Source organism: Oryza brachyantha, chromosome 10 (assembly GCF_000231095.2).
Source record: "Oryza brachyantha chromosome 10, ObraRS2, whole genome shotgun sequence".
NCBI lineage: Eukaryota > Viridiplantae > Streptophyta > Magnoliopsida > Poales > Poaceae > Oryza > Oryza brachyantha.
In genome coordinates, this window is record NC_023172.2 from 2,961,068 (window position 1) to 3,105,246 (window position 144,179).

Genomic DNA, 144,179 nt, shown 5'->3' on the forward strand with positions numbered 1-144,179 from the left:
TAGCCTCAAGTGCATCCCACATCTCCTTCCCTGAAGGCATGTACAAATACACATCCACTATGTTATCAGCCAATACACTAATCAATGCCTCACGGAACAGGCAGTCCACTGACTTAAATTTGGTCTCCTCCTTAGGTGAGAGAGGTCTTTCAGTCGGTTTGCCCCGTGAGACAAAGGAGCATTGCATGGCTGTCAACCAGCAATGTACGTGCTTTCTATCTCTTATAGTTTGAACCATAAAATGCATGCGGTTTTAAAGTAGCAGCAAAACCCACTACCAAAAAGGACCCGTAAGGTTTTTGGATTGTTGGAAATATGGTCACAATTCAACATATTTTAATCCAAAATAATAAGATAACATGCATGACAATCATAGGGAATAATTGAGTGAACGTAGACATCAAACTAATCATCATGCTTAATATAAAATAAGCATAAACCATCATTTGATCATCATATTGTAATGAGACCATTGCTAGCAGGCAGGTTAAAACAAAGAATGGAATAAATAGGAGAGAGGTATACCGTGAGAATGACCCTCTGCTCGTGTTTGAGACAGTACTGTCTCCGTTGGTGTTGTTCTTGCTATCGTCGTGGCTGCCTCCTCCGTGTGCGTCGTTGCCATCTCCGTACGTGCCGCCATTGCCACCACTGGTTGACATGATGAGGATTCGCATGAGCAGTCGTGCGAATTCACTCCCCAAAAACCTTAGCACCTGCCTACCCGTGCAGGTACTCTGGCAAATGGGGTTTCGGAGGGCTGCTCGTCCCGCTCACTCATGCACGTAAGTGAATGGACCGAGGAAAGCAGAAGAACAGGACCCAAGAAAGCAGAAGAACAAGGTAAGAACTCGAGTGACCAGAGAGGAGAGCAAAAAGAAAGGCGCAACGGCTGGCCGGTCGCGCCGCGCCTACAGCCTAGCCGGCCCGGCCCGGCCCGGCGTGCCCGTGTGACGACCTTCCCTCCATCTTAACCAGTCAACAAAGAGTCTTCAATAGGTCTCTCTTTAAGATGAGATACTTCACTTTAAATCTCCAAGGTGGTATAATTATCTCCATCATTTATTGTGGGCTAATGAGATTTTATATAAACTTAATTAGGCCTAGCCCATTTAATCAACAATTCTATGCAAATCATCCATACTTAGTGTTTGTCAGTCGAGCGGGAACTGAGGTACATCAATGTTTTTCTTACTATGCGGATCATCTATTGTTAGGTTTTGTCAGTTGAGGAGGAAGTGAGGAAGATCAATGTCATGGTTTTTTTTAACGCAAATATTCATTCTTTATAGTTTGTCCGTTGTAGAGGAGGAAGATTACTAGATATATAGTTGGCTGACCTGATCTGTTGAGGTCTGGTCTCGAACACGAGAGAAGTTCTTGTCGATGCATAGGTGGCCAACATGTAAAAATATATATATGGATTCACCATCAATACAAATAGACCAAACAGTAAAAGATTAATCAAATTTTGGACATTATAGCATCAACCTCCATTCAAACTGTCTTCACATGGCTTCGGACACGATAGCATCAACGTGCATCCATCTTATTTATTCACATCACCATGAAAATCTATGAAAAAGACAAGCAAATCATGCCTTACTTGTAACGAAAATTTAAACCAAAGAAAAATCATGCAAATCATGTCGGTGGCACGTAAATCACGTCCGTACCTTTTATTTCACTATAACCATATGGATGTGGTACCGTTTATAGTTATTTTTTTACTTTTTTGCCGCTTTGACCCATCCTAGCTAGGTACATCTGTTAATACTTAAGTACCTTTCATATCACTACTGGGAAAATCATTATCGCAAGCGGCCCAAAAAGGTCTTCGTAGCCGGGGAGGCCGTCCGCCTGTAGGCAAACGGCTGCGAAGATATCTGATCTTCACAGGTGGGAAGGTCGCCTGCCTGTGAAGATACTTTTCGCAGGCAGGCATTGACTAGTCCTGTCTGCTTGCGAAAATAGGAAACCGCCACGTGCAAAAAATATGAAATCCACCTGCGAAGATAGGTAGAAATTTTTGAAATATAATAATAATTTGCCCATAAATGTAATAATAATTTGCCCGTTAATACAAATTCTTGCAGGTAGATTTTTATGTACATATATTGGAAGATTATCAAGCTTTTGGAATGGAGAAGTTTACATATAAGGCATAGCTGAAAAGTGTTGCCAAAATATATATATTACAATATTTTTGTATATTATTACTTCAAATACGCCATCTGGTAATATTATGGCATAGCATTGTTCCACTTCTAAAGATTCTTGAATTCGTCACTTGTCGCTAGGGAACCATCTGGGTCAAAGAAATGTCCTTTCACATGACAGCAGTCACCATGGATGATGTGGCATAGATCACGCTGGACATTTTTATTTCTGTATCGTCAAAGCTTGTTTAATGTTCTAATCTTGGCAACTGCATGCATTCAAGATAAACATTATATATTAGTACCATAAATATGTGAAGCTATCCAGTAGTACATAGTATAGAAACTTACATCCTCTGCGTTAGTCATGTACCTCCCACTAACCCTAAGAAATTCACATGTGTAATACCCGCAAAGGACAGACCCTCTAGGCTGCCTATGACACTTCAAGACATATCATAGGAAAAAATAGTTAAAATTTTCAATTGGTGAAACAAATGAAATACATTAAGTGAGTGGAGTATTACCGGCCAATAGGTACGTACTAGCATCTTCTCCCTTGTTCGGGTCTGTTCTCCACCCTTAAACTTGTTGTATTGATACGCACTGTATATGGATGTCATACCGTTTCACATTAAGGAGGATATTTATTTATAATACACATATAAAAATGCAAGAGTCATAATCACTTACTATTGTAAGATTGTTAGAAATTCTTTGTATCGTCTTTAGGGTGGATGAGTAAACAAATATAATAATTGCTACATATTAACAACAATATAGTTATTTAGTACCAGATAAATAAGACTGTAGAAGAAAAATGTACCGGACTTACTTAAATTATAAGCGGCCATGATCACTCTCTTATCTTGAAAGTGCAAGAAGGCTCATCCAATGTACTATGCGACAGTAATCAATTTCTACTTGTGCAAACCCTTCTTGTATTCAGCTATCTGTTTTGGAGTCTTGCTCTTCAGCTAGTCTGACCCTGGTGCTAGCCTCACGGTATGTTGTGCTTGACAAATCCGAGTTGGATTCAAGAAGCCGATAGGCTCTTTTTTCTTCTTAGCATCCATGTATTGCATCCTACAAAAGAAATTGGTTAGTAACAATCACATGGATTTGTATTGTCCATATTTTTAAGGTAATTAATTACAACTCATATTCACATGCACCAAATAGCAACATAGTTGACGTCCATCTTGTCCCGACGATATATGGCGTGGAGATCTGTGAAATCGAGCCATGTGTAACCTTCATCACTGAAACACTCTGCCGGTGATCGAGCTGTTATACTGCCCAAGCCTTTCTTGCTAGCTTCCATGTAGAAGGTATGTAATCTTCTCATCTCCCATGGTCCTTCGTTTAGTGCCCAATCCGGCAAGAGTGCTTTCCCGTGCTCGTACTTTTCCGGGCAATCATCAGTTGGCCAGCATGTTGGACCAGCTAGTTCTACGGCCTTCTGGAGCTCATCATCTCTAAGTTTGGCACATTCCTTACCCCCTCTGAAGGCAGTTACCATGAACTTCTCCTTGTTCTCATCTTTGGACTTGGAGTCATGGCTCCTAAGCACTCTAGGCACCTCGGAGTCTTTTGCACGAGAAGGGTCTTCAAAAATTTCTGGCTCTTTACCGTCCCATTCCAATCCTGGTACTTCTTCTATACTTGGCCCAACTGATGCCATAATTTGCACCTCTGGTTCTGCTACTTCAATCTCCATTTGGACTTCTGGCCCTTCAATCTCCGGCCCATCAATCTCTGGTGGCACTTCCGGCACTAGATTTTTCTTATGCATCTCAGGTTCGTCCGCCTTATCATTCACCTTCCTCCGTGGAGGTATCAGAGGTTTTCGCGTGGCGTCGGTGCCTAATCCAAAGGATATGTCATTCTTGTGCCAGAGAATTACAACATCGACCGCATCCCCAAGTATGGATACACTATCTGCAGTAGGGAAGTCTATGTTGTATGACTCAAACCCTTCGTGCATCACTTGCGGATGCACTTTGGCATACGCATCAGGTATGGACTCTTTACCATATGTTCTCCTAGGGATAGCAATTGCTGTAGTGGCCTTAAGAGTTTTCCCGGATCGTCCAATAGGAACGTGCAATCTGCAGGGTGTATTCTCCTCGAGGTCATCGAAGGGGTAATCTGGCTCGGGTTTTTTTGGTTGCGGGGGGAGGAAAAATCATGTGCTTGATGTAGAAATCCATCATTTGCCTTTCAAAATCCGCAGCCCCTTCGTCTCTAAGTTTATCCTTGTTCGCTTCATGCTTCTTGTGGGGGTCATGTTTGAACCCTTACTTCCAACTCATCTTCGACGACACACCTCGAACCCTACCCCCATGCTCAGGATTACCCAACGTCGTACTTAGCACATCTTTCTCCCTCGTAGGCTTTGAAAGATCCTTCTTTCTGTGAACTGCATGACTTATTTATTTTATCGGCAACGCCCTACAGCTCCGGATCTTCAAATGATACTTTGCCTTCATCCGTGATCTTCGGAGTTCTAGCTCTTACCCAGTTTCTTGCTCTCTCTATCCATTCCTCCATTGCTATCAGCCGCCCCGCCTTCCTCATTTCGTCCTCCTCTTTTATCCACTGCTCCACCTTTGGAGCGTATCCCATGGAACCTAAGCGATGAGGAAATTTGTTCTTCTTAGCCACCGCTGAAAACTTTAGGCTCCTTTCCATTTCTTGCGGGGGTTTCTTCAACTTTAGAAAGTTGTCCCACTGATTCGGGGTTATGTTGCCATACGTCAAAAATGATGTATGTCCTGTCTTCACAAATTTATTGTTCAAGGTGGTTTTCCAACCACGCCAAGACTTGGCCATTGTATGCAGTGCACAATTCCTCATTATTGTCTCTGATCCATCTGGGAACTGGAAGGTTTTCTTCAACTCTTTCCATTGGACTTCCTCTCTCTGTTCGATACATGCTCCCAATCCTTGATCGTAGTGAGAATCTTTTCCCTTGCTATTACACCACATTGCGAACTGAATTCCGCACTTGTTGTCCTGAGGGTGAGCGGCTGTCCTTTCGGCGAAACATTTGTAACAACATGGAGCCCTTCATCCTTTTTATTCACGCTTCTCTCACCCCTCCTTTTCTTCACCTTTGATGACTGCTCGCTTTTCTTTGAGCCGGTTGTGTCAGCTGGGACCTCGTCGTCTTTGGATGGATCATTTTTCTTCGGCTGCCATTTTGATCGTTGTGGCGTCATTTCCTACGAGAATGTATATATCAAAGTTTCGTATTAGCTATGTCTAATATTTATCACGGTGATCAGTTCACATATGAAGTTCACTTACCCCTTCTTTAGGGGGAACGTAGTCCTTGTCGCCTTCTTCACCGTCGCCCTTTCTGCTTCTCTTCGGGCTTGGACAAGGATCGCTTGGTGACGAGTACTCATCGTCAGCTACGTTGCTATCGGAACTATCTTCCGGTGGGACCGTTGGTTCCGGAGCAACCACAATAGCAAGGGACGGTTCTTCCACCCCTAAACCCTTCTCTTCGGTCCCTTTAGTATTATCGGCCATCTTTTCAAACTTCTAACATAAAAAAATTGTATATTAAATTATAATAAACCAGTCGTATATTAAACTATGTATTAAACTATAATAAACAGTATATTAAATTATAATAAACAAGTATAAACTAAGTTGCTAAATGAGTGCAAACTTATTTGCTAAAAAAATAATAAGGTGACCATATACTCCACATGTTATGAAAAAATTGACAAATTCAGATATCCTGCAAAAAGTGAACATATATAGCCTCCTAATTTCATTCTCATATCAACCACATTCCCAAATTCACATTCCTTAACATATAAATTAGTACAAACAAATTAGATAAATAGTAATCCCTTTGTTTCATAATTTACGATGTTTGACTTTTTTGCCTCTAATGTTTGACAATTTGTCTTATTCAAGAAAATACTATAGAAATATCTTAAATTTTGAATAAGACAAATGATCAAATGTTGCAACCAACAAAGTCAAACATTGTATATTACGAAACGTAGGTAGTACAAACTAAAATTAGTACAATCTAATTTGCTCAAAAATAAATAAGGTGACCATATCCTGCAAAAATTCACATATCCTCCCAATTTGATAATTTTGATGAAATTCACATATCCTGCAAAAATTGAATATACCCTCCCAATTTCATTTACATATCACCAACATCCTCAAATTCACATTCACAAATTACCCACCCCTTATTCCCATTCGCACCCACATGCACACACATATAAAAAGCAAACACCCACATGCACACACGTTCGTGGACGACGACCGGCCGATCATGTCTACATTCGTCAAAGTGTAAGCACATTGGAGAGGCCGGCAGAGGCGGTGGTCGAGGGGCCGGTGGCGGTGGAGGGCCGGCGGTGCCGTAGAGGGCCGGTGGAGGCCGGGCAGAGGCGGCTGGGGGTGGGAGGGCAACAGTGCGAGGGCCGCGGTCGATGGGCCAGCGGTGGAGACCGGCGACTGGGGCTGCGAGAGTGGCGGTGGAGACCAGCGTATGGGGCGGCGTCGGAGCTCGCGCACGTGTGAGCAGTCAGCAGAGGCAGTGGTGGAAGAGGCGGCGGTGGTGGCCGGTGGATGGGGTGCAACGGCGGTGGTGGAGGCCAGCGACTCCATGGATGGGACGGCGGTGAAGGACGGAGGGCGATGGCATAGGCGGGTGGTGGCGAAGGACGGCTTGCGGCAGCGAAAAAATTTGATAGCCTCACGGCGCCAAAAATTTAGGGTGGTGTGTGAACGTGACATGCGCGTGAATGTTCCACCAAAATGGGTTCCTTGTGCTTGTCTAGATGCATCTTCCTTTTGTTGTTTCGTTTTACTGCAAATCGTACATGATTTACCTAGAGTTTGTTTTGAAATTCTTGTTTATCTAGTTCACGTGGAGTCTAGATTGGTTGTGCATGACTTATCTAGTTTGGTTACAAGTTTTAGAGATAATTCAGATGTCCTGGTCGCGCTTTGTGATCTCTCTATAAATACAGAGTAGACACCTCCCCGCAGCATATGCAAAACCAACTAGGGTTTGATACCTTCTCTCTACTGTGCCATCGCAAGTCATCTACTCTATTTCGCTCTCCAGTGTGCACCGTCAGATCTGCAGAGCAAGTTACCGTAACCATTACCTTCGATGTCCTATACTGGGAGAGGGCGAATAAGGTTTTTAGTGAGCGCTACGCACGGCTGCTTAATGTTTGTCCACCAAGTCGCGTCTAACTTGTTTGGCTGCAACACGACATCATCAACATGTGCTACATTGCAGGGTTCATGTGACAACTACTACAAATCCTCTATTTTAGAACCTAATTCTGAATTGTCAGTACGATCTAGTGATGTTTCTTATATTCGATCTATTCATGTGTAGTATCATAATTTACATGTCTTGATCACATCAAACGGTTCTGTGGGATACCTGTACTAGGGGTATCCGTGGACTATATGAGTACATACAGTCGTAGAGATGCCAAATAGGAAGGAGATTATATCTGTATAGCAACAAGCGAAGTTTGGTAACTATCGGATTGGTAACTATCGGATTGTATGTCGCACGTATTGGATTCGAGTTGTAACCGAATTAGGATAGATCTTAGTCTTATCATATTAGGACTCTACCATATATGTAAACCCTCCCCCCCCCCACTATATAAGGGGGTACGGGATACCCCGCAAGGGGACACGGTCATATACATCCAATACAATCGCCAAACAGGATTACGGTATTATCTCGTCTAGCCGAGAGCCTGAACCTGGCTAAATCGCCTTTTTCTTCATCATAACCATCGAGTTCCAAGCCCAATAGCCACCCTATAAGTTTATTGCCGACATGAATTGTCGACAGTTGGCGCGCCAGGTAGGGGTGCGCTATTCTTTTTTCTCCAAGGTTCTTTTCAGCGAAGCTCGATGGACATCAACTCTGACGTCATGGAGAGGAAGTTTCCGCCAATTTCGACCTTCAAGTTCGGCAGCATCCAGCTCCAAACCGACTAGTTCGGTGCGCTCTCCTACGCTGACTCGAGCTTCCACGAATCTGACAAAGATGTTTGCCTGTTCGAGCCTGGCAAGGAGGCACTAGATCAAACTCAGATCCAATCTTGGTCACATGATACTAAGATGCCATCTCCAAAGTCAGTCGACCAACAGGCTAATCATGGTGTCATCCCGATGGAGGTGGAGATCAACCCCGAGTTGGCGGCGGTAGTGATCAGCGATGTAGTGGAGTGGCAGTGGCAGCGCCGCAAGGCAGCAGCAGTAGTGATGGCTACGGCAGTGGTGTATAGGGAGTAGAGGACAGCGGCTGAAAGACATGGTGCCAACAACAGCCCCTTGAGGTTGCTTATATAGCATTAGAGATAGAACAGGATTCTAGTAGGGACATGAAATCCTAACCAAAATTGGAAACTTTCCCCTATATGAAAGGAAAGATTAGAGATAAAAGGGGAGTAGAGATTATATGACTTTAGAAATCATACGATGAACAAAAACAGCGGGAGGGAGGGCGCACGGCCATGGAAGGCAAGGGCGGATGGCTGGGCTGTGGTACAGGCTCTGCTCACGGCATGTGAAAGCCAGCTTTGGCCCAATAACAGAAAGTAAACACCCAAGGCTAAGGAAAAAGAAGAAAAACAGGAAAAATGGTCTCCTGAATTTAATTAAACTTTAGACAACTTTTATTCGGTGGAACTTTTATCCATTTTCTCTGCAATTTCCACTGAAAATTCTATTATTCAATTTTGATACGACAAATCCAACAAAAGTATCCGTGGCCTTCGGGTCAAATTAATTAGATAATTCTACATTCACTTAATTAAATCTTGACTTAAGCAAAAGTAATTTCTTTAATTCCATTTCAATTATAATTTAGGCTTAGGGAAAAACCCGGGTTCTAACACTCCATCCACATGAGGGCCATTGTCCCATGCATAATTTGGAATTAGCCGCCGTACTGAATGCTATGATGGTTTGGTGACATTATTTAATAGGTAACCATTGTGAGATCTACATGGACGACAAGAGCTTGAAGTATATTTTCATACAACCGGACCTAAACCTATGGCATCTAAGATGGATGGAGTTAATCAAGAATTATGATGTTGGAATACACTACCACCCTAGCAAAGGCTAATGTGATATGATTTATTGCATGACCACTTGGGTCGAAACTCTTTGTGAGGGTTTATGCTGTGATTTAGAGCTGTTAAAATTGGAGATCGTTACTCCAAGCTTCATGGTAGCTTTAGAACCAGAGCTGACGCTCTAGATATGACTAGATCTACGAAGATCAAGGAAGGTCCTAGAGATCCACAAGTTAAGAAAGAACATGCGTGTTAGCAAAGCCTGGGACTTCACTAAAGATAAGAAAAGTGTGGTTTGGATGAAGGAAATACCTAATCCTTAGTGAAGCTCATGTAACCCAGTATTCCATTCACCCTGGTAGTACTAAGATGTACCATGATGTGAAGGACATCTTTTGGTGGGTTAGTATGAAAAAGGAAATAGCAGAGTTTGTGGTCCTATGAGATGTATGTCAGCGAGTTAAGGCTGAACATGAAAGCTCTGTCAGTTTGTTGCGATTCGTCAAAAATCCCAGAGTGGAAATGAGAAGAAATTTGTATGGACTTTATTACCAATCTGCCAAGGAGGTCAACTAGACATGATTTCATTTGGGTGATCATAGACCGACTCACCAAGGTTGCACATTTTATTCCGATTCATACAACCTATTCCAGGAAGAAGTTGGTTGAGTTATACATGGCCCGAATAGTGTGTTTACATGGAGTTTCCAAATAAATTGTATTTGATTGTGGAAGTTATGGTAGAGACTTCAAGAGGAGATGGGAAGATGTCTAAACTTTAGTACTGCCTCAACTCGATAGACAGACAGATAAAATTAATCAAATTTTAAAGGATATGTTGCAAGCATGTTTGCTAATTTTGGTAGAACATGGAACAAGAGTCTGCCTTATGCGGAGTTTTTGTACAACAAAAGTTATCAAGCGAGCCTGTAGATGGCACCATTTGAGGCACTCTATAGACATAAATGTCATATCCTCTCTTTTGGGATCAGACCAGTGAGAGACAGGTATTCAGGAATGATGTATTGAGAGAAGCATAAAATAAAGTGAAGATCATTCATGATCGGTTGAAGATAACTTAGTCAAGGCAGAAGAGTTACTAAGTTATGAGGAAGGAGAATCTTGTGTATCTTCATGTTACAGCCCTTCGTTGAGTGCATCGCTTTCAAACCAAATGAAAGATGGCACTGCAATATGTGGGACCATACAAAATTTTGGCACACAAAGGTGAGGTAGCCCATCAGTTGGAATTGCCCCCCAATATGACTAGAGTACATGATGTTTTTCATGTCTTTTGGTTAAAGAAGTGTTTGAGGGTACCTACTGAAGAAGCTGATCCAGACCATATAGAGATACAATAGAATCTAACCTATGTGGAAAAGTCTATTCGAATTTTGGAAACAATAGAGTGATCGTTTCTGCAAAGTGCGGTGGAGTCACCATCCAGAGGAAGAAGCAACTTAGGAATGTGAAGATGAGCTGGAGGCCGCCTTCCCTAATCTCTTTGCTAGTTGGGAGCAATCTTGAGGATGAGATTTAGTTTAAGAGGGTAGGTTTGTAACCGCCCGAGTTTTCCCTAAGCCTAAATCGTACTTGAAAAAGGAATAATGACAATATTTTTGCTGAAGTCAAGAGTTAACTAAGTGAAAATAAAATTATTTAATTAATTAGACCCAAAGGTTGTGAATACTTTTGTTGTGTCCGTTTGGTCAAAATTAACTAACGGGATGTACGGTGGAAATTTCAGAGAAAACAGATTAAAGTTTCAACGAATAATTGTCGTTCAAAGTTATTTAAATTCGATTACAATTTTCCTTTTTCTCCCTTTTTCCTTTGTCGGTTGGCCTTCCTGTCCTTTGTGTTTCATGGGCCGAAGTGGGTTTTCGTGTGTTCAGCCACTGCCCAAGCTGCTGTATGTGCATCCAAACAATGGTCAGGCCTGCCGTCTCCTTGGCCATGGCCGCTGCTCCAGCTCCTGCCCTCTCTTCCCTCCCTTCCATTTTGTTGTCCATATGATTCCTTAATTCATATTATCTATTTTTTTTCTTTTATCTATATCTTTTGTTTTGTACGAGCAAAGGTATTTAATTTTCTTAGGACTCTTTGTCCTCGCCAAACTTTTAGATCAATCTCTTCCCTTGCTATATAAGCAGCTCGGGGGGTCGTTTTCGCACCCTCACCCCTGTCTTCGTAGCAACCGCCGCTTCCCTATGCATCGTCATCGCCTCATCAGCGCCGCTCATCGCCGCTCCCAGTTGCAGCCTAGCTGCTCCACCACCGCTGCTGCCCAGCATCCCTGTCGCTAGCCACTGGCCGAAGCACTAGTCATTGCCAGTAAACCCTAGTGCGAGCCATTGCCAAGTTGATAGATTTGTCGTGTGAATTCTTTGTTCATATGGGGGAATTGGTTATTTGCACTGCAAAGTCGCAAGTCATTGTTTCTGACTTTTTCCTGTTCGCCCATTCCACGGCATGTGTGACAGATTGGTTCGATGTGCAAATCTATGATTTATATACATTTATGGCTTTGTCCATGCAAACCCGTGTTTCGTGCGAGTTTCCAAATTGATCGTGGAGTCATTAACAAGTCATCGTGCGAATCTGGTATTCATGCATGAATAGGCAATCGTGTTCTGCCGATAGTCATTTTTCAGCCTTCATGAGCCGTTATGCCTTCATCGTCGAGATTCGTACAGTGGTAGTCGTGAACCCGTGCTTCTGGCCAGACTCGTTAACGAGTATGTTTATTGTCAGGGTAAAGTCTTGCTTTCCCTTCTGCTTTTCAGGTTCTGTTCGCGTCACGATTTAATAAGTAGTTAACTTTTTTTGGTGTAGCTATGAAAATAATAGAACTTCTAAAATTTATAACTAATTAATCCATTGTATTGTTTCAGCAACCCATTATACTATTATTGCAAGTCAGCATGGGCAACGACTAAGCTTGAAATATAGCTTTCTCACTCCTAGGCACCTAGGTGAGGGTAGTCTGTATGGAGTTCGGTTGGCATGGGGACGGTATGATCGGTTGCCAAATCTACGTACCGTTGCACAAGGGGGTAGCTTGTCTAACCTAGGTAAGGGTTTGGGAGGTGCAACCTCGATGTGGTGTGAATGGTTAAGAGTGGGTTATGTGGACGGTCATGTCACAACCTCTCACGGGACGTAGTGGTGGCATGCCGACGTATGGGTAAGTATGTGGGGTTGTCTTATGGGTAAGGTTGTACACCTCTGATCAGTAAACTGTTCGAACAACCACGTCGGTGCTTATGAGCGATTGGTCGAGTTTCACATTGATTAGTTTCACTGTTTTCGTAATTAAATAAACATAGTTAATAATTTGCTATCGTAGATGAGTAAAGCTAGTACTATGTGATCTAGCACTATATTAGTGGCACTAGTATTGTGTGGTTTAGAACAATATCATTGTTGTTTGGGCCTAGTTTGGTACTATGTACCACTGTGACTAGTGATTGGTTTAATTTCCATTAATAGTTATCTATATGTTTGCTTTTCCTAAATTAAGTGATTTATAAATGTTGTTTATGCAAAATTATTACTCCAATCTATTTCCTTTGTACTCCCTATGCATTATTATTGCACTTATCCAGTGTGGTTTACTGAGTGTGATAGTTGTACTCGACCTTGCATTTCGTCCATAAGTTGGAGCTACATCGGACGAAGTTCCTTTATAGGCAGGCGAGTCATTATGCTCGAGGACTGCCGGTCGGTTATGGCTCGCTACTTAGCTCTTAGTTTCCTTAATTTTCTGCTACTTTTCTTAAGACTTGTTATTTTATGAGAAAATACATTATGTACCACCGACTTTAGCCCAATTCAATTTGCCACTGACTTTGTTTAGTTCTACAATATGTCATCGATTTTTGCTTAACTTCTACGATATACCATCATCATCCAGTTATCCTCCATTAGTATGGTATGTTTTTGTTATAATGACCGAAGTTGGATCAAAAACTTCCAAATTTTGGAGAAAAATATGAAATACCAAATTCTAACTTTTCAGTGAAATTTTAGATGTTTTATAGTATGAAATTTCAAAATATTTGGAAAAAATTTGAAAGTTTTTGTCCTAAGGGTATTTTGGTCATTAAAACAAAAATGAACAGTACTAATGGAGGCTAACTGGATTGGATGGCAAATTATATAAGTTAAGGAAAAAACGATGGTATATTATAGAACTAAACAAAGTCGGTGGCAAAATATTGAACCGGAACAAAGTTAGTGGCATACAACAGATTCTCTCTTTTATTTTATTTATTTTTTAAGGCAACTAAACTGTATTATTTTGTCATTGTGTATACCCGGACTTGTTGTAGACGTGATTTAATGCATGCTATTGTTTATAAGTTTGTTAAATTTTTGGGTGTGACAGTGATCAACTTTTGAGAACCAGCACCTTTGCTCACTTATCCTATACGAATCAAAGGTAAGATTAAGGGCCAATTCCCTGTATGCTCCTGTAATTTTCTCGAATCCCTTCTGTCCCCCCTGAGATTTGATTGATCTCTTCTATACCTATGAGTTTTTATTTAGATCCCTTACATGCCTATCCCATTAGTTGACCGTTAGTTTAACCATTAACTATTGTAGAAATGTCTTTAGTGTCCTCGGTATATAGCTGAAAGCTAGAAACGTTAGATGTGTAAATTATTTGGGTTATGAATAACCATAAGAGATAAATTACTAAATATTTTTTAAGAAAATAAAACATAATTTCATTAACAATTTAAAAATATTTATTGTAAACAAATCAAGCTTCTCATCAAATTTGAAAATTACTTTTCAACGAATATGCAGTGAAAAAAGATTCATTGTAAAAAAACAAAGAGGATGAAATTATTTCATCACAAACTAAAAAAACATATTTAAAATTAATGTGTGGATTTAATCATATTTTTTAAAAAATATTTTTTAAAAAAAAATAAGTTTTATTTTTTAAGTTTAGCATTAAATGATTATATTCCTTTTATTTTAGTATAGGTTATTTTTGCGCATGAAAATTTATCAAGTAGGTAGCACATATGTATATGAGGGTAATATAGTCATTTTAAAAATATTTAACGGTCAACTAATGGTCAACTAGTGGAAAGGTATAGAGGGAATCAAAATAAGAACTCAGGGTATACAAGGGATAAGGTAAAATTTAAGGGTACATAAGGGATTGAGCAATTTTTTAGGGGCATGTAAGGAATTTTTCCTAAGATATTAACCATTCTCATTGCTGTATATATGCATCCATCGTCTTAATCAGCAAAAGATTCAGATTTTATTTCCTATTTTGCATCTATATTTTGATAAAATGGAAGGGGAAATGGCGGGACCATCATTCCGGATACTCAATGTAACTGCCCCCAAGGTTTTCGTCAATAGACAGAAGGGAGGGCATTCTTCGAGGCGAAATACTGCATACACAAAAAAGCGCTAGGGCCGTGACATACCATATATATGTTTTTTACGAATGTTTACCAAACACAATTGTTTTACTTGGCCAAAAAAGTACAAAGATATATCAAAGTGGTAACAGTTTTATTTATGTATGTTTCAAGTCGAAACCAAGAGTTGCCAGTAAACTTTTTACTCGCTGGTATGAGAGGAGAGGTGCGTATACCCACTTTTTAGGCTGCGTCGTTTTGTCCGCGCATGCTTCCCGAACTGCTAAACCGTATACTTTTTAAAATATATATATAAAAAAATTGCTTTAAAAATCATATTAATCTATTTTACAATTTTTATAATTAATAATTAATTAATCATGTATTAATCTATTACTATATTTTTTGAGCCGAATAACTAATATCCTCTTTTACTCAAACTAATGCGGCCTTAGTAGGACATTTGCGAGCAGAACTGAGTAAGGTGGTGTTTAGATGGAGAAAATTTTTGAGAGAAATGTTATGTCAAATATTTGATCGAATGTCGGAAGGGTTTTTGGACACGAATGAAAAAACGAATTTCACGGCTAGCCTAGAAACCGCGAGGCGAATCTTTTGAGCCTAATTAATCCGTCATTAGCACATGTTGGTTACTGTAGCACTTATGACTAATCATATGCTAATTAGACTCAAAAGATTCGTCTCAAGATTTCTTTTATAAGCGTGCAATTAGTTTTTTGATTTCTCTATATTTAATGTTTTATTTAGGTGTTCGAAAGTTCGATGTAATGTTTTTGAAAAAAAATTTTAGGAACTAGACAAGGCCTAGCTAGAAAAGAAGGGAAAACTCCCTCGTGTGAGGTGCACATAACAGTTATTCCACGCGCAGCGTGCGGAATAGCGCTACCGTGCAGGCGATTTTTTTTTTTTTGGCAAAATGACTGATCTTGAGGCGTTTGATAAATTACACGAATGCGCCAAAGCACTTTCTCCATAGGAATTTCATACGCCCTTGTTTTTCGCTTCGCCTTATATTTAGTAGCTAAAATTTAAATTTTGAACCTTAAATTTAAAGTTAATTTTTAGGTATTTTTACCATAGTTTATTTATAAGCCTTGGATTTTAGACGGCTAAGAACACATATATAAAAGTATTACTCATAAATTATTTTTTGTTTGTAAATACACATTTGGGCAATCACCTCGATAGAATTTGCATATTTGACCAATATCCAAATTGGACCAGATGCAATTTGAAATCTTGAATAATGGACCTGAAGTCTGGTCAAACTATAGATGGAGATAACGCGTGAATCCTTGATCATCACTTGTGTCACCAGTCAGCTATAAGCCAATTTGGATGGATCGTCAATGTTCCTGGAATTACACTCTCAATAATTCAGATAGCGCGTCTTGTTTTTCCAACATATTGCTTTCAGGAAAGTAGTATCCAAGACTCGAGGAGTCAAGGCCTGTGCATCTTGTTATCTTAGGCCCATGTTTAGTTCCCAAATTTTTTTTTTCAAAAACATCACATTGAATTTTTGGACACTTAAATAAAGCATTAAATATAGATGAACCAAAAAACTAATTGCACAATTATAGAAGAAATCTTGAGATGAATCTTTTGAGCTAATTAGCCCATGATTAGCAATAAGTGCTACAGTAACCAACGTGTGCTAATGACGGATTAATTAGGCTCAAAAGATTCATCTCGTGGTTTCTAGGCTAGCCGTGAAATTCGTTTTTTCATTCGAGTCCAATAACCTCTTCCGACATCCGGTCAAACATTTGACGTGACACTTCTCCTAAAAATGTTCTCAATCTAAACACCACCTTAGACGAAACAGGGAGCAGTGAGTTGGACATTTTCCCTCGTATGTGTTTGATTTTTCCATGTTTGAGATGTATAAGTACATTAGTATTGATATATATGCTTGTCCGTAATTTCCAAAAACGAAGGCCCACGTCGTAATTTATAAATAAAATTTTTACATACGTATTTTTAATGATTTAAAATCAAAATACTAAAAAGTAAGTTGTTGTAAATAAATTTAGAATAAACTTTAAATATAAACGAAAAGATGAAGTCACGCGTTTCAGAATCTGTAGCGTGGGGGTGACCGAACAAGAATCACGCGACGACAGACAACGTGAAAAAGAAATGAAAATCTTTTATGCCGTGATTTGATGGACCAAAATAACAGATGTACTTGTTTATAATATTTTAATCAGCGAGTATAAAATATGCCTGTCACTAACAGAGTATCATTTACCGTGCAAATTCAACTCAAAATTCAGCAAATATCATCACTGTTTAATCATATGCATGATTAATATTTTCTGATGAACAATTGGCTTGCGATTTGGTTTATAAATTTAATTTGGTTTGGAAACAATTAAGGTGCTGGTGCGAGTGTGTGTAACTAATGTGAGTCAGGTTGCGATATCTGTGCTCGAAAACGGTTGGTTTGTCTCTAGTTGTGCAGGTGACTTGAGGTCAATATCAGTCAACGGTGACGGGATCGTGACTAAGCTTAGGGAGGAGCTGAGGTCTGGACGATCGAGAATGCCGAGTAACGATATTGAATTCAAGTTGACACATGGTGGAGGAACATCGTGTGGGATGGAATCGTAACGGGCTTCACATGTTGTATGTGTAAGCGTCGAAAAAATCGGGAAGTAAATCGGATCAAAACTGGATGAGAAAAAAAAAGGAGTTTGCTACAGCACTCGGTTCGGGTTACTGTAGCAGGCAGCGGGTTACTGTAGCGCAATCGGGTTACTGTGGCGGAATCGGGTTACTGTACCGACACGGGTTACTATAGCACCGCAGGTGCTGTAGCGCGTTCGCGGTTTGGAAAATTGATTTTAATTGGAAATAGTTTTCGAGGATGAGTCGTATTAGTATAAGGAGTCCTACTCCTATTTGGTGATAGACTTTTCGATATAAATAGAGACCGAGGGGTATGCCCCCGGTGTGCTTTTTGTGAGATTTAGTTGTTGATTCTAGATCGACGATTTTGATAGGAGTGCTGTTGGTGCACTTTGTAAATACCAGTTGATGCAATAAAGTCAAGATCATTCAATCTACGTTTTCGGCTTTCATCTACTGGTGATTTTTTGGATTCCGACGATCCGATCGACGTCATAGGAGTGGCGCGATTCGATGATCTATTCGGCGGCACATGAGCGGCGCGATCAAGGTAGCGGCGACACAGGAGCGACGCGATCAAGGTAGCAAGCCTTCGTCAATTTCTTCAACAGAGGTAATCCTTTATTCCGCGAAAAATTTTTGGGTTTTGTTTTTCTCTACCATTCACCCCCCTCTGGTAGGTTTGTTTGATCTTGTTCGATCCTACAAGTGGTATCAGAGCCTCGTTTTCTATTTGATCTTCGCCGATCTTTAGATTTGTTTGCCATGGCTGAAAAGTTTTCAAACAAACCTCACATATTTAATGGATCTGATTTTGACTATTGGAAGAAAAAGATGAAATCTTATATTACATCTCAGGGTTATGATATTTGGCTTAAAGTTAATCAACCTTATGAGATTCCTGAATGCATTGATACTCCAGCTCTAAAATTAGAATTTGAAAATAATTGCAAAGCACGCAATATTATTCTGAATGGGATTTCTCGCTCCGATTTTGATCGTGTTTCGCATCTTGCAACTGCTAATAAGATTTGGAAAGGTTTAAATGATTTTCATACTGGAACTTCAAATATCAAAGAGTTGCGAAAGGATGTTTTCAAAAAGGAGTACATAAAATTTGAGATGAAACTTGGAGAATCCTTGGATGACTATTTGGCTCGTTTCAATAAAATCTTGAGTGATCTTAGATCTGTTGATGCTTCTTATGATGTTAACTATTCTCAATCTGAGATTGCTCGTCACTTTATGAATGGCCTTGATATGAAAGTTTGGGATGTTAAAGTTACTTCAATTCAAGAGTCTGTTGATATGAATGCTTTAACTTTGGATATTCTTTATACTAAATTGAAAACATATGAGATGAATATTCTTTCAAAAAGGACTGATTTGAAATCTATTGCTTTAATATCCTCATCTGGATCTTCTTCTGAGTCTATTTCTTTGGCAGCCTTTGCTGCTTTTACTGCCTTGTCCGATGATCAACTGGAAGAGATCAGTGAGGAGGACTTGGTTTTGGCCGTTAACAGAATTTCTCGAGATGTGAGTAGTATCAGGATCAGGAGAAGAGGAGGACCAATTCGATGCTTTGGATGTGGTCAACCCAATCACATCCGTTCTCAGTGCCCCAAGCTTGGAAGAGGTAAACAGGAAGAAGCTAAACCTCAAGATGCATCCAAAGATGCCAAGCAGAATAAGAAACAACTCAAGAATATGAAGATGAAGTATTATCAAAAGGCGTTGGATGAAGCTTTTACAGCTGTTCAAGAAAACAGTGCTCGTTGAGTTTGAAGATGATGGAGAAGAAGACAAGAGTATGAACATTGCTGGTGTTTGTCTCATGGCTAAAAGTTTTGAAGATTCTGACGATGACAACGAGGTAACTGGTCCTTCTAGTGTTGAATATTTTCAAGAAGTGATTGCTAGACTTGGTTACAAGATTTCTAAATTTGAGAAAAAAATTAATCAACAAGAAGTTACTATTGATTCTCTTAATATTGAAAATAGTAAATTAAAATCTCTTGCTTCTAATGATGATGAATGCAAATCATGTGATGTTTTATTTGCTGAAGTGAATGTTGTAAGAGAAGTTAATCAGAATAATTGCAAAAAACTTGATGTTGTAACTAAAAAATCTAGAAAACTTGAATCTTGTCTTGCTCTTAGCTTTACAATGAATACTAGATTGGTTGATGAATTGTTCTTGGCTAAGAGAGCTTTAAACAAATGTCGAGTTGCTGTGTTTGATAGTTCTATGTTTAACTTGATTAGCTCTAAAAGAATCAAGAAATTTAGTGCTAAACCTTGCTTGACATGCCCTGCTAATGAGATGAAACTTAAACATGCTTTGGAATGTGTTAAACAAATGGAGGAAGTTGTTAAAAGAGATGAATTGATTTCTTGCAAAAATTGTGCTAGTTTAACTCAAAAGGTTTCTTATTTAAAAAGTTCTTTGCAAAGTTTTTCTGATGGAAAAAGGAACCTCAACATGATTCTTGATCAATCTAAAGTTAGCACACACAATCGTGGTTTAGGTTTTGATCCTCATGTTCACTTTTCTAGACATCCTCCTACTGTTTTAAGTATTGCTCAGAATGGTGAAATTTTGACTGAACCTGAACCTAAGACCACTGTATTTAAATTTACTGGCATCATGTCTTCCTTGAGTGCTTCTTCATCAAAACTTATGAGTGCTAAACATGTTGTGAATGCTAAACCTGCTTTTAATACTAAATCTGTTGTATATGCCAAACCTGTCTTTAGTACTACATCGGTTGTTAATGCTAAACCTGCTATATCAACTTGTGCTTCAACTCATCGTGATAAGTATACATGTTCCTTTTGTGCCAAAGATGGCCATATTGTTGGTTTCTGTTTTAGACTTGCTAGAAAGCAGAAAAAGGAACGGGAAATTGCTTTTGCAAAACAAAGATGGCAAAAATTGGCTTTTACCTCGAGGCAGGCGGTTAGACTGCAGCAGTACCAGCAGTCAAACCGGTGTTATAACCCCCGTCAAAACGGTGGTAAAGCTTTGGTCAAACCGTAGGTTCCTAAGCAGTTAAACCAGCCTCGGGAGCATTTTTCTAAAAGGAAACATATTGAATTTTCTACTGGTTATGTTCCTGTTAGATCTGGTCATGTGTCTCAGTATTGGATTCCTAAATGTTTATTATCTAACCCCAGTACTGAGACTTCGGCATCTGCTTATGCATAGGCATTTTTGGCGAGGAAGGAGAACGTGTGGATTGTGGACTCCGGTTGTTCGCGACATATGACCGGTGATAAAAGTTGGTTCTCCTCACTCGTGAGGGCATCAAGGAAGGATTCAATGTAAGTGACAAATTTACATTGAATGATGTCGCTTTGGTTGAAAATCTAAAGTACAATTTGCTCTCCGTTTCTCAAATTGTGGATGAGAATTTTGATGTTCTGTTTAAGAAAAGTGGAAGTAAAATTTTTGATTTTTCTGGAGATGTTGTGCTTAATATTTCTCGATATGGAAGAGTTTTTAAAACTGATTTTGAAAGTAGTATTTCTTCTGAAGTTATATGTCTTGTTGCAAAGTTTTCTAAAGATGTGATGTTCTGGCATCGCAGACTTGGACATATTGGTTTTGATCATCTAACTAGGATTAGTGGTTCAGATCTTATTCGTGGTTTGCCTAAACTTAAAAAAGATGTTGATTTGGTTTGCTCGCCATGTCGTCATGCTAAAATGGTTGTATGCTCGCATACTCCTACATTTTCTGTGATGACGGATGCACCAGGACAGCTCTTACACATGGACACTGTCGGTCCGGCTAGAGTGCAATCTGTTGGAGGAAAGTGGTATGTGTTGGTTATAGTTGACGATTTCTCTCGTTATTCTTGGGTTTTCTTTATGGTTACCAAAGATGAGGCTTTTGAACACTTTAAAAGTTTGTATCTTCGGTTGGCCATTCAACTTCCTGCATCTTTAAGATCCATCCGAAGCGATAATGGTGGAGAGTTTAAAAACGCTTCTTTTGAGAGGTTTTGCAATGAAAAAGGTCTTGAACATCAATTTTCGTCTCCCCGGGTTCCTCAACAAAATGGTGTGGTTGAAAGAAAAAATCGTTCTTTGGTTGAGATGGCTAGGACTATGCTTGATGAGTACAGTACACCTAGAAAATTTTGGGCTGAAGCTGTTAATACTGCATGCTATATTTCCAATCGTGTTTTCTTGAGATCAAAACTTAGAAAGACTTCTTATGAGCTTCGTTTTGGACATACACCTAAGATTTCTCATTTACGTGTTTTTGGGTGTAAGTGCTTTGTGTTAAAGTCAGGGAATTTAGATAAATTTGAATCACGCTCTCGTGATGGACTTATGTTAGGATATGCTACCCATTCTCGAGGTTATCGTGTACTTGTTGTAGAAACTAACAAAATTGTTGAGACTTGTGAAGTCACTTTTGATGAGGCTAGTCTAGGTACTAGACCCGAAATTTCAGGTACAATATCACAGGTTCAGGGGGAGGATATATTTGTGGAGGAAAGTGATGACGAGGATGACGACGAAGTGTCGGCTGGTTAGACCGGTGGCACAATGTCAGTCAGACCGCAAGCAGAAGAGCGATCAAACAGGCCTGGAGGATCTTCCTCATGTGCTTCAGGTACGGATGGTGGTGGACCTCCAGAAACCTCTAGTTCGTCAGAACATGGTACAGAACATGAAAATTCATCTGAAGCCACTGCTCCACTTCATATTCAACGACGACATCCTCCGGAACAAATAATAGGTAACTTGGATGAACGTACTACAAGGTCGAAGGTAATAACTTGTGATTTTCATGTGAATTCTGCTTTTGTTGCTAATTTTGAGCCCAAAGATGTTACTCATGCTATAACTGATGAATCGTGGATTAATGCCATGCATGAAGAACTTGAGAATTTTAAAAGAAATAAAGTTTGGTACTTAGTTGAACCTCCTGTTGATCATAATATTATTGGAACTAAATGGGTTTTCAAAAATAAATAAAATCAGGATGGTTTAATTGTTAGAAACAAGGCTAGACTTGTGGCTCAGGGTTTTACTCAAATGGAAGGGTTGGATTATGATGAAACTTTTGCTCCTGTTGCTAGAATTGAAGCAATTAGACTTTTGTTGGCTTTTGCTGCTTCAAAAGGTTTTAAATTATTTCAAATGGATGTTAAAAGTGCTTTTCTAAATGGCTATATACAGGAGAAAGTTTATGTGAAACAACCACCTGGTTTTGAAAATCCTAATTTTCCCAACCATGTTTTTCGTTTGTCTAAAGCCTTGTATGGCTTGAAACAAGCACCTAGAGCATGGTATGATAGGCTTAAAAACATTTTACTTGCTAAAGGTTTTATAATGGGAAAAATTGATAAAACTCTCTTTGTTCTTAAGCATGGTGATGATCAACTGTTCGTTTAGATTTATGTGGATGATATCATCTTTGGTTGTTCATCTCACCTTTTGGTTATGGAGTTTGCTGAAACGATGCACAGGGAATTTGAAATGAGTATGATGGGCGAGTTGACTTATTTTTTGGGATTGCAAATTAAAGAAACACCTCAAGGTACGTTTGTGCATCAAACAAAATACACCAAGGATCTTTTACGACGTTTCAAGATGGACAATTGCAAGCCGATGACTACACCTATAGGATCTGCTACTGTGTTGGATCCTGATGAAGATGGTGAAGCGGTTGGTCAAAAGGAATATAGAAGTATGATAGGATCATTGCTTTATCTCACTGCTTCAAGACCGGATATACAATTTGCTGTGTGTTTGTGCGCTCGATTTCAAGCTTCTCCGAGAGCTTTACATCACCAAGCGGTTAAACGCATCATGAGGTACTTACAACACACTCTTGAATTTGGAATTTGGTATTCTACTTCATCTTCTATATGCTTGAGTGGTTATTCGGATGCGGATTTTGGAGGCTGTAGAATTGATAGGAAGAGTACCAGTGGTACATGCCATTTTCTTGGTACTTCATTGATTGCATGGTCTTCTCGAAAACAATCTAATGTTGCTCAATCAACTGCTGAATCTGAATATGTTGCTGCTGCTAGTTGTTGCTCCCAAATTTTGTGGCTTATCTCAACCTTGAGAGATTATGGTCTTACTTTTGAGAAAGTTCCTCTCTTTTGTGATAATACTAGTGCTATTAATATTGCTAAGAATCCTGTTCAACACTCACGCACTAAGCACATTGATATTCGTTTTCACTTTTTGAGGGATCATGTTGAAAAGGGAGATGTAGAATTAAAATTTGTTGATACTACATTGCAATTGGCTGATATTTTCACGAAACCTTTGGATTCTTCTTGATTTGCTTTTCTTCGGGGAGAATTGGGAGTTATTCATCCTTTTGGCATTAATTAAGGGGGAGTTTTTGGCTCCGTGTTGCATTCATATTTTCTTTTTCCTCTTTTGATTTTGTTTTTGCATACATGTTTTAATTAATGCATGGTGTGTTTTAAAACCAAAAAAAATCAAAAAAAGGAAGAGCTTTGTTTCGTGCCTTTAGTATATTATAGTCCTTGCTTGCAATACTTGTTAGAGAATATGATTAGTAATCTAGCTTGTTTGCATTTTTGGTTTATACATGAGCTTTTGATATTGCTTTTAAGGGAGATGATGCATGACACTTAAATTCTATACTTGAATTATGTAAATATGCAATATTGATGCTAGCATATGGGTTGTTTTTTAAATGCTTATATATATGCTTTATTGATTTGTTATTCCTCAATAGCTTTTTAAATTGCTCAAGAGAATAAAAAATATCTATGAGAGAAAAAAATGAATACCGAATCCTTGGACAGTCTTGACGACAAGGACGTATTCGATGTGAGCAAAAATAATGGGTGCCGAATCCTTGGAAACAGTCTTGACGACAAGGACGTACCCGGAATAATTGAGAGAAAAAATTGAGCAAAAAGGCTCAAGTAAAAAGGTTAAAATTTCTCTTGGTAATTTTGTGCTAGAGCTAATTTGAGAAAGAGTGATAAATGCAATGGGTATATATGTACAGTATTTATTTTTCAATCTATGTGCTGGTACCGATGTTGCATTACAACTCTTTGAAATCATGAATTCTTAATGTTGACTTGACCTTAATTGTCATATCTCAAGTTCATGGTTTTACTTTAGTGCATGCTTGTTAGTTAACTAGTCATTTTTTCTACCTTGTTATTGCAATACAAGTTCTTGAGTTACTATTGGTACATTGCAAAGCTCTCCGAGAAAAATGAAAATAAAAAACCTTCATTGATGAATTCATTGTCAAAAGGGGGAGAACAAGGTAACATTTTGTGCATAATTGTTATACTCAAAGGATTTTCTTTCTTTTCAAAAGTGAGAGATTTTTCCTTAAATTTTTTTTGCATTGCATGCTTGTTGGAGTTACTTCACAAAAACAACAAAACAAATTTTGAAGTGTTTGCCAATGTGTTCATCAAGGGGGAGATTGTAAGATCATATGCATGATTAATATTTTCTGATGAACAATTGGCTTGCGATTTGGTTTATAAATTGAATTTGGTTTGGAAACCATTAAGGTGTTGGTGCGAGTGTGTGTAACTAATGTGAGTCAGGTTGCGATATCTGTGCTCGAAAACGGTTGGTTTGTCTCTAGTTGTGCAGGTGACTTGAGGTCAATATCAGTCAACGGTGGCGAGATCATGACTAAGCTTAGGGAGGAGCTGAGGTCCGGACGATCGAAAATGCCGAGTGACGATATTGAATGGAAGTTGACACATGGTGGAGGAACAACGTGTGGGATGGAATCGTAACGGGCTTTACATGTTGTATGTGTAAGCGCCGGAAAAATCGGGAAGTAAATCGGATCAAAACTGGATGAGAAAAGAAAAGGAGTTTGCTACAGTATCGGATTACTGTAGCAGGCCGTGGGTTACTGTAGCGCAATCGGGTTGCGGTGGCGGAATCGGGTTACTAGGTTACTGTAGCGCAATCGGGTTACTGTACCGACGTGGGTTACTGTAGCACCACGGGTGCTGTAGCACGTTCGCGGTTTGGAAAATTGATTTTAATTGGAAATAGTTTTCGAGGATGAGTCGTATTAGTATAAGGAGTCCTACTCCTATTTGGTGATAGACTTTTCGATATAAATAGAGACCGAGGGGTATGCCCCCGATGTGCTTTTTGTGAGATTTAATTGTGGATTCTAGATCGACGATTTTGATAGGAGTGCTGTTGGTGCACTTTGTAAATACCAGTTGATGCATGGTTTGCTATGATTATTGTGACGATTTTGAATTCCTTTGCATTGGGCCTAATGAACAGTGAGGTTTTTATTTTTTCTCCTCACCTTTTAACCTTTTTTAATTGATTTGTATCTTGTTTGTGAAAAATTTCTACACCAGTAAGTTTAGAATAAACATAACTATCACCGTGACTTTTTTGGATTTCTCTACTATATTTTTTCAAAATTTTTGAAAATTGCGACGATACTTGCGGAACCGTGTCGCCAAAGATTGTTACCGTATGTTTGCGATACGTGCGATTATGGCAATAATCACGGTTTTGTGAACTGTGGTCACTAGCGGCCAGTTTGAAAGTTCTTCCTCTCTGATGTTGACCGGTTGAACTCTGTTATAAATAGAGTGCCATCCATGAGTATTAAGCATCGCTGTAGGCTTTGTGTGAGAAAGAGTAGTTTAGATGGGACACCTTAATAAGATGCTAGCTTTCCTTCCGTTTGTGTTGTTAGGTTTATCTGAGGTCAAGAGAAGTGTAGCACAGAGCCGGATCCTCTCCAATACCCCAGAGCTTACGCCATCTAACACAAGCCTTCCCTCTGCCGCCACACTCGCTAACTGTCCAAAGCGATGCGGCGACGTGAGCTTCGACTATCCCTTCGGCATAGGAGATGGCTGTTTCCGCCATCCTGACTTCAGTCTCGGATGCGACAGCAGCACGCAGCCTCCCAAACTCTTCTTGCAAGCTGACGATTCTGTGGAGATTTCTGATAATATTGATGTTTCCGGTCAGGACGTTGGCGATTTTTTACACTTCAACAGCTTTCTAGCCACCTTCACCCATGTCATCCCCGTAAAAACTGGCATCGATGTCTACAACTTCTCATGGAAATCTCCAGGTGTTTCTTTTACTATTGTAGAGACAATGGTAATTGGTGTCGCCAGCTGCGACTTGGATGTTTTCTTGATAGGTCAAGACGGCGCTGCTAAATTACTTTGCACGGTTGCTTGTCCCAACAAAGAGATAGCAGAGATGGTCTACATGCAAGACTGTGCAGGCCCTGGCTGCTACTTTTTATCTTCTGAAACACCAGTTCAGACGGTCCAATTACAGGTTATTCGCCACAAGACAAACAATACCTTGAGATACTCCAATCTAAGCATGCTGTGGGATAGAATCAATATAAGTATCGGGGGCCCGGTTGTTTGGAGTATTGTTGACCAAACAAGATGCTCAAGAAACATGGAAGATAATTCGAAGGGCGACTACGCTTGTGTCAGCAATCACAGTGGGTGCAGAACATCTGTGTTTAGAGATACTGGATATGCATGTCAATGCAATTCTGGTTACATCGGAAATCCATATATCCTTGATGGGTGTAAGCATGACAGCGGTAATTTCCTCCACTATACCTTTTTCTACGGTAGTAATATATCTGCGCATTACAACATATCCATATCATGTAGCTGATAATAGACTGCAGAAGCTCATGAGAAAAGAAACGTCCTATATAATTGATGATCGACTACCTAGGCACATGTAGAAAAGAAACGGTTTTGTTAAACAAACCACTTAATTTTCTGGATTTTTGAAGTGGTGTTTTTTGCGTCAAGCGGGCAGATTACTCTGCTTCATATAGTAGAGATATCGTATTATGGCTATGTTCGGCAACTCAAGTTAGATCTAACACCTTTCTTTTTTCACGCGCACGCTTACTGAACTACTAAACGGTGTATTTTTTACGAAAATTTTTTATAGGAAAGTTGTTTTAAAAAATCATATTAATCTATTTTATATTTTTTTTAATAATTAATAATTAATTAATTATGTAATAATCTATTACTACGTTTTCCGCATCAGATAACTAACCCACCCTCCCCTCCAAACGAACGCAGCCTATATATGAAAAAGTAAAAAATTACTGTCATTAGCAGTTAGCATTTAAAATTTTAGTACTGAAACCTACATGTACAGATCATCAGGTTATTTTTGACGTTATACCTAGGAATTGGAGCCATTCTAAACTTAAATTTTTGACATTACCTGTTGAGAGCTGGGGCATCACATTAATTTTTGACTGATGCCAGGTTACAACCCAAGACCAGAAAAGCGTAATTGCTCTCGACATTGTGGGACAGTCGAAGTGCCATTTCCGTTTGGCCTTGAAGAGGGTTGCTCAGCGAGGAACCTCTTTCGGCTGACATGCTCTGACGAGACAAATTCTGTCGTCAAGTTTAATGACTTTTTTCAGGTGATGTATATAAATGTCAGTGAAGGGCTTCTGGGCATCAAATACAACTCAACTTTTCAGGAGCAGCAATTCAATATGATGGTCAAAATGATTATTTCGTCTGATGAACCAGACCTATTTGTTGACCCTCTTGAATCAGCCTCTGTGCAATGGGCTGTTGCTAACCTGACATGCCAAGAGGCGCAACAGAACACTTCTGGATATGCATGTGTAAGCACCAGCAGCACCTGCTTGAATGTTCTTAGCTCCATGGAAGGTTTTATTGGCTACAGATGCACTTGTTCCCCTGGTTATCATGGAAATCCGTACATACAAGATGGTTGCGAAGGTAATTCCTCAAATTAAACATAATTACTGCAAGGTCAATGATACTAAGGCTGAAGCATCGAAATTTATTTTATCCTAATCACTAAATGTTATTAAATCAACTGTAATACAATCACAATCTCTTTATTTCCTACGAACCCTTTCCAGTGCACTCTAATGATAGTAAAATTTAATCAACAGTATTGATCTATTTTTATCGAATGGTTATGATTAAATTATACGATCCTCGGTATTAGATGTAGAAGAAATTTAGAGGGGTTTATTATCTTTTAAATTATGAGCCTGGAAAACTTATTTAGGCTGCCGAGGATCACAGCCTCACTGTCGCGGATGCCAAAAGTAACGTACGTATCGTCTTCTTTTCCACCATGGATCATAGACTCATCACAGTGGATGCGCACACGGACGAAACGATCTAAATTATCCTTGAAGTATTACCTTTCTGTTTGCCAAAAAATCTAAATTACAAATACTACTAATTAATTAATTAACAAAGTACGAAAATAATATTTTTAATCAATGGCTTAGATTAATTCTACTAGAAGTAAAATACTAGTAGAGAGCACCGAAAAAGGACCCATTTCCTACATATAAAGGAAGTACAAATTTCACTACACTGTTCGCTGTCAACTGACTAAACTATGTTCTTGCATACCAAGCAAACATTTATCAAACATAAAGAAGTCCCCACTCTTTTTTTTTAATATTTATCATTCAACAGTGTAATAAAGTGTGTCCTATGCCCAACATTTTATTTGTTACAAAATACAGTATATTGTACAAAATTATTTATTGCTTTCTAACATGTGGTCATCGATTACAGATATCAACGAGTGCCAAGAGACACCAGGAATTTGCAAAGGAGTTTGCCACAATACAGTTGGAAACTACAGCTGCACAAAATGCCCTGATCATACTGAGTACGACATGTTAAGAATGCAGTGCACCCCAAAAAGAAAGCAAAGCTTCTACTCAGGTGAGTCCTAATGTCCTATAGTGACCAAATTACAATGGTAAGAGATTGACTAGGATACTCTTTACTGATATATTTACTGATATAGTATTCTACTACCAGTATTATCATCTATATAAAAATCCCGACCATTGATTTAAAGGTTTACTACCAATAGAAAAAAAATTACTACCAGTAGTTGTTGGGAACTTAGATAGTACAAATAGATCTGATCCATTGAATTAGAAAAATTAAATGGTCTGGATTAGTTCTACCTTCATCGGTAGAGAACGCCATAGAACACTATCACTGGTAAACGGGTCCATTGAGTTATACATATCTTAGGTGATTTTCGCATTGCAGGTATTGTAATTGGGCTTAGTAGTGGCTTTGGGATGCTACTTCTTGGATTAAGTGGGATGGTTCTCATTCGAAGATGGCAAAGACATGCACAGAAAAGACTGCAGAGGAAGTATTTCCAAAAGAACCAGGGCCTTCTATTCGAACAATTGATATCAGCGGACGAAAATGCAAGTGAGAAGACAAAGATTTTCTCATTGGAAGAGCTTAAAAAGGCGACAAATAACTTTGACACCACACGCATCCTTGGTTGTGGAGGGCATGGCACAGTATACAAAGGTATCTTATCTAACCAACATGTGGTGGCCATTAAGAAGGCCAAGGTCATCAGGGAATGTGAGATTAATGATTTCATCAATGAGGTTGCAATCCTTTCTCAAATAAATCACCGGAATATTGTTAAACTCTTTGGATGTTGTCTTGAAACTGAGGTCCCCTTATTAGTCTATGATTTTATTCCCAATGGTTCATTATTTGGACTACTTCATCCAGATTCAAGTAGCACAATCTATTTATCATGGAGTGATCGCCTAAGAATTGCAGCAGAAGCTGCAGGAGCTCTATGTTATCTCCACTCTGCAGCATCAATTTCAATCTTCCACCGTGATGTGAAGTCCTCTAATATACTCCTGGATGCAAATTATACTGCTAAAGTTTCAGATTTTGGCGCTTCAAGATCAGTTCCCATCGATCAATCCCATGTCATCACAAATGTACAGGGTACATTTGGTTACTTAGATCCAGAATATTACCAAACTAGGCAACTAAATGAGAAGAGTGATGTCTACAGTTTTGGTGTGGTACTTCTAGAACTTCTTCTAAGAAAACAACCCATTTTTACCACAGACTCTGGGATGAAACAAAATTTGTGTAGTTACTTCCTTTCGGAGATTAAGACCAGACCAATTACTGATATGGTGGATGCTCAAGTTCTTGAACAAGCAAGCAAGGAACATATTAAAGAAGTTGCATCACTTGCTGAGATGTGCTTGAAGCTAAAAGGTGAAGAAAGGCCTAGGATGAAGCAAGTAGAGCTAACGTTGCAGCTTCTGCGAACAGAAAGAATGAACTCATCTCAGGTTGATCCAGCCATTGACCAAGAGATACTGCCGGTGTTGACTGAAGGAGCTATTGACCCAGAGAAACAAGCATTAGCAACAAATTTGGATGTCCATAGAGCTAATGTAGCATCTCAATGCCTCCAAATATCGTGCCACAGCTTGGAGAGAGAATTCTTGTCATCTGCTAGCTTACCACGGTAGATGAGTTTTTCCTATTTCCGTTGTGTTTGTTCTTCTTTATACTTAACTCATTTTCTTCAAATATAATACTCCCTCTGTTTTCATTTAAATGGTACTGTGTTGGTTAGTTAATGAACTAAAAATTTATTAAAGAATGGAGGGAGTACATCCATATGTATTGTGTACTTGCAATCATGTCTGTAGAAATGAGAAATTATACTACATGACATTAACAGGGAGCTAGTTCTACAATATGCCATCGATGAATGCAAATTATCTAACATACAATCACACAAACCATTTCTTCTGTCTATGCCATCCCCATTTGATTTTGTGTATAACATGACTAATCCTACTAGGACAAAGAAAAGAGAACTAAAAGAGTTCCTGGCTAATCTTTCTATATCCAAAACGATTAGGATTACTATAGGGTTAGATTTTCTGTTTTTTATAGTATGATTAGCATGGGGGCATAAATACCCAACTCAAAAACAAAGTAACAGTTTATCCAAAGTAAGTAGAACCAACAAAAGAAGAGTACATGGGAGTATGAACAGATGGGTACCAAAAGTATAACCAGTGGCGGAGCACAGTTCAAAATTGAGGTGTGGCATGGCCTGCACGCCTGCGACTTTGGTGCGTTGCTGCCGGCGCCGCCGCTGCGATGGCCTTCCGTCCCTGCGCGGCTGCACTGCCTCCTCGCAACCGTGCGTCCGCACGGACCACGCCCCAACCCCTTGCTGCTCGCGCCGTGGCCTACCGTCACGCCTGCGACCTGCGCCTCCGGTGACCGGGCGCCGACGGCAGCAACAACGCGGCGTGCGCCAGCGCCGACCGCATCTGTGCCATCGAGGATGCGCGCTTCGGGGTGTACGCCAGTAAGGATCTAGCGATGGGTGCTGCGCCCCGGCGACCGGTGGCCTATCAGTCTATGACGGCAGCGGCAAGCCGGTGACGCTTGGAGCTTGGAGCAGCCGAGCAGAGCAGCAGAAATCCTAACTTTCCCCTGCTCTCCCTAACCCAAGCCCTGTGTTGGCATAAATCCCCTGCTTTTCCTAACCCCATGGAAACCCCGTGTTTGGTTTAGGTCAGGGAAAGCACCATCCCAATCATGTTTGTGTTTTAGCACTACCTTTTGAGTTCACTAGTAATCGTGTACGTGCAATGCACGTTCCATAATATTTATCCTTAAGCATTTCACCACAATCAAATAAGAACTTGTTGCTAATTGTTTAAGCCAAAATCAGATAGTAAAATGGAAGGGAAGAGATCCAACCAAAACAAAGAATTTTTTTGGTGCCGGCGCCGGTCGAGAGAGCGGACACGGCGGCGACGGCGTGCTAGCGCCGAAGCGCCAGCCGATCGGAGTGGGGCGGGCGATAGCGGGAAGCGGCGGCAGCGGCCTGCGTTGGGGCGCCGGAGGTGGGCGCCTGCCGGTCGGAGTTTGGGGGTAGTCGCCAATCGATGGGGGGCAGGCAGCGGTACCGAGGCCAGCCGAGAGAGTGGGCACAGTGGCAACTTGCGTCGGGCTACGATGACGGCTTGCGCTGGGTGGCTTGCTGGCGTCCGGGAGAGCGTCGCTATTTTGGTGGAGAAGTCGGGAGCGATTTTGGTGGAGGAGTCAGGGGCGATTTTGGTGGAGTAGTCAGGGGGTGTGTCCTATATAGGATTGCAAGAAAGAGTTGTTTTAGATCGTCCTGGACCATTGGATACGTAAATCTAATGGTGGAAAATGAATCGAGTAAATTCTGTGTACATTTGTTGGTGTGTTCATAAAAAAATTATAACTCCTCCTTTTTATATTAGTATAGATGACAACAAAATGTTCAGATTGCACTCAATAGTTCAGCAAAATTGTGCACAAATATTTCAACATGAGTGTACTCATCAACATGCAGACATATTCATGTACATTACTCTACACATTTGTAGACATGGAGAAAAAAGAAAAACAATAGTCAAAATAATAATAACATCTGTGAGAATAAGATGACTGCATCTAAATGTGTTTTGTTGGAATTTTAGTGTGGGCGGAGAAATAATTCCTAAGAAAATCATAGAATTACATCTTATGAAAGGTATGCCTATGAACTTTATTCTCACCTTGCTTATTCTATGATATGATAACCTTCTTATAAGGGAGAGTAATATTCTAGTCATTTGCTCAAGCTCGGCCTTAGGCTCAGGTGGCGCACGCACGTTATATGTGCGTGAATGGCCCACTAAAATAGGGGCTCCTCATGCTTGCGCAAATGCAGCTTTCTTTTGCAATTTTATTTTGCTATAAATCTTACCAAATTTATCTAGATTTTATTTTCGAATTCTTGTTTATCTGGTTCATGAAGAGGTTATGCGTGACTTATCCTAATTGAATACAAGTTGTAGAGATAATTCAAGCGTCTTGGTTAGGGGTGGAAGGGATGCTCAGCTCGGCTTGTGGAAGCAAGCCAAATACCAGACTCACCTTGGCTCGGCTTGGTACTCCAACCGAGCGATACACCAGGCTCGGTTTAGCTCGTGGACAGGCGCGAGCCAGCTTGACCTGGCTCGTGAGCTTTGCAACAAAAAATCCTCCAGGAGGACATGAGGACTAGAAGAAACAGTTAAGCTTTTGATAAAAAGAATAGTTGCTATTTCCAGTAAACAATAGCACAAATCGAAACTAAATAATGCAAATATTGCACTAACATGCTCAGTAGCACAAATCACAACTAATTAATAGTGCAAAAATTCCATTAACATACTGCTGTTGCTAATGTAGACCCAAGTTTTGACCTCCACAAAACCAGAAGTTTACTTGATAATGACCGCATTCGACTGGCTCAGGCTGGTTCTTGAGTTGTTCACGAGCTGGCTTGGGCTCGGCTCAGTTCACCAATGAGCTAAAACTCAATCTCGGGCTCGGCTTGTTTAGGATTCGAGTCAATCCGAGCCAGGCAAACCCAAGCCAAGCTTCAGCCGAGCTCACGAGCCCGAGCTATTTGCCCAGCCCTAGTCTTGGTCTCACATCCTAATCTCTCTAGAAATACCAAGTCGACGCCTCCATGCAACATATGTGAAAAACAACTAGGGTTTGATACCTCCTCAATACTGTTACGTAGGGTTCGTGCGACAATTGCTATGAACGCTCTACTTCAGATGCTAATTATGAATCGTTAGTATATTTCAGTGATGTTTCTTATATTCGATCTATTCATGTGTAGGGTCTTAATTTACATGTCTACATTCACGGTCGATAGATTTCAATATAATAACCAAAATATCAAAAAGTGCACCATAGAGATAATTATAAGAACTACTTGTCAGCCCTCTACATTAGACATCTATAAAACAACTCAATGGTGGTGATCAAGATGTGTACCCTATAGACTTGATCCATATAGTTGTTCTTCAGTTTTCTTAATTATAGACAACTCATACTCATGTTCGACTAGTTCCCAGGAAAAATGACTGGCATCACACTTTCATCTACAACAATAAGTAAACAATGGAAAAGTACTTATCTAATTAAACATAAAGATATATATGACTGGATTCATACAAGTACAGTATGTACTAAATATCCCATAAACTATTCCTGAGTACAATACGTCAAATATACATCTAGTTCAATTATAAAATATATATAATTTTTAATGATAAATATATCTACACTATAATGCTTCATGTATCTATATTTACACCCTAAACATATCTATATGTCTATGCTAACAATACATATATATACACACACATATACATATGCATATGTAAAAACTATAATATATATATGATGCAAGATTAGGTATCTGATCTTCCGTTAGGTTCGATTTGGCAATGTGAAGACATTCATGTTTGAGGCTTCTGATCAGCGATTATCACCTCGATACACCCACATTTCTAGTCATTATTAACCACGCTCTAATGTAGTCAACCTCACCACGAAGGTTTTGCTCCTGCAAACAATCGAAGAAATTCACAAGATAAGGAAAGTGCAATCTAAATTGCAGATGAAAAATTAATCTCATGAATTTGGAGTTCCAAATATCAATCTATCGACGAAACTACAATGGTAGATTAATCTAAGAAAAACTCAACTAAAAGCTATGACGACTATTGAATATATATGACTAGGAATGTCCTAGGATTATCCCTAGGGGGGTTCACCCCCTAGGCCTAGCCCACGACATAGTTACAAGGGCCAAGGTCGAAAACAGACTCGGACTGAAGGTTACATGGCTTGCTTTGATGATTTTGGATAGCTTAGGAAGAATTTTAACGTGAAACCAAAACCATATGAAAATAAACTTCATACGATTTCCAACAAATACTTATGGGTCTCAAGAATCCTTATGTGTTAGCAGGAAGATCCATTTGAAATTGAATCTATTAGAAGGGCTAAATGCAAAACATATCGAACTTTATCTCTTGCATTGTATGAGCCAAAAGTGGCATAGTGACATAGGAGTACATTTTGGAGAAGTGATGGTTTGGTCCCCAATCGTCTTCATTGATCATCCAAGCGGACCAAGCATGACATGGACTTACTCCCCTTCCTTTAGTCCATGCAAGTAGTTATACAAACATTTATGGTTCAACGTTCTTTGCTCAAATATATAAAATGTAAATCTAATATAAAAGCTTGCACCTTTGGTTTATCAATACATAACTAGGTTTGATCATATCCAAGTCAGTCATGTTCTCATCGATAAATATATATATTTACCATATAATACGTAACTAGGTTTGATCATACATAACTAGGTTTTATCAATGCTATTTTTGGAAAATACATAACAAAACGCCCACTTATAGTGCGTTAAGTGGGCCTTCTGCAAGATTGCCAGCCCTCTCTCACATGGCTGGTCAGGCAATTTTGTAGATAGTCCCTACCATAGAACAGATCGCCCATTAGTTAGATGTTAAGGGGGTCGCTTGTAAAAATTTCTAGCCCCTCCTCTCTCTCCAGCGTACATGGGTGCCACACATTTGTAGGCGCCCCCTGCTCGGGGTAAAACGCCCAGTAAGGAACCCCATTGACTATCAGTCAACCAAACACCAACAAGCATTTCCCAAATCAAATAAATAACCTAGCTAGTAGGCGTTTTACATAAATAATCCACTAGCTAGGTGTTTGGGGTGTATTTTGTTTATTCTTTCAAACAAAATTCTATTTCATTAGCTTGTAATTAAAAAGGATATAAATAATAAAATTCCAATTCAGGTGCCTCCCTCTGACCTGATTATGGGCCTTGGCCTCCTGGCCCAATGCCTATAACAATTATACAAAGGGCCACGCTTCAGAAAGAGTTATTTTCTTCTTGCAGAGCTGTTCCTGATCCTGACCATCTTTACGAAAAAAAAAAGTTCACAGCCGACAAATGACAGACAGAAGTACCATTGGCGCATAAGTAACCAAAGTATTAGCACTAGTCAATACATCTTATATATTCTTAACTGTCTCATCTTTGGCTTGTATAGGCATAAGCAAAATAGCTTAGTGATTATTAAAAAAGAATTTATAGGTAAAACTTTTATATACACATTCTTACCGATTTAAAAGCAAAGTCTGATTAAGAAACTACGGTGAAAAAACTTAAGATCTAATTTAAGTTTTAAAAAATAAATTTTAGCTTAGAAGCATGAAGTGGAAAGGTGAGACAACAAGTCTTATTTCCAGAGAGACCATGGCACCATGCTCCAAACAATGGAAGAAAAATGCATCTGCAAAAGCAGCTGAATATTCTATATACTGTAATCCGTTTGTGCGGTCTGATGCACGCAGGTGTCTATGTATGGTATATAAATTTCATTTGCACAAGGAACTATTTTCATATTTTATACGCTGAACTATTTTCTGGCTGGTTTCTAAAATTGCTGATGAAGGATAGCTCTTGCCCTTAGCTTATTGGTATGCAAAAATTTAATCCACCAGAAAGGCCAATCATGGATTACTCAAGAGAAAGGTTTCTGATGTTGCGCTGCTGATCAGCAATTCCTTTGGCTAATCGTGATGGCAGAGGAAGCAAGTCTGCTGGCGTTCCAGTGGAGGATGTGCTCGTGAATTTTGGGTTAAACCACCTTTTTAGAGTAAGCCCGTTGATCCTCATTTTTCCATGAGACTCCTCGCCGTGATATTTGATTCCTAATCTCCGTAGGAGGGCACCAACTGCTTGACCGACTCTGCATTTGATAATGAAAATCAGTCTCTTGTAAAACTTCACAGATTATTCCAATGTATAAAACAGATTATTTTTAAAGTGAAATTTATGCAAGCATTGATCCCAATAAATAAATTTTCCTACAGCGGATTTCATTCAGGATTGACAAAAATATAACTGGTATAGAAATACACTAAAAGGTATATTTGCTATGAGAACAAGACCGGGGATAACATCTAAATCAAATGGAAACAGATATGTAGACAATGAACGAAAATAAAATTTTCAGCATTAGTAAATGGATACAAAGGAGAGATCAATTCATCAATAAAGTTTGCTGTTTCACCTTCCAGCAAGTTTGAGTGTTTTCTCCCTTTCATCAAGATCGACTTGTTTCTTTTCCGTGGGTAATAATATTGTCACATTGGGTAACCTTGCACCTGCATGGAAACAAACTGTTAGAACATAATAGAGATGATGTAAATTATAAAATAGTTTCTCCCTGTTCCTATATTAGTGTTATGTGGAAAGTGTGTTACTGTAGTGTTGGTACTTGAAAGGGTCCTAGAATTCGAATCAGGCAGCCAACATAAGTTTAGACGTTATCCTGGTAAACTATTGTAATCAACCTACATTGATTAGATCCAGAATGAACGAGCTAAAGCTTATAATTATCAGGGATGGTCCAAATGTTTGGAATAAGTTGGGCTAGAATAAATCGACCTAGACCTATAAAAATTGTACGTAAAAAGTAAGAATTTAGCCAGGAATAGGCACCCACTACTCAACCTTAGTTAATTCACTAATCAAAACGTAAAATAAATCATTTGACCCTAAAATACTGAATGATTCACCTGCAGCTAGTCGATGCTTCAAAGACCTCAGTGTTGTAAGAACTGAAACCTGGCAAAAAAAAAAAAGGAAGCATATGTACATGTAATATGATACAAAAAGGAAAGGATGTAACAGGAAAAATGAACTTGAGAGTCAGCTCCCTGTCATTGACAAAAGCAACAACCAAGAAAGAAGTCTGCAAAACTTATACAGAAGGAAAATACTAGTTATTCAGCTCTTGTATTCCTTTCATACATAGTAAATTGAGAAACAAAAAAGTGCATATTTTATAATACATCCTCTTTGGCTCTTTCTATCATCTATGACAAGTATTTACACCACTAACCATAACGTTTTAGGCTCTAAAAAGATGATCATGCAAAGGTACTGTGCTTATCAGAGAAGGCAGCATTAGTTGAAAAACATGGAAAAATATGCCACAATCATAAACTAGTAACAAGTATTAAGTACTGTAGTAACCCAAAAAAGCATACTCCATGCAGCACACCAGACTTATATAGCATAAGGTGCTTAGACAAATAAGTACATGTACACTAATGACAATTTATTTATTGAGAAAAAAAAACATATCTATAAAGCCAAACAAAGTGCAATAAGTAAAATACCTCAGCAGTGTAAATCTTTGACTTCCGTGCATCAATAAGAATACGGGCATCTTTCATTGAAATACTTTCAACTGCTCCTAATGAAGCAGCTTCCTGTGATAAGGCATGTTTCTTTGATTAACACCAGAAAAGTGAAATGGAGCCATTGTTTAGTTTGAGTAAGTATCAGTACCTCTAGTATTGAAAAAGCACGAATATCGTATTCACCAAAACCTTCCAACAGTGAATTCACGTTGGGATGATGTGGAATATCACAACTTATTCCCATATTTTCAATGAAAGTATTTGTTAATGAACTGTCATGAGGAAACCTCAAACATCCCAGCACTTGAGACAAAACATCACTTGAGGGTAATTGGCCCGTGGAAATGGCATCACGGTAGACCTTAATTGCTGAGGAAGTCCTGCAGAAAAATCAGAATGTTCTTAAATCTTAATGTCTAGACCATAGAGATTTCTGAAGAAGATTTTGCGAGAAGTTGAAATGGCATGTGCTACAGAGTCTAGCACACGTATGAGGTAATTTGATTGAGGAGCCACCACGTCCTAGTATGATAACCCTCCCCACCTTCAATTAGCCATGCTTATGGGGAATGAAGTGGTGATGAACTGATTCATTCCATTTTCTCAAAAGGAAAAAGAACAAATACAAGATATGTGTGTTGGTGCTATGACTAACATATTACTCAAACAAAACACCCCATAGGAGGCTAGACTTTTAATATTTTCATTGTCTACTCTGGTTTCTATAACAATTTTGATAAAACAACAGAAAACATCCTAGATTTGCCAGCTGTTATGTGGCAATTTTGAGTACACATTTCAGAAAGGTCTTATTGTAACATTCCACAGTTGAAAATTCCATGTCTAGCTCGTGCTTTTCATAAAAAGGGTTAATTAATCCAAAGATGCTACAATCACAGTTGAATTATATGTCAGTCCCAGCAAATGGGACTATTCCCACAAAATAAATATACTTGTCTAGTTGGACTATGCAGGTAAATCGCCCTCGTTACCCCCTTCTAATGTTTGTTGGATTTCAGGATCTAACTAGGGAAGGAGTGGGCCCTGTTCCGGTGTTTCCCACCAGGGAATTCTATTAGGGGGAAGGTATGAGTGAGATTTTGTCCCCATGGAGATATTTAGCAAGGGGTAATCTTAAATTTCATTTATGAATATTGAAGCTTTCCATACATAAGTGAATCTTGCAAGGAGCATACCATTTGTTCTCAATTTGCGGTTTCCCTAAGTTGAACGTGACAACGATATTGCCAAGTGAAAGATCATTGTCGTACATTTGTAGACACAAACCTAAAGACAAAAAAATTCACCATAAAAAGACTATCACCAGAAAAAATTGTGTAACAAATAATAAAAGAGAATCTGGTAGCATTCGTAGGCAAAAATTAGTGACATGAAGAAACAAAGAAAATGCAGGTTCTTCCAGAGAGTATCAACCCATCTGGAGAAAAAACTTACCAGTAAGACACCCAACAATAGTGGTATTGAGGTCAATACCGTCCATTTTTAATTGTTCGAATAGATCCAAACCTAGTTGTGCTTCAGCATTCCTGTGGGAGAACTATTAGTACCTGAAGAATACCATAAAATTAGTTTGAGTGTAGTTGTTTCTCAGAGCTATTACCTTTCACAAGCCACAAATAAGACCGAATAGGTTATCTGATTTGGACAGACTCCTAATCTCTTCATCTCATTAAGAACCTCAACAGACTTCGGAACTTGATCACCATCACCTGCATTTTTGAGAAACAGTCATTATAATATATTTAAAGAAGCAAGATTTCTTAAAGAAAATGAAAAGGAACAATTATGTGAACTTAAAAATGAAAATTGCACAAAGGTTCCTATATTTGATTGTAATGGCACTATGCCATTCAACTTTTTAAAAGAGATTTGGCAGGTCTCTAAAACCCACAATAAACTTCTACTTGGATCATTCAATTTAGATAAGTTACTGTGTCTTTTTGACTATCTAAAACGTGATGTAAAACTCACACCTTTATTAAATTGGTAAACCACCGCTATTGGGTAATTGAAATGAAAGAAAAAACAATTTATTGTTCAGATGTTTGGCTACCAATAAATGAATAAGTATAATATCTGGTGCAGTTCCCTTTCAGAAAATGGGTATAGTTTTTTAATGTCCAACATACACAATGAGGTGATCAAAGCATTCATCATTGAAACGGTTGGCATAAGTTTGATCAACTTGATCTCCTCAAATAGCTGCAGTGCCTTTTTCCAGTCCTTGGCCTGAAACATGAGTTTAAAATGACATGATAATAACATTGAATTGCAAAGTTAGATTGGCTTTCATCCAACAAGTTATGTCAGATCTTACATTGCAGCAAGCACCCATTAACGAACTGTATGCAATGGTTCCAACTTGATATCCCTTCGCTCTTGCATCTTTCATTATCTCAAAGGCAGCATCAGCCCTCATAGCATGACCGGCTACATCAACTAGAGCACTCAGAAACATCTGTAGTTGATGGAATCAAACAAAAATAGCAGTCAAATAAGTTGTGTGGGGTAAGCACGCATCCTTTAATGTTCGCTCTAGAAATAACACCTCATCAGGTTGTACTTCAATCTTATTCATATCTTCATAGATCTTCAGCGCAAATCCTAAATCACCAGTCAAGCTACAGCTTCTCAATGCAATTGTGTAAACTTCTGGAGTACCCTTTATATTGTACTCCTGAAGCATTTTGTATACCTCACGAGCTCGATCAGCCTACACGAACAAATGGTTTTGGAGTTAAAAACTACATAACCTATTTAGCGTTTATAACAAAGGATCTGCAGAACACCTGGCCAGCCTGAATACAGGTCTTCATCAGAGCTCCAACTGTGACATGATCAGGAAGAATGGGTTTGGATCCTTTAGATTCAGAGGCTTCTGCTGTCATTTCCGATAGAACATCAAAAGCTCGAGCAACCGCTCCAGATTCACCGCATGCACTGATTAAAGCATTGAAGACAACTCGATCTGGCTTCACCTTCTACTGCAAGTATGACCCGGTAAGTTCAACAAACATGAAAATGCAAAGAGGTGAGTCATCAGTAGCATTTAAAGCACGAGTGAATGGAAGACCTGTAACATCAAAAGAGAAAATGTCTACCACTTCACCTTTGAACTCATGATACCATAAGCACCAAATGCTTTTGCCACTTGACCAGCTTTAGCACAGCCATCAATTAGTGCACTATATGTGTTAACATTTGGCTCTATTCCAGCACTGACCATCTCATGGAAGACCTAAAGTAGAAGTACATAATAAGGGATATAAAGCTATCATATTTTAAGTCGAACCCATATGTGTGAATATGTGATTAGTCACCTCAAACATAGCATCAACTTTTCCACACTTGGCACAAGTCGATATAAGTGTTGTATAAAGTTTACAATCAGGTTTTAGCCCAGCTTCCTTTAGGAGCACCATAACTTGGAGAGCACCTAAAAGGGAAAAAAACTAACAGTTAATGTCTCAGTTTATACTCTACAAACCAGACAACAAAAGCTATAATTTTAAGTTAAAGCAAGTTACCATCAAAATCTTGCGAATTAGCGCACACAGATAAAAGCATATTGAAGGTGCTCATTTTTGGGTTATTGATCAACCTGCAAAAGTGAACAGCTTCCATAACAGCCCTTTGCTTCTTACAAGCATTCAGAAAGCTAGCATGGTGGATCTGGAAATAGATTGAAATCAGGAACGCGAGGAAGATATAGACTGCAAAAAAGGACTGTTAGAACAGGTAATAACCTTATTCATATCAAGCAATCCCTTCTGCTCCACACTTTCCAATAGATCCACGGCATCTTTTAATCTGACCATACCAAATTGAAGTATCAAGCAAAAAAAAAATTATAGCACAAAGTGTGCAGTATATTTTATATGAAAATTACATGTATAAATTTAAGGGGTGTTCTGAGAACATATTTATAGCAATTATTATATGTGCAACATTATACCTTCCATCAATTAACAAGCTATTGTATCTCCTCAAGTAATCAGAAACATCCTTTGTTCCACTCAATCCAACTCTATTTGCTGAAGTAGAATTCTCTGGGTTCTCCTTGTTCAGTAAATTCGAAATACTCCAGCCAATTAATTTTGCATCATCATGACCATTCACTGCTTTCTTTTGTTTACTCACAGGACCATCCTTTAAGCATGCAACTGGAACCAACCGCCCTGAATATAGAGCATGCTTCTGAGGAAATGGGAAAATCATGCAAGAGGCGATATTAAAAAATAAAAAATATATTAGCAGACTAAGTACCAAGAAGAATACATGAATTCTAAAGCTAAACCTGCTGTCAAATATGAGCCCCCTGGAAACTCTGATGCTTTTCTGGGTTCCATCAGATTGGTAGCATGGGCTTCAGGAACAAAATTCAGAGGATGTTCCTTGATTCTTTTGAAGGAAGAAAGAGAAGTAAAATCAACATATTCTTCTTGATCACTTTGATGGCAATTGGCATCCTTGCTATCTGTTTTATTATCAGGACCTTGGCCATTTTGAGGCTCCTCCTGTTTTGAAAGCGATAAGAACTGATAAGGCAGTCCACCTGGCTGGGCCCTTCTGTTAGAAGAATGCCTCCGTTGATGTTGTCCTTCAGACACAGAACACGATCTTGGGGGAATATGCTGGACCATTTCTATAGAGCTTGTGTTTGCTGGTCCATAAACACCTTCAAATGTGTCTAACGACTTGTAAGTACTAATTACAGAACCCATCTGTGTTGTATTATTTACAGTATCTACACCAGAAAAAACACCAGCCTGACAACCCATTCTATCCACAGTCATTCTTCCAGAAACAGATGGCTCTGAAAAGACATTTTCATGAGTTCTTCGAGCTGAGTAATTACTGTCATCTACCAGGTCTGTTGGTGTTCCAAGGACCTTATTTACAATGCTTTTGTCATGTTCCTGTAAAACCTGCATAATTTCAATATCTCAATGAGTTAGATTTTTTTTATTAAGTCTGCTCCATTTTCATACTAAAAGTATTCCATTATGTGTCACTTTCCATGCTCAACTGGTAAATATTTTTCTCATTGAAAGAAATGAAAAAGGTTATGCTTAATATTGGATACAAAAAAGTTATTATCATAACATTACAGAGAAAGCAGCGATGATTCAAGTATTGTCTCACAACTGATACCAATTCACTTGACTGTGCCAAGGATGTATGTCAATTAACCTCCTAGTGACAGACCACATGACTCGCACAGAAGTGACACAACCCAACTGATATATAGATATACACCATGATGTAAAATTCTTAAAACCAGGGGTTGGCACAAATGACCATTAACCTTTTCCTGCTTTTCAAGCATAACTATGCAATATGAAAGTTGATCGCAACATCTGCAGTATTGGACTTTCTCTGTTCCATATTATAAGACTTTATAGGTTTGCCTAGATTCATCCATGTATCAATGTATATGTGTATAGATTTATTAGCATATAAATGAATCTAAGCAATGTCAGAAAGTCTTATAATATGGAACAGAGGGAATAATTTACCAGCACAAACGAGAAGGCATGATTTATGTTAACCGTCTAGTGTTTTGTACTTTTGTGCATCCATAACTACATTCCTCGGTTAGTACAGAATGTATTTTATTACATTCAAACAGGTCAATCATTTATTAGAACAATGGAAGCATCCCTGCATTTTATCCAAACAAGACTTTGTAGTTCTAACCTCACATGTAATACTAATTTTAGTTTTAGTTTAACGGAAACGGATTCTTTTTGGGAAGCATTTCATTTTACATTTGACAAAAAATGGCCCTATGTTTTGTTTTCTAAAAGGAAGGCTGCGAATTAAGTAGCACGGAGAAAGATATGGAGCAGCCTGACCTCCGGAGGATCCCCGGCCGCGGCAACCACCGAGCCAACCAGCGCGCCCTCCGCCTCCACCGACCCACCGCCGCCTCCAGTGAGCAGGCAGCTCGGCGCGCGGCGAGCCCGGTGTCCCCACTGCTCCGCCCCCCTCCGGCGACGCGGCGGGCGCAGGAGCAGCGCCGCCCCACCGGCGGCGGCGTGGCGTCGTCGGGCGGGGGAGGAGCAGGTGGGGAGGTGGAGGAGGAAGCGGGGGGAGGAGGTGAGGAGGGTGAGGGCGTGGGCCGGCGAGGCGGAGGAGGAGGAGGGGGAGGCGGCGGCGGCGGCGTCCATGGCAGACGAAGCGGCGGAAGGGAGAGGAGTGATTAAGGAGGGATGGAGAAGATGAGATGAGGTTTATCCGGAGTTTGCGAGGGTGTGTGGAGGTGGAGGTCGCTGTTTTTGCGCGCCTAAATTATTTTTTTCGGTTGACGGAGACCGTTATGGTGGTGGCCCCTCTCTCTCTCCGCTTATAAGTGCTTAACGCCTTTAGCCGCTGTGTTTGGGCCCCCAATTTGGATCCGTACGCTCTGTTTGGGCCGAGCCTAAATAGCCCAATTGGAACATGCGTATATAAGTAAAGATGTTTTTTTTTTGTCTGAAACACAAGTGACAAGACACGTAACATGCGAAAAAGTCTATTTCGGAGCGAGCACACGCGAACACTCTCAGAACCGAGCATACTAGTTGCATTGCATTGCCAGGCTACTGCTTGGTCAATCATGGGCCCAATTCCAGGCCCATGAAGTTGGTGGGCCGACGCCCCGCCTGTCATGGTATACTAGTATATAAACAACAGTTTTTTTTTACTTTACATGGTATACTAGTATATAAACAACAGTTTTTTTTACTTTACATGTGTAAAGTATATTTTTTACTTTATGTGTATAAATTTTACATATACAAATTTATATGTATAAAGATTTTTATATATTAAGTTTATATCTATTATTTTTTATATGTAATTTTTATATGTATGTATGTGTGTATATGTATAAATTTTGCATGTACCAAGTTTATGTGTATAAAATTTACGTGTATAAATTTTGTGTATAAATACATGTGTATATATATAAAGTTTGCATGTCTAAAGTTTACATATATAAAGTATATATGTACAAAGTTTATAAGAGGACGTATACGATCGTCTGCGCTAATCCGGTGCTGGCGCTACAACCCACCCCCCCACCCCACAACATGTGTCACCCCTGGAAACACATGTACGCATACCTATATAGGCTATACTTGTATTATTCTTAACAGTTCATCTAAATTTTATTCATATCATGCATCACTCTCAACAGAACATCTATATTACATTATCCATCTATATTTTATTAATATTTTACATCATCTCCTCTCATGTTGATATTACCTCTCATGTTAATTTTTTTTTTTTGGAAACACAAGAAACATAACATGCGCACGATCACTCCTATAAACACATATGTACGCACACCTATAGCCTATTCTTACATCTAAAACTTAAGTCGGCTATATCTTTATATTGACGAAATTACCGTATGGGTTTACGGATACATGGGAATCTTAAGTCAAATAAGTGTGTTCTAACCACGTAGCGTAGGCATAAGACAAACGTTAAATCTCTACCTAAGTTACTTGTTTTTTTTCTTTGTCACCGACAAATTAAACGAACAGCCGATATATAAACTGTGCATCAAGCATTAACAGTGTCAATATGTCGTTTTAAATCGGCCAGAACCGCTTATTTGAAATAGCCATTTTCATATAGGGGCTATTTCGTTTTTGCCCCTGTTTCATGTTCTAATACTGATTTTGCCACTTATTTTTAGGGTTTTCGGTTTTGCCCTTATTTTTATAATTGAACGAACCAGTTGCCCCTCCTTTGAATGGAAGGACTAACGGTGTTAAATGACACGTTAAAGAACTATTTTACCCATGCACCAGAATATCATTTTGATCTTTTTTTAGTCATTTATGTTGTTAACCAAATTTCAATAGCATTATCTATTTAAAAATAAAGTAAAATGTAGAATAAATTACGTGGTGATACACAAACTTGATAGGCTGGTGTAATTTAGTACGCAAACTTGTAAAATAATTTTTGTAGTGTGTGAACTTATCTATTTTGTGTGAACCAAGCCCAAAACAACATATTTTGGTCAATTATGCTGAGTTAAAGTATCATTAGGAGATCTTGTTATTTTTAGATAATGGATAAGTTACATTCTCTATATCCATAAGCGGATATACACAGCCGAAGATTACATAGTTGCATATGTCCAAATCTCATAATTGAGATGCATAAAAACAAACAACCAAAATGAAAAGACTGAATACTAAGCTTGAAGCTTCTACTTGCTTCAAACTTCAGGAAGATGCAGACCTAACTCGCCCCTCCGCCACCAATCATCACAAAAGTGGATTGAGATTCACTAATGTTACTATTTCCGACATGGTGGCTGATATATGGGCTCCACCGTGGAAGTCAGGTTAGAGGAGCCGTGTACTAAACAACTCTGTTTTATCCTGCAAAAAGAAATAGATATCTAGACGTCTTCTTGTTGCCAACACCAATCTCACACCAACCAAAAATCGGCTCCTGTTATGTCATCCATCACCGTAGAGTACCACCTCCACCAAGTTGCCAAAGCTTATCTCGCCATAAGTAGTCACCACATAGCACAAATTGTCATGGTTTATCACACCAAAGAGTTTCCCCTACAACGACGACGTCGTCGCATATAGCCTCCAACTAGCTGCTGACACATCCTATCTCATTGTGGAGCCACCGCAATGCCAACTTTGTTACCGGCCTCCACTACATCCTTCCACTGGCACTGTTAACATGTGTGACGTCGCTCCTAATTAAAGCATTGCCAAGCTGACCAACCGACACCACTATCACCATATTGTTTTATATTTTTGTTCTTTGTATAAACCTTATCATATATGCAAATTATCTTGATATAAATCTTATATGTATTTTGGTCTTCCATTGTTATCTATTTATTACATGCTCCATTTATATTTTAAATATCTTTTATATGTGTGTTCAATATGACTTGCTCTATGTTCGATTAAGGCTATGTATATCTAAGTGACGGCATTTTATATATATACAAGTCTACGTGATATCCTAACCAACATCTAATTTATTAAAATTAGTCATAACATATTTTTTTTGACTTTAGTTTGGATGCATCAAACAAGTTCATAGACCGAAACAAGCAATTTATACGATTAAATTGCACCAAATTCGTATATCGGCAGTGAGATTTGCCCTAGCCATTACTAATAAGAGTGCCTCGTAACTTGGGCAGTTGGCTGGCTGGAGATAACAGGAACCATCACAAAAAAAAAATGAAACTGCAAATAGGAAAAACAAAACATATCCACGCGTCAGAAGCTCATTGGCTGCACCATTTCCCTCGAGATAGCAACACAATCCCAAGAACCAATCAGATCGAGCAGAAAGCTACACCCATCGTCAATCCAGCTCAAGCTCAAGAGAGCACCACGCGCCGGCTGCCAAGAACGGTGAATCCCCGAGAAAGCGACCGGGAATGGCAATGGCAGCCATCGTCGCGCGCGCAGGCGCCAATGCGACCGGCAGCCTCCGTTCCGGCGGCGGCGGCGGCGCCCGCCGGCGCCGCAACGCGGTGGTCGTCGCTGCGGCCACCGGCGCCGGCACCGGGCCAGCGGCGCCGCAGGAGGGGTCCCTGGAGCGGCCGGCGTGGTCGGGCGAGACGCCGCTGTCCCGGCTCGTCGGCGCGCTCATCGCCTTCAAGCCGCTCTACTCCCTCATGAAGCTCGCCTCGCGCGAGGTCATCATCAGGTGCGCGCGCGAGAAGAGACAGAATTAATCTTCCGTAGTGACAATCCGTTCGCGTTCGTTCGTTTTCTTGGAGGAGATGATGATGCCGATGGCGTGGCGCGGGCGGTGCGTGCAGGACGGCGGAGAAGTCGAACATCCCGTGGAGGGAGATGACGAAGCAGGTGCTGGAGTCGGACGTGTACGAGCTGTTCGACAGGATACGCGACCTCAACCTCGTCTACCCAGACTGTACATGTCTTTACTTGGTTCATCGCATTTTGTTTCCTATCTTATCTCGCTTAATTACCTTTGAAAGTTCACCGAATTGACTTGTTGTGTACTGAAAATAATTATTTCCTCCGGTTTTTTAATTATTGTTGTTAACTTTTTGGATCTACGTTTGATCCTTTAACTTATTAAAAAAATTATATAATTATTAATTGTTTTGTTATGATTTGATTTACTATTAAAGTAACTTGAAGCATGATTTATAATTTTATATATTTGAATAAAAATTTTGAATAAGACAAATGGTAAAACGTAAATCGAAAAATCAACGGCGTCAATTAAAAAAAATTCGGAGAGGGTATGTTTTATGTCACGTAATTTAAGGTTAAGACTGACGTGTGTTGTTGGTACTGAATTTGCATGGGCACTGACGGCTTGCTTCTCTTGGTCAGATTATTTGAGCCCATTCCACGCGTATGATGAAGGCAACCTGTCGTGGCTGGTAATTTCAAATTCACTTCTCTTATTTTCTTTCCATTCACTCTGATGTTTCATTCTATAACTCTTGAGATAAATGCAGTCATGAGCCAAATGGATGGGGTAAAAGTAGAGAGTGAGGATCTGAGCATGTGTTTCTTGATTGTGCTGTGCTAGGCTGCAGCTGAGGCTGAACCTGCGACAATGTCGATTGCGAAGAGGGCCATACCTGACGCTGGTTCGATCGAAGAGGCCAACCAAATTGTTCGCGGAAACTGGCTGAATGCAGTTGAGGAGCATCACCTGAAATACTCTGGGAATTGTCAGATCAATGACATTCTGGACGTTGGCTGCTCCGTTGGAGTCAGCACGCGGTACCTCGCCGAGAAGTTCCCTTCGGCAAAAGCTGTTGTAAGTGATCAAACCTTCTTACGCGTTTCTTGCAAATGAAACAGGCTTATCGATTTCAGTCCCAAAATTTGAGTCAAAATTTGGTTAGCAATTTGTTTGGGTTTTGCATAAAATTGTTTAAATGCAACGAAAATCTGTCCAATTTTTTCATTTGTTTCAGACATTTCAGTCCCATGATATTTTTATATATATATTTAGATATTTGAACACTGAACTGAAATGAATATACTTACTCATACAATCGGGTCTTAATCTTGGCACTTTTGTTTGCCTTGCATTGGATATCGTTGTCGAAATGCCCCCAAAATAATGTTAGGTTGGTAGAGATTATTGGTTTGTGTTGCAACATTTTTCTTTCATATATTACCTTGGTTTTACACTAATGTGCATGTTCGATTTCATGATATATAGGGTTTGGATCTTTCACCCTACTTCCTTGCCGTTGCGGCACATAAGGAAGAAAAATTGTCCCGGAAAAATCCTATCCGTTGGGTTCATGCAAATGGTGAATCCACAGGGTTGCCCTCAAATTCATTCGACCTAGTCTCCCTTGCTTATGTGGTAAATTTCTACCAAATTTGGATTCTTTTGCATAGTAGAACAAAGAAAGCTTTAACCTGTTTAGCTCAATAACTTTTTGTAGTGCCACGAGTGTCCAGCACGAGCAATCACTGGGCTAGTGAACGAAGCATTTAGGCTGCTCCGACCAGGAGGAACCATCGCCCTGACCGACAATTCAGTATGAAATTTTTGTTTTGTTTCATTCCATCAGTGACCATAAGCGTAAACACTGAAGATGGACTAATCTGACTGCATCTATTCTTTTGATCCATGGCAGCCAAAATCCAAAGTACTCCAGGCAAGCTTCAGCATCATACTCTGATAACATTTGTAGGTTCATGTTCATTTTGTCTCATGAACATCCTCATTATGTTTCAGGAACTATCTCCAGTTTTGTTCACTCTGATGAAGAGCACAGAACCGTTCATCGATGAATACTACATGCTGGATTTGGAGGAGACGATGAAGCAAGCCGGATTTGTAAATGTTCATTCCATACTGACAGATCCCAGGCATAGGACAGTCACTGGTACTGTGCCTTTCTGATTGTGTTATCTGTCATGCGGATTGAGTCCAAATCCCGATATCTCCCACCGAAATTTTGCTCCAACTGTCGATGTACCGTTAAACAGAAAGATGAACTTATACATTTGTGCACATAAGATAGGACAAAAACGTTACCAACCACTGCAATTACATTCAGTGTCACGAGTGCTTTGTTCAAGTGCTTGGGGAAACAAAAGAATTGCCTAACAATAAAAATAAGTGTCCCAAGTGGCTGACATGAGCTGCAAATTGAAGACATTGCGTGACATTTCAGCTTCTGAGTCATTCAGAAATATCATCTCACCAGTTCATTCAGGTTGTCTTCCCACTGTTACAGGTTAAACCATTAAACAACTTCGCTCTTATGGTGTTACAGGTTACTTCCCACTGTACACAAAAATGCAATGGAAATTTGAGTATGGTTAACAGTTGACCCACAGAAGCTTGAATCGAAGATGTCACTTCATTTATACATCTCATACTGTCGAGTTTGTGGACACAGGATTCTGATGTACTTACTACTACAGTTCCTTGACGTGACTGAACTATTGGGTTAGAGCTAACCTAATTTACTACTGACAAAAGTACTAGCAAGGTCAGAACTTCACACATTAGGTCGTTTGTAAAGCTATTGCTCACGCATACGTGGTCCACCGATAAACTAAGCTGGAAAAAAAATACATGTGTTAGCCAGTGACTTTTTTGACCTAACAGATGCTATTGATCAAGAATAGCATTCTATTCATGCATTGAATTGCTGAAATTGCAAAATTGATCATGTTTACTTGGTACCTACAAACAGAATAACCGAGCAGGTTTACCCTTTTTTTTACCATGACAGGGTTCCCCTTTTAAACAATTAAAGCATAGTTACGGTCCTAGAGTTCTGCCTGTTTTATAAAACTTTGGTACGATCATCATCCCCAAGAGAATAAGCAAAATGGATTGCGAGTAGGTAAGGCATACCCTTATTTTGCATTCAAGGACAACAAATTTTATGTTGAAGAATTCAATGGACATAGGAGGATTTGATACTTGGGAATCTACCCCCAACTTAAAGTAGGTAACAAATTCAATTTAAACTTATCTCTTAACTATCACCATAAACAGTAATCACTCATGTATTATTTCACCTGAATTAGTACCCGCATGTGAACAGCATCACTAGCCTAGTAAGTACGGTCTAAAGGTGCTGATTCTAGGCAGGGTGTCCAAAACTGCTTTTGGAGCCAAAGCCGCTGCCCCGGCAGTAGGGCATTAATTGCCGAAACAGCAAAAACAGCCACAAATTCACACTCTAAAAATTTGAATTCAAATCCGTAGTTTCAACGGTTTCTCTGCGGTTTTCTCGCAGTTACCGTGCAGTTTGGGGGTTAAACCACTGCATGTTGTTTCCGAGGCAAATAGAAATGAAAAAGGTGCTAAAATGTCTAAGAAAAATGTGGAAAAGTTGGAAATAAATAGTATAATATATTTGGTACATGTAGGATATATTAATTGCAAACTAGAAAATTCGGCATGGCCTTTGCAAAATGTTTGACTTTCAAACAATTATAAATCACAATTTCCCAATTGACTAATCAATATACTGCACAAATTGATATTTTAAGTTCATGCATGTACATGATACAATATCAATTAGTAGAAATGTTTTAGTGTTTATTATACAAATATTATAGTGTCAAATGATAGAATCAGAAATGATACAATCAAATAACTTTATTCATTTTCCCCAATTTTCTCGGTTTTGGCATAGAATTTGATCCCACCAACATTATTTTCGCAAAATTTCTTTCACCAAACTGATTTATAACTACATATGTATTATCATGATTTTCTCCACATGTTTACGAAAAAAATTGTATTCGGCCGAATAACATTCAAACTAAACCGCCCGTATCCACTATTGCATCTCATCAGTTTGACTGAAAACCATGGTAACCGTGGAGGTTACCTGCGGTTTTGAAAACCCTGATTCTAGGTCGTATCTTACAGGAATAAGTGGATAATATGTTGCAGATGCTTTAATTGGGGGCATCCAAAATGGAAATAAATCAATGAACAACAAAAGCTCAATCATGTTAAACAACCAAATCTAGTTACCAGTGTAAATCAACTGCTGGGTTTAAAATTTAGTCCTTAAGGGAAATCTCAGTGTGGCCAGGTAAGTTAATATCGTCCCTTCCTAAAAATTACAGGCAGCCATAATTTATTATGTTTCCCTTTACATCTTTCTGCTTCCTTACCCTTCTTAAATTATCAGCAAATCTGGCAAAAACAATCGTAGGTACGGTTGGTGTTTCATATATTAGAAAATGGGAATAAAGGTACTACCAAATAAACTGGCCAGGTATCACCAGTTTTAAGAACTCTGAGGCACAACCATTACAATAAGCAAGCAACTATAAGAAAGGCATGTGCACTTATCCTTCAAACTAATAACTATATAAGAATTTCATTTGCTAGGTACCAACCATGAGTTTTAGCAAATATGATAGGCGATGTTAAGATAATACCAAGAAAAGCTATGAAAGTAATAGCCTTTTAAGCTTAATTTAAATTGTTAAGTTCTCACATGCTATATTATTGTACATACGATTTTGAGATTAAAGAACTATTATATAGCGAAATTAGAAACTCAGCTCATAGATAAAATAAGATGTTATATGTAGCTAAAACTAACCTTCATATGTAAGGGGGCTGCTGCTGTTGCTGGCTTTTCCGTACCTTCAAGTCATCAGCAAGCTGAGTGCACTTCCTTTTCGTATCCTCTAGCTGTTGTTCTAGCTGCGAGATCTGGAAACAATCATTCAACTGTGATCAGGGGATACAATATGATCTCAACCACTAGATAACTACTCTGATGGTTATGCATACCGTCTGTCTCAACTGTGTATCTCGTTGTCGAAGCTCTTCACGCCTGAACCAAATATTTTCAGGTTTAGAATTCGAAGAAAAAGGTGGTAACAATGATTTCACGCAAAACACAATACTGCCAATTTTATGAATTGAACTAAATGTTAGGACAAATTGTAAACAAGGGAATTATGCTGACAAGAAAATATATATTACATACAAGGGCATTCCAAAAGCCAAATATAAGTCTTGTAACAACATATTTTTGCCTACATAGAGGATAAATAAGCAGAGAGAAGCTGGATCTCCTTGAGGATTCTATATTTCCTAGATATAGTTTTTTTATGTTGACCAAAACACAGGTGAAAAGTGATCGAGACAGACAATATATGAGGTAAAATGGTTGATTAATTGATTACAAGGCGTAATCAGCCAACTCTAGAAAGACAATTGTTGATCCACTCAACAGGTGGGGCTGAGGGACACAGTTCAATGATTTATCTATAACTTGAAATTGATGGCAGAATTAATGGTCCAAAAAATGTAGAGAGCTTAAAATAGATATATAACAAAAGGTATGATAGAATTCAATAGGAAAATCTGAACAACAGTACAATTTCATGATATATGCAGAAAGTTATACAGTACTTTTTACAGCATCCTATTGAACATATGTATGATAGTATATTTCTAAAGTTTCATTATATGTTGACTCATCAATGATCAATATTACCTTGTGAACAGAGCAATGTTTTCTTCACTCAGCTTTCCCATGAAATTGGGATCAAGTGTGCCGTCAGAACCAATATCTACAGAATCCTGAATACCAAAAATTCAAAGCAAACTAAAGATCGGTGTGTTCCATATGCTAGAGGGGTGCAAAAATGGACCAGCAAAAAATGTATTATGGCTAAAAAATCCAACATACATTGGCATCATATGAACTGTACACAAACCTAAAGCCGAAAGAAATACCAGATGTTGTTTATGTTTGATAGACCCTTATTACAGAAAAATGAGCAGTTGAGTTTATAAATGTTATCACAAAGGCTTATAAAGCCAGGATTCATCAGTGGAAGTGTGAAACTGTGAAACGAGCGGAGGCAAAATTCACTCAGCTCTTCACCAAGTGCTATGGAGGGATTCAGAGAAACCAAAAGAACTAAGAACAACCAACAAGGGCAACATTACTTAATAGTAGGCCTACAAGATGCAAGCTGCAAACCTCATCCAAGCCTGCTGGCTCCATACTTTTTCCTTGAGCTTGGCGTAATGATTGTACACCAGAACCTGGTCAAATTAAAATAAATAAATAAATAAATAAATAATGAATTACATAACAAGAAAATTAATAGAGCAAATTTCAGAAAGCCCTATGTATATGGACCAATATAAAACATAATGACATAACCACAGATTATAAATTCTATTGCATGTAACGGGGTCATCTTTTCACTTTTTCAAGGAAAAAACCAAATTGCATATTTGCAAACGGAAATAATTTGTGAATAAATCTTTTGTATACATGTTCATAGCGATCTGAAATCCAAGACTGAAAAATAAACTACGATGAAGAAAATCTCAAAATCACCTCCAAATTTAAGATTTAAGGTTGAAAATTCAAATTTTGGCTTCTAAGCATAAGCAAAAGCCAAAAGATTGGGGGGAGGGGTGCATATCTCTATCCTGTTTCATCTGTTTGGCACAACACTGCATTTAGATTCACAAGTGGACTCGCTGCTCCAGGAGCACTTAGCTACTCAGCATGTTGCTCTGTGAGGAGAACAGAGCTTTCATTGTGCATGCAGCGTAGTCAGCCCACAGATGCATGCTCATGCAGGAATACAGAATGTGATTTGCCACAAAAGCATTTCAGGTAAGCATCATTTATCAGTTCCAACAAAGACTTAGTTGCTTTTATTAAGGTAAAACTGGGAGAGAATAGAACAGCTCATGGCTATTTAGCACACAGAAGAATGGATTTTGTTGTATAATTATATGATTACTCCACCTGTATACATCATAAGAGGAACAGTCAAATGAAGCTGGTATGTTACCTGCACCGTTGGCTGTCAATCCAACATCTGCAATATCATCATACGTCTCCGGTAGCAAATTTGATGTATGCCCTCCAGTCCTATTAGTGGAAGCTCTCTGCTGAGACTTAGGTCCAGGGTTCCCTGAATCTTTGAGAGCAGCCTTGTACTGGGATCTTAATTGTGGATCCACTGGCTGGTAACCTATTAAATGACACTTTTCTTTCCTGCAAATACACCATTTGTTACCCAAAAAAAAGTACATACAGAATGAGGTAAATGGTTGCATGCAGAACCCAAGGCACGAACTATTTGCACTTAAGACACACAATACAGGATGGTAATATCTAATGAGGTATACTTCACTGTTCACAGGCACTGTTGCAAACAGCCTATTTTTTAGACCAGAGAAACAAGCAAAAGGTTTGCTCCTTAGTATAAAATTGGGGAAGGAAATTGAAATGTGGTATGATAACAATAGTAACAATAGTCATAACTAGATTATAGTCATGACTCATGAAAGAGCTGCTTTTTCCAAATGTGCATTTTTCATGTCACAAAAGCAAGGATACTTAACCGAATTACTAGTGGTACTTACCAATAATCAATGATAATTTGTCTAAGCTTAGCTTCTAGTCGAATAAATAGTGGAGTTCTCTCAAAATCTTGTTTGTCATGTGCCGGCTCAATGAAATTTGCCTCCAGTACACCTAAGACATGAAAGTTGTTATATAGAGAGAAACACTGCGAAATATGAGTAATGGCAGAATCGAACATAAAACTCACCAACAACACTTCTCCCTCTACTAGATCCCTCTTGAAGGACCTTCCAGAAGGGCTGCAAAGAAACAAAAAAAAATAGAAAATCAGTTCCAACCTATCTGCATTGATAATTGGACCTGCTAGAATACATTTTAAATTGCAAGACCAAGTTAAGCACCTTAATTTTAAGCAATGAAAAACATCCACTAAACTATATTAGCATCATGGTTAGCATTTATAGATCTCTCATCAAGTTGGTTTGTTCATAAATTAACAGAAAGCAAGCATAGTATCATAGAAAAAAAAAACTTGGATATTAGAGAAGGACCTAATATCAATTAAATAGGTAGAAGTGAGGCTTTGAACCTAGGCTGGCTACCCCACTGTCTCGTGGAGCTAGCCGGAAGACCGCTGGGCATTTCTCAGCATACTATCATAGAAACAATATGGTACCAGAAATTATAAAAAAAATGGCTGGAAATACAACTTATCAAAGAGCAAAAGAAAACATTGGAGATTGGAACTCTAAAATGAAATTTGTAATTCCAGTGTGTACAGAATTTTTCCTACCCTATGATATATTTATTTAAAAAATGACAGTGCTACAATTCAAAGGTTACAATTTACAAATAGACATTTTCCCTCATCAATATTTGCTATAGGACACCATATATTTGTCGTAATTCCATTGGACACTTAAAAAATGTCTCTGCCATAGGACACTCTGTTTTGTGACAATTTGCTAAAATACACTATGTCAGCAGTAAGCTAGTTTCATACTCCCACCGCCCCAAAATATAACAACTTAGAGCATTCAGCATTTGTCCTAAAATATAGCACAACTTCTACATCTACATTCTCTTTTCAACTAATCACAAACTTTCACCAGTAAAGTTTTCCGCCTACTTTCTCTTCTCAACCAATCAAAAAATTTCCGCAATTTAATTCCACCAACTTTCTTAATACCTGTGCCCAATTATAAACTCCTTATATTCTGGGACTGGGGCAGTATCTTATTTCAATTGGAGAGAAATTTGGAAAGGACAAATGTAAGGTAGGGTTATGTACTTTCACTTAAATTTCCAAAATTTCAAGTCTTTTGGTCCTTTGGTCATCTGATATATCTGCCCTCCCCAAAGAAAATTCTTTTTTGAATTTTTCAAAATTTTCATTCTGTTGATCCCCAAGATGTTTTTTTTGGCAATTTGTTATGGGTTTTCAAATTTGCAATTTGGTTCAAAATTAGCTCAAATTTCGAATTTTCCATCTTTTTTCCCCAAGAGCAGAAAAGTTTATGAATTGAACTGACTTCTGCTGTCGACCCCAAAAGTTTTCTTGGAGAACTAGACTTTGTGCATATAAAGCAACCTCAGCCAGAATTAAGGAAGAAGATGCATTTATTAAAACAATTGACATAACAGCTGGCATTAAGACCCTTATATCATTCCAGAAATCTACTAGTTGAGTTATGAGAGACTGAAAAGAAGCAAATTGTCACAAAGTAGTATGCGAATTGAAAATAAATCTATCTACAAAGTATTGCATGGCTATCTAGTATTGGGAATTGTCCCTCGTCTTTTTGGCATCCCACATACAGCTGGACAGCTGGTATATTAGATTATTAGATAAACCTAAGTTCTCAGTAGAAGTGCAAGGGCATCCTTCACTGATAGGAGAAACCCTGCTCCTACATACTGACATCAAAGCAAAATGATGGATGACAGAAAAAATGGGAATGACGAAAGAATACATGGACAAATAACTCATGTATGGAGAGAGTGGTTACCATTATTAGTCGATTTTTATGGTAAACATTCATCCCAAAAATCCCCAGAACAGGTGCCTCCTTTGCAAAGCCAACGTCTACTTTCACTGCAACCTGCGGTTTAGTTTCAATGTGGTTCCAAACAAAGTAAACAAAATGTTGTTAACAAAAACAGGAGATGTTCATGACAAAATAATAAGTTGGAAAATACAAGGCATTGACTACTTCTGTAATTTCACATAAAGACAAAAGGAACAATCAGATGAACTCAGGGCATGACACATGATTATCCACTGCAGATAACTTGCATAAGTAAATGAGTGAGCACTACATGCAGAATACACTAACAAGAGAAGCAAATGAAAGTATCAGACAAGTTTGAACAAATTTACATACCACTTGAGAATCGTGTGCAACTTGAGGTTTGTAGGTAACTACTTTCTTAAACTTTAGCTCATCAGCAATCCTTATCTGTTCAATGGGTTTTCCTCTTAATATAATTTGGAAATTTTCAAACTTCTTAAGGTAAAGGATGGAAGTATACGCCTGCATATGGACAAACACAAATTGTAATAAAACTGTATAGGAGTAGATTCAGAGTACAAAAAGAAGCAAAACCTACTCGCAATGAAAATCTGAGTCTGTGGGATATATGTTGCTGAACAATTTCTTTTTGGGCCTTTGACACTCCGCCGCTGGCTTTATCTTGATCTCTGAGTAATATGTCCTGAAAAATGAACAACAAAACATGAACTAAAACAGGTAAAACAATAGGGGAATGGAAGGCAACCATGGTCTGCAAGAACTTAAGAAACACATTAATCACAGTTCAATTATCAATGTGCAAGTGTGAGAACATCTACAAATACACTGCTCTGCAAGAATACAAAAACCAGTATGCATCTATCTGCCCATCAGATTTCCAATAATAAACTAATCCCTGATAAATCATGATTGTCATTATTCCAGCAAATATCACATTAGTTCGCAGACAATTATCTTTCCTTTCTGCCTTGAAAGAATTGTAAGATAGAATATATCAGTCAATATTCAAATTATTTTCAAAAGTATGGTGAGGAAAATCATATGCACCATTTGTCTTTTTTTATGCCTATAACCTATATTAGCATGACCAGGCATTGAAATTGCAATGAAAATTATATGAAAACTGTCGTGCAAACAACTCCTAGCACTGCAATGGTCGTGCAAACAGTTGAGCAGGAGCAGAGACTTTGGGGTTTAGCTGGCGCTTCTTAAGCTGCCTTGGGAGTAAACAACCCCTTCAAGCTAGGCCTGCTGGGTGGCCTGGCCTGTGCGTGTGTTGTGTTTGTGTGTGTTTCAAAGTGAGAGACCTCCAGGTTTTTCTCCTCTGTATTGTTTTTCCTTCTCCTTAATGAAATGAAACGCATACCTCTTGCGTTCTCAAAAGAAAAAATTATATGACAACTTGCCTCATCATCATCCTCAAAGTCAAGTTCTAAAAGGCCATCGTCGTTCATCCATAAATTGTATATTGCCACCTTAGTTCCATGACCAACAATATCCTCAAACTGAATGCACAAGAAAATTATCAGTATATATGTAACAAAAACTAGTTATGAGTCAAAAAGAAGGTGATCGCGATCACTACAGAAAAATTACAAATTCAGCTTGTCAACGAAGAAACAAGAATAAGTAATGCATGTGCGCCTAGCAAGCAGTGGAAAAAACATTCTGGACAACAACATTTTGGAAGAATTAAGATCTGGTGGTAAAATGTGTAAGAAATATAACAGCAATAGCCATATATTAATTGTTCCCTTTCCCATGTTGTAGAGGTATTTGTAAAACCAGATGTAAATGTGTTAATTAGTGCCACAAATGAGGGAAAGAACGTTTATGATGTAAGCTCAATTCAAAGCATTCAATTGGTTATTGAGTTCATTTAGGTAATTAACTAATTATTGTGAGTAGATTATTGCCAAATAACAAGATTCTAAGGGAATGGTGGAGATCCTTCTGCGAAATCAAACCGAAATCTCTGCATAAGAACTTAATAGGATCCCTAATAACAACTTGGTGGCACATCTGGATAGAGAGAAATGGTAGAGTCTTCAACAGTCAGCACAACACAGCCATTCAAGTAGCCCGCAAAATAAAACTAGAGATAGATTTAAGACGCTTGGCTTTTCGACCTCCCTGAGAGCTTTCCCCCTCTTCTAGCAGCTTCCTCCCAATGTAATCTCGTTTCTTTTCTTTTCTCTTTTTGTAACAACTTTTATTCCTTCTAATATATTCCGGCAGGCCTTCTGCCGTCGTGTTTTCAAAAAAAAAAAAAATTATTGCCTGAAGCAGACCATGCTGCTCAAGGGACAGCTCCAAGTGTGCTGGTTTGATTAGTTAGCAAGTGTTAGGATCATCTCCAACTTGCCAATCTGGTTTACATATCTACATTTCGGAAAGCAGCATAAGTTCAACGACAGATCTAATCCAAGATGAAGAGAGAGATCAGAAGTTGAACTGTTTTGTGGAAATACAGAGAACAATAATCGCCCTTCAGTCAAAAGGAAGAAACTTATACTGGGTAAAGGTCCTAAGCAGGAAAAATATGTTATGAACTATCAGTAAATTGTTAACCAATTAGCTGACAGAAGCACCACCAATGGTTATTCCAATGAATTGGAAACAGAAAAGTAATAATTATCTTAATGAAACATGCATGTGCCCAATTGATTGTTGTTTTCACGCATGCACTTTCATAAGAAAGTTATCGTGCACTCAAATTCAATAGGCCTATTGTACTACGAAACCTTATCATTGTCCATATATTACCTGAATGCAAACAAATTAGATTAAAACAACAAAACAGTATCAGATTGTAATGTGTCCATCTTTATCTGCCTATTAGTTCATCTCAAGTTATGGGTGATTGGATGCACATTTGGTTTTGACCTTTGATCAAAAATCAATAATACATGAACTATATCAAACAAATATAGGAGCAATATCCTAAAGCTCAGTAATCGATTTCGAAATGCCTTAATAATGAACGTAAAAAAGTCTGGGACAGATGTTACCTGTTGTAGCAGTTCTTCCTTTGAAGAAAAAGGGGACCAGTCCAGTATTATCTTCAAGCTGCTGTCCCAATCACCCTGTGAACCATACACCAAAGGTACAATGTGGCCATCTTGGATTTTAAAATCGAGCTGTAAGAAACATGGAAGATGTCAGCTATAGACAGAAAATAATGCATGGAAAATACAGTATTGTATCAATGTTACATACCATGGGGACAACTATATCATCCTTCATAGTTCTCCTCAAGAAAGTGTAAGAGAGCAAACCAATACTCAAGGTAATATTACTACAGAAGAAAGAACGCTGTCATTAACACTGATAGTTGCAGAAGTTAAGGTGCCATGAATTCTTTAGAAACATATTAATAAACAAAGACTGACATGAAAAGTATTTACCTTCCACGATTTGCACGAGTAAACACTATTGCATCAGCACCAAGTCTCATTGTGCTTGTCTTAAAGCCATTTCCATCTGTGTTGTGGAGAAAGGTGCAAAATGAACAACCAAAAGTCATTCAGTACTGTTTTTGAAATAAAAGCATAAAATTCCTACATACTAAAAGAAAACAATTGTTGCAAATATTTGAACCAAAACAGTCCTCAATGACAGTTTAAGATTATAATATCACAAACAATGCACAAATGGAATTGCATTTATACAAGCAGCAAAATTGGTGATAAAAGTAAAGGACATTTCCATTTTGTAAGGAATAGAAGTTATAAACAGTACATAGATTAACATTTGGAGATCTCCAACTATTTTGTACTGATTAGGAAACAATCCATCTTTCAACTCAGAGAAATATACAACTGTTGTTTAGACATCTTCCAGATGCAGACTAGCTTCAATGGTATCTTTTGTATTGCTTACACATGCTGATACATCATGATAACTTGAGTCAAGCCTAATCCTCGTGCACTCCATGAAATGAAAAAAGGACAGTACCATATCATAAACAGCACAGGGAGTGTTAATTGGAAATAATTTAAAATACTATTGGGAAGGTAGCAAAATTATTCATTATTATTGCGTTCTCTTTTTTGCAGGTTTGCTTTCTCAATCTAGTAGACTCATTGAAATGCAGAGCAGAATTCTTAAAATAAAATTAAGAATTTAGTATACTATTAAGCTCCTATTCGAAAGCCTTCAGAGATTAGTCAAAGTTCTCAAATCTTCCCATGGAAACAAGATGAGACTTACACTGGCCAATGGTTTTCTTTGATTTCTTGGTTGAGAATCCAAGACTCATGCATCGTCGAACCCCTTCAGGATCCATTCCTCCTCCATCATCTACAACAGCTCCAACTTAATACTTATTAATAGGAACATTATATGAACTCCACAGTCTACTCAACTAGTTGCATCCACTTTCATGTTTTGTATTGAATCTGATTACCTTGAAAAAACAGCATTGGGCTATTGTCTTTCAAGTTGACGCTTTTATCCACTTTTACAAATGTGGCACCATTGCAAATCTGCGACACCATATCAGCAGGAAATTATATTTAATGCTATAAGCAATACAGTACCCCAACAATTACTCAAGACAATTATAGGTGATTAACAATCTTGAAGATAATGTATGAAACTATGAAGTTTCCAGAAGGTACTACAGACCTCATCTACTGCATTGTCAAGAAGTTCAGCTATAGCTGCAATAGAAAATAACAAGAAGCAAAATGTAAGGAAATGTTGACCATGACAACACATAACTTGAACACTGAACATAGAAAACAGTCACTATGAAAATTATCACACCATCTAGTTCTTCATTTTGTTTTGATGATGTAAACATTGAACAAAAACAATTTCATTCAGCCATTTTATCTACATTATTCCTTAAAAGGAAGAGCCAAAGAGAGGTCATGGACAGATCAATGCAATAAGGTAAGAAGGTGGGGCAGCACGCAATGCATTTTGCTGTACGCAAATCCCATTGATATACACATTGGACAATCAAGAAAATTTTGCATTTTACTATATTTCAATAACATGTGGAATCAGGGGCCTGCATACCAGTGAGATATATGGCGGCAAATCTTCAAGTGCCACTATTGAGTGGCAAATTGCCAATTTTATCTATTAACAACTACTACCTCCATCTGAAAATAGAAAACCTAGTGCAGGATTAGACATATCCTCTGTCCAAATCCATAATGCTAGGATATGTGTAAATCCAGTACTAGGTATATCTATTTTTTGAGACAGGTAACACAACAGCAAGAATAGTTACACAACTAATTTGCTTTATTTTCTGTGTTCCAACAGAATAGGAATAGAAAATAATGATCATCTCAGCTGACAGTAAGGAGATTTTGGATCAGGAGGGTGAAAGGGAAAAAATGAAAATCAGGATTTACATTTTTGTCCATCTGAATATGTCTAGTGAGAATGCAAAATTATATACAGTATCATTTACTACGAAAGCTAGTAAGTTTAACCTTCTTATCTAACTTTCCAATCATTTTGTCTTTTTTTCAAAAGAAATAGTTAGCTCATTCTTATGTGTCTTGTCGATATGCTACATGGTTAACAAGGTATGTTTTCAAAGATCCACCCTAACTGGCACAAGTCTAGCATTATGAATGATCAATGCAACTCAGGATTATGTGTTCCCAGACTTTCAGTTAACTGAAAGTGTCATCTTAAAATCCAGCCAATATTTTAAAAGGAAAAGGAGCTAGCACATTATTGATATCCTTATGTCAACAATGCTTCAAAAGATGAAGTGATGGTCCCTTATCTCTTCACAGGTTGACAATGGGGAAAAAACATGTAGGCAGAAATCTAAAGAGCAAGGCTAAAAAAACATCATTGATGCAAATAGCAAAGCATGCACCACTGATGCACGTTGAACAATGAATTTGTATATGACATCTAAGATTTTTTTAAGATGGTCCCAGAAAGGTTTCTTCAGTCAGAAAACACATAGTCAAAAAACATTAACATAAACAGTAACAATGGTTCGGCACACATTCACACCGAACAATCTCAGAAAACTAGTTTTTCTCCCTTTTACCCTAACAGCCTTAGGGCTATCAATATCAATTTAACACGACAAACTCATCCCTAATATGTAAAACTGCAGCCGCGACCTGATTTGACCCACACAGAGGATACAAAACAAATTACACACAAAAGTGGTAGGGTAGGCAGATTGGCACCAACCTCCGAATGCCCACTTGTGAGAGGTCGCGTTGGTGTGGAGGAACTTGGGGTGAACGCGGGCGCGATCGAAGTCCCCTGCCTCAAGAGCATCTGCAACCGCGGGGCCGCGGGCAACCGCATCAGCAACCCACAATCCGCACCGAAGTTTGGCGGAAGCTACAGGTAAGGGGGACACTCGAGGAGTGGGGGCATACCGTGGAACTCGCGAGAGGGGGCGGACGCGGCCTCGAACGCGCCGGCCTTCCAGAAGCTGCGGCAATCGAGGGTCCGGCCGCTGCCGCCTCCGCCGCCTCCTGTGGTGCCGGCCATCGCCGCCGGCATTGGTGGATAGGGCACGGTTGGGGTTTGGCAGACTTCGCCGGGGAGATTTTCCCGACGAGTTCGCCCACACCTGCTGCGACTACTCAATACCCTAACACGGTTTTTCGCTACGTGGAGTACTTGTGAAAAGGAGAGAAGCCGAAGTGCCGCTGGGCCGGCTCGGGGAGAGACGGAGGTGGGACTTGGGCCGTGAGGCACCGCACCGACCCGTTTCGTGGTTCATGTCAAAATTGGTTGTGCCGGCTCAGCATGACTTAGCTCAATGTGTGTCGTGTCGTGCCGTGTCGACACGTGAGAGTGATATCACGGTCTAAGCACGGTCTAGTTCTGGCTATCTGATCTGCTGACTATCATGTCATATTACGGTGCTCATACATTAATGTATAACAACCATTAATATTGTGACGTGTCGAAGCACCGAACTACAGTAATCGCCCTATCGATAAAGTGGTTACGTTCATGTGAGTGCATCATAATATCTGCGAGCCATGTATGTCGTGTCGCGCATGGATATGACGTTAACATGACATTCAATGGCTGATGGACTCATGGTTACACGACCAATGGGCCAGAAAGAAAATCAGTCTATTGTGGAAGCACGACCCAGGAAGAAAATTAGTCCAGCGTGAATGTTTTGTGCCTCTTTTGGGTCATGTCGGCCCAAGCGCGGCCCAATGATCGTGTTGTGTCGTCTAACGTGCTTGTGTTACAGGCCCAAGCCCAGCCCATAGTCATGCCGCAGGCCCGACCCAATTCGTCCTAGGTCGTATCGTGTTTTCTGTTGTGCCAGGGCACCGTGCCTTAGGCTGGCCTATGAAAGCACGGCCCAAGTCTCACCTCTACCAACAACCTCTCTAAATTCATTCTACTCTCCAAATATCTATTTGATCACTCTCTATTTTATTTGTCAAATCAAATTTATGATTTACTCCAATAGTCTCTTCATCAATCCTCTCTATTTTTAGTCATAGAGTCTATGACAGTGAGACCCATATGTCAGCCTCTTTCTGTTCTTCCTCCTCTTTCTCTTCCTCTTTCTCTCCCTCCTTCTCTTTCTGTTTCTCTTTCTCTCCCTCTCCCGAATCCACGACGGCGGGGGACGGTGGCTGGGACGGCGCAGACGGTGGCGACACTCGGATGGTGGATGCGACAGCAACACTCGAATGACGGATGATGCCATTGACAAGGGTGGGCGGCCTGCCACGGCGGATGGCGCAGTCACCGATGGGGCAGGCGGAGGCCGGCAGCGGGGTGGAGGCGTGCGGGACGGCGACGGGGCGAAGGCTGACGACATGGACGGCTCGGGCAGAGGCCTGCGGCAGGCGACATGGGTCTCAATTGTTGGGTCTCAATTGTTCATACTTCACTTTGTACTTCTTCTGAAGCCACGAGAATCATCTCTGCAAAAGTGTGCAATGAATTGATAAAGGTCTCTCTTTGATCCTTTGTGATAAAAAAATCAGTTGCAAAGCATTTATTTGTCCCTTCAACAACCTGCATTCTTCCACCAAGGCTACAACATCTTTTATGGAATATACAGGAGGATCCTCCCTTTTTTACACCGTGAATGACTAAATGGATGATAAAGCCTCCGTAGAGGGTTTATTACTATTCAGTATTTTCTCTACCATCTATAAGGATCCACTCTCAGACTTTTCCCCTTATCCACCTTTGATCCACCACTATCTCTCTTTTCTCTTAGCACTTGGTTCATCCTCCTCTGTCTCAACATCATTGTCATTGTCATTGGCAATATGAATTGCATCAGCGGTGTCCATCAGTATGGTGCTTTGCCCTAAGGACCAAGGGTCAGCGCCGGTATTGTGAATGTATTCAAACATATCCTCAAGTAGCTCATCATTTTGCAAGCCAGCCTTCGTATATTTGTTGCATCCCGGTATGTCTTGCATAACACGACATTACAAAATTGTGTTAGAACACTAAGTGCATGGTTGGGAGCTAGAGATTTTGAGAAGCTAAGATTATGATAAGCCAGCTAGAGGTTCAAGATTTTGAAAAGTTGAGAGGGCTCCGTTTGGGGGAGCTTCTGAGAATTTGCTGGCTAGCATCCTGAGAGGTTGAATTGCCTGAAATACCCTAAAGTATATGGGGATTCTGCTTATTTGTAGATTGGTTGGTTTAACTATACCAATGTACATGAATATTTTTTTTACAAATTCTTTAAAATTGTAAATTGTCATAAAGGTAGTCAAGAAAATTATATTTTCCTTTTTGAAGGCAATAAGAAAGGTGATTTACTTATGTAATAGTTTACATGCATATTACTTGGCCACGACAATGTCTTCGTCAAGCACATACAAAATATTGCACTTCCTTGTGTTCATCAAGCACATATCAAAATACTACTTGGCCAATGACATATGTACACCAAGCACATAGCAAAGCACAACCTAAACCACTTCCATAATTCTATGTACTGCGTCCTCTGTCTGCCATCAAAACATTTGCAATAAAATCTCGATAGATGCACATATCACCATCATAGATGTGGTGCCAACATAACAGTTTTCTTCTTCTGGTGAATTGATAGGTGGCATATACCCGTCATCATTGGCACGTATCTACCCTATAGTGCACCAACTCGTTTTACTCACCATCATTATCGTGTGACACATCCGACGGTCTAAAACATCTGTAAGCGATTTAACGATCTAGATCCTCCCCCTTATGACAGGTAGATGTTTCCATTTAAGAGAAACCTTTAATATGGAAAACCAACAACATATCGTAGAAGGATCACTAATTAATAATTTTGCTTCTTCAATCTTATATATCTAATTATTTTTAGGTAAGGATAACTAATTTATGATGGATAATATTTGATATACTATTTCCATATTGAGAGAGTTTCTATATACGAGACAAACACTTTCGCAGGCTAATTTATGATGGATAATATTATGGTTAGCCGAATCACTAACAATAATTTAGAGATAAATCTCTGGTAATAGGAATGAGTATCTGATGTTCTATAGATATTTTGTTAGCAACATGTTTTTTATGTTAAATAAGTAATTTTTTTATGTCAAATGATACATCAATGTAGAATATTTTTTAAATTATTGAAACATATGTGCATCTACTAATAATAACGGACTGTAAACACAACTTATGAAAATATAATTAGTAATTTCTCTTCATTAAAAATGTTATATATTTTTAAACTACAAAAAATTTGTGCAATTAATATTTTCTAGGTATTTATTTGAGAGTTGCACAGTTATTTTGTTCATTTTATATATATACAAACGTCAATAAATTTCATTTATTATAATAAGACGAAAAGTTGAACGTAATGCAACTCCTGTTTGTATAAAATGATTTTCATTAAGTTTAGTTTTATAGAGTTTAAATTTTATGTTAATATTAAGTAATACAAATAATTTATTTAATTGAAATTATCCTTGCAATGTATGAACTTGATATTGCAGTGATTCTGAAATTAGTGTATCAATTATGTAAGAGCCCTAGGTTTATAACCAGGTATTTAGAAATTCATTTCTTATCCTTTAGATTGCATATTTACTATATTGCAATTTGATCATATGCAATAACAAAATTAACTCTAATCGGTAAAACTGAAACCACTTCTATTTGAGCAATAACCTGAACAGAAGTATACATATGTAATATTTTATTCAAATATTAGTTTATTTATCATCACTAAATATAAATTTTGTTGAATTTTAACTCTATATTTAGGCCTCCTAAAAATTCAAACCAAGTTTCAGCCTAACCCAATTCATCTTTTCACCAGATTTAAAATACTTGGAATTTATGTGTGAAACTTTCAAAAATGAAAACTAGGTAACTCAATCTATCTCAACACCAAAACACACATTTTTCACACTCTTGTAGCTTAATCAAATTGAATTTACCAAGAGAGGAAAATAAAATAAATCCTGAAAACTGTAAGAGTGAATCTGTACTCAATATTTCACCCACCTCTCTCACCCTCCTAAACAGACATGACTTGGGCCCACTTGTCATTGACCTTGGGTGTCTCTTTAGCCCCCACAACACCCTCTTGGGCGTGCTCCCACCTCAAGATTTAAGGGGGAGGGGCAGAGAAAACCCCTTCATCTCCCTCCCATTCTGTTCTGGTTGCTGTTCTGTTCTTCCATGAGCTAAGCTCCCTCCTCATTTTCCCCCTCCCCAAATCTTCACAAAAATGCAAGGATCTAGCCCTGCATGTCACACCACAGGATCCCCAAGGTTGTAAGCTTTCCATCCATCCAAATAGCTTGCACATGCATCGGTTGCTGAGGGAGATCGAGAAAAAAAAAGGAGCTTGCTACTTGGTGCAGAGCAACAGTAGCAGTTGTTTTCCTCCTCTTGGTGAGCTTTCTTCCCCATCCATAGCTACTCTCTTAGGTTCCCCATCATGCTGAGCATTCCTAGTCTCCTCCATAGGTCACCGGTTCAAGATTTGAAGGCTAGTAGTAGGCTGCAAGTTGTTTTCTCTTCTTCGGTGACAACAGCTCGGTGTCTTCTTTGCTTCCCTATTTTGGTGAGTTTTCAGCTTCTTCAACTGAAGCTGAAAAGTGTCTTCTTAGCAGTAGGATCAAGTCCTTAATGTATGTTTTCTTGCATGTGATGCTCTTGACATTCATGCACTAGATCGAGCCATCCACACGTGCTGTTTTGGCTGAAAAATGAGTGAACTTTGAAAATCCATAACTAATTCATATGAACTCCGATTTCAGTGAAACAAATTCTTATTGCTCCATAAAACAGATCTCTTCATTGTTGTAAAATAAAAATGACCAACTTTTTACTGTTTTTCTCTGTAGGAATATAAATAGCTATATGTCTCCCTTGTGTGGTCTAGCTCTTCATAGATTCATAAGAAATTATTGGTAAAAGCTAAAACTGTGAAACCAATTTTGTTGAGCTTATATTTTGTTACTCTTTGCTGTTGTGAAAATAAGCTTGACAATACTCCCCTTAAATCATGTTTAGGAGTGTATTTAGCATTCCCATGATATTAACTTCTAAGATCCATAAATAAATAATGACAATACATAAAGTTGTGGAATAATTTTTTTTAGCACCTGTGAATGATGTACTGCCCACTAAAAATAATTATACATGTAAAAACTTGGTTTGAGCTGCAAGTTACTTGTAATGCTCTAAAGTAGACTTAATTATTTACGGAGCTGTCATTATCTGACCTAAAAGCTTCTCATTTTCATCTCCTAAACAATAAGTGATAATCTAGTGATTCTTTCACCTAAATTCAAGTTAACATGTGCTCTACTCACTGTATTTATTTCATGATTTATTGATCATTTTGCATGTGCATGTTTATTTGGCTCTTATTCGCATATTGCTTCTTTTCGGTAGATTTGGAGAATTCGGAGAGTACCGAGCCATATCCAGAGGAGGATAGTGACTACCCTCAGCAGGAAGGCAAGCACCTAAGCATATAGAACCTATACTTTCTCTATAAATATTTTTGGTTGCAAAACTATACCTATATATATGCATGTGTTTCCTAGATGTTAAAACGTCGGTTTTGGGTGAATTGGTAGATCGTAATTATGCATTTATTCCCTGTTATATTGCTGACCTTATGCCTTGTCACCACCGTATAGGAGTGTTAGGCTTGTTTACTTTATTCATGCTTAGCTATGTTTAGTGCTAATAGAAGTATAAGGATTGACAGTACTATCATTTGTGGTGTATAGACAACTTGTACTAATGGGTATAAAACTTGAGCACTTACACTAAATTATGGTTGATCAAATATGTTGGACTTGGATGGGTGGTAGGGCGATGAAGGAAGGTTGGTTTCCCCTGATGCAAGTAGCCCCGTCTGGGTCGTTAAGGACCGAACATTTTGACATCTATTCAAGCACCCTTCGTACTTACCACATGCCTTATTTGGGACCGGCTTGTTCTTTACTAGCTCTACTGTGATTATTTATACCACGTTTGAGAGACGTGAGGGCAGGTAGCCCTTTGGAGGGCCTCGGGTGCCTATGTTGGCCGGGGGTGCCTCCCGCGTGGTGCGCCCGCCTTGGTCACAGCACACAGGCACGTGACTGAGTCGTCGAGAACCCCGGCGTGGTATACGTGGTTGGGGTGGGATTAGGAAAGACATGCAATGAGCTTGTATCACTCGCGTACCGCACTCGACGGGGTGTGTAGCTTTTGATCCTTGTTCATTTCATGTGGGTACAGTTGTACACCTCTAATCAGAGTATAATCTATTCGAATAGCCGCGTCCTCGGTTATGGATATTGCTTGATGTGTTAATCAGTTATGTTAGCATCAAAAGTGGATTAATATGGATGAGTTTGTGTTTGATGGTGGTGTTGGCATGCTATGCCATGATGGTGTGGACTTGGGTAGTCCCTTGTTGTTGGTGAGAGCGCCATTTGGGCTCTTTTGCTTATGCATTTCAGAATTGTATACTTGCTGTCCATAAGTTAAAATGATATTATATTTACTATTACTTAACCGCTTTTAGTATTATTTGCTCAGTAAAATTGGCTTTATGCAAATATTGAACCTAGATGGCTTAGGTTAAGGTAAACCTTGCATACTCCTCTCTCCTTTTTATATATAGTTTTGGGTAAGACTTGCGAGTACAATCTTGTACTTAATCCGGTGTCTGCAATTTCAGGTGAGGATTCCGGGTATGAGTTGTGCTTCTTGTGTGGTCACTGCTCTGCCGGGGGTGGCGAGGGCAGTGAATGATTCCTTCTCTTGCAGCTTGGCTCTTGCCCGGTTGGTTTGCCCTTGTGGGGTTGTGGCACCGTCGGCTTTTGTTTTATGCTTATGAGCTTTATTTGAGTCTTCCGCTGCTACTCATTTTATGTATGTTGGGACCTTAGACCCTATGTTGTATCATGTACTTTGCCACTTATTATCCATGATATGGTACTGTTATGACCATTAATTGCTTACGATGAAAATGTGAGGCTAGTCGCATTCCTAGGGACTAGCTAAGCATGAGTAACGGGTTTTGATCGCTTGAGATAATCGGGGATAGCGCTTTGGATCGAGTCACTGGGGTATGCTTTTGGTCGCTACCTTCGAGTGGTTGATGGGCATATGACGGAGTAGACTGGCAAGCTATCTTACGGTTATGTCTTGCGCTCACTACTCGGCATTCCGATTATTATAACAGAAGGTTGTCAACCGTGATCATGGACACATTGAGGACGAGTGGCTATTTATGTGTGTATGGATCTCACTCCTCCAATAGTATGTGATGATCACGTTGGACATTGGATGTTATAATACTCGGGGTGTCCATAAATTATTGCTGCAAAGTTTCTAAAATTAGTAAATAAACATATCCTTGCCGGTTCTGCAATTACTATCCTAACTTGAAAACACATAATTTATTACAATGTGGTCCAACCTATGACTAATTATTTAAAGGTATAATAGTCTCTATTAACCGGTGGTTTGCTGGTATTTTTATCTGTGTTTGTTTAAATAATCAGATTAACAAATGTTTGATAGACAGATAACTTTGAATGTTTTGTTTATATATGATTTCATTTAAACTAATTTAAAATATCTTATTTATATCTTTGAATTGGGCTGTAGTGTTAGCACGGGTATATTGTTAGTCTCAAAAAGAACATCAGCCAAAGCACTATTGCAAATCAGTCTGCATAAGAAGAGATGGAGTTCATCCTAGCCGCTCGATTGTACGAAGATGATTTTAGCCGTCGGATTTAAAGAATGATGAATGAAATATGTAGAATGAGTAAAAGTTGTAGATAAAGTTTCTATAAATATGGAATGTATATATTTAGAATCAAAGTTTAATTACACAATTAGAACACCGACAACGATACCAACATAATGAAGTTCATGGTCAAACAGCATGCCACAGTTGCACTAAACATGTGATCCAAGATTCTAGAGCAATATTGTTGGATGACTAAATAGTCAAATCACTAACAATAGTACCGGAGATAGGAATGAGTATATAGTGTTATATAAATATCTTGTTAGCACCATGTTTTGTTAGCACCATGTTTTATGTGTAGTAAGTTAATTTCTTAATCTATCAAATGATGCTGTACTGTATTTTTTTTAAATCATTGAAAAATATGTCTCCGATAATAACAAACTAGAAGTACAACTAATAAAAATTTCATTTGTAATTTCACTTTGTTAAAAATGTTATATCTATTTTTAAACTAGAAAGAACATATGCGATAAATATTTGATAGGTATTATATGATCACTTAATATTTAACTTAAATATCTTTTTATGTAATATAAGAAGATGCAATGGAATTTGTTACTCATAGTAAATTTAGACTTTGAATTACGTGTTACTGGAGAGTTGCACAATTGTTTCATTCCTTTCATATATAAACGTCAACAAAATTTCATTGATTATAAGAAGACAGATAGTTATATGTGATACAACTCATCTTTGTATAAGTGGTTTCATTAGGTTTAGATCTAAGAAAGTTTTATTTTTAGGTTAATACTAGATAATGTGAATAAATTATTTAATTAAGATTATCCTTTTATTAAGTGATTCTAAAATTAGTGTATCAATTTTTTGTTGTAATATTTTTGAAATTAGCATATTAAACTTGGCCTTAACAATTTTACATTTACTGTTCAAACTTGAAAACTTATAATTTATTACAATGTGGTCCAACCTATAATTTATTATGTAAAATTACAATATTCGTTATTAGCTGGTGGTTTGCTGCTATTCTGTGGGAGTTTGTTTAAATAATCGGATTAATATGATAGACAAACAAATTTGAATCATTAGTTTATTTGATTGTAAATAAAAGAATTTATAATATCTTATTTATTACTAAATTGAGCCATAACGTTAGCACATGTACAATACTAGTATATGTAAAGTTTAAACCATAAATATTTATACATATAAAGTTTACATATTTGATCCCAATTCAAACTAAGATTCATTTTTTCAATTTTAAATCCATGTGTGTATATATATATATATTATACAATGTTTACATACTTGAACTTTATATATGTAAAATTTATATAGTTAAAACTTATATTTCTAATGTTTACACTTGTTAGTGAAATAAAATACTAGAAAAATGTCTATACGTGCACCGGGTCGAGTTAATTTTAATTATATAAATTAAAATAAATTATGAAAATAAATAACGCATTAAGTCAGAAATAATAATTATAATCAACATACAATTGATTTGAAAAGTCTATGTTTCGTCAAAAAGTTTACGATTGAGAATAAATTATACTCAATATCATAAATAAATTAAATAAGATGAGTGGTCCTTCGACCACGAAGGATATAGGCATACTAAATCATGTTATGAGTCATACTCTCTTGATCTTTTTATTTGATACAAATATTTAATTTTAAACAGTGCACACTGAATGTTATTAAGAACCATTTAATTTTTTTACTTTTCTCCCTATTTTATTCTTTTCTCTTCTTTTTTATCCTTTTTTCATTTGTGAAGCATCTGGTTGGTGTTTCTTTAGAAAAAAAAACGGAATCCTAGTGCTATTGTGATTCTATTTTTGTTGTTAATTAGTTTCTAATTGAAAGTGTTTTTCAGAAAAATTAAAGATAAGTTACATTTCCACCTAATAGGACGAAAGTCTGTTTTGTCCATGTTGTGCGCCTCCTCCGATGAAGTCGAAGCATCTGGTTGTTTTTTTAAAAGGGTATAAATGAATCCTAGTATTGTGATTCTATTTTTTATTATTAATTATATTTCTACTTGGATTTGATTTTTTAATAAAAATTAAATTTAAATTATTTTCCACCTAATATGATAAAAAGATAGCATTAATTTTTATTGTTAATTGTACCTCTATTTGGATTGTAATTTTTTAGAAAATTAAAGATAAATTATGTTTTCACCTAATATGATGAAAGGCCGTTGCCACTTTTACTGTTAATTGTATTTCTACTTGGATTGGACAAAGAAAAAAAATATAACAGCTGGCGGTTAGCGTTGTTGCTCCCGCCCGACAGCTAGGCTTGTAGTAAAAAAGAAAGTAAATCGAGCTCCATGTGGGGGATCAAACTCCGCATCTCATGTTTTCAACCCAAACATCCTTACCATCGAACCATGGGCACATATGCGACCTAATTAAATGCTAGATAACATAAATTGGAATCGGTCATGCTTGATGGATAGAAACCTGCTCGCTTTCACGCCAGGTATAGGTATAGATTAGCTTAAAAAAAACTATTCACGATAACGTTGGCACTGTTGCTGCTACACATGCTTTGCACGAGCGTCTCCCAAACATTTTTTTTGTTCTTTTCGTGGCTGCCAAGTTTTTGCAAGATATCCAACCTTTTCGGTTATTTTCGTGGTTGCCAAGTTGGGCATTATGTTGACAGGAAAATAACGTAGGCAGCGAAGCTCTCCTCTAAAATGAGCGTTAAATTATCCCGGGTGCCCAATCCGTCCCAAGTCACATGCTCGTGGTAAGCCGCGCGTGCCGCCTCCTCCGGCTCCCCCTCTCCCCCTCCCACCCGCCCGCGACTAGGGTTTTGCCCGCCGCCATCTACCTCACCTCCTCCTCCTCCTCCTCCTCCGCCGCCGCCCCCCACGCGCGACCGGCGATGGCGGAGTGGCCGGCGAGCCGGGTGCGGGAGACCTTCGTCTCCTACTTCGAGTCCAAGTCCCACACGCGGTGGCCGTCGAGCCCCGTCGTCCCCGTCGACGACCCCACGCTGCTGTTCGCCAACGCCGGGATGAACCAGTTCAAGCCGGTGTTCCTCGGCACCGCCGCGCCGGACTCGCGGCTCGGGCGCCTCCGCCGCGCCTGCAACACCCAGAAGTGCATCCGCGCCGGCGGGAAGCACAACGATCTTGACGACGTGGGGAAGGACACCTACCACCACACCTTCTTCGAGATGCTCGGGAACTGGTCCTTCGGGGACTACTTCAAGGAGGAGGCCATCGGATTTGCCTGGGAGCTCCTCACGCAGGTTTAACCCTGTAGCCCTGTATTTTTGGAACAACATGTCAGAAATTAAGCACGGCTGTTTTATAGGGTTTGGAAAATTAGATTGTTGGAAAGTATATGCCTGATCGCTCCATGTTTCTCTTGATGGAATCTGCCTGTGCTCCTGTAAAGCTTCACTATTTACTGATATTTTGGATTCTAGATGAATGGTCCGATAGAATAATTCTTTTTGCAGTGTCATTCCTATATTATCAGACTCTGGTCTAATGACCTGCGATTTAAACTTGCAAAGACAAATGCAAAGGATTGAGGAAGATACATTGATTCATATGTTTTGGTTATGATGTTTGATTGTTACCCGTGCATATAAAACTGTGTTCAAGTAGGCTAAGATACTTTCCAGTCAGTAAAAGTCCATTTGTTTGGAATTGTTTTCTTATCTGAGTACTGTGTATCATATTGTTTTTTTAATAGCGCTTTGGACTAAGAACACCTGGATAAACAATTTGGAAAATGGTATGAAAGTAATTGGATATGTATGTAAATACTAACGACCTTATTATTATAAACTGATTGCCAAATGCAGGTGTACAAATTACCCACTGATAGAATTTATGCGACTTACTTTGGTGGTGATGAGAAATCTGGACTTGCTCCTGATACTGAGTCGAAGAACATATGGCTGAAATACCTACCAAAAGAAAAAGTCCTACCTTTTGGTTGCAAGGTAAGCTCTTACAGTTGGTTAAAGCTCTTGGCAAGGAAAATATGTTAGCTATACTTACTCCCTCCGTCACAGAAAAAAACAATCTGGAAATGAATCTGTACACAGTCAAAGACTGTCCAGATTCCTTCTCAGAAATTGTTCTTTTGGGATGTAGTGAGCATGTGTTAATTTTTGTTGGGCCATATTGTCTTTCAGTTGTATCATTGCCATCATCTTAATGCTATATCTGCTTATTTTCCGAACAATTTTTACTTGAACAGGATAATTTCTGGGAGATGGGTGATACTGGTCCTTGTGGGCCATGTACCGAAATTCATTTTGATCGTGTTGGCAACCGTGATGCTGCTTCACTAGTGAACAATGACGACCCCACTTGTATTGAGATTTGGAATCTTGTGTTCATTCAGGTTAGCATGGTACTTTTTAACGTTGCCCTTTTTGTGGATGAGTAAGCTTCTAATACATGGTCAACAATTATTCTGCTGTATTTGTACACGATGTCTTAATTTTCATATACTGACACATATATTTTTTTAAAATTTTAGTTCAATAGGGAAGCAGATGGTACTTTGAGACCTTTACCAGCAAAACATGTTGACACAGGAATGGGATTTGAACGTTTAACTTCTATCCTTCAGAATAAAATGAGCAATTATGACACAGATGTATTCATGCCAATATTTGATGCCATCCACCAAGTATGCCTGTGCTCATCTAAATAGTATTTGATTTACTTATCAATTACTTTGAAGTGCATGATAATTGATAATGGTTTGATGTGCATATATGAATGCAGTTGGCTGGCAATGGAATTCAATCATACTCCGGTAAAGTTGGTCCTGAAGATGTTGACAAAGTTGATATGGCTTACAGAGTAGTTGCTGATCACATAAGAACCCTTTCATTTGCTATTGCTGATGGGTCTCAACCTGGTAAGTGTGGACTGTTTAGGTTTCTATATGTAAACATCTTGTTGAGAAATAATCATTGTGCTGCCTTGCATCCTACATTAGGATATTCCTGAAAATTTCTACCTGTTATCACTTTTCAATACACCATCTAGGTCAACCTTTGTGCTAACAATGGTGAAGAATTAAAAAGAACGTCTGTTCCAAATTGCCAAAATTATAACTAATATATTTTTCTACTCCGTCCCAAAATGAAGCTATTTCTAGCCCTCAGGTTTTGTTTGTAGCTATTTCTAGCTCTTTTGGCACTATTGTGCCCATTATACCTCTACCAATTACCTCACACCCACCAACCACCTTTGCTCCCCTTAGGTCTCTTTACATTAATGAATGGTATTTTGGTATTTCATTCTATTCCTTAATCCCTCCAAAACAACCAAGAATTAGCTACAGTTTGGGATAGATGGAGTATATATTTGCTACAGTTTCGGCCTTCACTTGGTTGCGCAATTATATTTCTTTTTCTAATATGATTACATTTTTAGGAAATGAGGGCAGAGAATATGTTCTGAGGCGTATTCTTAGGCGGGCTGTCCACTTTGGTCATCAAAAGTTGAAAGCAAAGCAAGGGTTTTTTAGCTCGTAAGAACAATGACTTATCTGTGTTATGTGCCATGCCTTTATGCTGAACAATATGCTTGCATAACTTTTATTTGAACATGGAATGCCAGGTCATGATAGATCTGTTGTGTTGGTAAGGCACAATTATGTTTCCATCATGTGTTTTTTTTTGCTAAAATTAGCTAGTTGGTATTCAAGTCGTTGAGATAATTGTTTCAGAATTCCCTTTTGGCTTGGTCTTAGGGCTTAATTTGCAACTCAATCCACTTCTCTTTTTTGTGGTTATACTGGTATTGTACATAACGGAAGTACATGTGTATACTTGGAGTAGGTTAGAAGATTATAGTGTGTTAATAACCCTGTTTATTTTTAGAAACAAATGTGCATGATCATATTTGATTTATTTGTTAAACTACAACTTTCACTTGTACAGCCTTGTACATGTATTCGTTCAACTGATGGGTGATGTATTCCCTGAGCTGAAGGACAATGAAAAGAAGATCAAAGATATAATTAAAGATGAAGAGGAAAGCTTTGAGAACACTCTAGCAAAGGTAATTTGGTTTTCAAAAAGATTTACTGAACTATAGGGTCTGACACTAAAGAATGCTTGATATTAGGCTATTTTTTACAAGACAAATTTTTTTTACAGTTTCTCATTGACTGGGTCCTAGGTCCGGTTAATATTCTTGTGTTAATCATTTTTTCTTGTGAAAGTGCTGGAAGAGTTAAATATATGCTCAGCTAATACCTTGTTCCAGTGGAACACATTGACTAGAAACTTATCTAGAATAACTGTTGCAATAATGTGCAATAGGTTGGATAAAATCAACTTCAACAAACAATTTTTACTCCTTTCTGTGCCATTGTTAATGGAAAGTCAATTTGCTTCCATTTGCACTTTGCACCATGCAAATTCCATTGGGCAGCCATGTCTCCAGTTTTGGTCATTTTAAGGGTAGTTCCTACAGGTTGTGTTACTTACAACTGATGTTACTTGTTCTCTTGGTAATATTTTTCCAGGGTTTTGAAAAATTTAAGAAAACGGCTGACGCTGTTAAGGAGAGTGGAGGAACAGTACTTAGTGGACTGGTAAGTTTTTTTTCTCTTAATTTCATGACATTGCATATTTTTGTTTTCACTGGAAGATATTTATTCGGTGCTCAATACTCCAAGTCATTTAAATGTGCATAATCTTTAGGTGTTGTAACATGTGCTTAACAAGCTCACTCTTGTTTCACCCAAAGATGTTTCTTCCTTTTCCCTAAGCTTCCTTTAGTTTGCAGTGGTTCAATAAAATTGCACTTACGTGTTTAATAGATGCGTTAAGAGTTGTCTAAAAGGCTTTTGTTGGCATTTCTTGGTTTATTTACTACTCAGAACAGGTAAACTAGAGCATATTTCTAACTAGCCTTCATAATATATTTGGGATAAGTGAGAAACCATGGGGTCCCTTTCTTAACCTAGGCTCAGTTTGTGGTTGCTGTGTTGTACTTTTTTAAAGTTTCTGTAGAAATTTTAAATCTCATTATTATAAGTTGTTTTGTAAATCAAATTAAGGTTAGACACAGTATGTTATCCAGCTATCATGTCTCACCCTGTTACATATTTTTAAATGCTATAATGTTAATGTTTGCAGCTAAACCGAACTAGGATTAAGATCAAAGTTTTTTTTGCAAACATTAAAACATTTAAAAGCAGTACAGCAAATGAGGATTGATCCACCATAATGCCAAGCCTATTCAAGTATTGTAATGAAAATAAGAATGGATCAATGGGAGGCATTATCTACCTGGTTCCTGTTTGTTGTAAAATACACAAATGATAATACTTTTCTCTGCCCTTTGGAGGATTTACTTTCAGTTCCATGGTGTCAAATAATCTTGTTGAAATTCGCAAATCATACTACCACGTAGCAAACTTAATCATATATTCTGGACATTAATAAATTGCTCTTTTCCACTAGAAAATATTTTTCAGAATAAACATACACATCTGTATAGATTTCTGTACATTTCATTTTGCCCGTTGAACTTTGCAAGCTTATTTATGATGCTTCCTTTCATATGTTGCAACCACTATTTCTTTCAGGATGCGTTTGTCCTGTGGGACACTTATGGCTATCCAGTTGACCTGACTGAGGTTAGTCGTCCATTTTCTGACCTGAAAATTAATAAAGCTTCGATGTTCTGTTTATGCTGACCTTATTATTTCATATCCCATAGGTTATGGCAGTTGACTATGGCTTGACTGTGGATCGGGAGGGTTTTGATATTGCAATGGAAGAAGCAAGGCAAAAGGCTAGGAATGCTCGCTTCAAGGTTGTTTTTATTCCTACTAAGTTTCTGAATATTGTTTTATTCACATGATATCTCTGATATGTTGCTGGTATTTCAATATATTAACGTCACTTTCTTCTTAATTCATAAGATATAATTTAGATCTACATTTTTTCCTTTTCAGAAATATATATGTTTTTTTTTGCAGGCTGGGGGGAATTCCATTGTTATGGATGCTAATGCTACATCACAGCTGCGCAATCAAGGGGTTGCAAGTACAGATGATAGCCCGAAATATGATAATAAGGTTGACATGTCATTCTTTTTTGTTCTGGTTTAGCTACTGTTAGGTGCAGTTGCTTACAATATTTAGTATAGTAATTTTACCTTGTTTCCACTCTGACTGTTCTTGCGCTGCTCATAGTATACATTTATATACTGATTATTACCAACTTGAAAACATTTTTACAGAATCATGATAGTGTGGTGAAGGCTATCTATACTGGCTCAGAGTATGTAAGTGCCGCATCTGGTGATGAGGACTTTGGCCTTGTGCTGGAAAGTACGAGCTTCTATGCAGAACAGGGTGGTCAGGTATAACATCCTTGTGGACTAGTAATGCTCATATGGTTGAAATATGGTATCTGGGTTGTCTACTTTACCTTATTTACTGTAATCTTCTGTGGTTCTTCATTTGTATGTCATGCCAATTAGCTGCAGGCCTGCAGTAGTCCTCTTGTAGTGAATCACCCACTTGTTTGTTCTACTACGTCCGTTTATTCTGAAACAATTCTTTACCTGTGCTTCATCCTAACAATCTGCAGTAGTCCACTTGTACATAACAGCAATCTGTTGTAGTCTGTCCAATTCTGCAATATTCTTTTGCTTGTATTTGTTTTTATCACGACCCGTTATACTTGATATTTCATCCCAGTACATCTTTCAATGATTTTTTTCAGCTATTGTCATGGATATTATTTAACCACTATGTTGTCAATTGGTGTCTTGTTAGTATCCTCTGAGGTTAGAATCATATGTGGAATATGGGATGATGTCATGATGAGGAATTGAGGATGTCTGAAGCCTGCCTCTATTTAACACTATTGCTCCATACATTATATGAACTTTTTATTTGACAAGATCTTTCTTGCATCAGATTTATGACACCGGGAGCATTAAAGGGTCTTTTGGATCTTTCACTGTAACTAATGTCCAAGTGTTTGCTGGGTATGTGCTGCATATGGGCTCATTTACAGAAGGTTCAAAGGCATTGTCCGTTGGTGATAAAGTGACATGCGAGGTGACACTTCTTTGTATACAATCTTGATATCAAAATAGTTGATCTCTGGTTTTTGTTTAGTCAGATTTCAATGTTCATGTTCCCATTGATAGGTTGATTACGTTCGCCGTACTCGCATTGCTCCAAACCATACATGTACACATATGTTGAACTTTGCCCTGAGGGTATGTTGAATTTAACCTTATTGAAAATTTACATGGTTATTTTCCACCCTCATGCTGATTCGACAATTGTAAGTTCAGGAAATACTTGGTGATCATGTTGACCAGAAAGGTTCAATTGTTCTCCCAGAGAAGCTACGCTTTGATTTCTCTCATGGTATTATATGGTTCTTCCTGTATCTTCACATGTATTCCCTCAGCTGCGCAACTCAAACTGTTTGTTTGTAACAGGGAAGCCTGTTCAGCCAGAAGATTTGCGAAAAATTGAATCTATAGTGAATCAGCAAATAAAAGACAAAATGGAAGTATTTGCGCGTGAAATAAAATTAGCGGATGCAAAGCGCATAAATGGTCTACGAGCTGTGTTTGGTGAAGTAAGTTTTGTCAATTGGCTTGATATACCATATTGACTCGTCATGTTTGCCTGTTGATTATTTCCTGTTATGTGTTTCACATGTTGAATTTGTAGATCTATCCTGATCCAGTAAGAGTTGTATCAGTTGGTCGCAAAGTGGAAGATCTGCTTGCTAATCCTGAAAGCAAAGAATGGTTATCCATTTCAACGGAGCTGTGTGGCGGTATATTTACTTCCGTTTGGAATGTACTTGATTTCGTGGATATATTATCTAAAATTAACTGTATCAGGTACACACATTAAAAACACTAGCGAGGCCAAAGCATTTGCCCTCTTGTCTGAGGAGGGTATTGCTAAAGGTGTTAGGAGGATCACAGCTGTTACCGCAGAAATTGCCTCTGATGCTATACAGTTGGCATCATGTATTGATTCTGATATCAATGAAGCATCAAAATTGGAGGGAGCTCTATTGGAAAAGGTATTATATGCCTTTGTCTTGTTTATTTGTATCTCTCAAATATCAATTGTATAGTTGGTATACATGGATGTTCATTGAATGTGCTCTGATATAATTTCCTGTAGAATTATTATTTTTCTACCCATAAGTAATTGATATATATTGCACTGAAGTTATTTCTGTTGGATCTATTTTGTATTGGATCACCATCTAAAGTGATATTTCTACCAGAACATTGCTTCCATCAAGAGCAAACTTGATACAGCTCCAATCCCAGCTGCAAGAAAAGCTGATCTTAAAGCCAGGGTGTTAAAGTTGGAGGTCCGTATATGTTTGTTATCAGCCATCACCTTGAAATAACAGAACAATATTTGGCTTTCTTTATTCCTTTATTGGTTGATTTTGGAGCTTATTGCAGCTGTTGCATGTATCAGGATGAACTTAGGAAGGCCAAGAAGAAAATGGGCGAGGAAAACATGCAGAAGGCTATAAAGTTTGCAATCGATGCTGCACAAACTGCTCTTTCTGAAGGAAAGCGCTTCTGTGTTGCTCATGTAGATGTGGGTCTTGACACAAGTGCTATTCGGGAAGCAGTTATCAAAGTCAAGGACCAGAAGGTCAGGACTTATGTAGTTCCCGTTTTTCATTCACTGTTGCAAGAACATGCTTAGCAAACTGATGCCATCTATAGACAACTATAAACACATCCCCATCCTATTATATTTACTGGCCTACGATACTAGCCCACGTGCTATTCCTTAAAATGCTTAGCAGAGGTACAGCCTGGACTTTTTCTTCTCTTGCTTTATTGGAGAATTCCTTTTCTAGTCAAGATACTGTTCCCTTTATTTGTGTTTCCACAGCTAAAATCCATATCCAGTTAGCTAAGGTACCGTTAGACCACAAATTGCTGTGAATGTCAGCAATATATTTGTGAAGTCTAGCATCTTTAACTCTTAAGCGGGAAAATGTGCAACTTTAACCGTTTTAATTCTATGATTCGTTATTTCCATTGTTAATTCTAGGATATGCTGTTGAACTTTTGGGTTTCTTTTGACCAGGATTTGCCAATCATGCTATTCAGCACGGATGAAGCCACAAATAAGGCAGTCATTTATGCCGGTGTGCCTCCCAGTGCTACCAACAGCTTGAAGGTGTTGGATTGGTTAACACCATCAATTGTTCCCCTGAAGGGAAAAGGAGGTGGCGGCAAGAACGGCGTTGCCCAAGGCCAGGTGAGGAACCATACCCTTCAAATCTAAATGTTCCATATAAGTCCTATGTGAAAGCCTAGTGATTATATCACAATAATACAATCTGTATATTTATGCAATGCAGGGAAGTGATGCTTCTCAAATAAAGGAAGCTATGGAGCTTGCTACCCAGATTGCTTCACTGAAGCTGGTCTAACTGTTGGATACCTAATCTCACATCTGTTTTTCCTCCTGTTGATGCTTCATTTTCACCATTTGCTCTTTACAGAAGTTCTATATTATGTTGATCCATGAAATTTGAGTTAACTGAAGATTCTATTTGAATCACACAAATATGATAATACCAATACACTTCCGCACGGATTGCGTACGGGCTACATTTAATCGTATTGGTATATCGAAATGTCAAATTGAACTCATTGAATCGATTTTGTATGATTTGTCTCAACTCTCTGTTAACTCTGTCGTGTGTGTACGATGGTGAATCATTAATTGCCTTGGCGATTGCAAGGAAAAACATTCTGCAAACATGTGCATGCAAAATGGACAGACCAAATAGACAAACTAGAAGAGCTATTTCAATTCAGAGATATAACCCATATTTTGTTTTATGATGTCGATTTCAATTCATGAAGAACTACTCGACGCTCTATTTCTCGTGAAGCTGTACTACACGATTCTTGACGACGGTTGCAATGAGGCAGCATTTATCTCGTCCGGACAAAATTTCATACGAGGAGCAAAGCTTAATTATAATTAGCATAGGTTTGAAGGTAGAGATTAGGGTAAAAATTCATAGGTTCATGAGTAATACCAGGCTGTGGTCAAATGCGTCATCTGGTCATGCAAACATCCATTGTCACCTAGGTTGTGGCAAAAAAAAAAAGGGTTAAAGCAGTGGCCATTGTTGGAAAAAAACGTGAAATAATATGTTTGCAAACGAAAAATAATTTATAAAGAAAATATTTATAAACGTGTTCTTAGATCTAAAACCAAAAACTAAAAAATTAAACTACGATGAAAGTACTCTAATAATTAACTCTAAATTTAAAGTTGAAAATGACCAGCACTAGTGACTAAATCAATTGCAGCCTAATAAGATATATATGATCTGATAGACATAGCTGATAGAGGGTACAGACATAATTAGCAACAACAAATGAAATATAATTAACCACCGAAGTATATATATCTCTACTATTTAAAAAAATACGAAAATTTCTGTCTTGGTACGTCGTGGGCCTCCACACGCGTCGTGCATGGGCCATCGGTCTGCATCCTCCTCAGCCCGCCGCCTAGGCCAGCCTCACCCCATGGCCTTGGCTGGCTTGCTGTCGCTGTTGGGCCACGCCCTGGCGCTGGGCTGATCGTGGATGCGCCCGTGGCTGGTCGCCTCGCCTTTATGGGCCACCTCTCTTGGATATTCCCACAACGTTGCCGATACAAAAGATGTAAACTGCAGGTGGTGGAATTACAGAGTGCCTATGGTTTTGGATGCGGTTGTTGAGTGGGGGTGAGGGGCACGTTTTCTCTGCACGGGTGGGGCCTCCCGGAGTCCCGGTAGTCTGGGACGTGTCTTCGATCTCCATGGAGAAGAAGAGATCGTGGGCTGATAGGCCCGGCTAAACAATGCCATGTCTTCTCTTGGAACAATGGGCCAATAACTATTGTACTTTACCCAAGCACTTCTCTAACTCTTTCTCCGATAAAAACGTTTAGCACATCGATGAGTTTATTTACTGTGCTAAAGTTGATGGGTTCAAGGTTATTAATGTTATGAAAAAAGCAATTTAGGATTATCTAAAATACGAAATAATACCAGACTCGACTGGATGGCTTGGATTAACGACAACATGAGTCATATGTTTGGATTATAAGATCTATCTAACACTAGCCACATGCATTATAAGTTCTGATATGATTGTCCCTAACCATTAATTCTTATAGCCCACCCGCACGATGATTATTCAACGTGCATCTTCTTAAACTCGATCTTGGTGTTTCCATGTCCAAAGTTATACAATTTAAACTGATAAGCTTATCATCATCACGCATGATTCTTTTTATCCCGTGCTTCGCGTATGATTCTTTTTATCCCGTGGCGAAGCACGGACGTTGTTCTAGTATATATATATATATGAATAGTACATAATTGAGCAGTAAATTACATTGGTCCATTCATCGCTGCTAATTTTAGCACAAACTACTAATGAAAATGAAACTCGACTTAAAGTAAGGAAAAAGAGGAAAGAAACAGGGATCAGGCCAGACGAGCACGGATCGCAAAGCAGGCCAACGTGGCAAACTGTTTAAAACCATCATACTCACTCCGTTTCGCAATGTAAGACTTTTTAGTATTATCTAAATTAATATAGATGCTAATGAATCTAGACACATATATAAACTATATATACTCATCCATGAATGAATTTAGATGAAACTAAAACTACTTACAATATGAAACGGAGGCTGTACTGTTTCCGTACTTATTCTGGCAACGTTGGAGGTTGCCGTGCGATGCGAGGCCATGGCGAGCCCATTAAGCACAAGAAGCTTGCTAGGTCGATCTCCGAGCAGGAAGGCGATCGACGTCGATGCATGGCCGGCCAGGTGTTCAGGAAGTGGGTGAATAACTGAATAATTTTGATTGGAGAGAGTTTCAAAGGAGAGGTTGATTTCAAAGATTTGGATTATAGGATAGGGATTTTTGGTGTCAAGTAATGATGTAAATTGAGATCTTGGCACATAGTTCGTTTTTTTTTCCATACCAAGCATTCTGAGAAATCGTAGAATGATGTAAAAAATCTGAATATATAACTCTCTGGTAAGTTTCATAGTTGAGAAATTTTACATTCCTGGACCATTGCTTTTTCGTACCTATATTTTAGGTACTTTCTCATAGTAATATTCTCGCATGCATAGCCACCTGAGCAGTTTCTGAAACCACAATACCACATACAGCTGAATTTTGTTCATTACATCAATCAAGTCTACTGATGTTATTCCTGTTTACAACATCCAATGTCTACGCCCGGAGAGAGGAACGAACAGGAGCGCGACTCTGCCTGACGGCGACGCCGGGGCGCTGCTTCGCCTTCCCCGGCGCGTTCACCATCTGAATCTTGTCCCCCTTCTTGGCATCTCTGTACCGTCCCTTGGGCTTCTTCCTCGCGGCCTCCAGCTTCGCCTCCTCCATCTCCGGCGGCGCCTCCTTGCGCTTGTTGCGTGGTGTCTTCGTCACGGCCTCTCGCGCCGGCTTTGTAGAGGCCGCCGCGTTCACGTTGACGTGATCAGCCGCCGGAGCAGAGGCCGTCTTGTTCGGCACCGGCGGTTTGCTGCTGCTCAAGTGCTCGTTGACCAGAGCCTTCCAGTTCTTGTAGAGCGCGGTGGCGAGGTCGCGCACCTGCTCCGACGAATGTTTCCTCAGGCCGCTGATGGTCTTGCCGATGTTGGTCGCCTCCAGCGTCTGGAACGTCATCGGCACGGACTGCAGCTCGCGGAGCAACTCGACCACGGCGTCCTCCGACGAGTCGGAACCCGGCCTGCCGCCGCCTTCTTCCCGGACCTCGAGCTTGCTCTTGATCCTCTCGACCACCTCGCCGGCGGAGCTGCCGGAGCCGGATCCATCCCTTACGAACGGATTCTTGTAGGCGGCACAGCGCTCGCCGATCTGGCTCCAGAGCTTTGGCGGGATGGTGTCGCCATCGCGCGCTTGGAAGTCGTCCATGGCGACGTAGATGGCGTTGACCAGCTGCTCGGTTCCCAGAGAGCGAACCAATTCCTTCCACTGCTCCGAGATCTCCACAACACCAGCCATGGCAGCAATGCAAGGTGAGATGGAATGATCGATTCTGTTCTTGGCTTTGTTTCGATCTTGAATGAGCTGGATGGAATTGGCGTCAAGATTTATCGGGGAGAGGAGAGCTCTTCTCCGATTCGAACTCGTGGCGATTCCGAGTTCCCGCATGATTAGAGTAGGAGTCGGAGTCCGCGCGCCGCCATGAAGACGAGTCGGACAAGGCCTCCTCTGCTATAAACTTTGCGCCAGCCATTCCGAATTCCACAAAAGTTGAATTGCTGCAACTCCCAACGCGATCTCGCACCCGCTGCCATGGCCGGCGGCGAGGCAGAGGCGATGGTGAGGGAGATGGTTCGCTCGATGGGAGCCGAGCAGCTCGACGAGGCCATCCGCTTCGCCACCTTCGAGCTCGCGGGGCGCGACATTTCGTTGGAGGAGACCTTCCGGCTCTGCGACGAGCAAGACCTCCGACGAGCCAAGAAACCTGCCACCATGGACGAGACCGAGAGGATCAGGAGCGAGCTCGCCTCCAACTCGTCCGAGGAGGCCGTGGTCGAGTTGCTTCGCGCGCTGCAGGACGTGCCGATGACGTTCCAGACGCTGGAGGCGACCAACATCGGCAAGACCATCAGCGGCCTGAGGAAGCACTCGTCGGAGCAGGTGCGCGACCTCGCCGCCGCGCTCTACAAGAACTGGAAGGCTCTGGTCAACAACCACTTGAGCAGCAGCAGCAGCAGCAAGCAGCCGGTGCCGATCAAGGCGAACGTGGCGGCCTCTACTCCGGCGGCTGATCATGTCAAGGCGAACGCGGCGAACTCTGCAAAGCCGCCGGCACCGAACACCAAGGCAAACACGGCGGCTCCTGACAAGCCGAAGCCAGCGGCGGCGCCGAAGAGCAAGATAATGCAGGCGTTCGTGGCTGAGGCGAGGCTTGCGATGTCAAAGCGGAAGATTCAGGAGGGTTACAAGGATGCATCGTCAGCCAGGAAAAACATCCAGGTGATCGACGCGCCGAGCAAGGTGAACCGGCGTCCGGTCGCCGTCGTCAAGCGGCGGCGGATCACCTCCGCGAGCGCCATGGAGCATCCGCTTCGGACGGATATGTAGAGCTGCATGAGCAGCAGATGGAACATGTTTCACTCTCCCACATCCAGCAATGAACGTATTTGTGTTTTCTTTGATATATGATTTGTCGAACATGTTCCTTGCATGTATCGTACTGTAAGCGAGAAAGCACAGTTTTTTTTTTTCTGGTTCATAGTACTCCCTTCCGTTCATAATAAGATGTTTGACTTTTTTGGTTGTAACGTTTGATCATTTGTCTTGTTTAAGAAATTATGAAAATATCATTTGTTTTAATTGTGACTTACTTTATTATAAAAAAACTTTAAACACGTCTTATCATTTTTTATATTTGTACTAAATTTTTAAATAAGATAAATGGTCAATCGTTACGATCAAAAAAAATCAAACATCTTACATTATGAAACGGAGTTTGTACTGAAGATGACAATAATCCATAGCCCCTTTTTTAGCTTTTGTTTATACTTATAAGCCTTTATTTTAATAATCAATTTTAAATTTGGAGTTAATTTATATGTTTTTATCATAATTTATTTATCATAGTTGACTTTGAGATTGTTATTAACTCACATATAAAAAATTATTCATTATTTACTTTCTGTTTCTAAATATGTCATTCGATTTTTCTTGAAAAAGTGAAAAGATGGCCGGATGACCTATGTATTCTTGATTGTGCTTTTCATGTTTCAATTTTAATCAACAAATATGTTTTGACAAAAAAAATCAACCATACATTTCTATTCATGTCATGGTCCAAAAAAATAGCCAAACACATGGCATACACAAAGTTCTTAGCGCTGGACTTAATGGTTCATGATGCACAGGCCGTGGACTATAACCATTTGAAGTAGACATGGCAATTTGTTGGAAAAATAGAAAAAAAAAAGCAAGGACACATTCTCTGATTTTGGCACATTCGTACATTATCTGAAAATAGACGAACGTCAGCTTCTTCTGAAACAGGATGTGACAAGTTCCACAGTAATTTTCTTACGCATAACCGAACTGATACAGCATATTTATGAAACTAGATATAACTGAGCTCTGTTCATTACATCATCATTACTATCAATTCATATAATGAGATTCAGTACGTAAACCTCCGATTTTGTATTAGACGCTATTGACTTTTCGGTATATGATTAGCTATTCATCTCGTTTAAAACATTTATATACTTATTAATTATTTTTTACTATTTGTTTTAAGTATTTTTCTCATCTTTACCACTGTTTTCTATGTAAAATTTGGTACCTCTTGGTACCTTAGATACTAGAAGGTCGATACCAAATTTTACGTAGAAAATAGTGATACCTCCTGGTACCTTCTCAAAGATGATAAAATTTCTCTTTGTTTTATCACTAAATGTATTTTAAGCTTGACTTATATTTCTGCATCTGTGTAAAAATATTTTGAATAAGATAAATGATCTAATATAGATTTAAAAGTGAATAACATTGAACAAAAAAAATGCAGGGAGTATGAACTAAATTTTGTTCACTAAATCAGCTTTGGTGTGCCTTGTAAACAACGGAAGGGGTCGGTCTACTATGCGACTGATCCTACGATTCTTACTGTGCCGCAAACACGTTCTCACGTTGTTAGCTCTCATGTGATCTTTCTTTTTACCACACAGCGTCAGTGCCACGCGGTGGATAGGTTTTTGACCATTGTGCTAGCTAGGCTTTTCATTTTATGTCCAATACATCCCCTGTACGTATAAACATTCGGTACATACAATTTAATTATGCAAATAAAAGTCAAACTTTTTACTCATAAACTTTATTCACAAAATCGTGCTAAAATTCCTTCTGAGAAATTATATGCCACCACAAGATAATAAATAGATGAAAAAAACGGTTGGGCTAAAAAGAATCAAGCGCCATATTCATCCATTCTGCCATAGCCCACCTGGCCCATGTGAAAATTGGGTTGTTTTCTATTTTGGTTGATCATCTAGGGTGTGTTAATTTGGTGCTTTGGACAGTCCTAGCCTGGGCCGTATCACTGAACCAGGATGAGCTAATCTTGGTTTAGATATACATTTTCCGTATATTTGGTATGGTGTGCTAGTTCAGCTTAGCTATAAGGAGAAGTTGTTTGGTTTTGTGTATTTGGCTTAGTCTAGCACTTTGAAGCCAATAGGATGCAACTACGTGAGCCTTTTTCTACTGCCACCAGCCATGCTAGAGGGAAACAAAGCTAGAACTCGTTTCTGCAGGGCCAGGTGCTGGATTGCCTTTTGCACCACTTGGGACATGCTCATGTGACTACCCAGGCAACCAAACACAGATACTTCACATGCATGGAGCCTGAGTGAAACCTGTGCAGCGTATCACACACTCTTAGGAGCCGATACATGTAGGATCGTGGGGTACACATGAGCATGTTGCACCGAAGTATGTATGCGAGAGCACTCGCGCAAAAAGATTTTCTGATGTAGTACATGCATGGTGAGTGAGGACTAGACATGTGTATGCTAATCTTTAATGTTTATTAGTTTTTAGTGTGAAATCATTACAGCTAAACTGGAACAGGCCATAATTATAAATCTAATCTTTAACGGTTCCTGTTTAACGGGTTTTTTACGGTTCCTACTAAAGAACCATTAGTGATTACTTGTAACGACTTCCAATCAAGAAATGTTTATGCATTAGATAGGATCAACGCGCTCCCATGCCAATCACTCCACCTATATAGCCATGCTTCAACTCTATTTTTCTACTCCACATGCAGAGGCAGATTTAGCATGGGGACGACGGGATCTCAAGCCTCTGTTATCCCCGTTAAAGTTATTAGAGTTCCCACGAAGACCTTTGTTACTCCACGTGCTCCAAGGCATTTTATTTCTTCTGCCAACATATTTTGAGTGCCACTCTATTGGCAACAACAGAGTGCGGCCTGAGGCCTCCCTTCTACGTGCCTTGAAATGGTGGGGAAGACGGGGGGCTATCGAATCTGACTGCTCCAAGTTTAGATCATACCGGTCTTTGACACTTCGAGCTTTGGAGTCATTGATTTGGTAAGGTATGGCAATGTGGTGATGATAGTGCATGGAATCAAGAAGTTCTTGCTCAGCAACCTTGGTCTCACCTGCAGCATTGCGATTGTGAGATCAACCAGCCAGGGACACCAAACGATGAGAAGCAAATGTCAACGGTGCGTCACTTTTACATTTTTTGAGTTATGCCAATATGTAATGTAAGTTCAGAGTTTGTATAAACAGTTAGAGACCATGGATTCAGTAGTATTTCAAGAACAATTAGAGATTAACCATCCAAAAATAGATAACCAAATGTCTATAGTGGTTCAATAAACTGTTAGAGACAATCATTTTCAACTATTGGTAGTGTGGTTTTCTGTACTAGTATGTGGTAGAACTTTACAGCATAATTTTTAATTGGAATTTGATTAATTTATTTTAAGAATTGAAATGCTAAATCCTATTTATGCTGATTTGATAAAGGCAAGTATTAAAAGCTAAATCGATTGTAGCCAAAGATATATGTGAACCGATAGACAAAGATAGGGGTAGTAGATGTATTTAGCAACAACAAATGAAATATAATTAGCTACTAAAGTTGGTAGAACCCTATCACATTGGTCCATTCATCGCTGCTAGTTTTACCACAAACTAGGAAATAAACAGGGATTAGGCTAGCATAGCACGAATCGCAAAGCAGACGGGCCTAACGTGGCAACTGTTTCAAACCATCGTTCTTGTTTCCCTCCTTATTTTGGCTACGATGGAGGTTGCCATGAGAGGCAGGTAGTGAGAACGCGTTCCGTTTGCTCAACGATCCTCCTTGTAACGGCTCGCCGGCTACATGACTGCCTACAAATACCGGCCATGGCGAGCTCATTCAGCACACCATTCCTGAGCTACAGCCACAAGCAAGAGCCTAACGCACAGCACAGGAAGCTTGCTGAGATCCCGGAGCAGGAAGGCGATCGACGTCGATCATGGCCGGCCAGGTGTTCACCGTCCGCGACGTGCTGTACATGTACAGCGACGCCCGCACCGCCTACGACCGCTTCATCGGCATGGGCATCAACCCCGGGCAGGCGCGCAACGCGGTGGCGCTGCTGGTGTGGCTGGACCAGTGCAACGTCCCGGCCATCCAGCACCTGCCGGGGCTGAGCCCCGCCGCCGTCAGCCTCGTCGCGGCGGAGGCCAACTCGGTGCTGGACTGCCTCCGCTGGCCGGAGCCCGTGGTGCCGGCCATCCCGCTCATCTCCGCGCTCTGCCAGGACGGCGACGTTGACCCGCGCTTCTTCGCGTTCCACCAGGACCTGGTGGTGCGCGGCGTCGCCGACATCCTCGACGGCGTGGGCTCGCTCATCTTCGACGACCACCTGAACAAGATGCTGCGCCGCTACCAGACCGGCCTCGTGGGCAACCCGCCGGAGCTGATGGCGACCTACAGCTGCCTCCCCGTGGCCGTGCCGGAGGACTGCCGCTCCATGTTCATCACCTTCTCCAGGGGTGCTCCCATAGACCGCGAGGAGATCTTCGAGTACTTCAGACAGTGAGTGATCTATCTCTTCAGTTAATCCATGGATTATATATATTGCATGGATGCATGCATTGACACGCACTGACGACGATACGTACGTACGTGCAGGAAGTGGGGCGATTGCGTGGTGCGTGTGCTGATGGAGAAGACATCGGGGGGATCGCAGGCAATGTATGGGCGTATCATCTTCCGGAGCGAGGCGTTTGTGCAGCTGGTGCTCAACGGCGAGCGCCTCGTCAAGATCACCATCCGCCATCGCCAGATTTGGCTCCGCAAGTACGTTCCGAGGCCTGCAGCAACCCACAACCAGAATTAATCCATCCATCCATCCAGGGCATACATCCAGCTAGCTAACTAGTAGCTTCCTTGATTTCAATGTACCAACGTTTGGCCCAGTTTTCAATTGTACCCAAGGCCCAGCAGGAATTCTGCAACAGATTACTCCTCCAGTCATATTCCATGTATTAGCATTCTTTTTTATCAATGGATCACTCCTTTTTTTTTCATACTGTATCATTATTGCTGCCTCCGTTTTTTCTATTTGATTTGATACCGTTGATTTTGGTTCTACGTTTGACCACTCGAATTATCAACGATATTTATATAATTCTTATCTTTTCTAATTTGATTTTTATTAAAAGAAACTCTAAGCATGACTTATAATTTTGCATAGTTGCAAAAAATTAAAGAAACCAAACTGTCAAACGTATATCCAAAAGTCAACAATATTGAATAAAAGAAATTTGATGGAGTATTTTTCCATTTACAAGACTAGGTGAACTATATATACAACAGCCACTTCTTTCCATATTGCCACCGTTATGGCCATCGAATCTGATCTGAGATCCTCAATGAGGACGACGTTAACACGATGAGCCGTAGTTCATGTGAAGGTCTTCTCGCCTTTGCCAAAGGAGACCCTGGGATGTTGTTGACTGTTGAGGCGCACGACCAGGGACTGCCAAAACGCAAGAACAAATGTTCCCAATAATGGCTTTAATTATGAAGGACACGACACCAAACTGCACCATCATGGTCAGCCCAAGAGCTAAGCTTGGTTTTCACCCGTAGAATTCTAACCATGATATGAATGTTAGCATACCGTGATGTCAACAATAAACATGTATAATATCTATCTTGGGCACACGAGCAATCATTTTTTTTCCCACACATTCGATTTATTTAAAATATGCAGTTGGAAGACTACAAATAGTTGATTACGGACTAGTTGTTTCTTGATTGTGAACATGTACGGGACATACATTTGATGTTCGTCATGATGTTTGACAAAGTATGTTCACTACAAATAGTTGGGAGTACTTTATCCTACTGTTTCTTGCAAACATTGAGGTTTTGTTTTGTGAAGACGGATCACTCCGACCTACAAGCTAGGATGCACATATACAGGGTTCACGGTATCGCCGATAGGGTGTTCACCACCACCAGCAGTAGCGTGGTTACCATATGGTAACATTGAAAAACCATGAAAACTATGACAAATTCATGTATATAGCCATGCAAAACCATCATAAAATTTACTGGGCAATTGGCACGCCAACTGGAACACCCTTCCATTTTATTGGGCAAATATCAGGTAGTGCCGGAGTTATATATATCTTCAGCTAGTATGTGTAAAGATATAACAATGACTAATACAAATATCTCTGCTATAGCTAAAATGGAAGGGCTTGTCTTCCTCCTTCCCTGCCGCCTGGCCCTCCAGCTGACAATCTGGTACCAAATTGTTGGCTGCCACACAGTCTAGGAGTCCACTCCAGCCAGTTGAACAAAAGAAATTGAACTGTAGAATCACAGAGAAAAAGTGTACTAACAATTTTTTTGTGCTACGAATATTCTGAAAAAATGACAGAAGCAACTTAGCTTGCTGATACTGCTAACCATTAATTGATCCTTTTACATTCAGAAACTTTAAAAACACTTAAATTTACGCTACACGAACCTGACAAATTCTTAAGTGATAGCTTTGTTAGAAGTTTCCCCAAATATATATAGCATCTTTCTCGCTTGCTTTTTTAAGAGACATCTTCTATGCGCAATAAAAATGAGTATACAATTAGTTAACTAGCACACCCTATTACATACTAACTATTCTGCTTTCTACAAAAAACTAGATCGTTTGGTCTCTGATCTACAGAAAGCAACTCACATTACATACTTACAGCAAATGGAATTCTGCTGCTTACTTGAGGAAGAAATAAAGCCCATTGTGCCATGTTCTCCACATTGCTGTTTTCCTCCCATCGGCAAAGGATGGTGGGGTGGCTTGTATGGCCCAAGCAGTTCTACCAGTGCCAATGCTGCTGCAGTTGCTAGGCTAGGAGGAGATCTGCATTGGCGAACCCAGAACAAATATTACCAGGGATCCAAAACATACAGATGATCTACTTATTGACTAATATAGCAATTACCATAGTATAAATTAATTAGAAATGAATAGTCTATCCGGGGTCATGTGCACCAGGCACCAGGGAGGATGTACGTCCCTTGAGATCTGGACACCAATTCTGCCGCAGTTCTACCTCGACATCTTGGGACTGCATCGAAGAGGTCGAAATGGTAATGGATGGTTGAGTGTGAGGTTTGCCTCTGAAAGATTGGACGGTCTTTGTTTTCAGATGACCTGGCATTCTGTATTGCAGGGAAACCCTCCGGTTTAATATATTAGAAGATAGATCAGATGTACTGTTAATCACAATGCATCTTCAGGAATAACAAAAATGTTCAGTAGATCTGCATGAGGCTAAGTCAAATATAAGTGAGTTATCAAATGGGGAAAGAATAACAAAAATGCTTCCTTCTAAGTTGTAACTAGATAAGCATGGAAATGAATTTAGTTGGGGCATCAGGGCACTTACAAATTCAGTTACTGGACGTTTGTTCCTCATCAACTGAGATCACGACACGGCATCTCCTCTCCCTGGATGCCTCATGATCATCAGCAGAGAGCTGAGGCATGCAAATCAGACGAAGCTCTACCAAATCATCCAACCGGTCAAGCACATTAGAAATGCTCCTCAGCTTGGTACACTTGTTGAGGGTCAAAATGGCAAGAAGTGCCATGGATCCCTGCTGCAAATTCCACTCCTCCAAATCGAGATCCTCAAGTATCAAACTGCGCAATGCAAGGAATCCCTCAGAAGAACAGGTTATGCTCTTTCCTGTGTATGATGAGTTAACAATTTCGAGCACTTCAAGACGTGGAAGTCTTTCCAGAATTGGCATTGGATCATCATTTAGGACATTGGGGCAAGATATCTTGAGCTGCAACAGAAAGTCCGGGAATAGATTCTGATGCGGAAGCACATCGTTCAGAACGTGAAGCCTTTTAAAACACCCACACAATTCTAAACCAACAACTTCGGACTCTAAGGCATCTACCCTAATATCCCATGTGTATTTATTTTCTTGAGTCTCTTTGCCCTTCACATGTTTAGTAGAAGCTATCCCTAAGCACCAGGAAACTTGTTGGCTCATTTTCTGCAGAGACCTGATTGTTCTTTTCCATGTCGGAGTATCACACTGCATTACGGAAAATACATAGAGAGTCTGCAAGCTTAGTTTTGTTCTAATCTCCATGGCTTTCCAATGCAGTACTCGGTAAACATGAACATGCTTTAGTACTGGGATACTCCAGAGGGAACTTGGAAGTGACTTGACAGTAGCTTTACTTGCCTCTAAAATTTGCAAGTTTCTAAGACCTTTCATATAAGAAGGGAACATGAAAACTGTAGTACCTTCTAAACCCAGGTATCTCAAATGTACCAATTTGTTTATGTCTTCAGGCAAGGTACATTCCTGTAGGGAACTGCAAAAATGAAGAACCCTCAACAAATGCAACCCTTTGAAAGAAAACAGACCTTTGCCATCAGGGTTGAAGGCCAGCAGAGAACGGAGATTGCAAAGAGAGTTTCCCAATTCATCAGCAAAGTAACCATGAAATGCTACACGGTAACACCTTTGCTCATCTGCATAAGAAGTCTCCACATCTGTGTCGCACGTGCAAACTTTCAAGAAACCTTCTTTCCTTGCTTGTCCAATTCCCCACTCACGCAACACATCATGAACTTTTACTGTCTGTATCCATCCAATGTTTTTACTTCTTCCTTCAATTTGGATCATACATCTCCGTGCCAGCTCTTCTACATATCTATAGGCAACTTCTTCTTGTGTATATCCTCTTATATTTGGGACAAATCCCTCAGCAATCCACATCTTTTTAAGAGCATGAACAGTGATAGGGTAGTCCTCTGGAAAGGATGCAGTATAAAGAAAGCAAACTTTAAGGTTATTTGGCATATTGTGATAACTTAGAGCTAATATACGTCCAACATCGCCCTCCTTTTTCATGATTTCCCAGTCAACACTAGCAGCCATTTGCTCCCATGTATGAATATTGTGATTTCGTGAGAGGAAGCAACCTAAAACCACTAGAGCAAGTGGCAAGCCATTGCATTTCTTGGCAAGCTTTTTCCCCACCACCTCAAGTTCTGTGATACTATTCACTTGTGTATCAACTGTAAATGCCTTCTTCTGGAAAAGCTCCCAGCTCTTATCTTCGTCTAATAGGTCAGGTGTATGAATTCGCAGGTTTGATTTCGGATGTTTTCCAACCTCCATATCACGAGTAGTCAAAATTATTCTACTTCCATTTACATTGTTAGGAAATACTGATTTTATCTTGTCCCAGGTATCTGTTGTCCAGATGTCATCCAAAACAACAAGATAACGCTCTTCATTCAAAATTTCAAAGAGAACAACCAAAAGCTCTGTCTCACTATAGATGTTTAGAAACAGAGTCTTTTTCTCGCTTTCATTTCCAATGCCCCTGATCTGTCTCACGAGCTCTCGTAAAAGTTCGACGACAGAATACTTTGGAGAGATGGATATCCAGCCGTAATTGTGAAAATAACCTTCAGCTATGACTGACCTATAAGCTAGTTTTGCAAGTGTTGACTTCCCAGCCCCTGCTTGACCAACAATCGATATGACAGTTAGATTCATGCTATTTTGGTCAAGCAAATAGTTCTTAATCTGTTCGATTTCATGATCAAATCCAACTATATCCATGCCTTGATCGACAACGGGAGACACAAGCCTTTGTGCATAGAAATCATCATCCTCCCTAAAAATGGGTTGTGCTTCCATCAAACTGTTAGAGTTAACTGTGTTGTATCTTTGGTAACGCTCAAAAATCTCATTAATATCCTTTCTTATAACTTCTATCTTTTTGCCAACCTCACGGAGATCAATGGAATCACCAATGATGTGAGTATATTTTGATAGAGAACTCTTTCTCCTACAAATAAAACGAGCATTGTCGATAACCTCTTCTACCCGGTATGCAACATCTCGAATATCACTGGCCAGATTTCTCATCATGTTGTTTCCTTCCAAACATTTGGCATCCACAACATTTAAGAAGCATTGCATCTGGCTGAGTTCTGCTTTCATGGTTGATACTTGTCGAGGAACATCACTTAAAAAGGCAGCTTCTTGGATCACAAAGTCACCAAGTCTCTGCAACACTGAGGAAACTACTGATGCTGTCATTATTAATTAGTTGAATGGATCCAACATTATAGTAGATGGAGAAAGTTGCCTAGCCAGTAAAATCATCAGCTCTCGTTGTTTACCAATACATTTGATGAAATCCCACTGTGATATTAACATCCATATTGAGAGGGCAATAGATATATCTTCCCTAGGTTCAATGTAAAATAATTTTCGTTAAAGCTATGCAGAAAATTTCAATAAAAAGTTTTAGAAGGAAGTTGCTGCTCTGCTGCTCGATGGACATAATTAATCCAGCAGAATTATTTTTTCTTGGAATAAGGTCGCGAAGAAATCGTCAAGGAAATTGGCAACAGTCCTGACGGGTGGTTATACAAAGTAAAATCTTATAAAATACAGACCCGACAGAAAAAAAATAAAAAAGAAAAAAAAACAAGGAAATATCCCCTTCAGCACTCTGGAGAGGAACTATACCTATTCCAATAGTTAATCCTTTTGGAGTACTCGTTTTCTCGACCGGACCATGATATTACAACCATATTACCTTTAGATATGAGGAATCATTAGAGCTAGCCAGGCTAATCCTACCAAGAAATCAGTTCTTCAACGTAAACCTCGAAACTACACAACTAGCAAAGCATCGGTACAGTAAGAAACTGAATCTTTAAAATTGGGATCAGGAATTACCACGCCAATGGATGAGCGAGAGGGGATTGCAGCTGGGAGAAGAGATATCGGACGGATTTGGATAAAGGAGCCGGAAGCCCCAAATCGACCTGTTCTGGTGTTCTACGCCTGGTCTGCGGCAGTCGTCGACTATCAGGGTTCAAGACAAAAGATGGAAGCGAACATGGACACTTTTCTTTCTGAACACTACCCCTCATACCATATGTTCCAAAGTTACGAAACTGGCCTTTGTATTGGTTGCATTTTTCGTGTGGACAGCTCCAATGAAATAACCATTTTTGTGGTTTTCTTGTTTATTTTTGAAATAAAATTGGGATATGAAAAGTATGAAAAGATGTTGATAGAAAGATAAAAAAGTTAAAGGAATCCGAGACCCACATAGGAGTGCCATCACTCTCAACAATTATTCCCCCTCGTTACTTTAAATCCTCGAACAAAATATCACATAAAGGACCATCTGGTACATCTGGCTAAGACCTAAAATTTTAGAGAGGTGGATCACTATCATTTAACTTAAAGTTAGAAGCTTGTGAGACCGAAAGGTAGAGGTAGGTTGATTTGCTGTGTGTGGTGTGTTGAGATTTTGTTTTGTTGTCAAACTGTTAAGTCTGTCCCAGTGTCGGTGCTAATCTTGACCTTTTGTGGCCAGCGTATACTTTGAGTGCCATTAGATGCTGTTTTATTTTTTTCTTCCAATGCTCTCCTTTGTGCTTGGTCTCTAAAACCGGTAATCCCGGTCCCCTATAAACACTTTTCTAGCTTTAGTGAAAAGCAGGGCTTAGGCCTTTCTCTAAAAAAAACATCTGGCTAAGACGCAAGGACGGATCTAAAAAAGTTCTAAAGCATAGGTAAATTTTATTATATCAAGTATTTACTTTAAAACCTTTATCTTAGATTAATAAAACAGAAATGCTAGTGGATAGTCTCCCCTCCTTGCATCCACGTACGAGACGACTCCAATGACAACAGCAAAAGAGCACGTGGAGCATCACCGTCTAAATATGTTAGATCATTGTTGCAGACATGTTTAGATATAACTTTGTGTCTAATACTCTATAGGTATAGCTTGGTACCAACCTAGTATACATAAGAGCAGTTGGTATCGATAAATATAAACTAGTACCACTAAGATACATATCTAGTACCTACATAATATCATTCCATTCGAACATGATACCGCACTATAGCAGCCACAGTACGATCCTATGTCGATACTATCTTGTCATTAGTCATTACCAATAGGTAGGGGTGGGAATGAGTCAAGATCCGTGGATTCTTTCACAACCCTATTTAATTCTTTAAAAATTTTTAGCTCAAAACTTTATACAATTTTACTTTAACCTGATTTAAATCCGGCCCTTAAATTTTTTAGGCAAAATGGTTGGGTCCATTACCACCCCTACCAATAGGATATCAACTGATACCACCCTAGTATCAGTTGGTATCAATTAAGTATCAACCGGTACTGTCCTAGTATTATTTGGTATCGCTGTAGTATCAGATTTGATAACGGTGATATATCATGTTTTGATTCCTCACATCTTTGTTAGCTTTCAAAGCTACCAAAACTGAATTTTGAAACCCTGGAAAAAGATAAAGGTAAAGAAATTTCGACATAACACTCACTTATCTACGTTTGTGTCCACAAGTTTCAAATGCATTTACCATGCACACTAATCAACAAATGTTAAAAGATTGTACAATGCACTCTTAATATAGCCATATATAAGCTCAACTTCAGATTCATAGTATGTAGGAGTAGAAAAGGAGAAAATATGGACAAAACTATACCCTTCAAACCGTTTTTTTGTTTCTTGTTATGTCTAAATTATACTCCAGTCATCTGTATATTTGTATATTCTTACTTTAAACAGATTCATAGTATATTTATTATCTCCCACTCTCTCCTTTCCCCTTCTCTTTCTCTCTCTCTCCCTCCTGGCGGCCTGCCTCTCCTGTTCCATCTCCTTTTCTCTTCTCCTCGTGCAGGCACATCTTCTCCCTCGGCCTGTGTCACGCCGGCCTGTTCCCTCCTTCCTCCTGTCCATGTGAGTGCCCCGGAGTGCAGCCAGTTGAACCCCGGCCTCAACCTGTGGCCACCGACAAGGTGTGCCCATGCAGCTAGGGATGATAATCTGGGTACGGGTACCCAGGATACGTGTATGGGTATGATTTTTTACCTGTGGGTAGTACCTGTACCCAATTCGAATCAACACAGGTATGGGTATGGGTATTGTTCCCCACCCACGGATAATCCGTTGGGTACTCGAATGTAGCCCCATATATTGAATTTTGGCTAAAAACTTATTATGTTATTTTTGTAATAATATTTATGATGTACTCTATTGTGACATATGTCTTGAACTTTTGATGTGTTATGCAATATTGAATGGTTGAATCAAAACATTTGATAATGTGTTATGTGTTGTTATTATTGCTACGATTAGTTTGTTGTATTGTTAGAATATTTTATTATAAGCAATATATTGTATTTGTTGAACTTTTCATGTGTGATACAATATTGTATTATAAGCAGTATGTTTAGTTTGTTGTATTTATTGAAATGATTATTTTGATGTGTTTTTGACATATAAAATGATAGACCCGACGGGTACCCGATACCCGCCCGCTACCCGACGGGTACGGGTATCAAATTTTACCCGTGGGTATGGGTACAGGTAGAAAATTCTACCCATGGCCTTCAAGTTGGTGGGCGGGTAATTGCTCTACCCACCCCGAACCCGACCCATTGCCATCCCTACATGCAGCACACCTACACAGATGGGGCCATGTCAATCCCAATGTGTCAAGCTGGCTTCGTGTTTCTCCCTTCGCGCTTGATAGTACCTACGCCGACGAGCTGCCTTTGGCCTCCGCACCGACCCACGTGGGCCCTATCTCCAGCGGGCGCCGACGGCACCACACCACCGTACTATCGTCTTGCCTATCAGCCTCACCATATTGCGTAGCTCTTCGTCATCTTCTTCACTCTCTCTCTCATTCGATAGCCCGTCACCGCCCAACCCGGCCACCACTATTCATATTATGCATGCTTGCCTACCATCATCCTTGCCACCCTGGCTCCATTGCCAATGCTGTCCAATCTACCGCTTGATACCGCAATGCCTCTTTCATTGCCTGAGCTTTGAGCTCGGTGCCACATCGTGCCACCGCCTTACTGCACCACGGCCTCTCCACAACCGCTTCTCTCTTGCTATAAATTTCCACCATCGCCTTCCTAGTCCGCGCCCATTGACGTTCTCTCTTTCCGTTCTCTATCCCGCCATACACCATTGTCATTGGTGCATCTCTTCTTCTTAGTTGTGGGCTCCATCCTCCCTATTTCTCTTGATTCACGACTTCACATCCTTCCATTGCCTTTGCCTCTTCCATTCGCTGCCCAAAATGTTATCGATGGTGACCTAACATCGCCGGCTGCACCCAAGCCCGCCGCTATCCGTCGCCAGCCCCCTCCCTACCCCTTCCCCACAATTCGAGTTAGCCAGTCCAGTCGTTACACTCTCCTCAGGCTGTGATCGTTCACCGATGCACCATTAGTTGTCGATCAACCCTGCGATCAACACCTATAAGTCTGCACTAGGTCCCTCCAATGCTAGCTTAGCGCCTCAGCCAGGCCAGTCGACTAAGGGCAGACGGAGCCTTGGGTCAGCTTGTGCTACCCAAAACCCTAGCAGGCATCGGCCACCTTCCCTCCCGAGCCGAAACAAAAATCTGGCCGACAAGCCAATTAACTTTCACCTGAAACAAACAAAGTCCATATCATGTCCTCATGTCCCAAATCAGTCTCAGCCCACAAATAAATAAAGTGCATATTACTTGCATGGTCTAGCCCAGCCAACCTTGGAGCGTAGGCCCTTTACCACTCCTCTCTAAATAAACTATTATGTCTCCCTCCTCCATGGACTCCACCTGTCAGTCTTTGCTTTTTTATTACCTTTTTTAGAAATCCTTTAATTCTTTTTCACAATATTCCGAAAAAGTAAATAATCTTCAGAAATTCATATATTTTTATCCATAGCTCCAATAAATCTCATTCAAGTCTCCATTTTTTTTTTCTAAAATTGAGATCTATCTAATGGCACGACAGGTTACTAATAATATTACTTTTTTTTAGGTTTTTTTGTGTGGTTTTTGCTATTGCACATAGTCGATGTCGACGGAAATTATTTTAGATGTTTTTTCTTGAAGCTTTCAAAGACAAACACCCGAGCCAAGTTAGCCTTGAACATGTTGAACGCGTATTCTAAATTAAAATCATTTTATCATGGATCATGCATGAATTAGGAATCCGTGGTCACTAATCGACTCGATAGGCCCTGAACCAATTGTAATCACTGCCTGCCCTTGACTGATTGATTCTCCTGAACCCTTGTCAACCCTTTGTCGTCTTTATACTTGTGCTACCTAAACACGAGTGTTAATGATGCCTTTTACATCAATACTATGATGGCAATGAGAATTGGTTTTGGGAAGGTTATGAAAAAGCCAACCCTATGGTCAGGAGTTTGCAAAGAACATTGTTTTATGAAAACTTGGCTATGGGTAGTCACAACCTGTATGGTGTGACCCTTGCATGGTTCATAAGGACCGATTACTTAGGGAATTAGTGGACCATACGGGTTGAATGGACACCCCTGGTCACATAATTAGTGGACCAAGGATGAGTGCAGAAGTCACCGGACATTTAGTCACCGAGGTGTGAGATGCACATGTTGGATCCTAAGTACATGAGATATTGAACCTGCTCGGAACTTGTCTGACCTGATAGTGGACGACCGACTATCCTAGGAGTAGTTTGGAAAGACCTTATTGCTAACATCCCGTCTAGCTAACGAGGGTGTAAGCTCACGTAATAGGGGTAAAGAGGCACCCTCTGTAGAGGTTTGGCTAAACTATTCGAGCAACCATGCCCACACTCATGGGTGTTGGGAAGTGATTCTTCTGGCATAGGTTTGGTTTGAACTGTTTTATGAAAATTGTTGTGGGATGGGTGATGCTCCGAATTACATGTTGTGGTAAGTTATGAGATGCAACTCACGGAATGGATTGATGCGCAAGCCTCTTCCCGATAACTTGTAGAACACTTTGAATTGGAAAATCTTTTCCAAATAACTCGTTTGTGAAATAAACCTGAAGCTCCCCCTTTCAAACCCTTTCATCACATCTGAATTCTCATGACTTGCTGAATACATTTCATACTCACCCTTGCTATTATATACTCTCTCCATCCAAATTTGATCAGCGTATTCTTCTCAGCAGCAAGACCAAGGAGGAGAAAAAAAAATGAGTTACAGTCCATTTACTCTGTCACGTTAAAATGATTATATATTTGCATAGTTTATTTCCTTGCATGGGAACTGATTGGTCTAGCCTTGCATGGAAAATGAAAAGTCAGTGTGTGAAAACTCTTGTTCGATTTGGGGAAATGTTTGAAAGTGTATCTTTCCTGCACACCCCCTCCTCTATTCTATTCTCTAAACATTTTACAAATAGGTCCTAGTCATAACACATATTTACACCAAAACTCTCCCTGTCACGCCCGGAGTTTTATCCCAAGCCTAAATATGTAAAAGAAATTCGTAAATAACAATTGGCTTAATTAACTCAGGAAAAATCCCTCTAAAAGGAATTAATTTAATTAAATCGAGGTTTGCAAATCAATTAACTGGATTTAAACTCAAATTGCAGAAGTATAAAACTTGGCCAAACAAATTAATTTAAAACTCGGCAAAAGTGGGGCTTTCCTTTTTCCCTCCTTTTTCCTTTCTTTTTCCCTCCCTTCTCAAATTGGGCTGAAGTCCAATTTTCCTCTCCTTCCTTTTCTTTTCCCTCTCCTCCTTCTCGGGCCGGCCCAGCCGAGCCGGCCCAACTCCCCGCTCGGCCGGCCTAGCCGACCGGCCTCCTCTTCCCGCGCGCGCCTCCCCTCCGCCTGGGCCGTCGGCCCAGCTCGCCCGCTCGCGCGCCTGCGCTCGCCGCGAAGTCCGCGCTGCCTCCCTCCGCCTTTGCGCCGCTGACAGGCGGGGCCCACCTGTCAGTGACTGCGCCCGCGGCGCCGCGCCGGCCGAATCCGAGCCTGCGTCGCGCCCCCGCCGCGTCGCCGCCGCCGCCGCAACGGCCGCCGCCGAGTTCGCCGCGTCATCGACTCAGCCTCCACCGGCCATCCCGCCCTAGCCGGCGCCGCCACCTTATAAAGCCCCTACCTCTCCGCCCCACCGCCACTTTTCGCCTCCTTCGTGCACCGCCGCTTCCTCGCCGCCGTCGATCGATTCCGCTCGCCGGACGCCGTTCGTTGCCGCGGGACCGTGTCGCCACCGCCACCTCGTCCTCGCCGCCTCTCCGTCGGCCTTCGTCGCCACCGGTGGTCGCCGAGCTTCCTCGCCGCCTCCTCGCACTTTTCGCTGTCGTGCCCGACTTCGTCGTCCGCGTGTCGCCGTCCACGCTCGCGACGTCGCCGGCCCGCTCCGTTCACCATCGCCCGTTCCTCCTCCTCGCCGACGTGCTGCCGCCTTCCATCGCCGCTGGTGAGCTCTCCTCTCCTCTCTCCCTCTTTCTTTCCTCTTCGCCGCCGCTGCCGACCTCCCCGTGCCGTCGGCAAGTGCCAGGAGCCACGCACCGCCACCACTGGGTCGCCACCCGACGTCGTCACCGTCACGCCGTCGTTTTGCCGCCCCCGCTTTCCCACACCGCCGCCGTCGGGTCGCCGCCCGACGTCGTCGCCGTCACGCCGTCGTTTTGCCGCCCCCGCTTTCCCGCACCGCCGCCCCGCTGCATCCCCCTCCTCTTCCTCCGTGCGTGCGCCGCCTGGCCGTCGCCGCCATCGCCGCGATGCGCCGTCGCCGCCTCCCCGGCCGAACGCCGCATCCCATCCCCTTCTCCCTCTTTTTCCCCTCCGCTCGCCGTCACCCCTGCCTCGCCGTGCGCCGCCGCCCGTCGCCTCGCGCCGGTGGTCGCCGACGCCGTCGTCGCCCTCCGGTCACCGGTTGATGCCGCCGACGTCGTCGCCCTCGCGCCGCCGGTCGTCGCCGTTGCCACCCTCCGCCGCCGACGCCGTCTTCCCCTTCCGGCCGGGACTGCCTCCCCCTCCTCCTCTGCTCTGGGCCACTGACGAGTGGGTCCCACTCGTCAGCCGTTGACTGCCCCTTGCCTCCTCTCTCTCCCCCTTCCCGGGCCCCACCTGTCAGCCCCTCACCCATCCCTCTCTCCCACCGACAGGTGGCCCCCACCTGTCAGCCGTCAGCCCCTCTCTCCTCCGCTGACGTCAGCAGCCCCATTAATTGCGCAATAAATCAATAAGGTTTTCTGTTTAGTTTAAAAACACAGATAATCTTCTAAAATTCATAAGTAATCCATCTAGTCTCCGTTTAGGTCCATTCAAGTTTCATTAAATCCAGAAAAATACCAAGAATCCATTAAAAATAGTTTCTTTCTCTGTTTCAGTAGTTTTATAGCCTGTTTTGTTGGTTTTGCCTTGTTTGTCGTAGGTTTTTCCCCGTTGAAGCGCCGTTCGTTCTCGAAGTCGTCGCCGAAGTTCCTCGTGGGTCTAAGCAAGGCAAGTGGCACCCTTCGTTGGTCATATTGAACCTATGTTTATAAAATTCCTCGCTTTACATTCAAACATGTATTGTTTTATGAAAATCTATTTATTTTATTTATCTATTGGGCATTTACCTTTATACCCGTTGATCCCCATTTATTATTATTGTCATCCCAGGGTTAATTTGACTAGACTTAGGGTTAGGCAATGCTTAGCCATGCTTAGTTCAACTAGGTCACCAATTATTATTTAATTACTATTACACTTTGATAGACCTTTAATGGTTTTGATCACGGTTAATCTCTCGATGTGGATTAATAATAAACTAAAATATTGCTTATGGTGGGCTGTGGGTGCATGGTTTTGAGAGTCGTGCCCATGGCAATTAAGGACCGGTTCTCAGGAAACCCTGAAAGTCTTACACGTACTAACCACAAGCCAGAATAGGCAACGGTGAGACTCGTAATCTAGCTTGTCCCTATTCAACGTACCAAGGCAAGGGTGAGCGTGATGGAGTATGGACGGACAATCGTGGTGTAACGAAAGCCTCTGCTGTTTCCGGATTCACCAAGGCACAAGAGGGGACTGCCCGACTTGGTGTAAAGGAGGGGGTGAAACCTAAAGTGCGGTGCGATTGTCTAGGGAGAGTTAGGTGAAAGGTCTATCATGGTTTCCGTACTGAGGTATCGTGGTGATATGTTGGGGCATGGTAACATGCTTGGGAGCCATGTCTTGTGGGTAAAGTTGTACACCCCTGCAGAGTAAAACTATTCGAATAGCTGTGCCCGCGGTTATTGGGCGAACCGACAGATTCACTGGGATTAGTTGAACCATTAATAACCTGATTAATCTTGGTTTGACGTTGGCAGTGCAACGTGGTGCAACGTGGTGTAATGTGGGATTAGTTGAACCGACAGATTCACTGGGATTAGTGCAACGTGGTGTAACGTTGGCAGTGGTTTGGGTCTGTCGCAACGTGGTTTAACGTTGGACAGAGGGTTGACCCTGTCGTTACGTGGTGTAACGTTCGACAGCGGTCTGGGCCTGTTGCAACGTGGTGTAACGTTGAACAGTGGATGATTATTTTTAAATGTTTACTTTACTTTTATTTCAGTCTATTTTGATCTATTGTTTTGCTAAATTGCTGCAGCTTTGTGCAATTTAACCTTAGCCTATCCTTGTTATCGAATTGCATTCATTATTCTTCTCTCTTGGGTGTTACTTGTTGAGTACGGTGTTTTGTACTCAGCCTTGCTTAATTTTTCCCCCACCAAAGCAAGTGCCTGAGCCTGAGTCAGAAGGTTGTTCCAAAGGTTGAAGTGAGGTTCAGTCCGCCGTCGAGAATGCTTGTGGTGTGGAGCCGTCATCGCCAGCTGAAGCTGAAGATTAGATGGTTTAGTTTGTTTTCCTTTTCCGCTGCATTTCGATAGATAATTGTTTTTATTTGTTTTTAAGTCGTGGAACTGTGTATTAATTTGTCATAGTATATACTCGGGCTGATTCCTAGACCGAGATTTAATACATGCTATTGTTCAGACATTGGTGTAAATTTCTGGGCGTGACACTCCCTCAAGATGCGCAAAAGATATCAATCATGTCCAACTTGTTACATAGTAGTAACAATGCACGTGCAAGGCACATTTCTACGGTGTATCTAATACTACTTTAAAAATAAGTGGCGATGGTGGGTGATGAATATGTCACTCACTCCACCACCAACTCCTTAGACGTGATTGTTTGCCAAACGACATAATAATTTATGAATAAAGCTTTGCTTGTCCAAGTTCAGACCGTAAATTCAGTTACATCACAAAGGACAAGTCAACAAACTAATGTACCAAATGATCCCAAAATAATATAAGCAAATGTTAAAATACTAATCTGGTAAATATTCAGACAACAATGTATGGCTCACACAAAAACACTAATCTGGCAAATATTCAGACAAAAATCTATGGCTCACACATATTGCAATGCCAAGTTAAGATACCGAGCCCTTTTTTTGGTGCTCCCTCTTACCTCTTGAGTGGTAATACAAAACACCAAATCCTAGCCATTGATTGTTTATTTGATTAAAAATTATTTTCACCTCATTATTAATAAATTGGAGAAAGAAGGGAGAGAAATAATGACCACAAATAGTCTTATTGATTGAGTGAAACATGCAAGAAAATAGTGAGTAAATAAAGTAACAGATTATTTTATTTTGTTCATTTGAATATGACTACAGATGGAAGTTCCGAAATTCAAAGTAAATTTATTATATTTTATAACTTTCAAATTCTGGATATGTGAAAGAAAAATGAAATACAATTCAAAACTTTTTATAGCTTTTAAAAATGCTTTATATCTGAATTCTTAAATTGTAATATCAACATGAATTTTATGAGATTTTGATCATAGAGTTTTAATTTTATTCATATTCAATATATATGTAGTAGATCTATATTTATAGCTACTGAATTTAAAAGCACCTTTTTGCATCATACTTTTTTATAAGCAGCAATCTTTGTATAGAAGGTTCAAGCATTCAATATAATTCATTTATTTCCTATTTTGTGATCTATTACCTCTAATGAGGTAAGATAAATGTCAGGACAGAATTGATGGGCAATGAACGGACAAAAAGGACGTGGAGTACTCTAAAATTTCCCTAAGACACCAAAAACAATATATGAGTAGTAGGTTTGAGACCCCATGTGCATAAAAAAAGAAATTGTCAATGATACAGGAGGGAGGCACACCAGTCTTTTGAAAAAAAAAGAGCACATACCATGATATGCGACTGGCTATGTTTTCTCCCAAGAAATTTGTATTGACATTTTAAAGAGTATATACGTTTGACAAGAAAACAACACCAAAACCATAAAAAAACCACATTTTTAAAGGATGTCAGAAATTATTAACTCACTACATAACAAATAATTGACAAGGAAAATATGAATGTTCATGTACTAAACGGGTTGGTTTGGTTCAATGCCAAAGTAGGCCTTTTCAATTTTTTTGGCAATGGCCACTTTTGCCATGATAATTTTTGGTAAGATTAGATTGTATTTGGTTTAAGGCCGAAATGACTTTTCTCAAATTATTTTCTCTGTTCACTTGGTAGAATTGGCTTGTGCCAGATTTGATAGAGGCATGCCAAAAGCTAGCCTCAATCCAAATACTACCTTGACACTACTGAACTTGCCAAAACGTTGGTAGAGCAACATTTGACCTTAAATCAAACCGTCCAACGGTACTTTACAAAGGATGTCAGTCACATAATGCAAGGCCATGTTTGAATAGTAATTTCAGAATATTGCCAGTCCAACTTCTTAAGCAATGCAAACCCAAGTTCAGACTTTGTAAAACTAAATTCAAAAGTTATATGCTACATATATAACATCTAGTAAAGCTCTCTGTTAAAAACTTGTAAAGCCTCCTGATTTTGACCGGAGCAAAAACAAACATGGCTGGATGCCTGGGTAGATCTTCAGGTATGCCTATTAGCATCTTGCAACAATGGCTTTGATAATCCCAAGTCAATGGCGATATAAACATCCCTATTTACTATAGATAAACTTCGCCATCCAGTTTTGACGAATCCATAAATATATGAAGACAAATTCTAAAGAATAGAAGAGAATGTTGCAGGTTCATGTATGAACATTCAGGAAAAAAACAATTTCCTGGTCATGCCCTGATGACATTTAAAAATAACTAAAATTGAGATTAGTAAAGGCCCAAAACCATTGTGTCCTACAAATTGAGATTAGTAAAGTGTGCCCTTTCTCTCGGATTCATTATCTAAGCAAAAATGGAAGCAAAACAGAAACATGAATCAAGCCTTTTTCCATCTAGAATAAAAAAAAATAATTGTAGACTTCACACTAATTAATTACCATTTTCTAGTTTTGTAAATAACATATCAATATATGAAGCATGTGAGTATATACCTTTCTTAGTTCTTTGAAATTGCTGCTTGTGGCAGCACAATTTCAATAAACTATCTGCAATCAGAAGAGTAAAAACTTTACCGGTAATCTCAACCCTTTCCTATAAGTCATTTCATAAAAAACCTAACTGGATATGATTGCAATATTGATTAACTTGCACCACTTAAGTGATATCCTACTTGCCTATTTGGGTTCTTGTGCAAGTTGCTCGTCATCACCACATCACAGCTTGGATTTGAGCCCTCTTGGTTCATCACCTGGCCACCTGCACACTGCTATAGCAAGTCCACCTACAATACCATGCTGAAGGGTATCAGAAAGTAGTCAAAATCGGGGACGTCAGCAATGGAGAAGGACAACACACAATTAGGACCATGGATCAGCAGCTTCTTGGCATGAATAACTACAGAAACCCAAAACAAAGTGGAAGAAAATAGTACCATTGGTTATCCGTGTAGGCGTTCCCGAGTCCAAGAAAATGAAGGAATAACATACTTGACTAAAAGAGGAGCAGATGAAGCCAAGACCGGTGGTGGAGGAGAAAACGCAGGCAGTGCCATTGACCTAATGTAATGTATATATATTAATCTTTCTAAATTTCATATATCCCAAATATGATTTATGAAATTAAATCCAAACATAACAAGGAACAAATAGAAATGTGAACGTAATTTGTCTACCTCCTTAAATACTTTTGTGAACTTGAAAACCGCTTTGTTTTCCAAAAAAAAAAATCATCAATATAATCATTAATTTAATTAATAAAATAATTGCCACAATACTATGTTTGAATCGGTTTGAACATTTTGACAAGCAATAAACATGCACATTTGTAGAGTGGACAAATTGCATATGAAAACCAAGGAATATGTAAAATAATCAATAAACACCAAGGCGCCCAGCTGGCCAGGTGGATGGATTTGGTGGAAAAAATTTACCAAAGTCCAGTTGCCAAAGGTCCCAGCCTGAAAATATCTCAATTCATTAATATTGAAACAGGATGCAAGCCAATGACATTTAATTAGAATACATAACAGAAAACAAATGAGAAAATTCATACACACAGGGTTGTTAATATGTGATGTACACATGTACTAATCTCTGAATACCCAACAGAACCGGGGTAGCATTGTATTGGTATGATTTCATCTACAGCGGTTCCGAAAGCATCATTCAATTATCACATCTGTATACTTCTAACTTGGCATTCCATCGAACAAGTTAGTGTTGTGGAAAAAAAACCTGAAGGAAAAGGAAGAAAACAGTAGGCACATATTAATGAGTTTTTGTTGTAGACGCACGTACGACTATCAGAAGTTGGTCTGTAGGAAACATGCAAAATTCATTGGAGAAATTAAATAACGAAATTGGACATATAAAACACTACTTTTAGCTCTTACAGATAGGCAAAGAGATATATCCACTTCCACTGTTCCCTTGATCCTGACTATGGATGGGAGAGGATAGCCGCAGGGGAGCAGGAAGAGGGCAAGTGAGGAAGGGGAGCGTACCAGGCTAGTGTCGGCGGCGAGGGTGCAGGCGGATGGGAAGGCACTAATGTCACAGCGATTTTCTAGGTTTGATTACGCGGGCATCTTGGCGATCCTGGCGCAGGGACTCCACGATGGCATTACGACATTAGCGCAACATCCTGTCAATGGTACGTGTGTCCCAGCGTTGGATTGCTAGACCCAAAGAGGATTGGGAAATCTGGGCCATTGGATCTGATGATCTAACGGTTGTGGATAGATATTTGAATTTTTGTGTGCATTTCTTTGGGAGGATCTAGCAAAATTCCAACTCCTTCTTTTTATATTAGTATAGATTAACTGAGTTTCAATAGGACCTAACCCCTTTGTTAGACAGTCAACTAGTTGTTCACAAGAGTTAACATACTCTAGCCTAAGCCCCCCACTATCAATCTTTTCCTTGATGAAGAACCTATCAATCTCCACGTACTTATTGTGATCATGTTGAATTGGATTGTTTGCAATGTTGATGGCTGATTTATTGTCACAATGAAGCATCACAGTATCATTCCTTAACACTTGAAGTTTAGACAACAAACTCTTCATCCATAACATCTCACTCAAGCCTAGAGCCATAGGTCTGTATTCTGCTCCTGCAGTAGACCGAGCCACCACCGCTTGCTTCTTGCTTTGCCAGGAAACAAGATTACCACCAACAAACATACAATGCCCCGATGTAGACCTTCTATCATCCATACTGTTTGCCCAATAAGCATCGCAATATCCTTCCACTTTTAGGTTTCCATTCTTCCTAAACCACAGTCCGTTCCCAGGAGTCCCCTTCAGGTATATAAGAATCCTATGAACAACATCCAAATGACTAGTTCTAGGATTATGCATATATCTATTCATAACACTAACTACATAGGAGATGTCAAGTCTTGTATGGCAAAGATAGATCAACCGTCCACCAATTTTTGGTAAGCTTCCTTATCAACAGGGTCACCTGATTGAGCACACAATTGGTGATTCCTATCAATAGGTGTAGTGCTTCGACGTCACCCGATCATTCCTGTTTCTATCAACAGGTCCAAAACATACTTCCTCTGAGAGAGAACAATCCCCTTTGATGAATGAACAATCTCAATCCCAAGGATGTAGCGAAGGGGACCAAGGTCCTTTACCTCAAATGCTTTTCCCAATCTTTTCTTTAGGCGTCTGATTTCTTCTACATCATCACCAGTGATCACTATATCATCAACATACACAGCTAAGATAGTGATCTGTGCTCCCCTATGCTTATAGAAGATCATGTGATCTGCATTACACTGGGAATACCCCATATCACACATTGCACGCCTGAATCTATCAAACCATACACATGAAGATTTCTTCAACCCATACAAGGATTTCTTGAGTTTACATACCTTTCCAACTGTTTGGCTATTCCCAAATCCTAGAGGAATCTCCATATAGACCTCCTCATGTAAATCACCACAAAGAAATGCATTTTTCACATCGAGCTGATGAAGGAGCCACCCAAAGTTTACCGCACAAGATACCAAAGCTCTCACTGTGCCCATTTTGCCACCGGTGCAAATGTCACATCATAGTCAATTCCATATGTTTGAGTATAGCCTTTTGCGACTAATCTTGCTTTGTACCTATCCACCTTCCCTTTAGGAGTTTGCTTCACTATAAAGACCCATTTACACCCCACTGCTCTTTTTCCTGATGGAAGTCTCACAAGTTCCTAAGTCTTATTTTTTACAAGGGCATTTAGCTCTTCTTTCATTGCATCTTTCCACCTTGGATCTTGTTTTGCACACTTCCAATCCTTCGGTATAAGCAATGTCTGTAATGATGCAATGAATGTTTTGTATGCTGATGAAATATGGGAATATGAGATATAGTTTGCAATGTCATGCATAGAACTAAGATGCTCAAAACCAAGACGTACAGGAGGTCTACCAGCATTGGATCTAATCTCTCTATGTTGTGCAATAGGTAATTCTACTTGTTCAAGAGTTGGAGAAGTGTTACCAATTGTCTCAAGAGGAACCAAAGATATTGAAGGTGAGAGGGCCTGGGAGGATTCTTGGACTGGGCACTCTAGGTGAGGTGATTTTTCAACCTGATATTGCACTCTCCTTTTGCTCTTCTCCCCCTGACTATCAAACCGCCTCCATTGGTAAACTAGTACATCCTTTGCCCTCTCGGCTTGCTCCATAGGACATGGAATTGTCCCAACAATCACTTCTCCAGGTTTCAAAAAAAAACAACCACTTCTCCATTCTCATGAAGATCCATTTCTCTAACTTTGTCTTGTGTAGCTTCAACATTTTGCCCTACTTGTTTACTCACATCTTCAAGAGAGCATGGTATTATCCAACCACCACTACCTCTCCATTCTTGTCACCAACATTTTCTTCATGCGTGTCACATCCCCCTATCTCCCCCTCTTGACTCTCAACCTACATGACAGTTGAGAATTCCTCAAGAAATTTGTCAAGATCTCCTTTACTTTCGTAATAGGGCTCAAACTCCCGAAATGTCACGTCTGTACTCAAAAACAATCTCCTCCCAATGGGTTACCAACATTTATACCCCTTCTGACTTGATGCATAGCCAACAAACACAAATTTTACTGCATGAGGGTCCAACTTGGCAATAGAGGGTCGATGATCTCGCACAAAGCATACACTCACTTACCCAACAAGAGTTCAGCAGGTGACTTCATACCAAATATCCTAGATGGCATGCAATTGATAAGATATGCAGCTGTCATCACAACCTCACTACATAAATACTTTGGCACATTCATTTGGAACATTAGAGATCTTGCCACTTCTAGCAAATGTTGATTCTTCCTCTTAGCCACATCATTTTGAGGAGGGGTGCCAGGACAATTAGTCTAGTGAATAATCCCTTCATCTGAGATATATGACACAAATTCATTATTGATATATTCTGTTCCATTATCAGTTAGAATAATTCTAACTTTTGCATCAAATTGAGTTGTCACTAATTTACAGAAGTCCTGGAAACATCGAAGGACCTCACTCTTGTGCTTAAGCATATAAATCCAAGTCATACGAGTATGATAATCAATAAAGGTGACAAACCACTTGAAACCACTCACAGAAGTAACTGGACATGGTCCCCAAACATCATAATGTATTAATATGAATGGTTCACAGCTAGGAAGGCCAATCCCAACATATGTAGAGCGAGTATGTTTTGCCAAGTTCACAAGCATCACACATCAGTCTATGCTTGTCCATTCTACTGAATAGGTCTGTATACAACTTACTCAAAGTTTCAAAGAATGGATGTCCTAACTAACAATGAAGAAAAATGATCTCTTTCTCAACATCTCCCACCACTATAGCTAGTGCTAGCTCCTCATGATTGATATACCACAACCCATCATGCATGACTCCAGTCCCAATCCTCCTCCCAGTCCTCTTCTCCTGGAAGAGACAAGAGTTCTCATCAAATACAACAATGCACTTGAATTGGTCAATAACTGAGCTAACTGAGAGAAGGATAACCGGAAAGGAAGTAACATGCAGGACAGAAGATAAATTCATTGATGATGTACACTCCAGCGACCCTATACCACAAATAGATTTGGATGTACCGAACAATTTGGATAGTTTCAGAGTGGGCTTAAGGGGTGTATGATGTGAAAGTATTATGCAATCCTCTGAGATGCTTTGATGCTCCTCAGTCTATGATCCAATCTATAGGATGCCTATATGTAGATGCAAGTGCCTGTGCCTGAGTACCTTCGCCCGCTTGTGCGTAATTGGCGAAGTTACCAAAGTGAGTGGTGGTTTTAGAGCTCTCATTGATCTTGTTCTTCTGCCATTACTCCCATTGTGTAACATGTTCACCCGTTAGGGTAATAGCTCTGCCATCCTCCGTGCCTACATTGGCCTGAGGCGCACCTCGCCTTCTACCACGACTCCACGGCGACCTCCGCGGTCACCTCCTCTACCACCATGATTTTCTCCAAAGCCACCACAATTTCCATCAAATCCACCATACCCTCCTCGCATTGATCCCCTAGCACCACTACTTCTGGGAGTGGGACAATTGTAGCTCACATGACCCACTTTCTCACAATTGTAGCATTCCCTATCGGTAGCTGCAATGTGTGCTGATCTCACAGGATTTACACTCCTCATTAGTTTCAACCTCATCTCCTCCTGCACCATGGCTGAAATGGCCTCTTCCACTGTAGGCAAAGTAACCTTGAAACATAGCTACTCTTCTATCCTCAAACTCCTTGTCCATCCCCTTCAAGAAATGAATGACCCTTCGTTGTTGCAGCCATTTGTTTCCAATCACAATATAGTTGCACCAAATTCTACTACTGATTATCTTCTTGCCAGTCAACCTAAGGAACCGCTCAGAAGGTGTGACCTACTAAAGGTATAACTTATATTAATTGCTATGATGCACTAAGTCCGACCACATGTACTAGCGATGTGTCCTAGGACTGGTACTAGTCAATCGCTCCCATGGGAGTCAGTTCACACCGGTCTCCTGCTGCGCATTCCATTTGGTGTCATCATCCAACGAGGCAATCACACTAGAAACACTCCTCAGCTTGGTACTCTTGTTGAGTCAAAATGGCAAGAAATGCCATGGATCCCTGCTGCAAAGTCCACTCCAAATTGAGATCCTCAAGTACAAAACTGCGTAATGGAACGAATCAAAGCGAAGAATAGGTTATTATGTTGTTTCCTGTGTGTGGCGAGTTAATAATTTTAAGCCCCTCAGGCCGTGGAAGTTTATTGGCACTTAGTTATCATTTAGAGCATTGGGACATAATATCTTGAGAGAAAATCCGTGGAAGCATCGTTCAAAACCAGACTCCTTCTGAAAGCACCCAGTCAATTTTAAACCATGAACTTTAGAGTCAGTCATCTACCCTACGACCTAAACTGTATTCTTCATGTTTGATATTGTCTTGTCCTTCACACGTTTGGTAGAGGGTATATCTATCTGTAAGCACCAGGAAACATGTTGGCTCATTATTTCGCGGAGACCTGGTTGTTCTTTTCCACAACGAAGCATCACATTGCACTATGGAATAAAGGCAGAATATGCTTCAGTGCCTCTAAACTTTGCAAGTTTGTAAGACCTTTCATATATGAAGGGAACATTCATATAAGAACGGAACATGCAAGCTGTAATACATGTTAGTGATATGCCCCAGAGGCAATCATAAAGATGATTCTATCCCATACTATGTTTACATATTTATTATGCATTGTTCGATGAGATAGATAACTTATTATTGATTAATGAACATGTGATTCGTTCATAGCACTCTTTATGTTATTAGAAAATTTGCGTGACATCCTACCGTTCGGATGGGATTTATTACGAACCATTACCCCTCTTACGTGATTTTATTGCGAACCGTTACACCCGCAGTTCTGGTTAGTTCGAACACAACTTGTCCGTTCTACCCATCTCTCTTTCATTCTCTCCACAACCGCTATCGTTCCCCTTCCCCCCCGGCCATGCCTCCCCATCGCTGGTGCAACATCTGGTTTCTCCATAATTGCTGCTGTTCCCCTTCCCCTCTGGCCACACCTCCACGTTGCCGGTGCTGGCACCTCTCATCCTTCACCACCGCCGTTGTTCCGCTTCCCTCTGTCCATACCTCCCGTCCCTGGTGCAGCGTCCGATTGTACGTCCCCGCACGCTCCCGCCTTCGCGTTGATGTCTGCACCTTTCCACAATTGGCAGTGCATCCCACCCTACGTCCAGTGCTTCCTTGCCATGGTCCTTAGCCGTTATTCCACTCCCTATCAGCAAATTGTCCAATGCACCCATGATAATCCATGCATGCATCCATGGGAATCACTTATGCTCAATGATTTTTTCCTCCATCCAATCCGAGTTGATACATATTGTTGCAAAATCTAGGGTTCTTATGTGTTTTTAATTGAAATGGATGTGTATCATAAATGAAAAATTAAAACTAGATTAGACATACTACTTGAGAACAATTTTAGTGCAGTTTTAGTAGATTGATTTTTCCTCACAACAAAAATGGATGTGTTTATTATTCGTACCCATGCATGCAGTGTGTCCCAATATCCAACATTTTTTTGGAACTTTTTTGGAATGCCATTTGATTGTGAAATATTTTATAGTGGCTGATAATGGGTCAAAAATACTAACAATGGCTGATAATGTATGAATGGGTTTCATAATTTTCCTAGCTAACACAAAGTTCGTATTGTATAACAAATTTTGTTAAGGGATGGCAACACCATTAGATGAGACTGATTTTGTTTCTATGGTACTGTTGACATCAAAAGTGGACTCGATGACGTGTCACACACGAAGGCCTGAGAGTCTCTTCTTAGACCGCTCCAGTGCAAGACCTATATTCTTAGAATGTACGGGCATGCCAGTCAGTTTGATCCTGCAACTGACAAGATAAATAATAAAATAAGCCGATCGGCTATTGAGTCGATAGGTAACTAAGAATCCAGCCGATCGAAAGTTGATGTTGTAGCTTTTAGCCGATAGGTTGAACAATTGGCTATTGAAAGCTTGGATCGGCTAGAAATCCGATATGTATAAGCACAAATAGTTAAATAAACAATGAACCCTTTGCTATGATCGGCTAAAACCAACTAGCACGTAATACTCGTAAGTCGATGCAACATAAATAACTACCGATCTAAATAATCTAAGCCGATTGGTGTAGAAATAATGCAATAATGCAATTGACTACTTTAAATATATAAATATGAGTATGTACATTAGTAAGGATCATCGGTTATAACCAACTGATAACTAACCAAGATCTATAAAATATCTAGTCTCACTTACTAGGAATAATCGTAGAAGATCGGACCAAACCGAGATAGTTGAAGATTATGCCTAGCAATGTCATGCAAGAACTAAATAGATCAAGATTGCTATCAAGACGATGAGCCGGTGGTTGATCACTTATCGGCTGGAACTCCGATAAAACATTAAGCAAGATACATCAATATCGATCTGATATAAACTATTTGATAAACGGAATCTAATAGATCAGACCGAACCAAGACAATATTAGATTAAATATGTCAAATAGCAAATATCAAACCAACTTAGATCACCCGAAGTGGTCGACCAGATCAATATGAAAGTAACGTAAGATGGAACTGATACGATAACTAGCAACCATACAAGGAGATCAAAAGATTGGACTAAACCGAGACAGTTCTGATCTAACCGATACGATCATCTGGGCTGACAGAACATAGGACTTACCCCTTCACTAGAGATCGAGACGATGCAGCCCCACATTGGGTGCCAATTTCCGCCGGTGATGAAACCTCTGTGAGGAGGGTGGTGATGCACCGAGAATAATAGATCTATATTATGTAGATGTAGATGATTTACAAAGACCTCGGAAATACATATTTATACCCACGAGTGGATAGTAGTCCATGTCAGATATGACACATGATTTCTAATGGATAAAAGGAAATAACAAATCCTTTTTAGACTCTAATTCTAATCCCTCTTGGATAGGACACTGATTCCTAATAAATAAAAAATAATAATAAGTCCCGATTGGACTCTAACTCTTTTAGAGATAAAGGAAAAAAAATCCTAAACTAACTCTAATTAATAGATAAAATTAGGCCGCCATGCCTTGGTCTTCAAGATTCTGTGCTGAATTCGAACTCTTCTGGATAAAATTTCCTTTAGTGATTGTGTCTTTCCTTATCTGAATCCAATAAGGAATTTTATCAAATTTTGGTATTAACAGGTACAAAAAGGGACTAGATGCTCTTCAAGGTTTACAAAGCCTAAGCACAGTCATGGTGATAAGGTTCCAAATGTCGGGTGCTCAAAAAGCGTGGTTACGAAACCAAAAGTGTGGGGGTTAAGAGGAAGGCATTAGATGATGCACATATAGTTAGTTACTTCCAGTTCGAAGAAGGCTCCGGTCAAATTAATTGCAAGCAAGTCAAACAAATTAGTAGAAAAAGTTACAAGTACCAGATCCTAATACATTGTTATATGCATTTGAACTTTTTACGAACATAATATGTTCTGTGATTGTAGCAATAATAATATAACATGTTTTTCTTTTCCTATTTTTGACACTTGGTACTGAATGTTCTTTATAGGGCCATAACGTAGGATATGTATGTACTCCTAGATATATACCACGGATGATTACTCGTTTATCCGGTTTGGTCATATGGTTTCAATAAAAGCATGTGAATTCTCTAAATGCTTGACAATGTGGCTGATTAATAATGTCAATTGTTTAACTGAGACACTACATGCATGTGGGAAAAAGATATGAATAAGGCCACTTGTGGAGAAGGTGCTTGGAATTCCAAATGTGAATTTACCTATCTAAAGATGTTGATACAAGGATAAAGGACAAATACATAGAAAATGGGAGGGGGCAATCTGTATTCAATACTATTGAACTAATGTGTACTGAAAATAAAGAGGAAGATTTCATTATCTCTTTTGTATTGACTAACCAATGTGTATATCTAACACTTGAGATAAATTTGTCAGTTAACATAGACTATCTTGCTGCTATTTTGGATGTTAAGAAGATCAAATACATGAGCTGGCATGATCACATCAAAGATTGCTTAATCCGTGTTATCGCCAAGTATCAAGTATGCAATGCAAAATACATCAAAGTTAGAATCTTTGTCGACATACTTAATGCAATAAATACTTATCCCATTTTCCCATAGCTCAAATCCTATCAAAAGCAAGTCCTTTTTTTTCTTGACCAACCAAGATGTGTTATCATATTTGTGCCATTTTTATACGTTATTTTTATGGCTGGAGTTGGTGCTTCAGAGAGATACCACACATTTCATTTGTCAACACAAAAGAATTAGAGTATGTCAAATCACTTGCCACAAAAAGCATCATCAACAAAAACTGATTACTTGTCCCCTAAGATATCATCGCACATTTATATGCACTTTTAACAACTGCATAGAAATGACTTTTCTAGTAGTTTGATTTTATGTTTTTTCATAGCTAAAAGATATTTCTGAAACTGTCTGTGCTAAAAATGATGGAGTTGGAGCCTCTTTAGAGCATATTCGTCATCATACTGATAATGTTAGCAAGGAAACATGTTCACCTGTCAGCATGCAAGATGAGGTTATATTTTATTTATTCATTCATTAAATTTAGCATATTTTTCTTTTTTTTAAAAAAAACTCATGAAACTAATGTTACAAAAGCAATGATGATTGTTGTCCTTTTGTGCTTGATACACATGGTAACGAGAAACACGTTAATGAGGAAAGTACACCACATGCTTGACTAGATGTGGGTATGGAAAATAGGGATACACATGATGAATATGATTCACATGACAAGGAGACAATTAATAGTAGCGAGGTTAGATGTCTATTGATTTTAAATTATTTATACATGATAACAGAATTGCAATATGTGTTATGTACTTAAACATTGTTTTTTATTAACCCCAAGAGCATATGTCTTGAGTTTGCAAGCTTTAAGGAAAGTTGAAGATTAGGAGATATGAGATCATCCAGAGTTGTATGTAGCAAGTTAAAGTTGTCCTATATAAGAAAGATGTACAAATTGTTCACTAGAAAATGATTATTCACTCGGCGGTGATAGTTTAAAAACTATACCCTTAATAATATAAATGTAGAAATGTGATGAACAAATATTTCTGGTCCTCCCAGATAATAATTTGAATATGAGTGGTCTGATATCTCCCCCTCTTGATATCCTTTGCCAGATTTCAGCGGTGCCATAAACACTTAAAATCTGTAATTAAAAATAATATAGTTGATGAATCAATTAATTAAACAACATAATCAATCGAGCGACATAAATACAACAAATCAAAGATATTATCAACTTATCATTCTAATAAAATGGTGAGAAAGAAACTGCAATATGTCAAATTTATTAACCAAAATATAAGAACCGAACAATACAAACCTCACAATCAAATTTTTGGTAGAGGACTAAGCATTATTGGCAAGAGAGCAAACCAATAATTTCTCAAAAATATGCCTTTGTCATGCAAAACTATAACAATAAAGTCATAAAAAATGAAGAAGAAAAAACTAAGATTAAACATGGACCACCAAAATCAAGTATAGATGATCATAAGATATTTATTCCATATCAAAATTTCAAGACTTTTAGTTTGGCACAAGGGTAGTATAAAGAGCAACAACTCTAAAATACTACAATTTATGAGAGGACTACATAACAAACTCTAACAGACATTAGAAGAATCTAAGAAAAACCATTCTTGAAGTCCTACAACGGTGTTATCAATGGTACCATGGAGAGAGCTCGCTAAGAATATAAAACATCAAGAGCCCTATATTACTAAGATTCAAGATTACTAGTATAACGGTATATATATGTTTATACTGGGATATGAAAACTTGAAAAAACATGTATACAATACGTCAAGTGTTTTTGTAATTTGAGAATATATAAATATAAAAACACCTCAGTAATAAGCCAGTCTTTCGTATTCTACTATATTATAGTACCATGCTTTAATTCAATAATAATATTATGAACTCACCAAACCTTAATTACTTATGTTCATGTTTTTAGTCTATTAGAGAGTCATAAACTATACACTTTCTCTAAAAATATTACTAAACCCTAAAGAATTTAGACAAATCCCAAGAACAGGCTAGAACAAGCCACCAACTTGTAATACAATATTAAATTATCTATACCTGAGTTATAAATATGACAGAGGCCACGTTCGACAGTAAATATCGGTGCGAAAAACGTAGTAATAGATTAGTAATATGATACGAGGGAGTATTTTCTAACAAACTCTCAAAAATCAAAAAAATATAATCAAGAATCAACTTACGGTATAATCATACTATCATGGATGGATGAATCTATAGTAAAGATCGGCCCCTTTGTCTTTGTTCAAAAATCATTTCAAATTTTGCTTTAAAATTTTCTAGTGTTGGAGATGTAATCACCTTAAAAAAACTACTTATAGTGAATTTTCTAAACTCATCACAAGCAACACGCAAAAAGAAAAACAATTAAAATATGCATGCCCTGGAATTTGAGAAGTAGGTAGAAACCCTCGTGTTATTTAATTGCAATAGAAAATTTGCAGAAATTTTTAAATACAAAGATATTCGACACATGTATCTTCAAATTTAAATTTACTTAAAAAATTCAAATAAAATAGATGCATTAGAAAAAAATGATTAAAACAACGAAGAAATATTAAAAAACCTATTACAAACTATTCACTCATACTCACAACAAACCTAGCATCTAGCCTCCCACTTCTCTTAATGTTGTAAAGGAAACACTAGTCCTCTTTATTTATAGAGTAGAAAGCCTATACAAATGGTCTAAAATGCCCTAGTGCGTAATCCCAACTCACACAAATTTTCAGGCTCGGATGTGACCTCTATGGCCTCATAATGAGCCACATCACTTGGCCACATGTATGATCGCAACGACCAGTTCCATCCAAAGAAAATCCCTCATACTTTGCCTCCACCTCCGTCCGGTCAGTGCGACGACGCCACGTGTACCCTAGAGCTTAGGTGTCCCTACGCGCGCACTGCATTTGGGTGGGTCGGCGGCCTGCTGTTGCCCGCTCTCTCCTCACACCTAGGCCACCCAACCCACCGAGTAGCAGCTCATGGGCCGCGCCAGCTCGCCATCCTCCTCTTGGGCGAAAAGTCTATTTCACGCGCGCTCGCGCGGAGCGAGCGTGCGCAAACACTCTCAATTCTAGACCACTCCGGCCCACTCCACGCTAATCCGGTCCATGAAGCCACTCAGCCCACTCCAAAAGCAAACACGACCCATCAATGTGTAAAGTATTTTTTTTAGTTTATACATATAAAGTTTACATGTATAAATTTATATGTATAGTGATTTTTATATATTTATCTTTATATCTATTACCTTTTATGTTTATGCAATTTTTATATGTATATATGTATGTGTGTATATATAAAGTTTGCATGTACAAAGTTTATGTGTATAAAGTTTACATGTATAAAATTTAAGTGCATAAAGTTTAATGCGTATAAATACATGTATATATATATATATATATATATATATATATATATATATATATATATATATATATATATATATATATATATATAAAGAGGAGAGAGACCTAGCCGATCCGATTGCTGGCGCGGCGCGCCCGTGAACGATTGTGCGCTACACCCCCCCTCTTGGGTGCACCCGTTCATGGGCCGGACAGCTTGCTAGTCTGCTGTGCTGCTCCACCTGCCTGCGCGTAGGCCGGCCGACCAAGCCACTCGCCTGTCCTGTGAGAGAGAGAGAGCACTAGCTTGCATAGGCCACCGGCCCCTCCGCATCGGCTGCGCTGCCTGCCACCTAGGGATGGCAATTCCACCCGTGGGTTCGGGTCCACCCCTATGGGTACAGGGTCAGGCATGAATTTTGACCCACGGGTAACCGGGTCCGGGGCCTCGCATATGGGTGGGTAAGGGGCTGGGTATTGAGTCTTACCCGCGGGTCACCCGCCGTGACCAGGGGGTATATTAGACTATAATCCCTTAAATTATAGCCACAAAATATGCAAAAGCCCAATCCTAAACCGGCGAGAAGCAAGGTACATAAACTGGTGAAAGTGCATCTTAGCCCCTAATTTTGTTTTGGTGATTAATGACAATCAAATGATGATGACTAATGAGTTGTGTGAGAATTTGAAAGTATAGATAGTCCTCATGAGAAAAGTTGTGGTTGCGACGCCCACGATAAAAAGATAAGAAAATCGGTATATCCGTGTTGGCGTGTGTATTTATTTTATGTTTGAGTCAACAAGAAATGCCATACTATAAAGAGGGGTGCGCAAATGAATTCTAGGAATGAATCTGGTGATCAGAAATATTTTTGATGTGCATCTTTTGCTATCTTTTTGAAGTTGTGCTGGAATTTACGGAAGTTCCGATGGTACCTACAGAACTTCCAAAGAGGTCAGAATAGGTTCTGTAAGAACCACGCAAGTTCTGAAGATGAGTTTCGTAAGTTCTGAAGAACTCAGTATCGGCTCTGTAAGATTCACGGAAGTGCCGGAGTGGATCTTCGGAAGTTCCGAAGAAATCAACTTTGGTTCTGTGAGATTTACGTAAGTTCTGAGGGGTGTGACCGAAACTTCCGATGACTTGTTTTTTCATATTTGACTTTGAATTTTCTAAGTGTTGGGGGCTGGTATTTTGAACTGACTGGAAGTTTCGAAGGGGACCTTCAGAAGTTTCAAAGAGAGCATCTTTTGCCCTCAACGGGCAGAAAATGAGGGGGGGGGGTATAAATACCCCCTCCCACCCCCAAGCTAGGGTTGCTGCTTCACTTATTCATCTTTATGTCCTTGGCTTGCATTTCTTGAGATTCACTTTCAGCCTTGCTTTCTCACTTCCTTCTCTAAGTGATTTGGATTTTGTTTGTGTGAGAGTTAGTTGGGTTGAGTGTTGGTGTTGACTTCGTGAGAAATTTCTTGAGCACTAGATTCATCACCAAGAACTCATTGCAAGCTTGTTACTCTTGGTATTTGAGAACACCTAGATGGCTAGGCGTTGTTCCTTGAGCCGCCAAAGTTCTTGTGGTGCGCCGGGAAAAGTTTGTAAATGTTGTGTCTCACCTCCGAAAGGGAAGAGACACCTTGAGTGAGGGGGAGTGCACGAGTGTAACCTCGAGGAAAGGGTTGTAGAACCCGACTCAAGTTTGAGTTACTCAACAGAGAGTACAATCTACTCAAGGATTGGAACTTCGGTAAAAAATCTCCGTCTACACATGTGGTGAAATCTCTCTAACTTGTGATTTGAGCTTTGCTTTTGGTTATCATGCGTACTCTAGTTGCTGATTGTGCAAAGCTTGGACGTGCTTTGCTTACTTAAGTTTTGGTTGGCTAGATCTACTCATTTCTTATTCTAGATCTGGTGCTGTCGGAAGTTCCGAATATCAACGGAACTTTCAATGGCCGGAAATTCCGAAGCCCTGACTAGAACTTTCGAAAGTTTCAGCTTCCGCTTTTAAGGTTTAGTTTTTTAATCGCCTATTCACCTCCTCTAGGCCTTGATATACTCTTTAAGATTATTGTGTATTCCAAATGATGGATTGATGGATCATGCATGAAATATTTAATTTTTGTTGAAGCTGAATTCATCATTGTCTTTATTTGTTGTATTGATTGAAGTGAGATATTACTTAGTGCGGGTTGCCGGGACCCGGTCAGGTTGCCGATCGGTTGGGTTGCCGGGACCCGGTCAGGTCGGGTACTGGGATTGGATTATACCTGTTTATCCAATCGGGTCCGGGTTCGGGTATACAATTCAGGTGACGGGTTCGGGTCCGTTCCTGTCCAACCCGCCTCGAACCCGCCCCATTGCCATCCCTACTACCATCTGCTATTTTGCTCGGTCTCGTCCTGCTCGTGCATTTTCATAATTCTATTAAATCATTAAATATTTTTAGTTTAACAGTCTATAAAATTGCAGTCCATTTTATTTTGGACCATAAGCCATATTTTTTATAGAGAAAATTATGTTCATTACCACCCCTAACCACGTCACTCCACCAGCCAATAGCTAGGCGGCCTACGGAGCAGCTTCTCCACCCAGGTAGCCATGCAATCAATTTTCTCGGTCACTTGCCTCCAAGACAACCAAGTTCAACTAGCACAGTACGTACTCATGCATGCAGAGTCTACGCGTGCACGTAATTTACGTAAACATGCATGCAGGCTAGCTACAGTAATCTAGTTACTATAGTAGCCACAGATGCGTAGCACGTCACGTACTGCTATTTTTTTTCTTCTCTGGTTCGAGAATTTGTTCTTTTTCGATTGCTTCCACACCAACTTGTCAAGTTCAAACACTACTACAGAATTTGACATTTGTGCCGAGTTATAAACCTCACACCTGATACAAAATCCCAGCACAAATGGCAGCATCAAACATCACGTACAGGACGGTTTATTACCCGGCAATGATGAAGCACGTATCTGCTGGTTATTAAGCTAGAACAGGCACAAATATCCAACACAAATATCCTTTTTTGACCGGGATTTCAATAAAACTGGCACAAATAAGAGTATATAATCGGCACAAATAATTGTGACATCAGTAGCATTTCCTTGAGTTCAGAAAATTGTTGTTCATTCCTTGTGAATCGTTCTTCAGCATATGCTTTATATGACTTGTACTCAGACGATATCTCTTCCATCCTTGCCCTGACTTCTGCATTTTCTTCTCCCATTTTCCTAACTGCATCTGTTGCCATGGCTACAGAAACAGTCTTTGCTCCTGCTGTAAGCCCTATCCCAGCAATTTGTTTTCTTTTCTTCATGCTTGGGAAGATTTCATCATACAAGTCTCCATCATGAATTGATTTTAATGCAAGATCTGGATTTTCAGTTAGCTTATTGCGGATTTCACCCTACAATTTTTTGATTTGTGTTAGGGAAATAGAAAATATTGATTAAAATTGTTACAATGCTCAAATACTTACAATCTTTTCTTCGTACTTCTCATCAACTGCTTGCCCATCTACCTTGGTATGTGTGACAACATAAACTTCAGCCCTACTTGCAGGACGACCAAGTACCGCACCCTGGTTAACACAGAATATGCCTTAAGTATATCGTAAATTTTTTAAGTGCGTAAAAAGATAAAATAGTTATCAAGTACCAATTGATCAGTAACAACGGCAATGCTCCTTGATCCACATGTACGTAGTATAAGTTAATTCATGAACATTAACTGGCCTAGAAAACATGAACACGGTAGAGTCATTAGTGCAGAAGCGTTTGTCTCCTGAACCTGAATTGATGTTGTCCATCGGAGAGGATGAATGAGCAGTGGAAACCCTAACTCGGCGTGGTCGATCACGGTTGGGGTAGCGGCGGCCTTCAGGTCGCCAGCGGCACTGTCCTGCCGCTGGTACACTTACCGTCGCCGGCGCTGGGGAAGATGGAAGGCGGCAGCCTTCAGATCGATCCAGCACTCGTGAGGATCGGTGATGTGGGGAGGCTGAGTCACGTGAAAAGAATGAGTGTCGTAGTCATGTTGCCAGCTCCTCCCCTTTTATATTGCGCTGGTCGATCTGGGGCTGCAACCAGAAATCGGTTGCGCCTCCGATCGTGGCGCGTAAATATCGGATCTACAGTTATGCTAGTCAAAACAGAACGTTTAGTGCTAAATTCGTAATAGCACTTTCTTCATTGACTTGATTTTCTCATTTTTGTTTATTCTTTTTGGCTCTTTCCTGTGCCATAAGTTCAAAAATGTTTCATTACTTGGCTATGTAGAATATTGGAGTAAAACAAAACTTGCTAATAAAAGATATTGGAATTCATGAACCTTTCTCTCTTCCATAGACCAATAATTTACAAGCCATTTCCATTCATCTGGTGGAATCCTTTTCCACACCCCTTTGCTATGTTCTCTTGTGCTGTTAGATTAACATCAAAGTATTTTTTTCCCTTAAGTGTGTTCTTGAAGCCACGCCATTTTTTACCAGCAGATTTCAGCACCCATGCCTCACATATAGGATCAATGTCAAAATATATCTACAATTTGTCTAACATAAAGAGTTACATGATACATGTATAGAAAATTCTAATACTAATAGAAAAATAAGATTCATAGATGGAGATATATTACATTGACAGTAGTCCATATCATTTCTTTGTTCTTCACCAATCTCCAATCTTTTTCCTTCAGTGTAATATCTCCACCTTTGACAAGTGCAGCAATGAAGTTTGTGAAGTTACATGTTCTGAGGCCACGTGGTTGGCCATATCCATTGATCTTCACAAAAATTTTTACCCCTTCATGATTTTTACGGTTTGACGTCATTTTTGTTGGACCCCTCACTTTCCTAGCAACCGGCACTAAATCTATTTATATATTAAGATGTTAACCCAGAGAACATGTATGAATATAAAGGTCTATTCTAGTAAGGGAAAAGAATCAATCTTTACCAGTTTCAAATGGCACTATGTTATTGTCATCCACAAAGTCATCCAGATAATCATAATCATCGACTTCTTCATGGTTCTCACCAATATAATCTGGATCATCTTGTACTTCTATTTCATCACCAGAATTTAATTGAGATTGTTGAGCACTGACTTGATGATATCCATGATTTATTCAAAACATTAGCTTGAATCATTTTAAAGGAAATTTGTATTAAATACTATGCAATAATTTATTCAGATTGTATATTATACATTTCTAGTCATTCCCTTGGGTTGAGATGAGCCAGGTTCAGCAATTTCAACTATATTCTTTGGCACCACATGATGGTGGTTCGCCTTTTTCAGAATGGCGTACATATTTTTTATATGGATTTCCCGATCAATCTCATACTGTGTTTTGACACCTTTTTCGTTTCTTTCCCTTCCTGCCATCTTTGATCCTGCATTACGAGAACAAAAGGCTCAATACAAATCCCTGATATGTAAGTTATAACATAAGAAATAGTATGAAAAAATTATGGATATAAATGAACAAATTTTCTGAATATATACCTCTTTGACTTCTGTAGTGATTCATCTATGAGTACCCCACTGATATCAGTTCCCGCACAAATTTCATTGTCACAAACATCCGTTACTAATGGATGGTTAGTAAAAGGTTGTATGGTGTCATTAAAATAGTCTATATCAACTTCATCATCATAATCCATATCATCTCTTGCTTGCATATCAAAAATATCTCTTCGCTTCAAACTTCGTACAGCATGCCACTCACTGTCAACAAGATCTTGAACATAGTACACTTGTGTAGCTTGTCTTGCAAGAATGTTTGGCTCATCAGAAATGTTTTTGCCACTATTCAGTAAGTGATTAAAATTTACTAATGTTATTCCAAATTTATCAATTTGAATTCTATAGCCTCTAACTGTGTCAACCCAATCACACTTGAATAGCAAAACTGATCCCTTGTTTGAGTAGTTCAACTCAATAATATCATTGATGACACCATAGTACGTGACATCTCCTAGTACAGGATTTTGATCACTAGCACTAGAGAAACTTGCTGTTTGAGCAATCACAGCCAGTCCATAGTTTTGGGTACTCTTTCCTTCACTATAACTTTTTGTTTGAAATTTATAACCATTTAGAGCATAACTATTATACTTTTTCACCATTCTATATGGCCGGTTGGCTAAGATTCTCAATTCTTCGGAAACATCATTTCCATCAATAATCAATTGATTAACCTGTCATCATAAGTGAACAGTACATGATCTTTTCATAAAAAAGTATCTAAGCATGTGTAATTGTACAAATACTTTTCTCACTTACATGCTCTAATAGCCATGCATGAAAAGTTTCATGATGGATACGCTTGACCTCTCGCTTTCTTAAACGTTTGTCCATGGAAAGAATAGAGAGATGTTTTCTGTATACAGTTTATGACAATATAAATTGATTTGGCTTAAGGGCAGTACAAACAATAGAAAGTGAAGAGTAATTTAAAATATAAAGTATGGGATCAAACTCGATATATGGTCCAATATCCTTATAATTAAACAAGACATATCTATGAGCTTGAATCCAAGATATGTCATCCAATTCATCTATGCCACTACCCAATAATGGACGACCTGTTGTCCTTAGATATGGGAATTCATTTAAATTGGAGGTATCATTAGTGTCATCATTACGAGCTCTACGAGTGAATCTAGTCTCACATCCCTTCAAGTAACGAGAGCAGAAAGTGATACTTTCATCAAGCACATATCCTTCGGCTATTGACCCTTCTGGGTGGCTTCGTGTTCGTAGCATATTTTTTAGCTTCAACAAATACCTATATTGAATATAGAGGAAATATATATAGGACAATAAATACATGTAATTAGTTATGTAGAAGAAGATTGGTTTGACGCACCTCTCAACAGGATACATGTTACGATACTGTACAGGCCCAACTAATCTAGCTTCAGTTGGAAGATGGACGCACAAATAAACCATGACATCAACGAACGAAGGCGGAAAAATTTTCTCACGGAGGCGAAGTGTTTCAGCTATATCATACTCCAATTTTTCCATATCACTAACATTTATGACTTTTGAGTATGATATCTTAAAAAATTACTCATACGAATCAAAGCTGCGCAAACATTTTCAAGCAGGACCCTTCTTATAGCAAGAGGGAGTAACTGCTGCATAATAACATGGCAATCATGGCTCTTCAGACCAATCATTTTCTTTTGATCAACAAGAAGCTTATTATACAAGTTAGATGCACATCCATCCGGAAATTTAACATTTTTTAGTACTTCACAGAACATACTTTTCTCTGATGTGTCCATTGTAAAAATTGCTGGAGGTATGTAAGTCTTGTTTCCATGTGATTCAGGATGAAAACTAGACCTTATGCCCGTTTGTTTAAGGTCAAGACGAGAATTTAAGTTATCCTTTGATTTCTTGTTGATATTGTATTTACTACATTGTCAAATACATTTTTTTCAATATGCATAGTTTCAAGATTATGTCTTACTAGAAGAGTTTCTCAATATGATAACTGGAATAAACAACTTTGCTTCTTCTACTTTACTTTTGAATCCTCATCTATACAATTTTGCTCTTTTGCACGCTTCTGTTTTTCTAGCTTTCCATGTATAATATGCAAATTTTAAGTTTGCTTTGAGATATCGTACCCACAAAGTTGTTCAGGGGACTCTTGTAGCTCTACGGTACCATCAAATGAACTTGCTTCAAATCTGAACTTTTGATCAAGAGGAAAGAATCTGCGATGGCCCATGTAGCATGTTTTGCGTCCATATTTTAGGTATAGGGAGCATGTCCTAGAGTAACAAGTAGAACAACCATGCATTCCATCAATTCTCCTACCGGACAGGTATGTATTACCTGGTTAGTCACTGATTGTCCAGATTATAGCAGCACGCATGGTAAACCACTCATTACATAATGCATCAAACGTTTTTGCACCTTTATGAAATAAATCATTAAGTTATTCTACTAACAGTTGTAAATACACATCAATACTATTTCCAGGGGATCTTGGACCAGAAATCAACAAGGAGAGTATGAAGTTAGATTGCTTCATGCATATCCATGGGGAATATTGTATGGGATTAAAACATTAGGCCATGTGCTATGGCTAACATTGTAATTTCTAAATGGGTTGAAACCATCTGTTGCTAACCAAATCTAACATTGCGGATTTCAAATCCAAACTATGGATGGCTAAAGTCAAAGTCTCTTCATGCAGTAGTGTCTGCTGGATGACGTAACAAGCCATCTTTTGTACGACCTTCACTATGTCACCTCATGTCTAAGACAGTTTTTAAAGACATAAATATTCTTTGGAGCCTTCTTTTAAGTTAAAAATATCGAACAAATTTAGCAGGAACCTTATGCACACGGTTTCCATTTATTCCTACTTTCTTAGATTTCCACCTAGAAATACCACACACTGGACAATTATCCGCATCAGCATATTGATTCTTATATAAGATGCCGTTATTTTTACATGCATCAATAGTTGTGTATCCAAGGCCAACATCCTTAATAATTTTTTTGGCCTAATGGTAGTTTTTTGGCTACTTCCCACCTTTAGGAAGTGCCTTCCCAAAAAGATGTAAAAGTTCGTCAAAGTATGCATTACTAACTCTCTATATATTCTTTATGTTAAGTACTCTTACAAGAAACTGCAGTCTTGAAAATGTTTGACAGCCACGGTATAACTCTTCACTTGTTTCAGTTGCTAACCTATATTAGGTTTTATCATCCGTTGTCTGGTTTGACTCACTATTATCACTATAATTCATATTACCTGTTTCGTTGTCAAGACATGTATACGAGGAAACTGAAAATCCATGAGAGGTGTGCCCAAATACTTCCTCAATGCTAACACATAATCTAACTTCTCTGATACATAGCTATCACGACACACAAATATGCCTTTTTTTCATCTATACATGACACAAAACAATTGCTACCATTGAATAAAGATAGCAAGGCACATAAAAGTACCATATACAATTTTCTTTGGTATTATTATGTACCCTAATATCAAGTGTCAGTAAATGTAAATAATTGTCCTTGTATTAATTTAAAGGGGTATTTCACCCAAATGCCACATTAAATTTTGTGCCAGTAAATCTCTATCATGTTGTAGTGAAGGTTGATTCTGTTAGTTCGATACATATAAACATATCGAGTCCGCCAATTTTCCATCACAAAAACAGCCAACACAATTGTGTATTTTATATTATCTCGGTAAGATGCATCAGAGTATCAAAGAAAATGTTCAATTCAAGAATAGCCACAATTAAATAATTGAATCCCATAATAAACTTATGAATCACAAACTCGTTCGAAGTCTATAATAATAGCATCCAACATTTTAGAAATGGAATGAAGGAAACCAAGAATTATTTAACCAACACCCAAGATTCACAGTGAAACATAAAAGAATATTTACTTTGGTACTTACTCCGTTACTCGTAATGTAAGTGGTCATCGTGAAACCAAGAATCATAAATAACTGGTATGGACGGATGAATCAATAGTAACGATAATGATCGACCATTTTGTTCTTATTCAAAAATCATTTCAAATTCTGCTTCAAAATTTGCTATTGTTGGAGACATAATCATCATAAAAAATTGCACGAAACAACTTGTAAGAGATTTTTTGAGCTCATCGCAATCAACATGCAAAAAGAAAAGTAATAAAAATACACACGCACTGGAGTTTCAGAAGGATATAGAAACCATCGTGGTATTTAAATTACAATAAATAAATTTGCTGAAATTTAAATACAAAGTCACTCTACACATGTATCTACAAACTTAAAAATTCAAATAAAATAGATGTACGAGAAGAAAAATGATTAAAACAATGAGGAAAGTTTAAAAAACTTATTACAAACTACTCACTCATACTCAAAAAACCTAGCATCTAGTCTCCCACTTCTCTCAAATGTGTGAATGAAACACTTGTAATCTTTATTTATAGAGTGGAAAGCCTATGCAAAAATTCTAAAATGCCCTAGGGCGTAATCCCAGCTTATGCAAAAGTTTCAGGCCTTGGATGTGATCTCTAGGCCTCATTTGACCACATGGATTATCACAAGGACAAGCTCCGTCCACAGAAAATCCCTCATCCTTCGCTTCCACCTCCATCCGGTCAGTGCGATGACACCACGTGTACCCCTATCGACCAGGTGCCCCTGCGCACCCGCGCCTGTATTTGGGTGGGCCGACAGCCTACTGTCAGCTGTCGCCTGCTCTCTCCTCACGCCTGGGCTGTCCGACTGACTGAGTCGCAGCTCGCAGGCCGCGCCAGCTAGCCATCATCCTCGAATTTTTTGAATTTTTCATTTTTTTATAAAATAATTTACAAATTTAATCTCACATTTCAAAAAACCCCAAATCTAACCTTCTGCCGCCTTCTAGGAGGGCAGAAAGGTGACGTGGCAAACAACCACTCGGTCGCGAGGGACGACCGGCAACGGTGGCACGGTAAATTTTCCATTTAGCCCAATACAAAAATGTCACGTGCGTCTTGGAATTTTTCAATTAAACCGAGAATTTTTTGGTTGAACCGCGGTTTGATACATATACGTACAACATATGTAATTGTTTAATCACAATTACTACATTGTCTTAGTTGCAGGCCGTGCCGCCGTTGCAAGCCGTCCCTCGCAGTCGAGTGGTCATTTGTCACATCACCTTTCCATTCTCCTAGACGGGGGCAGGAGGTTAGTTTTGTTATTTTTTGAAATACAAAATTAAATTTATAAATTATTTAATAAATGAAATTAAAAATCCAAAAAATTCTATCATCCTCTGCCAGGACGGACTGCTAGTCCGCTGCGCTGCTCCGCCTGCCTGCGCGTAGGCCAGCCTGACGAGCCACTCGCCTCATCGCCTGGCCTGCGAGAGAGCACCAGCCTGCATAGGCCACCTGCCCCTCCGCACCGGCTGCGCCAGCGCTGCTTGCGACCTGCTGCTTTGCTCGAATGCTCGGTCTCGTACTGCTTGTGCGTTTGCATACCAGCCCGTCGGCTATACCACGTCTACGGCCGAAATTTTTGAATTTTGAATTTTATTTATTAAATAATTTACTAATGTAGTTTTTTATTTTTAAAATTGACAAAACTAACCACTTGCCACCAACATGACGTGGCAGACGGTGGAGAGCGAGCTGGAGACGGGCGAGGGGCAAAGTGCAAAATATCGGCGCGCGCCAAAAACTTTTCGATTGAATCGCAGTTTGACACATATAGGTATAACGTATGTAATTGTTTAATCTCATGTGAGGTTTTGACCTCTGGCCTCTAGGTTAGAAGAGAGTGGCGGTGACCACTGAGCTAAGGAAACACTTGTGATTAAACAATTACATATGTTATATATATATATATCAAACTGTAGCTCAATCAAAAAGTTCCTAGGAACGAGCGGTGATTTTGCAATTTGTAAGGGCGTCAAGGGGCAAAATGCAAAATTTTCACCGTGCCATCGTCGGCCGTCTCCGACTCCCTCTCTGTCCTTTGACACATCACCTTTCTGCTCTTTAGGTGGGCGGCAGGAGGTTAGTTTTTTCAATTTCAGAAATGAAAAATTACATTTGTAAATTACTTAATAATAAAATTCAAAATTCAAAAAATTCGGCTACAGCCTACGGATGATAATCGGCCAAGGTTTTTGTGTCGTTTCGTAATTGTATTGAACTTTTAAATATTTTAGATTAAAAATCTATAAAATTTTAGTCCATCTTATTTTGGACCCTAAAGGGCTGTTTGAATCCAAGGACTTTTTTTTTAGTTCTTGTCATATCAGATGTTTGGACGTTAATTAGGAGTATTAAATATAAACCGATAACAAAACTAATTGCATAAATAAAGGCTATTTCATTAGACAATTTTTTTAAGCCTAATTAATCTACGATTAGCAAATGTTTATTGTAGCATCACATTCGCTAATCATGGACTAATTAGACTAATTAGGCTCAATAGATTTGTCTCGTGAAATACTACAAAGTAAGGGGTGGGTTTTATTAATAGTATATTTAATACTTCTAAATAGTGTCCAAACATTCGACGTGACAACGGCTAATAAAAATTCCCTGAAAAGAAACATGGTCTAATTAATATTACCTCCGTTTCATATTGTAAGACTTTTTATCCTTGCCTAATTTCATTCATTCATGAATTTCATGAATGTATGTAATTTATATATGTGTCTAGATTTATTGGCATCCATATGAATCTAGTCAATGCTGAAAAATCTTACGTTGTGAAACGGGGTGAGTATTTTTTTTACAGAAAAATTTAGTATCATTATCATCACTAACAACATCACTCCACAAGTCAGTAGCTAGCCGGCCTTCACAGCTGCTTCGCCGGCCAGGTAGCCCATCAATTATTGGATACTTGCCTCCAGGACAACCAAGTTCAACGAGCACAGTACGTACTCATGCATGCAGAGTCTACGCTTGCACAGCACGTAAACATGCATGCAGGCTAGCTACAGTAATCTAGTTGCTGTATTGGCCAGTGGCCACACATGACTAGCACGTCATGTACTGCTATTCTTTTTCTTTACTCATTCTCGAGAATTTGTTCTTCTTCGGTCCGTTCGTGAAGTTGTTACCAAGTCCTCTCGCGGGTGTTTTTCCATCATGCGCCACTTTGAACTCAACCTCGTCATCTGATATCTCGATTTTTACTGACCTCAACTTATCCCTGAGTTTAATTCTAATATGCCTTTTGACTAAGGTTAACCTCCAAGGAAACTAATATCGGTCCCACCTTGTCTCATGGCTTTATGGCCGCTTTCGAGTCCCGCTCCTAGTTCTGGTACTCGCCATTAACCAAGTCCGACTTTCATTAGTTTGACACATATAAACATATCGAGTTCGGTAATTTTTTATCACAAAAACAACCAAACAAAATTTGGTACTTTAGATTTTGGTAGTATACACGAGATATTCAAAGAAAGCGTTAAATTTCATTGTAGAAATTGATCGAAATAGACCAAGAATCATTTAAGCAACACCCAAGATTCACGGTGAAACATGAAAAAATATTCACTAGCACGGGATCGGCCATCTGTAACGGGCGAGTAGCCTTATCAGTGTCGGAAAAGGCCACCATTAGTACGAAGAGGTCACAGATGTGTGAAGTTATCTCAATCGAGCATTTGACCGTCACGGATGATAGTTATCTCAATCGGGCAGAAGCTTAGGCTTAGGCCCGTCACAGATGAGTATGCTTCTGTCGGGTCCTAGTACATGCCTGTCATGGATGGTGACATCTCCGACAGGCATTACTACATGCCCATCACCGATAAGTGGAATAACCAAAAAAAATAAAATTTATTTTTGGGGTGAGCCTGAGGCCTTTGTTAGCCATGCCCGCTGCAACAACGACAACATAGATATATACATTTCCCTTAGCAGCACCAATATAAGTATTAGCATTTCCGAAAATCGAACATTCAACATTCACATATGCCATCATAGCCCTTTGAAGATTAAAATTACACATAATGGTACACATGTTTAATTACACCCAAAGAGACATTCAGTTTGTACTCAACCAATGAAAGCAGCTGCGCATGGGAAATTACAAGTACAAATCTGAACATGCATGTACCATCAACCGTTGATCATAGCAACTGCAATTGAATTGTGAAACTCATCCATAGATGCATATCTGTTTGGAACTTCCTCCGGATCTCGCTGATTTGCACCCGCCTCGTTGGGCACATAATTTGGGTGTTGATCACATCGAGCGAAGTCCTTGTCACGAATGCCACTAACCCTCATAAACTATGCAATGCACAACAGACAACTATAATTTGGCTTTGCTTGTGAGGTGCGTAGGTTGGGATCTTATTCAACATCTGCCACTTCATTTTCAGCACATCAAATGACCTTTCTATCACATTTCTTAGAGAAGAGTGAGCATAATTAAATATCTCTTATTATCCTTGTGGTGCACCGATACACTCCTTTTGCTGATACTTCGTTCCCTTATGTGGAGCAAGGTATCCTGGCCTGTTAGCATACCCAGAATCAACTAGGTAGTACTACCTCCATATTTTTTTATATGACACAGTTGACTTTTAGGTCTATGTTTGATCATTTGTCTTATTTAAAAAAATTATATAATTATTAATTATTTTGTTATAATATGATTTATTATTATAGAAATTTTAATTATGCATTATAATTTTGCATATTTGGATATAAATTTTGAATAAGACGAATGGTCAAACGTGATTCTAAAAGTCAACGGTGTTATACATAAAAATATGGAAGGAGTACTCCCCAACAAAATAGAACATCATGTTAGTTGGGGTTTCAATGTTCAACAAACAATATGTACGAAAGTAGCAAGAAAGGAGTGTAGTACCTGCCGGGGGATGTGAAAACAGATGTATGTACGTCGACATTGCATCCTCAAACACCTCATGTCAAGTACAGATCCAGGCCAACAAGCAAGTACAAAAGTGAATCTCATGTCAAAATCACAAATGACCATGACTTTTTGTGTTGTCATGCCTTTGCGACTCATGTATTGCTCCACCTTATTACCTAGGACCAAACATGATAGAACCTATGATTCTTTAATCTAGGATGCATCTTCGTGAAGTGCGGGTCTCGTGGCTTAATGATATACCCAGCAATTAAGATTGGTCACGAACTATAAAACTTTGTTGAACATGCTGCTAACAGTACCCAAAGACCTCTCAAACCTATCTTTCGCTTGCCTGATAGATAGTGGTGCCCCTACCATCCAAAGGAACAAACCAAGTGCTTCTATGGATGTTGACTTTGCACTAGATTTTAGGCCATAAAACTGGACCAATAGATCGTGCAGTCGATAAAACATACGTGGACTCATTCTAAACATGTTGTAGCACCTCTGCCTATCATTCAATTTGTCATTGACCCATTACAATCCAGATATTTTTGAGTGTCTTATATTCACCTTAAGTAAGGTGCTCGAATGTGTACAACAAGGTGGCCCATACCAGTCAGCCATGCTGAGTGACTATGAAATATGGATATGAACGCAACAACTACCTTCTCGGTGTCGTCATCGACGAGATCCTGGTCTTCATCCTCTTCCAGTGCATTACTGCGAACATGCTGCATTGCGAAATACGTTGAATCAATAAATCGATAGAACGGCACAAATGCTTGAGGACAAAGATGCACTATTACAACTCACCACCAAGTTACCAAATTTTGAAACCAACAATGCCCATGTTATTGCCATAGCACACATAGTTCACACGTATCTCCATACATGACAACAACCTACCAAAAGTCCTCATCAACGCATAACACATAAAAGAAAATATGAGATCTAGTTGTTGACCCCGGCATGTGTCTTGATCATGATAAGTTGTCCTTCGGGGTTAGTGTCAACGAACAAATACATGACACTTTCGTTATTGATGATCTTGATGACCCAGGGAACAAGGTAGGGGTGTGGCTTGGATCAACTCCACACTCCTTGGCTAGCTTGTTGAAGCGCTAACCTTCTCCGCACGGCAAGAAACATGCTTGTCACATTTGGAAACCCAGTTCTCCAGGATGGTATGCAGGGACTGAAATTGGCTACGAGCCATCTCTAGGTAATCATCCAAGCTGTTGTACATGGAATGAACAGTTGGACTCTTCGACCTTTTGCTCGGGCTTGAACCAGCTATACTTGTGTTGTTTGCCGGCTTATGGCTGTGGCTCCTTGGAGTGAGATCTTCATCTTTATTTTCGAAATCGTCATCATCACCGGAGCTTTCATAGTTAACAGACTCAGTTAGACTTGCAACATAAGAAGTGGATCCATCTACTACGACTCCCTGAAACATCCTATCCATTTCAGGCAGATAAACGGGAAGACCTGCCATGATTTTTTTCCAATCGGGATGTCCCTGCAAACATGACAATGAAAGCATTTATAAAAGCGAATAGCTACAAACATGTAAGATGCATTTGTCATAAGAACTTCTACCTTTGTGTTAGCATCCACCACTCATCGAGGGCAACAATAGTGCCATCGAGATCTATCCCTAGGCCTGAGCCTGTGCGGAGCTTGTTACAAAAACCCCACTAAACTCTAAGTTGTCTGAATCAACCCTGGAACTACTGCTTGTCATGAAGCAGTCCGGTGGAAGAGTAGTACTGATGTATAATGTACTTCCACCAAGAGTTGTTCATGACACCCCGTATGCAGTTCTTGATATCAATTTGATGGCACAACAGCAAACACAATGTGAATGTGTTCTCGATAGACCAATTTCCGTTTGACTTGCTAACCTAAAGTGGGTACGAGACATGCAAAATGATTGTACGAACCAAATCATATATAACAAGCTACCACCTAAGACTGTTGTCTGTGATGCACTGTAGACACCGCCTTCGGCGTTACCATATTTATTTGTGGCGAGTGAAAAAATGGCTGGGGGTGCTTACCGGAAGGTTGTTAGTGTCGTCTACATAGTCCGTACCTCGTGCATGTCGATAGCTTCATGTCAGAGGGTTGCGGCGGTGCGTGCTGCAACCCCGTGGTCCATGGCCACCGCCATGCCCTGGGGCGGCCGAATCCGACTGTGCTCCCCCATACGCAGGTCAATGACCCCCTCTGTCATCGGCACTTCGCAACACCCGGTTTAGCGTGGACCGACCAACGCCACATCCTGATAGTCGACCTATTGGTGGAACGGGATGAGTTCCCTCCCTAAATGGTGCCATCTTTGCCCAGGGGCCGCTGTCATTGAGGTTGAGAGACTGCATCCTGGGGTCGCCATGGGGGTTCCCGCTACTCGAGGCGCCATGCGGGTTCTAAGTTACTTTATCTTAGTCTGCATTCTCGTCCCCCTCTTACTAACCCATGTTTTATCATTTTTTGCACTTACGCTTCCTAAACTGCTAAATAGTGTGTTTTTCGGGAAATTTTCTATAGGAACGTTTCTTTCAAAAATCATATTAATTTAGTTTTAATTTTTTTTTATAACTAATAATTGATTAATCATGTACTAATCTATTAGTATATTTTTCACATCATCTTATCATCACATCATCAACTCACGACATTTTCTACCTAGACATTGTATCATCTCATGAAAAATACGACATCGGTGCAGAGAACCAAACTTCGGCAGCGAGCTCGGGGAGCGGCGCAGCCTTGCTACGGAACTGTGGTGGCCTCAGTGCGGAGCGGCCGGTGGGGTGATGCGGCACCGAGCTTGGGGATGCCGGCATACTCGGGGAGGCCTTAGCAACGCACCAGCCAACATGCTCGGGGACGGAAACGGCGCCAGCGTTGTCGATGAGGAGGCAGCACCGGTCGAAGGGTTGTCCACAGGGACGATGGAGGAGGAGGCAGCGGTGTGAAGGATTCAACGAGTGTGCGGCAGTAGTGGCAGCAGTAGCGTGCCTGAGAGATAGTGGGAGTGAGCTAGATAGATACGTATAGATCTGGATTAAAAAAAACTAGGTTAACACATCGCTATTGGGCATACACGTCAAGCCCGTTACAGATGAGTGTCTTCCGTGATGGGTGCAAGTAGTACGATGGATATCGTGACAACCTCTTAATTATCTCAATCAGGCCTTAGTTCAAGCCCGTCACCGATGACACTCAATCGGGCCTATAGTTTTGCCTGTCTCACAGATGAGTATCATCGGTGATGGGCTATAGCTATGTGCAACTTGTATGAGTATATCTATGACGGTATTCATTTAGGCCGATTGAGATGACTTATTACTGACAGCCCACGGAGCTTAGTCATGTGACGGATCATCACAGATGACCGGATCTGCACTAGACTTGCTCCATTGCTCGTAAGGTAAAATGGTCCTCATGGCATGAGATGGTGAGCACCTCAGCAGGGGTGGCAGAAGGCTGATGAATAGTACATGCAGAGTCTGCGTCCTCTTCGTGGACGACATGCTCCAGTCGACCTGGACAAGGTGGAATAGAGCCTGATGATGATCCACAGAAATTACGAAGAAGCGCTTGAGCGATGCCAATGCGACGGTTTGAGGAAGACGACAGGTGCATCTAGTATTTATACCGAAGCATCACTTCAGTATATATATGTATGCGGTATCCGTTATGCGGAGTTATTTGCAAGGCGTGACTTCCTTTGCTTTGCTCGTTGGTTTCGAGAGCCGCCAGCAACAGAGATTTACCCCTGCGCGTGCAGTTGCCAACGTATCGGTTGCATTGTATTTGGGCTTGTAGATTGCTGCAAATTATTATGATTGTTGAGCATTTTAGATCACAAACAAACCACAATAATAATAAATCTATTTTATATTGAAAGGACGCATCATGAGGGAGACCCACGAGGGTTTCTTTTGGTGCCCGATCTTTCAATGAGAGGATAACTCGATTGAAGTGGGGATGACGTTCACGGCTCGACTACAGTTGTCCAAGAATGCTGCGCCTTAGCAACCGATACACCACCTCCAATGGCCACCGCGATCTTGCGGTGCGCGACGCCGGCCACGAGGGCACTTGTCCTGTGAGCAATCGAAGAACTAGCAAGAACAAGTAAATAAGCAACTTAATTGCAAGATGAATATGACACACAAAGATGAATATTATTATGGTAGGGTTCTGTGAACAAGTATCCGAGTGGTTGCGCCAACACACATGTGTACAAGGAAGTAGCAAAAGCTAACTTGTAGAAACAAAACCCCTCGTTCTTGACGGTGGCTAGGGTATAAATAAGGGATAGAACAACCACGGGGTGCTTTCTAACCCTAGTACGCGCCCCTAATGGGCCCTAACTTGATACACAACCCATTGGGCCAAAAAGAGGTGACGCAGCACCCATGGACAGAGAACAGTCCGAGGTAAAACAACAATAGCGGCTGCTCCATAACAGATAATGACGTGTAGTCGGATCCATTTGAAAATGGACTTGATAAGCTTTCCATGAAGTACTTGTACGGCCAAATCTGAGATCGCATGAAGTTGTGGCGGCTGTAAAAAATTGTTGTTGTCCTGAAGTCCGAATCCACCCCGTGTGAATCCTCGCCTCTTTGGATCCTCTCCATCGTTCCTGAGCAAAACAGTAGTGCACAAGCGATGGGTGGGTTGACAAATACGAATTACATTGATCGTCGACTAGCTAGGAAAGAGATCGAACTAAATCGAGACAAACCTGTTCTAGCCGATCGATGGGTTGACAAATACGAATTACATTGTGAAGCTGACAAACCTCGCGCCGAGAGCTCGCTCCGTCAAAAAGGTTGACGATGTGCTGAAGATGTATTGATGAACTGATTGTTGTTTTTACAAAGTCACGGGATACCCTATTTAAATCCCAGAAATTAACTAACCTAGCCGGATATGGATCCGTATTAGTAACTAAACTATTACACACGGACTCTAATTAGATATAAAATCCTAAACAAACTCTAAGTTATAGATAAACCTAAGTTACACGGACTGTGATTAGTTCCAACTCTATCTCTAACCATTTGGACCCAATCGGACTCCAATCTTTGTCCGATTCAGACTCTATCGATTGAACCCGTATTGCCTTCAGTTTATTCTTCCAGCCGATTCTCTTTTTCCTGTCCGATTCAATCCCTAACCGTGCATTAATCCTCAATGCCTATTTGCCAAAATCTAGCATTAACACATGCCCCCCAATATCGGAATAGTTCATTGTTCTAAAGTTTTGTCTGTTGTAACTGACTTACGTCATCGGCTCATTTGTGTTGCAACGGTACAGTCTTAATGGCCCGTATTGTGCTTAACGGCTATTTTTCATTGGCTTCTTCTATAAGGCTTCCGCTACCCCCTGACTTAGCCATTCTTGCTCTTGCTTTCATCCCCCCTTCGAGCTCTTTGCGATCCCTCGTGTGCACTCCCTGCCTTCATCGTCCCCAAACCCTATCGGTTTGATATCACCGTTGTTGCCGAGAAGTTTGCTTCCGCTCCGCGTGAAGGATTCTGCTGCTCAAGCCCCATCGCTCCATGGCTTCGTCAAGCGTGCCTCCACCAGCTGCTGATGCTCCTTACGATATCCCCGAGGTAATCCTTCTCTCTTTTCCCTTCCTTACACAACATTTTAATTTCCACTTAAGTATATTTTGTTTTCCTGCTTTTTGATTACCGAGGGTTTACTGTTCCTTTCCCACTTTCTAACTACTTGCAATCCATTAGCCGATTGATTTAATGTTTCCATCGGCCTATTTGCCATCTTACCGCAATGCCTTCATTGTAGCCCCTTTTCTTCTCTTTTTCTTCCAGAATCAGAAAGCCCAAAAATCTTCATCCCCTGTCCTAGCGATCCGTTTCACTTTATTAGACCTGTAGGCAACCAAGACCCTATCGATATCATTTGCTCAGAGGCCATCCATGTCCCTTTCAAGAACGCCCAATTGAATACATCGGACTGGAC

At 39.7% G+C, this 144,179-nt stretch overlaps 7 protein-coding genes, 1 long non-coding RNA gene and 1 pseudogene across 20 annotated transcripts; 4 read left to right on the forward strand and 5 right to left on the reverse strand.

Annotated features, from left to right (window-relative positions):
• Positions 1-25,980: 25,980 nt before the first annotated feature.
• Positions 25,981-30,942, forward strand: LOC102706598 (wall-associated receptor kinase 4-like). Its single transcript, XM_006661606.3, has 4 exons — positions 25,981-26,911; positions 27,606-28,097; positions 28,920-29,072; positions 29,412-30,942. Exons 1-4 carry the CDS (start codon positions 25,981-25,983, stop codon positions 30,668-30,670), a joined length of 2,835 nt encoding a protein of 944 aa, XP_006661669.1. The 3' UTR covers positions 30,671-30,942.
• A 5,394-nt stretch (positions 30,943-36,336) lies between these two features.
• LOC102700463 (pentatricopeptide repeat-containing protein MRL1, chloroplastic) lies at positions 36,337-44,532 on the reverse strand. Its single transcript, XM_006662164.3, has 19 exons — positions 44,153-44,532; positions 42,592-43,222; positions 42,250-42,472; positions 42,041-42,104; positions 41,822-41,966; positions 41,615-41,730; positions 41,404-41,532; positions 41,084-41,275; positions 40,843-41,007; positions 40,612-40,752; positions 40,424-40,523; positions 39,895-40,003; positions 39,729-39,820; positions 39,470-39,560; positions 38,422-38,653; positions 38,250-38,342; positions 37,644-37,692; positions 37,136-37,229; positions 36,337-36,811 (listed from the first exon to the last, which is right to left on the reverse strand). Exons 1-19 carry the CDS (start codon positions 44,465-44,467, stop codon positions 36,580-36,582), a joined length of 3,213 nt encoding a protein of 1,070 aa, XP_006662227.3. The 5' UTR covers positions 44,468-44,532; the 3' UTR covers positions 36,337-36,579.
• A 3,140-nt stretch (positions 44,533-47,672) lies between these two features.
• Positions 47,673-50,449, forward strand: LOC102700742. The gene is made up of 8 exons (XM_006662165.3): positions 47,673-47,993; positions 48,109-48,221; positions 48,653-48,702; positions 48,855-49,088; positions 49,500-49,649; positions 49,732-49,827; positions 49,927-49,947; positions 50,028-50,449. The coding sequence occupies exons 1-8, from the start codon at positions 47,722-47,724 to the stop codon at positions 50,193-50,195; spliced, it is 1,104 nt and encodes a 367-aa protein (XP_006662228.2). The 5' UTR covers positions 47,673-47,721; the 3' UTR covers positions 50,196-50,449.
• An 82-nt stretch (positions 50,450-50,531) lies between these two features.
• Positions 50,532-64,259, reverse strand: LOC102701026 (protein MICRORCHIDIA 1-like). Its single transcript, XM_006662166.3, has 20 exons — positions 64,034-64,259; positions 63,840-63,929; positions 62,289-62,323; positions 62,068-62,146; positions 61,872-61,961; positions 61,067-61,142; positions 60,879-60,957; positions 60,671-60,799; positions 59,066-59,164; positions 58,237-58,341; positions 58,011-58,160; positions 57,636-57,728; positions 55,874-55,925; positions 55,686-55,797; positions 55,109-55,314; positions 54,277-54,341; positions 53,785-53,870; positions 53,073-53,115; positions 52,879-52,991; positions 50,532-50,861 (listed from the first exon to the last, which is right to left on the reverse strand). The coding sequence occupies exons 1-19, from the start codon at positions 64,158-64,160 to the stop codon at positions 52,881-52,883; spliced, it is 1,827 nt and encodes a 608-aa protein (XP_006662229.1). The 5' UTR covers positions 64,161-64,259; the 3' UTR covers positions 50,532-50,861; positions 52,879-52,880.
• A 1,235-nt stretch (positions 64,260-65,494) lies between these two features.
• LOC107305039 lies at positions 65,495-66,070 on the reverse strand (annotated as a pseudogene).
• An 8,542-nt stretch (positions 66,071-74,612) lies between these two features.
• Positions 74,613-83,553, forward strand: LOC102701302 (alanine--tRNA ligase). Its single transcript, XM_006662167.3, has 22 exons — positions 74,613-75,129; positions 75,694-75,834; positions 76,095-76,241; positions 76,380-76,532; positions 76,631-76,766; positions 77,288-77,384; positions 77,797-77,917; positions 78,387-78,455; positions 79,455-79,505; positions 79,589-79,684; positions 79,851-79,949; positions 80,114-80,236; positions 80,799-80,942; positions 81,035-81,106; positions 81,185-81,260; positions 81,335-81,477; positions 81,573-81,681; positions 81,749-81,936; positions 82,147-82,236; positions 82,350-82,532; positions 82,977-83,150; positions 83,254-83,553. The coding sequence occupies exons 1-22, from the start codon at positions 74,614-74,616 to the stop codon at positions 83,323-83,325; spliced, it is 3,000 nt and encodes a 999-aa protein (XP_006662230.2). The 5' UTR covers position 74,613; the 3' UTR covers positions 83,326-83,553.
• Positions 83,554-87,212: 3,659 nt separating this feature from the next.
• LOC121055617 (probable mediator of RNA polymerase II transcription subunit 26c) lies at positions 87,213-88,142 on the forward strand. Its single transcript, XM_040528507.1, has one exon. It carries the CDS (start codon positions 87,241-87,243, stop codon positions 88,033-88,035), a length of 795 nt encoding a protein of 264 aa, XP_040384441.1. The 5' UTR covers positions 87,213-87,240; the 3' UTR covers positions 88,036-88,142.
• A 5,905-nt stretch (positions 88,143-94,047) lies between these two features.
• LOC102705750 (probable disease resistance protein At1g58602) lies at positions 94,048-98,923 on the reverse strand. Of its 11 annotated transcripts, none has more exons than XM_006661602.3 (5): positions 98,746-98,923; positions 95,403-98,248; positions 94,956-95,175; positions 94,731-94,873; positions 94,048-94,327 (listed from the first exon to the last, which is right to left on the reverse strand). In XM_006661602.3, exon 2 carries the CDS (start codon positions 98,095-98,097, stop codon positions 95,407-95,409), a length of 2,691 nt encoding a protein of 896 aa, XP_006661665.1. In that variant the 5' UTR covers positions 98,098-98,248; positions 98,746-98,923; the 3' UTR covers positions 94,048-94,327; positions 94,731-94,873; positions 94,956-95,175; positions 95,403-95,406. The 11 variants fall into 11 exon arrangements, with proteins under 11 accessions (XP_006661665.1, XP_006661667.1, XP_015697441.1 ...); XM_006661604.3 differs by having other exon boundaries at positions 94,707-94,873; XM_015841955.2 differs by having other exon boundaries at positions 94,487-94,873.
• Positions 98,924-126,699: 27,776 nt separating this feature from the next.
• On the reverse strand, positions 126,700-127,822 carry LOC102702135. 3 transcript variants are annotated; one of them, XR_001551247.1, is made up of 4 exons: positions 127,629-127,822; positions 127,445-127,521; positions 127,266-127,367; positions 126,700-127,193 (listed from the first exon to the last, which is right to left on the reverse strand). It is a non-coding gene; the product is annotated as an uncharacterized LOC102702135 (long non-coding RNA). The 3 variants fall into 3 exon arrangements; XR_001551245.1 differs by lacking the exon at positions 127,445-127,521 and having other exon boundaries at positions 127,577-127,822; XR_001551246.1 differs by lacking the exon at positions 127,629-127,822 and having other exon boundaries at positions 127,445-127,565.
• Positions 127,823-144,179: the final 16,357 nt, after the last annotated feature.

Coding starts and splice junctions, on each gene's coding strand:
- LOC102706598 (XM_006661606.3), top strand. CDS start 25,981: ATGGGACACCTTAATAAGATGCTAGCTTTCCTTCCGTTTGTGTTGTTA. Junction 28,098..28,919: donor CATACAAGATGGTTGCGAAG/GTAATTCCTCAA, acceptor CATCGATTACAG/ATATCAACGAGTGCCAAGAG. Junction 29,073..29,411: donor AAAGCAAAGCTTCTACTCAG/GTGAGTCCTAAT, acceptor TTCGCATTGCAG/GTATTGTAATTGGGCTTAGT.
- LOC102700463 (XM_006662164.3), bottom strand. CDS start 44,467: ATGGACGCCGCCGCCGCCGCCTCCCCCTCCTCCTCCTCCGCCTCGCCG. Junction 41,967..42,040: donor GATTGCTTGATATGAATAAG/GTTATTACCTGT, acceptor ATCTATTTCCAG/ATCCACCATGCTAGCTTTCT. Junction 41,533..41,614: donor AAGTTGATGCTATGTTTGAG/GTGACTAATCAC, acceptor CTTCTACTTTAG/GTCTTCCATGAGATGGTCAG.
- LOC102700742 (XM_006662165.3), top strand. CDS start 47,722: ATGGCAATGGCAGCCATCGTCGCGCGCGCAGGCGCCAATGCGACCGGC. Junction 49,089..49,499: donor TCCCTTCGGCAAAAGCTGTT/GTAAGTGATCAA, acceptor CATGATATATAG/GGTTTGGATCTTTCACCCTA. Junction 49,948..50,027: donor CAAAATCCAAAGTACTCCAG/GCAAGCTTCAGC, acceptor ATTATGTTTCAG/GAACTATCTCCAGTTTTGTT.
- LOC102701026 (XM_006662166.3), bottom strand. CDS start 64,160: ATGCCGGCGGCGATGGCCGGCACCACAGGAGGCGGCGGAGGCGGCAGC. Junction 59,165..60,670: donor AGGAAGAACTGCTACAACAG/GTAACATCTGTC, acceptor TTGTGCATTCAG/TTTGAGGATATTGTTGGTCA. Junction 55,315..55,685: donor CAAATTATCATTGATTATTG/GTAAGTACCACT, acceptor GTGTATTTGCAG/GAAAGAAAAGTGTCATTTAA.
- LOC102701302 (XM_006662167.3), top strand. CDS start 74,614: ATGCTCGTGGTAAGCCGCGCGTGCCGCCTCCTCCGGCTCCCCCTCTCC. Junction 75,130..75,693: donor CCTGGGAGCTCCTCACGCAG/GTTTAACCCTGT, acceptor TGCCAAATGCAG/GTGTACAAATTACCCACTGA. Junction 80,237..80,798: donor ATGCAGAACAGGGTGGTCAG/GTATAACATCCT, acceptor TTCTTGCATCAG/ATTTATGACACCGGGAGCAT.
- LOC121055617 (XM_040528507.1), top strand. CDS start 87,241: ATGGCCGGCGGCGAGGCAGAGGCGATGGTGAGGGAGATGGTTCGCTCG.
- LOC102705750 (XM_006661602.3), bottom strand. CDS start 98,097: ATGACAGCATCAGTAGTTTCCTCAGTGTTGCAGAGACTTGGTGACTTT.